Here is a 141,488-nt window from a genome sequence, read left to right on the forward strand (position 1 = left end):
TGCTGTGGTTCTTGAGACCGGTCTTTGTCTTGAGACTGTTTTTTTTATGGTTTTGGTGTCGACACATCAAAGTCTTGGTCTTAATCTCGAGCTAAAAATATCAGTCTTGGTCTCGGTCTTAATTTTCGACTCGAACTTTATAATCTCGGTCTTAATCCTTATATATGTCTTGGGAACTGATTTCGGCGGATATTTATAAATTAGAATTTTTGGTACTCCAATTACTGAAGGATTTATAATAATAGATTCACTTAAAATTACAATTTTTAAAAGAATACTAGAACTATGTGTAAGTAAGGGGATGACTCTGAAGGTCTGGAAATGATCTTAAACTACCAGAGGGTCAAAAAGGTATTTCAAATATACTATGTCGTGCTTTTTAGTAGTGCCAGCAGCGTGCGTTTGTTCTCCAAGGCCAAAGAGATCCTGAAGAAGACTAGACAACAAAGGCTGAGAGACGACAACTTTGAGAAGCAGCTCAGGAGTTAACAGGACTGTTAATGTCAAATAAAGAGCTAGAAGAGAAATTATTTATGCGTATATTTTATTATTCACTGGCAGACTAGATTTAAGTTTGTTTCCACATAATTTTATTTGTTTATTATAGTAAAATATTGTAAATAAATATATTTGAAAAATGTATATAAATTGTTTTTTTAAGTTAAAAAGGTTAAGTTATAGGTTTAAAGAAATTGTATATTTGAAATTGATCCCAATTAAATTGATTGGATCGGTGATCGCAAATAGCTTTGATCGTTATATTGCTAAATCGCAGTGAATTTATGATAACAATTTTTTGTTGATCGCTCACAAGCCTGTAAAATATACAATCGCATACATATTATATATATAAAATAACTTTTTTTTAAACCTTCTAATATTTGACTGTTTCCCGTTCTCTAAGATCTATAAAAACTCAATATACCTGTCATTTGGATTTTGGACTGCGATTATGCTTGCCGCATACATCTTGAAAATTTATTGTTGCTGGCTCTAAAAAAAGGCAAAAAACGTGATTTTTTTTATATGTGCTACGAAAATGTTAATGTTTTCAAATATACTAAAATACGAAAAGGACACCATCATTAATCTAGAGAGAATAAATAAATTGCTGGCTTTATTTTATACAAAGCATTGGATAACAGCCAAATCTGTCTCTCCACGATTTTAAATTGATTAAGAACATGCTTCACAATCTACATATTGATAATGAACTCACAATCAGGAATGAGTACCATTCACCGGATTAAGTTTACGTGAGAGCAGTACAACCCCTATAAAACAAAAGCTGGGAATCAAGCTATCAAAAACTAGAATATTATAGAAGAGGCAAGCCAGTTTTTCCAGTCATTACTCAAACTACATCTTTCACAGACTTGGTAGGACCTGAGTCACATTTTCTTTTTAACACTCTCAGATTGAAAAGGGACAGGAGGCTTATTACATCGGTTGATACCTGGGAAAATAATGAAAGAGCAGTATGGGAGTTTGTGAAATCGGTAAAAGTGACCAATGATGTTGCTGAAAGAGACGTAAAACTCATGAGTGACTTTGCAACTAGGATTACCACAGACCAAGAGCAGATAAACTGTTTACTGCAAGTTGTGAAATACCCCAGAAATAAATATATTACCTTCAAGGAATCTAATTTAAACCATTAAGAATCAATGTATTTGTAGTATAATATATTGTATAGTTTTTTAGTATAGAGTTATTAGCTATTTATTTTTTTGTATTTTATTCTATTGTATCCTACTTTTGTATGAATAAACATCAAGATAATAATAACTTAAGAGAATAACTAAAAAGACAGGAGGAAAAATATGAAAAACAAGCATTTTTTTTAATATCTGCTATAAAATTTACCCATGAGCACAAATACAGGGTTAATAGTGCATTTATAAAAATTGGAGCACAGTTTATTGGCTTTGATTTGATACACATATTAATGCTATACAATAAGCCATTGGGAAGTTATAGTCAAAAGAATACAAACAATCACGTGTAGTTGTTGTTTTTTTCCTGTCTTTTTTAGAACCACCAACAATAAATTTTCAAGAACGATGCGGTAGGCATAGCTGCAGTCCAAAATTCCAGATAACTGCATATTTAGTTTTTATAGACCTTGGAAAACGGGAAAAGTCAAATAATAAAAGGTTTGAAAAAAAAGTTAAAATTTGAACAAGTCTAATGGACAAGTTATTTTTTATGTTAGTTTGGCATTGTGAGGTACAAGTCTTTTTAAATATAAAGCTCATTTAAAATAACTCAGCTGCAATAAAAATAAATTGGATAGGGATGTCCTTATTTTGAAGGAATATCTTATATTAATGCAAATGTACGAGTGTGTGTTTGTCCTTCAATCACGGCCAAACCAATGAATGGATTTTCCTTAAATTTTTCATTAGGATTTTAAGGCTCCAGAAAAGTTTCTGGTAACAATTTTTCGGCCTTCAAGGCATGGTAAAATACCATTCTTTATAGCATTTCACATGTACAACCTGAGGGCCGGGAAGAATTTAACCTGCCTCGGCGACCAGTAGCTCATATACAAAATCCTTAAGGGGGGGTATTCTTGCATATAAGAAAGGGTTATTTGTGCTTAAAAATGCAGCGGAGGTAGAGTTTAAACTGTATTTTACCACAGTATTTCATATGTACAATCAGAAAATAGTGGTTTATTTTGGATATTATGTGGTCTTCTTGATACTATGGGAAGCGGCAACGCAGAAATTTAACCTGACTTGGACCCAACAGTTCACCCACACAACCCGTGGGCTGGAGTGTATTATAACATATTATAAGGGTTCCTTGGTGCCTAGAAACACAACAGCGGTAGACTTTAAACTGTATTTTGGGCCGTGTTAGGAGTGTTTCCTTTGAACATTTTGTCTTGTACGTATTCGCCTTGTGACACTCTCGCGGTGGGATGTTTTCACCTGGTACTATTTTGACTTGCGACGTTTTCACCTTGAGACTTTTTTGCCTTGGATAATAATTGAGGAATTACTATTTCTTCTTAGTTATATATATTTTAGCTAATTTTTTACTGTTACATTCCCGCTTTGAGATATTTGAAACAAAAAGGTGAACAAGGTAGACAATCACAATTCTTCAAACCTTAATTATAATAAGTATTTTTCAATGCATTGGGAAGGAATCACAGAATGCTACTCCTACGTTCGGTTGCAAAGAACCATTGACAGTCATATGCACTACATTACTTCATCAAAATACAAATGCAATCTCTACTTACATCAAGGATTGTACTAGAGTTATAGGTCAAGATGGAGACCTCGTCCATGAAAGTCTAAATGTATTTATGAATATGATATAATATATCAAAATACTTCTTTAACTTATCAGTTATCACAATCATAGATTTTGCTGTACTCGCTTCGACCCTTCACTTGTATTCCTCCCCCCCGTGCCTCGAGAGTAAATTATCTTTCAATATTTTTGTTTATATCTTATGCATATTTTGTGATTTTATGTGACAATGAACCATCTTCCTATTACTGTGAGGATTTTGGATCCCAAGGAATGAAAGAAGAGCATAGTTTCAAGACCCTTCCGAAATAAAGCACCTTTTTTAGTGGTTGATAAATAGTAAATACAATTGCCCGATTGATCTGTAGAGTTGTCGAGTTTTGAGGATTGAATAGGATAAGGAAATCTTCATAGTTTGAGCTTTAAAGTTGGAATATCATTTACTAATATAATACTAACTATAATTATTATTTCACAGTCTATTTCAAACTCAGTAAAACTCAGAAAGTCCATTCCTTGGACTACTTTGAAACTCTAAGGAACTTAAGCAAATCTTGCAATTGGTCGGGTAATCACTCTAAGACATTAAGTGAATCTTCTCTACAATATCATATGGCACCTTGATCTTTCCAGCCATCTCACTAGGTTCCTTCAAATAGAAAAAAGGGCGTCCGACGAAACTAAAGACCAACACTGGGAATCTGTAGTTATATAATAATAATAGTTTTTGATATTTTTAGATGGGTTGCAGATACATCACCGAAAACTTTTTTAATTATTGATGTATTAAGTTTTGTCGAGTTAAAGTACTCGAATCCAGTACTTATATTTATAATTTCTTTCAAATCATTTTTTTTTTCATGAAATCATTGTTATGTATATATATAATTAGTCAATTGATTATATTTTCCTTCTGTATTTGTTATTTTAGTACATCAATTACTATTAGACGACTAAATAAAGTTATTAAACCATTAAACGATTTTTAAAAACTATAGGCTTTTTTAAGTATTTATGTGAGTTCTACTAAATTATATTAATGAGTATCTAAAAAATATCATATGTTTTCTTTGGTTAGGGCACAGTGTTTCATTTCACCTTATTCATGTCAATCTTTTTTGTCTTAACTTAAGTATTAAATAGAAAAGAAGGTAATTTCTCTATGAAAATTCATTATTCCTATGGTTAACCCCTTCACAGGCACATCTTTCCGATCTCCAGTTCTGGAACCTTCAATTGCTTTGAGTAGTTCCCTGTCCTGAGGTACATTACCGAGGATAGACGACTCTGCTGTTTGGACCATCAATGAATCCGTGGGATCTTCTTCTGGCATGACGTCGTCAACAGGAATTCTTGAAAGGTTGTGTGTTCTATTGAATAGTCAAACGTAGAAAGCAGGATAGCGAATCGAGACAATCTTGCAGACACAACTCCTAGTAACTCTTTTCTGTTGTTGAAAATGTATACCATGGATTTATTATCCGTCCTTATGTTAAAATGCCGACTCATTAGATACCGTTTGAACTTCTTCAGGCCGTACACAATCCCTGTCGCTTCTTTATCAATCTGAGAGTAGTTGATTTCAGCCGCTGTCTGTTTCCTTGAAACAAAAGCCAACAGACGATCCACTTTCTCAATAAATTGTGAATCCAACAAGGGAGGCATCAGTGAAAAGTGTGAGCGGACGTAAAGGATCATAATGTGTGAGAAAGGGAGAGTTAGCTAAAGCTTTTTTAATTTTCTGAAAACTAACTTCGCACTTCTCCGACCAAGAGAAGTTACAATCACTCATTGTAACTTCATATAGAGGGGCTACCTCCATGGAGAGATTAGAGATGATAGTTCTATAATATTGCACCAATCCCAGAAAGGACTTTACTTTAGTACACACAGTAGGAGATGGGAAATCGAGACCAGGTTGGATCAGTTTCGGATCTACGGAGCGACCTTCTTTTGAAATCCTGAATCCAAGGTAAGTGAGTTCATTCGCTCCAATGATACATTTCTTTGCCTTGATCCTTGCCCAGCATCTTAAATACGACGAAATACTTGCTCCAAAGTTCTAATGTGCTCCTCCTTACTCCTCAAGAAGACCAATACATGATCTATATTATATATAGACCATGACACCTTTGATCCCTTGAAATAACTTCTCCTATGCTGCTTGCACGATTTCTGGAGCAGATGCCAATCCATAGGGTAGTACATTAAACCTGAAGAGGTCCAACGGCGTATTGATAACGAGAAACCCCTTAGACTCTTCATCGAGAGCATATAGCTCGTAGCACCTCGTAAAATACAACCTTGTGCTCCTGCAAGATCTGCAAACACCTCCTCTGTGTGTGGTAGTGAATAGAGTTGAGTATTTATCACAGAAGAAATAGTATGAGTGAAGTCAGCATAAATCCTGACCTTGCCATCTGACTTCAGTATTGACACAATGGGAGACGCCCATTCAGCTGATTCCACACCCCTTAATCTTCCCATAGCGACCATGTCCAAAAGCTCTTCATAGACCTTCCTACGGGGGCGTGTCTTGATATAACACAGATTTGCACCCTCTTTCAAGTGTACCTAGACTCTATGGTGGCTACTTCGGCCTTCTTCTTCCTCTCCAGTTCTTCCATTCCTTCCACGACCTCCAACTCCACACAGAGATAACGTAGCTCACTTGTTAGGTATTAAGGTGGAACTTAAAATAGATTGTAGCCAATTTATGAATAAATAAGGAATCTTGAAGTAGTATGTAGAAAAAGGTATATTCTCGAGATAAGAGCAATTGAGTATTATAGGTAGAAAGATTACGTACGTATATAAAAGTACATTTATAAAACAAGAAAATCTAAAACCAGGATAATCATCCCATCCATCTAATCAGGGTAGCAAATAAAATACATGAAAGGATCTCTATCCTCTGAGTGGAGGGTGAGCTATTGAAGACTTGTTCTTTTTAATAAACTCAAATTCAATTCGAATAATTTATTACCGGCCTTCCTTTACTACACCTTGAGAGTGAAGGAATAATTAATTTTTATTTTATTTAGTTGCTTTTTTTTCTTGGCCCTTACATTCCGGGATTTGGATCTGGAGAGTGGGACATCTTTTTAATAGTGACAAAAGAATAAGATAAAGCTATAAAAGGTTTTTACACTGTTCACAACCTCACATCGTTGCCCCTTTTATTCAAAAAAGCTATTATTTTGTTTGTGCTCATTCGAAGGCTTAAATTCTCACAATGTGATTCGGCTCAAGAAGTTATCTCCTTTTTTTCGTTTTTGAGTTTCAATTTGTAAGAGAGAAATAAATATTTATGGTTTCGAATAAAACTTTTCAATTATAATCGCAAATTTGAAATGTAATAACACTCTTTAATACCCAACAATACATTTGACAGCCTGAAAACTAATATACATATAAGATACATTTGTAAATGGGTTCAGTGCTGATCTAGGGTTTTAAGTCCTTTTTGTTTCTAAGTTAAGAGGAGTTGAGAAATAATATTATCTACATGAATTGCCCATTGTAATGCAAGATTCAATTTTAGAGCAATTCTTTGATATATTTAAAATTGAAGCTCTAATATTAGGATCTTTTTACAATTCATGATTAAAAGGAGACGTTAAAGTGGAAATTCCTTTTGCTATTATGAAATACAAGATGGAGCGACGTAGCTAAATCAACAATGCGCTAGGGAAATTTTTTCTCTCTTGAACTCCATGTACATAGGTTCAATACTCACTACTTCAATTACGTACATTGATTTCATAGATAATTCGTAGGTCAGGAGGAATAAATTGTAATACTATACTTATACTTAATCAGTACTACTCCATCTGATCAATCAAAGGAATAAAAAGAAAAAAATATATATTATATATAATTTTTTTTTTCTTATCATCAAGGTTTTATTTAAAGAATAATTGCGTTCATATAAAAACATAATTTAACATTATAAAAAAAAAATATCATCTAATACAACCTCATTATTCATAACAAAAACAACAAAATGGTTATCGAAAAAGAAAAACAATTAAAACTACATCAATACAATAAAATAAACAAACAGAATAGCATAATACATACTTTAATACAGGCTTGTAAGCGTTCCTCTATTTTGGCGTTCTGTTAAAAAAAAAATCAGCGTTCAGCCATTTTAGTTCTGTTCCGTTCTGTATTCCAATCATAAGGTAGTACTATATAAAGTGTACAACAGCAAATCGCCACTTCCACTTTGGGAGTGAAGGAGTCCTCATTTAATAACTATGTTTCAAGATTTTTTAACATAATAATTCAGTGAATAATAGTGTTAAAAAGAGCTACAAGTGACTAAAATCTGTTAATTCATGGTCGAAATGGAGACCAAAAGGCGAAGAATACCCGATTTTATTCGTACAAGGCACACCAGCAAGACAAGAAAAACTAGACCGTGGATTAGTCGAGAAGCTCCAAGAACGACCGCTACTCCGCCTTGTGATGACATTCTACTGGCCAATCAGCTTAAGTTCTCGGCTTCTGCGATGATGCTGGGAATCGTGTCATCAGACGGGAAGAGGATGCCCCGTATTAGTTCCCAAAAGCCCTGAAAATCTGGGCCAGGGGGTACCAAGACGTCCTCGAGGAGGTAGTCCTTCCCTGGTGGAAGTCCAACTACCGAGAAGGAAACTATGTGTTCCAACAGGACTCCACCTCCACCCCCCTCCCAAGACACAATGACAGGAAAATGCACAATGGCTCTAGGATAATTTTTCAGATTTCTGGAAATAATCCTCTCAACAATGACTATGTCAAAATAGGGCTTGTGTCGTTCCCATCCCATTGTTGACGCACTAAAGGCCTCCTCTGTGAGGCCGTGGGCTTCCATTTCTGGGGGCCGCGTTGTCAAGGTGTCTGTAGCCTTCAGTCCCAGGCTCGGGCCATGATGGCAGTAGAGGGCGGTCATTTCGAAAAATAACTTTGTAATTATTGTTCTTTTGAATAATAATACTCGTTCAAAACTAAGTTGTTCTTGATGAAGTCATTTTTCGAAACCTACGCTAAGTGGTCCTGTCTCGCTGTCGCACACTGTACATAAAAGAGAACCAAAAATAAGAAATAATATGTAAATATCGGAAGATCTTAGTACATGACTTTGTTGTTTCATCAAAGAGTCCTCAGGGATTTTTAGTGGACTATTTGGTTATATTTACGGGCAAATGATGAGCCATGATTCAGAATTATTGAACTGGTCAAGCTCATATGTTCGAGGTAAGGTAGAGAACTATAAACTTTCATGTTCGATAGGAACGTTCAAAAGTACAACCCCCCGCCCCTCCCCCCTTGTACCACTGGCACAAAATAGGTCTCCCAAGAGTTTGGCCTTGCTTTATAAGCCCTTTAAATCATATTTTAATAAGTAAGAAAAAATATAAGCTTAGATTGTTTCATTTTTTTTGTAAGTACTATTGAAACACAACATAAAAACCTTATTTTTAGTTTTAATGTTCAGCATTCAAAAAAAAAAATCCGCTCCGTTTATTGAAGGCACGTTCCATGAAACGTCTTTCAATTTTGTGTTCCGTTCACAAGCCTGTTTTAATATATAATCTCATTCATTAATGGGATTTTATATTGACGAATTATAAAATGTAAAGCCATTTCATATCACACCAAAATCTGTGGAAGGTATTTTATTAAATCGGATGTAAATTCGGCGATGCCCTATCGGAGGTAGGGGTCTTCAATGAAAGTAAAGTGTATCATGTAGCAGTAGCAATTTGTATAGATCTGATATTAAACCAATGTTTAGTAAACTTATAAGCTGTAAATGAACTATAGTTACTAAGAGAGGCGTTTATTGCCTTTTCTTCTAGTGAGATCTTGGTCCTTAGAGAGAAAATACCGAACAGAATGTATCTTTTAATTGCCTCTTCTTGAAATTTATCTATGTACATATAATTGAGTATAAGAAATTTTTTTATTGTTGAATTAACCGGGCAGTCAAAATAAAGCGTGGATACCATCATTATATATTCGTCCACGGTCTTTGCAAGGACTTGAAAACTTTGAAAGCTTTGCCGTCATCATAAACTGAGCTGTAAATTTCCTGCCATCATTCATCTTTAAGGAGTGTACAATTTGTTTACACCAGATTTATCAAGCTTTAGATAAGATATAAAATCAGTGAGTTTTTTCTTAACCTCCTTAAAAACAGAAATTATGTTGGCCCATTTTAGGTACCAAGGAGTTAGTTTTCAAGGGGAAAAAATGTTTTTTGTTCAGATTTTGGCGAAGGATGTCGATCGTATTATTTGAATTAAACCCAGATATATTTTTCTGATAATTCTCTGAGCAGCTGCCCATTCTTTCAATAGATAGAGAATGCAATTATTTGAAAGGTTAATGACAAAAATTAAATAATTAAAATCGTATGTAAAATTTATCAATTCAAGTTAAATTTTATCTTTAGCTACTAAAACAAGTCATCCTCCTAATTAAGGCAGTGACTTCTTTAGGACAAGGATGTTACGTTTATAAAAACAATGTTCCTTACAAATTATCTTCCTCCACTAACGACTCCTCCCGACCGAGGGGATAGCAGTAGCAATATATATAATTTGAGGAATAAATTTGGCATTATTATTTTCAAGATTAAGTCTCCTCTACTAGAGGCACCACTTACGAGCCTTCGAGTTAATTTCGATTCAATTAGAATGAGCGGGTCCATCCCCTTTCCATTCAATACCTAAGAGATTGACTGTGTTAGCTATGACACAGCCGCTTATTTTCCAATCATATGAAAGATGCCAATGACCTAAAGGGAGAAAATAATTTTTTCAAAATTCAACCTCCTTCCTGAAACCCTGGTGAATTTTTTGGAAGCAAATATAATAATTTGAACTCACCCTTTCCAATTGTTGACTTGAATTTATCTCATTCATAAGTAAACCGCATATAAATCAACTAAGTACTATACTTCTCCAATACGAATCCCAAAACCCCTTGTATTAACAACTCAATTAAAGTTTTCAATGTGTCATTGCAGTTACAAAAAGAAAGGCGATTAATCGGAACCCCTCGTATGCAGCTTTGCTCTAAGTTTATGGGTTTACTCTGGGTTCCATTCAATAAAAAAAAACGAAGTCCCATTGGACAAAACTGTACGAATATGGTTGAAGAAACATATTGGCAGCAGTTTTTTCACAGTTTTAAGGATAAACTTATGACTGATCAAATCAAAAGCTTTGATTAATTACTTATGTGAAAAAAAAAAAACTCGTAAGAAAACATGGTAGTGGATGTTGCCATGTCATAAAAAAGGACTGTTTAATCATTCGATCAAATAATGCTGTGGAGCAAAAAAATTAATTTTTTAAATTTTTCACCCAAAATTCACCCCCCCCCCAAAAAAAAAAGAATATATATAATCCTGCAGACACTCATGAACTAATTGTGGGTATGTTAACTTTACTACAAGTTCACTTAGGCTAATGTTAAAAAAAGTTACCCGACCCCTGGCTTAGAGTATATGACAAAAACTGAATATACTCTAATAAGCACATGTGGCGTACACCACAGAAAAGGAGAATATATTAGAGAGATAATATAATATATAAATCACAACAACCTCGGTGATAGTATTAGTGACGTATTAGTCGATATACTATTCAACTTATTGATTGAATTCACACATAATTATGAATTAATAATTAAGAATAAAATGTTTTTCAGTTTTTAAAACTATATATACATAAATTACTTTATAACTTGCAATAAAAATAAATTAGAATAGGATAAAAATTTCATATTTAATTACTTTAAAAATTAACACACAAAATATGTCATCTTTCTTATTTTCATAGCTAATTTATTTTTTACGCACTCTTATTTAATTTATTAATATATTTTAATCGAATAAATGTTCGAGTATGTATAATTTTTTATAACTTCAGAAAGTTCATTAGGGTATTTACTTTGAATATTTTTTTTTCAGTCTATCCATAAAAAATAGTTTAGTATCGACATAGTCGCCGTGGGATTGATTAAATTTGTCTTCTATTTTCTTTGAAGAGTTTATAAATTCTTGAGATGATTGAATTAATCCCCCTCATGATAAAGTTTGTAGCCATGGACTAGGCGGAACATTAAGATATGAGGTATGGATTCCTAATGTTGGGAATTTCGGGGAGAAGCAAGGTTAATAGAAATATAAGGTTATACCATAACGCGTGTACGAATGATGTTTGACTTCCACCACGCTTTTAATATTGACATCATAGTGGATGAGTGGTTGCATGTTTTGTCAAAATCTGTATTTCTTGCCCAGCAGTCAGTATGGTACATTAAATTGAAAATTCTAGCAAATAGTGACGTCATAGACTATGAGTGGTTGTGTGTTCTGTTACAATCTGCCTGTCTTGTCCAGAAGTCGGTACAATACATCAGATTGAAAATTCTAGAATGCCCAATTATATGTTGGTCTAACCTTGCATTTCTATTGACCTTTGGGAGGAGATTTTTGGCCACATACCCCACAAAGTATATAAGTCCCTCTTCCTGACAGTTGATTTTGTTGGGAATACTTGCAAAATCTCCTACATTATAGTTTATATTTTAATCTTCAGTACCAGATTCTGGGTCCTTGTATTCTTCTTGTTCTTCAAAAAAAAAATATTGTAAAAATCCAAATCTTCAATGTCTTCGAACGTTTTCTCTGTTATAGATTCATAACTTTCTTTTAAATATTTTTCATCCAATATACCCCCTGTGACCTGTTGAATCATAGAATGAGAGTGATCGTTATTTCGAAAGTTAACTTTTTCAAAAATAAACTTTTCGGAACAACTGATTAAAATAATAAGAAATCGATCTATTGATTCTAAAACATTAGGATGAGAGTTAGTTCTACCAATATATCTAATTCTGGAGAAAAAGTTTTCAAAGCAATCCTAATTTAGACGAGATGTCAATACATAGGGATGCTGAATTTCATTTTTCAAATCGTCATACAACGCTATCATAGGCATTGTTGAAATAATAATGCCTTTTTGGTAATGCTTTAAGATAGATGATTTGGATAGAATAATTTTGTTATTGTCATTTCTTTTAATTTAATTCATTTTTCCTATCGCATTTATCATTGAAAGAAGAATTCCCCTATGCTCCTCCCAGTTAACACCATAACCACATCCAAAACTTTTATTTGTTATAGGTTGCAAACTGTTCATGACATCAAACCAAGTTCAAGTTCGATAAAATCAGTAAATTTCTGTTTAGATTGATCCTTCTCATTTAAAAGTCAAATGGCACTAGCTGTTGCATGACTAAATAATTAAGCGCTTGGCAGAACCCGTTGTCGGGCATTTCCAACTACATTTAAATGATCAGAACTTAATTTATGACATATTCTAAGCTCCACATTATTCTTATCTAATAGTTTTCTAATTGTCTCGATTAAAATGAGAGTTCCATCCTCTAATTGAAAGTCCTTATCAATGAAATTGTTTCTGAGTAACTTCAGTAATTGAGGGACATCTGCAAACGTATATACACGTTTATTTTTGTTGAATAGATTAGAAAAATTATGAGTAGATAATCCTAATTCTGTCCAAAGGGAGATATTTTTGGGTCCCATATCAGAAACGATCTTAATAATATGAATCCCATTATTTTGCAATTCTAAAATAACATTGAAAAGTAGTTCCTTTGTTACAGGACAATCATAGTCGAAGAAAATGGGTTGCTTCCAAGGACATATCAATCCTCGAATGAATATAACCTGAATTCGAGACATAAAATAAGAGTAATATTATTTATCTACGAAAATAAAATATTGTATCGAAATATTATCAATATAAATGTTCATATCTGGAAAGATCATCAAATTTTTTTCAATAAATAGACGATTGATTTTATAACTATTTATGGTAAAAATAATTTATTTTTTAAATGGTCGTAATACCAGCAAATATACTATAGTTTTTATTGATTAATTGTTACTGAATGTCATCGAAGCAAATATTTAAAAAAATAAAACAAGTAGTACATATTTATATATACTAACTTATAGTTAGGACATATATTAAAAGAATGCTAGGACATACGACTTTATTAACCCTGTTTATCCAAGGCCTTCAATATTATATATAGATCTAACTGATTGGAATATCATATATACCTAATAAAGCATTATAAATGTAAAACCAAGAAACTGTTTTCTTAAGTTTTTAATATATTTTTTGAAATGATAACTGCTTTGTTGGTTATGTAAATGTTCAAGAGTTGATAATTGAACCACACTGATACAAAATGAATCCCTGGAGTTATAAAATGGAACTTTTTATTCGTTGACATCATCATGGATAGGTAATCTGGACGTAGCTCGAAGCATGAGCATATATTAATGTATAAATTCACTTGTGGAATACTAAAAAAGAGTCTGTTAGGTTTTCCAATTTATACAATGGCCTCTGATAGCTTAGGACTGATGTTAATCCTTCTCGAAATATGATGACTAAAAAAGCTGAAAATATATACCTTGATTTAGCTGCAAAATATTTTGGAATTGATTATTTCTAACCAGTCATATGTTAAATAGAATGCCTGAGAGATAAAATACTAATTTAGGAAATCTTGATACGGTCCACAATTTTATTTCGCCTAAATAGAATATATATAATTTAATAATGGTTTTAATGAAGGCTGTAATTTTGCTGTTCAAGCTGTTAGTAGTATATTCCAAAATAAAGAATGTCTACGAAAGACGATTTTTGCATAATACCTGAATATTTTGTTTTGGAACATATATCCTTTGATCGTGAATAGAATAAGCAGGCTTCCCCCTTGATCTTCCTTTCATCAAAACATAAGACGGCTAGGTTTCCATTTGGAACTTCTGTTGATTTTAATTGTTGAGAGACAATTTCAATAATGTTAGACTGAACACCAGGCACTGTTTTAAAATTTCGGAAACACCTTTTTAATGTTGATACACAAGGAACCGGAAAAAGGCCACTGGACTGAACGTATCCGTAAGCTTTTGAGGAGAGAGACTTAAGTACCAGTCCTTGAATAATATCCTCTTTATTCCATCTACCAGACTTCTTCCCGCTGACGAAAAGTTTACTTTGAACCTTAGTAAAAAAAAATTCAAGTTTTCCTTTCATTGACTCTTGAAAATATGATCTATATTTTAGCTTCTTGCTTTCCGATTGGAGGGTCTTAACAGTTTCCTGAAGTTGTTGATTTTTTTTTCCTAAGGGACTTGAGTTCTTGAGTGAAGAGATCTTCTTTTTTCATGGTTGATCTATTTATTTTTAAAGTCAGGGATCCTCACGCTTGGCTCTATGAATCGGTCGTTTTCGCTGTATAAGTTTGAGTGGACGGGTGATATATTTTTACCTTGCTTCAAAACAATGTGCCAGCTATTTCTAAGGGCGTTTGAACGGAGGCTTCTACAAATTCAAGCTCAACAACATCAGGAACAACAGCCGGTGCAAAATGATGGAAATTTGCTGCTGTTTCTTAATTTGCCTTCAAAATGGAATCGACAAAATCCTTTCTTTTCTTCTTTGCTTCCCTTTCGCTTGGGGTCGGCAGAGGTTTTTCTCATGGTACAAGATTTTTGGAAGAAATAGCATTCGATTTTAATTTCCTTTTTAAAGGCAAGCCCAATATTTCATTTCTTAAATCTCTCTCATAATTGTTTTCCTCAAAATGATTTTCATAAATTCCAAGGCGCCCCTTTCGATGTCAGGCTTTTTCCCAAACCGTTGTCCTTAAGCAATCCTTAGGGAAATTTTGGTTAACCACATTATTTGGTGAAACACAAATGGCAACTCCACAACCCCAAGTTTGATTGTGGAACTCCATCGCCAGTCACAATATAAATTTATGAATTTAGTATAATAGTACTTTATTAATAATTAGTATTAAAACGATGGCTCAACAATATATTATTATCGACTCTGACGTCACAAAAAAACAATTCTTCTATTTAGTTTGACTTGTGGTCTGTACGGTACAACAATTTGAAAAGAGGGCTGGCCATATGTATGTTATTGGCATACCTTGTATTTCTAGTTACCTGGGTTAGAACCAATAAAATGGCTTCAGTAATTAATTGAAAGGCAAAAAAGAGACAAAACAGAGCAAGAAGATAACTAAGACTTCATATCCTGCAAACATATTGTAGTAAAAAAAAGTTCTAATTTTTTTAAATGTGCACACAAATATCAAAATTGAGCAATTTTATGTAAAGAAAAATACAGTTTTATAAGGATAATTTATTCATAAATTTTGCCATATTATATGAACAAATCAAGATTTTAAAAAGATATCCCTCCGTTTTTGCCTTCGAACTGTATTGATAGTTTTAAACATAATACATAATACATTCAACGTCCACATTAGAAGTTGGAGCAAATATGAAGTTGTTGTGATCTTCAAGAGTCCTATTAGACCACATTTGATTCCAACTTTTTGCATAAATAGAAGGATTTTGCAATTTGACAGAAAAGTGATAATCATTTGTTCCAAATTCAAGGGAGATTATTTAACAGTCAATATGAGAGCCTAATGAAGGAGGTTTTTTTTAGGTGGATCTTTTTCGGAAAAAATAACATCAATTAATACTCAAGAGCTCTTGTGTAATCTAACTAGAACACAAATATTCTATATTTATTTTATCCCAGTTTACCAAAATTAGCAATTTTCCCACAAAATGAGCATTTTTTTTCCAAGAAGGTTAAAATGAGTAATTTTTTGAGCGATTGAGCGATCGGTAATAAATCCTAAGTCTAGTCACGACAAATGGGCTTAAGATTAATTGAAGTCTGTATGGAGCTGTTATGGACGTAAGAGTTAAGGGACATGATAATTTTCTCAAAACCAAAAATGAAGAAATTAATTTTTAAAATAAAACAGACTACCACCATTGAAATATTAAATTTTTTTGTGTTTTTTACCGAGTTTTTTTACTGTCAAATGACAACCTTGAATCAGCAAATATTCTCTTAGAAGTAGAACCAGACCTTATTCATGTAGATGTGATAAACCCAGTTATATGGAATCTTCTGGTGTTTTTTTTTTTGTCTTGATATTATTTCTAGTTGAGCCTTCTCCAATTTCCATTTTCCGAAATTATTTCATCTTTAGAGAGCAAAGAACTATCCTCTATTTCTGAAACTTATCCTTTTAGCTAGTAATAACTAAGGGTTATAATTTTGGTAAGACTAGAAAAGCGTGCGAGGAGAAATAAATAAATACGCATGGCATCATTGATTAAATAATATACATCTTCTTCTATCAATCAAGAACGTTATCATTCGTGCCTTTATTATTCAATATTAATATAATATTAAATGCTGATAGTCGATAGAGAACTGAATAAAATGCCTAAAATAACGTCACCTTCTGTCTGGATTTATGAAAATGGAGGCCCAGGAATTTGGAAAATTCAGATGAAAAAACAGATGGCTTGTCGGATTTGTCGATATAAATGTGCCTTTAGTCCCCTGTCTAGAATTACACGCCACTCATTATCCTCATCTCATATCAAGAGCATGAATATTCATCTAAAAAATCAAGTTAATGATGAATACATCAAGTCAAACTTTAACTCTGATCTCACAAAGATGCTTATTGCATGTATATACCCTGAATTCAATTGCTAATCATCTACGTTCAAAAAATTTATGGAGAAATACACGGGTAAACCTATCCCTTCACGAGGAACCATCATTAAATTAATGGAAGATGTTGGTACTGATGTCATTTATAGAAATTCATTTAAAAAAATTTGAGTCATCCACACCAAATGACGATCAAGTTATCAGTAAAAAGTATAAAATATTTACTAATTTCAAAATGGAACTCTGAATTTTATACTATCTAACAATAAGTATTCTATTTTTTTTAAATCTAACCATAAAATATGATTCTATTTTAGCTAAATATATCAAGAATTATAATACGCAACTCATTAAATAGCAAAAACAACTGCTTAAATGGTGACAACAACGGGGTTAGTAGCTTTGGATGGTTCGCACCTAGTTTGTCTGAGACTAGTTTCTTCTCTTAAAGACTTGGGTATGATCATTAGGTTTTCCAATATTACATAGTCAATAAATGCTACTTTTTTTATCACTTAAGACTTAGCTATGGTTGATAGGCTCCAAGAAATGGTATTAAGAAAACTCATAAAAGGCAAAAACAAGTGCTTAAATGGTCACAACAAAGGGGGTAGTTGCATTGGGTGTAGCATTATAATTAGCAATTGTGTATATCCTTCATGATAATAGTATGTTGTTTAAGCATCAATAGGGGGAATGTCTTTTGATGCTCTTAATAAGGAGTAATATCGCCGGACATTACTACATAATTAGCTTTTGCTCTAAATCTTTAAGATGGATTTATTTCTAACATTTTTTTGATTATTATATTTATTGTCTAATTTTATGATTTGGACATTTACTTTATTATTAATAATTAGTTAGATCTCATCGGTAGAGATATACATATCTATCCTGTGCACAATTGTATATAGCAACTTCCACATGAAGAAGAGGGGCGATTACCTTTTTTATTAAACTCCACGTCTCGCTTGTGTTTTGCAACCTAAAGGTATGACATATTTAACTGGATTCCGATGTCAAATTATGTATGTTTGTTTTTATCAATATTTTCTTTCCTTTTTGACTGTCGAGAGTAAATAAAATAGCTAGTCGTGATACACGACCATTCCATAGTTCATTAATTTGTAAATGGTGTGCTGTGAGACAATTCATAGAAAATAATTGATGAACAAAGTAATCATACATATTATTTCATAAAATTATACTCAAAATCAAAAAAAAATTGTAACCATCTTTGGAAAAAATAATCATAAAACGACTCCTTAGACAGGCACTAATAAAACACATCCCAGAACATAACAAACAGTAGGATTCCTTTCACTTTGTTTCTACTCTAGCACTAAATCACTATTTCAAAATACTACAATTTTTAGTTACAATAGTACGATGACGTCAATCTATTATGCATTTTCCTAATTATAAAATACATTGTTGCTGAACTAGTGACATAGAGACTAAATATGGGGAAAATAGCGGCAGTTGTTCTTCTCTCAGCTTAAGGCTCCAGGTGTAGATTATCAAACACGGCCTTTTTGATAAATAAACGAAATAATAATTGATAATCAGAGATGAGATTTTTGTAAGAGCGTAAGGAGAAGGTGAAAGCAAAATACATATGATACTATTGAATTAAGACCATTGTTAATATCAAAAAATGAATTATTGTTATAAAGAAGAGAGAGAACCTTCTACATTTAAAATAGCATTAGTGCACGGAAAATATTAAAATTATATTTAAATTCATATATATTTATTTTATTTTGTATTTTTAAATCAATTTAAACCTAAGATTGGCGAGCATTCTTCTTATGGAGGGATTATTGCATTTAACAAAACACGACTTATTAAATTATAACAAAAAGAAGAAAGAACATCTTTAACAACCGTATTTCCTTTTCTAATCGCTATACTTAATTTTTTTCTTTACGCAGATCCCTTCTTTACTTATGCTATATTTAATTTCCTTTGACCAAAAGGACAAGAATACAATTTTTCATTGATCCCTCGTCTTATATATATTGACTATATTATTTTTTTTATGAATACATTTTTCTTATCATATACAAATACCAATATATACCTAGGTTTTTAATAAATATTTGATATGACTATCAAAGTTTGGAAGTTCTTAAGAGTTTTTATGATTTAAATGAATAACTACCAGCTGATTTGGGGCCCTTTTTCTCTTACAAATAAACAATAAAAATAACCACGTGCAAAATTACTGATCTATCACACCTTTTATTAGTCCCAGACTTAAAGTCAATAAAGAAATAAACAAAGTTTATCGTTCACCCCGCCCCCCTTCAATCTCCAAACCAGACATCTTCCGAACAAATATTAAACCGTTGCACCGTATTTCCTCAAGCTAACAGGACCGTTTTACTACTTTGTTTTAAATCTTTGATTCTACTTATCCAAACCTTCATTTTATCATATTTACTGATATTGTTTTTAGATTTGTCAAATTTGCTTGCAGTTTTTAAAACAAAGTCTGTTTAAAAGTCTGATACGACTTAAAAAGGATTTAAAGAAATAAAAGCTAGATTTTATTATGAGGTAATAATCTCCTTTGATAAAATAATATTATTAGAAAGAACAAGATTGCTCCAATTTTTCATCATGTAGGAAGGGTCACCATGAAAGTGAAACTTTTCAATTTAATTAACTGGATTATTAATTCTATTGAGATTACGCTCAACAATTAATACTAAATCATCTCCACATAGCTACATTTTGAGAAACCCTATCTCGAAAATTTCAGGGGCATCTTGCGAATAAATATTAAAACATTGCGCCATGGTATTTTCTCAAGCTAATAGGAGCGCTTAACTACTTTGTTTTAAATGTTTGATATCTTCCCTACTACATTCCTGTTTATTAACAGCTGAAATTTAAATCAGGATACTACCAAACTTGTCGCCTCTCTAGGTACCTTGTATTTATTTCTCTATGATCGCAACATATAGTTGTACAATCTTAGGAATTGATTATGAGTTAGAAGTCGAGTCTAATTATTGTTTGTAAAGTATCTATTTATTCTATGAGTAATTTAACGAAAAAATGAATAAAGATATGGAATCAATGTAAAATATATTTTTTTCTTGGAATTGAATTATAATTTGATCATGAATTTAAGCAATCAAAGTAAACAATTATTTTTACTTCATGTCACAAAACAAAAATATTAATATTTAGGGAGTTGGCATATAGAACTATATTAAAATTAGGCCTTGGGAAGAAAGCGTGGACTTTCCTGTTTGGACCAATAAAAAAGGGTAACAGATCAGCTTTGGGGAGAAAATTTTTGTGTTTGATAAAAAGGTTTTTTTGATTTGCAAGGAGGAAAATTTTAAGAGAAGTATGGATATCTTAAAATATCATTTAACTATACATTTAATGGTAGTAGGGAATCAGGACATCGGACTGTTTAAACTTTTGAGAAATCAACTTTTAGAGAACACCTATAAACACAATTAAGATTGTTGATAGGGAACCTATTGTATTATTTTTAATCACCCTAATTGAGGAAGTGTTAACACCTCCATTTATGTCAGTGCTACTTGCCTTGTTGTTGTTGTTTTTTATAATTGTTTTGTTTTATTTGTTAGTTAAATTTTACATTGAGCTGGACATTGAATGAAATATAGAAAAAACAAAAAAAAAAAATTATTTATATCAATACACTCTCTGACATTCCTACGACTTGTTTTATATTTTACGGTTACTATCAATTATAAAAGCAATAACTGAGAAATGGTTCCTTTATAAATTGATTAATTTATAAGTCAATTATTATTTAATAAGTATACTAAATAAAATCAATGTAATATATATTCTATAAGATAAATCGGAACAGGAAATGGAGGAATCACGAAACCTTTGATATGAGAAATATCACTCTTCTTGTCTTATAATATGTATACAGTAGATCCCTGGTCAACATTCGACCTATTTGGATGTATAAGCAAAATGGGGAGTAAACTTTTCATTTGCTTCGGAATCCTTCGAGTAAACTCATGTGACATTTGTAAAACAAAATTACTGCTCGTACTTCGGTCATATGTCACTTGTTTACGTTAGTTCAAAAATTTATTCTGCATAATGTCATTTCAATCTTTTTTGATTTAATATAATATTCCAAATGATTTTGCAAAGAGTATAGTTGAATGATGCACAAATTTCAAGTAGATCAAATAAAAGTTATTCCCAATAAATAGTACATAAATCGAGGGACAATTAAGGGACCTTACTACTAAACATATTTTGCCCAATTATTAAATAACTAATAATTTTTAAGGAGTTTGTATATTTAATTCGACTCCAATCAGATCCTGGCATATTTTTACCCTAATTGAATACTACTATAAAACCCTGGAAACCATTTTGATCTAAATCGTTCCGGAAGGAGTACCAAGAAGTGGTGTAGAGTTCCGAATCACTTTTTTCCATAAGACATAACTGAAAACGGATTAATACATATTCTCAATCATCAAGTTTTTACCTAAAATTGTCTTTTTTACACAAACATTTCCTGTTATATCTTTCTTGGGACGCATATAAATAAAGTACATAAAACCCCAAAAACAATGAAAATATATCAAAGCCTTACAATCTCTGGTTTAAAACCAGAGTTAAAACCCACTAAACAACAAACTCTATACTGTTTACAAAAGTCACATGGTGAGTAGATCAAAAGATCAAAGAAAATAAATAAAGAGTCGGATTTAAAAGTTTTGTTTGGGCTCAGTGGCAAAGTTTTTTTTCGTCATTTTGTGTTAAATATGTCAAGTACTGAGGTGGTCGAATTCTGAGGTTCTAATATCTGTATATGTAATAATATCATCGATAGGAAGTACAAAAATTTTAAATCAATTCAAGACTTGCATAAAACATACCCTAATTTCCTCCATGCACTACTTATATATTATAGAAACTAGAAAGTCTATTCCTTCTATTTCAGAAATCTTTATAAATAAAAACAAATATTTTCGTATAAATGTATTTATCGATAAATATTTGTCACACTTTATATTTGCACAGATATATCTAATGAATGTCATATGAATCAATATTCAATTATAAATAACACAAAGTAAGGAAAACCCAATTTGTAGAGAGAGATACAAACAAAATCCGTGATATCAAATAATATTACTCATGTTGTTATTAGATTTCTAAGGTAGGGGAAGTCCCTTTATGAAGATTAAGGATCATGAGTCAATCTTTTAATTATATAATTAAATGCAACTTTATTGATTGAGTGTCATTTATCAACTTGAGAAGACTGCATAGCCTGGGCTAGAGAGATGGTGGCGGAGGTGTTGTTGTTGTTGGAGCACCAGTTCCTTGGAAATTATCCAAAAAACTTCAAATTCTATATGAGTTACGTAACTATAAAACGATTTGTTTCTCTTTGGATTTTTCGCTTCATTTATCTAACTCATACTCATATAATTGTAATTAAGGAATTCTCACCAAGATATTGAGCCGGTTTTTTCCTTATATTATAGATGTTGGAGTCCTCTTTCAGTTAAAAAGCCTAGAAGGCAATTGATGAAACATTGATTAATAATATAATCAAAAAATAATAAAAATAGCAATAAAATAGGTTTACGACACGGTTGTTATTGCCTTCAAATAACGACGAAGTAAGAATTTGATTAATTTTGTCGTTATGGGGCAATTACATGCGAATACTATCCATATATATATGAAGAGTAGCAAAATGACATGCTCTCAAATAACATACTATTAAGTAATGAATAAAAATCAGCAGGAGTATAATTATACCTAGGTATGTATGTTAGTACGAGACGAGTCTCATCTGGCCTTAATTCTATATAGACATTACAATGCTCTCAACGGATTTCACAACAACAAACCCAGATGGCCAACACCTGGATTCTTTTATTTACTGACTTCCTCCCATTATTTTAACCCAAAAAACATCATCATAAATAATCAGATGTATTGTTCAATTTTGTATTTTTTGTCTTTTATTTTTAGGAAGTCATGGGTATTTCCATCATTGATCAAATCAACTTTTTGCCATTAAGTCTTGAACCTTTAAAAAAACGAAGTATCATTAAATTAGATGATTCAAGTTTTTGTTTTAAATCCAAACATGTATTTATATGTTGTGTACTAGTAGATTGCACAAGTTACAATTTCTACGTCCCATAATGCTTTAGTATGTAGGTTACAAAATCAGCCATTTGAATTATCAACTACTAATTAATGCTATCATTTATTTCGATTATAATGATTTAGTTACTATGTATTTAGCAATGATGTAGCTATAGGTATTTGAACTTTATAATGAGCCACTTTGTAATTTTCAATAAAAAAGTCAAAAATTTCATCTTTAATATAACGACCATCTATGGAACATTCAATTATTACATTATCCTTATCATCTGTACTCTAAATTCTTGATTTAAAATCGGTAAAGTTGGATCCATCCCAGGACTTGATTTCCTAATGTATTTTCTCCACTCCTACCAAGAATTGAAGAGCATAAAAACGAGGAAAAATTATTAATGATACCAAGTACATATAAATTATAATAACCATCCTGTTACGTAGTTAGTAAATTAGGTAATTTCAGCTGTTGAAGTTACCATAAAAGATCGATAAGGACAGGTTCTAGGACTGATAAAGTTCATTAACACCAGATTGATAGGATTGTAGTCTTTCTAGTTTTTTTAGACCGATCCAACACTAAAAAAGGGCAAGAGAGTTGTTTAGTTTAATAATTTAATAATTTATTTACATACTCCCTACTCGATATAGTGACGCTATCTTGCAGCTATTAGCTGTTTGTATACTTATTTGATAATTTATTATATCTGCACCATCTCGCAGATATTGATCTTTCCCGACATTTGTCCATTCCCTGTTATGTACCTCATTTTTAGGACAGATTGCTCATTTAAGCTAGAATTTGTACAAAAATGGCAAATTAAAAATAAACTAAACTTATTTCTAAATCTGGGTATTGTCCTCTACACAAAAGTCGAAAGTTGTGACTAGATATTTATATTAACTCTATAAATAATCATTGAAACCCTGTAATTGTGACAAAAAAGATTAATTACATCGATATTGTGTAAAAATAATAAAATGTTTGCTTATACAATAAAAAATCAAGCATTGAAAATGAAAGGATCTCCAGCATCAATACCAAATTTTATTTTTTTGCCTTTGTTGATGATATTTATAAATGTTTATATATATATATATAGGTATATCTTTTACAAATTGCAATTTTTACTTCGTGGACCGTCAATCAACTTAAACCCCATAAATCAAAAATGTCTTTGTATAAACTTCTATACATGTGTGTATTTCAATTTTTTTTCCATTTCAAGGATCATGTGTTGGAAACCAAAAGAGGTAGAGTATTTAATTGTGTTATAGAATTTTTAGCTGGGATAACCAATTCAGGTTTTACATATATATTTGTTTAAATGAATAGATAACAGAGCCTCGTAACTAACAATAAAACCAAGATGGTTTAAGAATAAACAATTTATCCAAATCCTCACATTAATTACATAAGTAATCATTGATTTGGACTTCCCCATAGAGAGCTAGCGAGATAAATGGCAGAATACACGTGAATACTTTTTAACATCAAGGATAATTGTCTCGTTCCTTATATTTTCCAAGAATTACGAGAAAAACACCAGAAACTAGTTTAAAGTGTGTATACAATATACATATAAGATATTTTTATTCAATTGACAAATATTATAGATAATAAAGTAAGCAAGAATGTTTATGTTATATACTTTACTCTATGCAGACAATTTAACAAATTCGTTTCAAATGATTTTATTTAAATTAATATTTCATATAATAAAAAAAAAGATAGAGATTCTTTGAGTAAGAAAATAATATAAATTATACAAGTTTTCTAGGAACAATTACAAATAATAATGAATATGAAATATATAAAATATATTTGTATAATGACTAAAATGAGAAAAAAAGTTTAGGAATAGATTGTACACGCATCTGCACATCTCTTCTGACAGTTTTGGACTCTTGCACGATACATATGTATGTATGTATATGCAATTCTCATGAACATTCGACAAAATTAAATTGTATAATGATGATAGTAGCTATTTATATAAATTAGCACATTTATAAATAGTTTTATGGATGAGTAGCACACGTGAGATTCAAGATTTGAGTGACTGCACGTGGAGTCAGGGCCTAAGAGTTACAAAAATAGCACTTGTATCGTCTCTTGGCGACGACTACGATTGGGGACAATCCTTGGGATAGGAACACTTGTTAAACCAGAGGACTTGGTTTTTTTTTAACATTTTCATTTATACAGTAGCTATGGAGATCCTATCCTCCTCTTCCAGAGAAAGTATGGAAGAGGTGTGATGGAATGGAAGTTTAAGATGAGAGGCGGAAGAAGAATGTGGTAGATTATACTCCCTTCTGTCTTTCCTTCTTGATGACCGGTAGATAAGAAATGTCGTTAGGGCCAGAAGGAATATGTTTAATAACACTGAGATGGTGAAGGAGTCTATATAACTTGGAGGTCCATTTGAAGGACGTTCTTGTACAATATAGTCTGGATTGAGCATGCAGGGTATTCGAGATGGACAAATGGGTATTTCGTCCGGATCTGGACAATGTATCATGTTATTTGAGCTCATTATTCCAGATTAGAAACCTCTTCTGCTCTTTAGAGGAAAAAGAACTAAAACCTTTAAAGAAAAAATGAGTGTGAAAAAGGCACACAGATACTACACTCACACACTAACACAAAAACTCGTTTCCTTCGATCCCGGCCAGTTAAATATACCACTTTATAAGACGTATCAAAAATATACACTTTGATATAAAGTTTATATTATTATTTATTAATAATTATTATTTTACTAGATTCGATTCAATGGAGGTAAAAATAAATTAAGCACCACCACAAACAAATATCAACAACAGTCATCGACTCCTATTAATAGAAAACTAAACGCTCAATGACAGCTAATTTGTCTAATAGGAAAAACTTAAAATAAAAAAAAAAACAAAAAAAAGAGGGAAAATGAGGAATCCACGTTATATTAACGAACCGAAATAAGATTTGCTGCAGTGCTACATAGACTACATAATTCCTAAGCAATGTGATGAAATAGTTTTCTTGATTATTGCCTGCCGTCGCTTTTGGAATTCCTTTTCATTTGATCCCTAGCTGTGCCGTGGGATGGCAAACCGCACGCGTGCATGCATGTACACTCACTCATTTTTGAATTTCATTCCGGTCAACCGGCATTTTTTCAAGTCATTAATAATATCCGTCTCAATGGCGTCAAATTAATGGACAATGTATAATTTATTAATATTTTATATTTCTATACCCACAAGAACTAGTAGTCACTACCATTGACCATTACTATTCCGTATATGTAACTGTCAATCTTTTCAGCACTAATTTGGAAATGATTTACCTTAATGGTTTTTTTGTTTGGTTATTTCTACCTATAAATAAATGATACAAAATCTCTTTTTTTATATATTTTGGTCAGATCACTATCACTAAAATGTATATTATTTTACCTACATCAATGGACACTGCTGCATTGGTCTAGTTTTTGAGGGGTTCATATCATATCATATGATGATGGAGTCTACAAATATAAGCAGCAGTCGATTTAGGGATGTATAGACTAGAGGTTCGTATGTCAATTATCTCTACTGCAGCAGAAAAATGCCTTATCAATATGTGGAAGTATGAATTCACTATGAGTATGACTGAGGAGAGAGGGAAGTTTCACGAATTCTAAGGAAATAGATGATAATTAATTAATGGTACTCCCTCCTCGAAATGCAATCTCATTATATACATATCAACAGGGTGGGGATTTTAAAACCAGAAAATTTGAGGATAATGCTTACATTTTACCACCTTAAAACTAATTCAGCAATTCATAGATATTTTACTCTTTCATGAAGGGGTACATAATGATATCAATCACTCCAACCAACCCTGAACCTGGCAAAGGTCTTGATGAGGAACTCCTTATCCATATTGACCACTGCCACCCAGCAAGAAGTCAACAGTGTTATGTGCACGTTCATTGGACTCTCTCTCCAAGACGCCCCACACATCGTGGTGAAAGGGGTTTGCCCAAATCATAAAGATCTTTAAAATGTTTGTTATTCCGGAATAAATCCAGTTTCAACTATCCAATTTGAACAAACCCCACCAATTTAAAATTCTAGCATAACACTGGATCTTTTAGTATTAACTTAAGGTATCTAGTGTTATGTGTGTAGTTATTTGCGACCTTGGGGATGGACCTGGTCAAGAGGCACACCATAATTGGCTCACGGCATTCGAATTCGGAGGATATCTCACAAATTTTGTTTTTTATTTGATACAGTTTTTTCAACTGAATCTGATCAGCACACTTTCATAAACATAGAAGTCAAGGTTGCCAAGATATTGAGGTCGTAACTTGCTCCAGACTTAAAATCCCCTCGCTATACATATCTATAATGAAGCATTGTGAATTTGGAAATCTATTATATGAATAGAATTCTTATTAGATTCCTATTTGTGATGCATAATCCACCGGCCCGAGCAAACTTTTTCAGTTCATTTGTGTTCTAACACATACAAATAACTATACAAAAGTGTATAATATAATATGAAGCATCAGTGAACAGATTAAATACTCTTTTACCACCTTATTATATACCTACTAAATCAACCTCCAAAGTAGTAGATGGAGAAAATAATGTAAAACATCGTAGACTCTAGTCTGTAGAGGATTGATTATTTCTAAAGTATTAACAAACAAGAAACGTTTTATATATACAGAAAAAGAAATCTCCCACTCCTTTTCCATCTCTCTAACTTTATTATGGGGTTTATCATTGGGATAAATAAATAATAGGAGCACATTCAGTACATTTTTTGAAGCCTCAATAATTAATTTCATGATGTATTAATATCTAACTCAGAAACTAAAGAAGGCAATGATAAATTAAGGATTTACATAGAAGACGGAGCAAAAGTATTATACACACAAGATATTACAATACTATTTCTGGCTATGGGGTGGATACATACCCCAGATAAGTAGCGAAGGATCAAACAGAAAGACCGCACGATTGAGTTCTTGATAAAACACTATCTATGTACAAAAAAAAAAGATAATCCCTTTATCTATAAAAAAAACAACTGTAATTATATTATTATTGGGGAAAAAAACATTAGTGAGCTGCACTCAAAACTCTTGAGCGAAGGTAGGAACGCACTCATTGTTTAGAATAACGAGTGAGAGTGGGAGCTTTCTCACCATTTTGGAAGAGCGGTAAAATCTCTCGAATTTTCGCTCATTTATATTCATTTGTATTACTTTTTCTGTTTCTGCATCTTATGAGACTAACATAAAAAAATGGAGAATTAAAGAATTATGTTAAAGATTGCGAGAAAAGACGGTTGAAGTTATGTCACGAGATAAGCTGGAATCTTTTTTTCTATGCTGTATCTATGGGCCTCCGCTGTCTTCGGTTGAAGAGTTTGCCTCTCATGTAGCTGAAGAAGACTCTAAGAAGACTCAGACTTCAGTTTCCTCAAAGACACCTCTTCTTTCTGTGTGGAGATTACGTTGGAAGATAAATCTTTCCTTTTTGTAACCAAATTTTCCCAGCCTAAACCCTTTTGTTATATTTTTATGTAGTAAATTGACATAAGATCTCAAAACCTCACGCAAACATAAGTTCAAAACTTGATAAGCCTGTGTTCAAGCTCAAACTAATGATCAGTATTTAATTGGATGATAGTACTCGAAACTTCGTAATAAATGTCCCCCAAGACAAACTTTTTTGTGTCCAAAGGAACACCAAAAGATAAATAAAAATTTCTTGACCCACCTATTTTAATTAAATCAATAATTTAGATTATTATAAGCTATTAAAATAATTTATGGTTGTCACAAGTCGTACGGAACACGTGAACTTGCCTCAAGACACACTGTTTGGGAAACACTACCCATTAGCACTGAATCGTATCTTATTTGCACGTAGTAATTATATCAGTCTATGAATTCGGTCAATTTAATCATTCTTATTAAACGATATTTGAATATTTGGTAGAATTGCCGTTAGATCTAATCAAGCCCAAATGTTACCTTCTGATTTATACACTGCTGTCCTCAGCTACCATTGAAAGAGTATTTTTGAAATGTAGTCAATTATTTAAGGATAGATGCCAGAGTTTAAAAGATGAAAACCTTGAAAAAAAAACTTCTGTCAATGAATCAAATATTTAATAGTTAAAACATTGGAATGATCATTTATGGATTTATTTTTTTTAATAGAATTTTGCCTCTTTAAGTTTTATTTATTCTTGTACCTTATTCTCTTCATTTTTCGGAATAAGTAATATATGACAATTTATGGAAATTAATTGCAATCATAAAGAATTGTCAAATTCAAATACTCCTATGCGAGCAAAAAAAAAAGAAAAGGTGCAGCTAATTTTTAATTGAGCGAGAGAGCACTCACAAAATTAGAAAACTGAGTGGGAGCGCGCTCAAGATTTCTTGAGCGGACTAATGCTCTATTGGAAAACTAATGTTTCTTTTATAAGTAATCTGGGGGGAATGGCTTTCTGAAATTGGTTAATGGAGGTAAAAAGGTTATTGAATTGTCTACTAAAAACCAATTTTTCTCTCGAGATCTCCATTTGGAAGTACGTCTCTTAGTTATTTTTTGTAGTGACAAATGCAAGTTTTTACGCAGAATTCACCTCGTGAATTCACAGGTCTTGTATAATTAAATACTTACAAATAGGGAAGGGCATTTCGTAGAGCACGAAGAGAAGGTGGAAGATGGTACTTATCACGTGAGCGTCGTTCCGTTACTTAATTTTAGCTCAGTTCCTGTGATAAAAGTAGTGTTTTGTTTATCCTTATTTAGGACTGAAGACTGCAATCTCGTCCTGTTCAGTCCTGAATATCAGTCCTAAAAACTGATAAAGTTCCGTCCTTGATGTCGTCACTCAACTTATTCCTCCTTTGAAGGGGCAACCACAGAGGATGTGGAAGGGTTCTAGGCCTCCCCCAAAAAAAAAAAAAAAAGAATTTTTGGTTTTTACCAGAAAAGTTTGTTAGTCAGGATGAAAAAATTTGACCCGAAATTAGAGGTATTTTTTTTTTAAAGAAAAGATAAGTCCGTTAATATTTAAAATATTTTTCTAAAAAATTAACTTTCTGTGAATAGCTATGGATTTTGAAATTTGTATTAAAAAAATTTAATAATCTAAATTTAATTTTTGAGTTTTTTTTCCAAAAATTTACTTTTTTGTGAATATCTTTGATTTCTGAACTATTTTGATTTTTAAAATTCCAAAAAAAAGCTCCCCCCCGCCCCCCAAAAAAAATATATATATATTTATAATCCTGCTTTGTTTAATCGGCTATAGTACTGACAATATTAAGGACCGGTTCTAAGACTTGACTGAACTGAACCGAATAAATAAGGACCGACGCAAAACTAGGTAAAAGATATCATTGGAGAATACTAAAAAAGAAGGAAGAAATGAACACTGTTCAAAGATTTTTCTCGTGAAATAATTTTCCGTTCAGGTGCTCAAAAATAAACAGAAAGCATGAACAGCACTCGTTTTCAACTCAGTAACCATGCCTGATATGAGTGATAATACATAATTGTAATTTGAACTTACAATTCAAATGATTCAGCTGAAAACAACATGATTTCCCGAATATTAGTACATATTTCAAAATCTTATTTAATAATGACGATCGCATTAAACAACTTATTTGTTTTTGCTGAAATTTGTACATCAAATGTGCATCTACAACATTCCTGAGATGCATTTCATCGAATCGTTGACATATTTGTAGTTTTATAATAACATGCCTAACATAATGCAATACATACTTATGTATGTTGTATTTATCATATTTTTACAATTACGATGGAAGAAGCCTTTTTATGTTGAAGAAATGCGAAATTTGAAGAAATTGTTAGCTAAACAATATTTAAAGAAATTATATGGGAATTAAATCCATTCAAGTCGTATGAAATCTTCTCATTCCCCTTATTATAAGTCCATCATCATGATACTGTGGGAAACCCACTTCATTTTGAAACTCCCATAAATTAATAATTCATATACTCACTCTACAGGTTTATTTCCCCGAATTATGCTCCCAGAAAAATAATCTAAAGGAATTATAATTCACACATTCATAACTAACGCATCTTAAAACTATCTGCAGGAAGTTATGAAAGGGACTCCAAATTATAACTTTGTAAAAATGAATTAACAGCTCTATTCTGTGAGTCTGGGAGTTGAGATTAGATCTGTTTCGACACTCCCTCATAAAAATGTCCTATTAGTCGGAAAATTGGATGTAATGTAAGCAAAATATGTTATATTTGTGGCAAAAGACAGTCCAAAAAAATAGATAATATAAAGTTTAGTTCTAGTTACAACTTGTATAAGGAAATTGTACAAATTAGACATCTTATCTATATTTATAAGTCTGTTTTGGTTTTATCAAATATGGTACCCAAAACAGCCAAATGGATCATTGTAAAATTAAAATTAAAAATCAGAGTAAACGTATAAAATAACCAAGCACGTTTCATTGATGTTTTTGGGGTCTCTTAGGTCATTAACGGGGTGTTTTGAACGGAATAAAAACTCATATTTCTTCTCTCTTTCTATACCTCTCTCTATCTCTGTCACTCCCCTCTTCCTTTCTTCTCATGTACACCCTTGTTTCTATCTCTTTTCTTCTACCTTCATTCTTTGTTTCTATTCTTTTTTATTCAGTTCTGCAGCGTGGGTACCATCTGCTAGTATATATACTATGTAAGATCCTCTAAAAAAAAAATTGTATAAAAAAAAGTTATGCAAAAATTATAAAGGCTAAACACAACCCTCTCGATAAAGAAAATTGCTCTGGTTACCATAATTTGATATCGATAAAACATTTAAATAAATTGAAATTATGGGGAGACATTTTATATAAGTATATAGCTACACTTCTTCATTTTGCCATATCTAAGGTTCTTCCTGAATTGACACCGTTCGTTCATTTAACCCTTAAAATACCACAGGTTCACTTTAACCCTTAAAATACTACTAGTTGAGTCCTTTAAAGCACTAATGAGTCTGTTTGACCCATATGTGTAGGAGAGGGAAGAGCAAGGCAATTTCCCCCCCCCCATTTTACGCAGACTAAACAATATTCAATTTACAATATTTGGCGAATCAATTTATCTTTATTTTATTATAAAATAACCCCAAATAAATGGATAAATTCAAATTAAAAACCCATAAAGTAAACCTAATCAAAGAACACCTATTGAAAATTAGGCTATCCCAAAAAATGTACTTTAACAGAAATTAAAAAATGTCAGAATTGTACTTTACATAAAAAAAGGTGGTACAAAAAATTTTTTTTATTTAAAAAAGTCACCATATTAAAAAGTCTTAAATTTTTAAAAATCCGATTCCCAAATTTGTAATAAATTAGTTATTTGAGCTAAATGAAAATTGTCTCCTTAAGAAATTATCATCTCCTACGCCTATGATTCAATCCATTCTAATTCTTAAACAACTTATTGTATCTTAAAGTGCACATGGAGGCTGTGTTCCCTAAGAATAATGATTGTGCCCCTCTCCAAACTCAAACAGATGTATAAACAAGGCTCCGGGGCTGAGAAGCTTTTTAAGCTCCACTAAACTATTGATAGAAAGAAAATAATACACATTTTCAGTTCATTAAGCTCTAAGCTTAATAGGCCCTAGTCCTGAAGCACGTATCTATACACATAATTGAAATTAATCTTCGTGGATCTATATTCTGGTTACAAAACTAGTACTTCACCTAAGGCTCCTAGATGCTCAATATTGGTTTAACTTGTCTATAATGTATATGTATATCTATATAGTGATCTCAAATGCAACAGTTTTTTACCTTCTAGATTCAAAGTTTTAATGAGTAATAATGAATCAAATTGATCAAGTGTACCTTATATGATAGAAGTTATAAAACTGTGTTACACAAAAGGCTTGGTATGTGGAGTGCGTGATTTTATTAAATTAGGTCAAGAAAAAAGGTCATCCAAAAATTTTAATACAAAAAATTTTACAATTTTTGATGTTTGAAATAATGGTAGTACTTTGAGATATTAGATATTTTCTCAGTTGGTACACAATCTAAAAAGTTTGGAAAGCACTGGTCTATAAATATTTTTATTTAAAATAAACATTAATCTCTCAACTATATTTATAATTATTAATTATATGCGAAATGATGGCTTTGTTAAATCCAGTTGGTACTAAATATTTTGTGAATCATCTATTATTGTAAAGTTTAAATGTGTAAAAAAATTATCCATATTTTGATAATTAATTATAAGTTTGAAATGACTTATCATCCATTTAAATTACACTTTATTTTGTTGTCAGTTATCTATTTTTCCCTTATCAGTGTTCTTAACGCTGATTGTTTGAATTCGAATAAGTTCTTATTGTGCAGTGAACAATTCCCACCGTTATTAAATAATACTTCTATAATTGAAAAGAATTGGCTATTAACAATTACCAACTGATTTTTGGGACTTTTAACGTATTTTTTAGGGTAAAAGGTTGCGAGATTCAATAAATTAACAACGTATTCCAGATCCTGACTTTGTGAACTTGTTAAAATATAAGCCTCCATTATTTGTTTACTTCCATGAGTATCTTTAAAAAATGGTTCGGATATTTGTAATTATACATACCCACATCAAAATGACTTCCAAAATTATATTGAAAGGATCATTTTCTACTCATTTAATCTGATTATATTTATCTGAAATAATATTTAGACTTAAAATATAAACATATATATATATATATACTTTTTTTTTGTCTTATTTTATTTTAATGATTTAAATATTAGACATTATTTATTGATAATCTTTTGAACGAAAAATATCTTTATGTTGATATAAATCAATTTTAATATTTAATTTATAGATATTTTTTATTATAACTGATAAAAATGCCCCTTAATGGGGTTTTAGGTCTTTTTTTTTTGTAGATATAACCCATAAAAATATTTAACCGAGAGTCTGATTTATAAAAGATGAAACAATTTAGTGCTGTATTGATATTTTTTGCTGAAGAAAAACTATATAATGTTTATTATTTTCTAGCAAAATAATTGGCTCATATTTATATCCATCCTTGGATCTTATAATCTTTACAAAATGGCGACTATAATCATAATCGTTTAAATAATGACTGGTTGTTGTTGTTTTTTGTTTTTTTTTGCAATGTTTTATAGGTACATATAAGAATGTAAATACTTCGTTCATAAAATAAAAAGCACAAAACCCATTATTTCCTGCAAAACCAAGAGATCTAACAATAAAAAGAAGAAAAAGAGTTGAAAGAACAGGTCTATAGAACTTGACTTTTTGCAATATTACTCTCAGCTTACTGCCTCAAACTAAAAAGTAATAAATATAACTTATTTATGTCTAACAAATAATAATAATAATTAATGATTATTATTAATGAAACAGAGGTAACTTTCAAAACACGTGGCTTAACATTGAGTCAAGTCAATATTTTTAGTTGAACAATTCGTGTATATCTATCCTTAGGTAGCTGTGAATGTAACAGATTTGAACTGAGTTTTCTTTATACTTAGGATTATAGATTGTAACAATAATGTGTATTTTAATAAAAGAGAAAATAATAACTATACGAATTATATTAATATTAATCATTTAAATAAGCAACAATAATATTATGATTTAGATTCAAAGAGAAAAGCCCTCCAGCTCATGATCCTCTCCACTGCAATCATCGATGGGTTCCTCTTTCCCAGAAAATCCAGTTTTAGATGAATGTTTCCTTCGTTTATGTTCAGACAAAGCGTCCCAGTATTCGAGGATATCTCCACATACGTCACAAATATCCCTGGAAGCCTTGTAATTTGGAGACATGTGTTTCATTAGGAGATGTTTGTAGACTTGACGCAAATCAGTACAACTTTCTTTGCAAAAAGCACAAGAAAGGCTTAAACCCAGATGACTCACATTCCAATGTTGACGGAGATTAGTGGATTGTTCATATTTCTTTCCACAGAGCTTGCAGGTATAGTTATAGTTATGATGAACCTTCATTACATGAACTTTAAAATCCTTGCGCCCCTTTGTGGGCTTTGCACATATGACACATTTGCTAAAATCCGTAATGGAGGACATATGAGACCCTTCCCAATGATTGTCGATTAGACATAATTCTGGAAAGGATTTATAACATAATGGAGCTTGGCATACAAAGTCTGAACTTAGGGATTGACATGGGAAGCCTTTTTCACATGTTAACTTATGGTTCACTATGGCTTGACGGGAAGAAAATGCTTCATTGCAAATGGAGCAGGAATATTGAATACGAATGTGGTGTCTTCGGCGATGAACCAAGAAGAGTCGATGACTAGGGAATGATGCATCACAATGTGGGCATGAAAACTGTGTCGATGATAAATTAAGTCTTTTCGTGTCGCTCTCATCCATTGGATCCTGAGAAGGCTTTGAGGATGTGTATATTTTGTGAACAACGCTCAAATGTTTTTTAAGGTTCACGCTCACAGAAAAACACTCCAAACAAACTTCACACTTAAAATAACGTCCTAAATGCTGTTTCTTCCAATGTGTGACGAGAGTAAACTTGGACTTGAGATAAATTTTGCAAATTATACAAAAGTACTCTTTGTTTTGTTTTTTATCAGGATCAGATACAGAAGAGGATGCTATGGGCTTCCTAAGTTCATTATGTTTATCCTTGTAGTGGTTTGTAAGCTCGTCTATAAGTAGAATACTAAATGGACCTCCCTCAGTACAGTTTTCAAATTCACATGAAGCCGGATAAGATTTGTAGATATGGTCTTTGGACGGAAACTTGGGATCGCATTTATATTTGTGTTCATACATTTCTGACTCACTCTGTAAGCAAATGCTACAGACTTCACAAAAGAAAATATTACTTTTGTGATTGTTGAGTTCATGAAAGCGAAGTGTTACAGAACATTTGAAAGCCTCTTCACAGTATCGACATTTGAACTCATGATATAATGATATGTGATTTTCTAATTGTTCGCCTAAAGGAAAACTCTCTGGGCAATGAGGACATTTCTTTGAATGAAATGAACTTAGTGAAGAAGCTAAAGAAATATTCCTTTTTATTTTCCAAAGACAATTTGATAAATTTGCTTCCAAATGGAATCCCAAGGATTTTCGTCCCTTAAATGGAGTATCACATCCTGGACAAACATAGTGTTTACCCAGTACGTTTCCATATTGAGATTCCATAGCTAAGAAATCTTCTGGTGAACACGTTAAAAGAGACTTAGGGAGTGTGGAAAAATCCAAATCGTAGCAAGAACGACGGTGGTTCCTCATTTTTAGCGCTGAATCAAATTTATCACCACAGATATGACATATAAAAAGATGGAGATCCTTGTGCTTTGTATCAAGATGTCTCACCAGTTGTTTTTTATGAATAGACCCAGAGCTACAAAACCAACATTGCACTTCTTTTAATAGCTCCACACTTTTATACCTGACAGGAACTGCCAGTATATCTTGAAAGACGGAGGATTGGGCTAAAGAGAGGGCAGACTCGTTGACAGGTTCCAAAATAAAACCTGATGATGAGTGAATGTCGTGAAACAAGAACGGCTCAGAATTTGCGTTTTTATCATCTCGCCAAACCTCACGGAATCTCTCCATGTCTTGATACAAATAAATATCCATCAATGCATTTCTCAGAGACTCTGAATCAATTCTCTCCACATAGATGCATAAAGACTCCTCCATATTTTTAAAAAATGGCCTCAAAAGATGGACAAACTCGTTGGATATGAGAGCAAGAACAAGGCAATGGGTTTTAACGACTCCGTTGTGACATATCAACTCTATATCAGAGCTTTGATCCATGTAGTTCCATGCATAGTCCAAGAAAACTTTACATTGCCGGAAGGCACAATTGTTATTGAGAGGATTTGAATCATTAATGGAGTACTCATGTCTTGATATCTTTTCATCAATTTGAGCCTATTAATAATAATTATTATTATTCAGTAATAAAAAAGAAATGAAGACAAAGTGTTTTTACCGGGTGGGTGATCGATGCAGCCCTTTTCCTCGTTGATTGGACCCGAGGGACATCCATGACGATTGGGAAATTGTCAGTTATACTATATTAACTGTATTGGCATTGAATAAAATAAGAATGGATACAAATCCTAAATTTCATGACAATTCCCTTGACTTCTTGCTTCAAGCTGCAGTACTGGGACGTAGAGTGTTGATATAAATTGATAGAGTTTCTCATGTTATTTTAATATGGACTCTTGAAAAAAAACGCACAACCTTTATTTATTAAAAACGATATTTCTAGCTTATCGGCAATCAACGCAAAATCAAGCTAGAATGATTTTTCTCAAAATTGGGTGTGGAGGACATATGTATTCTTCGACAAATTATCGTCAATTTATATCAATAGCGTACTATATTGTCCATAGCGAGTTCAATATAGTATCTTAAATTAAATGAAGGTTCTAAACATATATAAATAATTAATAGAGGTAGAGAGGTAACAAGGTGCGCAAAAGGTTGAAAAATGCAATTTTACTAGAACTAATGTTCTAATAACATTGGTACAATATACTCCACCCTGCGAAAGGGGTACGTTCAAAAATATTACGTCAGATTTAATTTTTAATAATATAAATTTTATATATTTAATGGATTTGTCTCGGAGCATGAGGACTTAGACTAAGAATAAGTACTATGGACATCTAAGGATCTCTGTGCGACTGCAATGACAAGATTGAAATTGATGTATTACATGCATTGGAACACCCAACAGGTCAATTCGTATGTAAATTGATATTTGTAATTGTATTTATATACTATTACTTATTAATATATAGTATATACTATATAAATTAAGGAGATAATTATGGTCTCGAAGCGTTAAAACAGACATCTCAGTAAGTTTTTGTCATTTGAAATTGATGATATAAGTACACTTTGTATGTGAAGTCTCCATGTATTGCTATGAATCAGTAACATGACTGACTCTGAGTATGATTAATCAGACTCAATTTGTACAAGATAGCAGGAAGACGCGAAGGCATGGTAACTAAGAGTATTGCAGTTTTGTATTTTTCTACTCAGCGACCATCTCCGAGATATTTATTTGAAACTAAAGTAAAAATTATTCGATAGTAAACTCCTTCTCGTCTCCGAAAATATTGAATCGACTACAGCACAGAATATTATTATCAAATGAAGGAGTATTCTGTTAAAAGTTCTTTGATCATCAAAGGATTTATGTGTATTAAGTCAAGAAGAACGTCATTATCCTCTTCACTCACGTTGTTTTTTAAAGAAGACTTTAGTATTTATGTGATACCATTAGACATATGTTTCATGAATTAACAAAAATGTAACTGATATTATCAAGCAAATAATTATGATAAAATGGTGATATACTCACTCATCATATATTTTAATGATAAAAATTATATGTTTAAAATATATCAGACACCATCTATTTATCCAAGAGTTTATTCTAACAATTTTGCTCTTTGTCTTTCGGCAGGTGGATCCGTATTTATTCAAAAAGCTTAAAACGCTATCTTGCTATATATATATACATTTTTATAGACAAAAGTGTACTTAAAATATTCTCAGACCAGTAAAAACAATGCCCTTAATTTCTTCTAAATCCTAAAAGTTTAATAAATCATCATCTTACCACGAAGATAGGCATGACATCAGGATTGATATTTCCTTCTTAAAATTATCTATTTTAATTAAATTGGTTCATATAGCAAATATTGACATAATAAGGGACGCTCCTATCCTTTCTTTACAAATACTAAATAAAATACCAAAGAAGGTATTTTAAACAATGGGCTGGTACCCAATACTCATTCAAATGGAGTGTAATTTTACGTTTTCAAGGTTGTGTAACAGATATAATCTAAGTTAAAATCATAAATATGGATTATTATTCATATCAAATAAAGAATACTAGATTAGAGAGGAGTTCACTAGAGACAGAACTGATTCGGCTGTTGACTGCAGGCTGATATTCAATTTACTTAATATTTATCTTTTCTATCAATTGTGTACATACTACATAGTCAAACATAAAGTATTTTAAGAGAATGTAAGATACTTAGATACTCTAGTATACTAATTCCATTGATTTGAACTAGAGTGGATCAAAGTCAGCTCTGGGCATTGTACCAAAAATTTTGGTTCCGTATCCTTAACTTCGTACCATTTTTTCAGATTATGGTTCCTTAATTCACCAAATTATTTGTTACGAATCCAAGATATTCTAGTAATAAATATTCAAAAATACCTCAAATGATAAGTATAATAATAAAACATACAATTTTATATCTTACATTATCTTATAATAAATATAATTATTTAATAACAATAAACAAAAAATAAAATTAAATATATATAATTATAATGATAAATAAAAAAATAAAATACACAATTTACGAGATGTAAATTGTAACTTTTCCTCCTCTTTTTTCCAAGTTTCCCTTCATAAAGACTTAAGTCTTTCAAAATTGTGGGAGGTAAGGAAAATCGGTCACAAATTGCATAAACCTACACTAATGAGCCCCTCCACGACTGCAGATGAGGACAGGGTGGTGCATAAGTACTTTTCAATGTATCCCCCCCCGGGTCCAAGTCATAAATGAATAAGAGAAATATATTGGATCAACATAAAAAAATGAGCTATTAAGTCCTTACAGTATGTACGTACCATTTTCTGGTTCCATACTGGCACGGAAGTACACTTTTGATACAGATTTGCAAAATCCTACATTTCATGGCAATTCAGTAGCTGTAGTACGATTTATGAGTAAATCCATACCTTTTTAGGGAAATTTATTAAATAATATAGATCAATTTAGTTAAAAAAACAATATAATATATTCTAAATATTTATTTAATAAATGCAGTCTGAAGATGTATAATTTCAAGACAAGACACATAACTGGATAACATATTTATGTAAGAGGGGAGTAGAATACGTTTCAAAACATAAACATCAATTAAAAGATACAAATAACCAGGATTATTATAATCATAAATAAATAAGTAAAAAAAAAGCTACTCTTGCAGCAATACTCAACTCAATGATTATGACACGAACATCATCATAACAAGAGAAATTTCGTTCTATATGTTCATAGTAATGTTTTAAACATTATTAACAAGGGAATAATTATACTCCCTTATACATATACATTAGTAATTAGATTCCCTAATTTAAATATGGTATGAAGAAGAAACGGCGAAGTTTAGTCATAAACATAAAAAAACCAACTTGAGATAATTAATATAATAATAATATAGATATGTACATAGTATACATATAATAAGTATTTTAATTTTGAGGAAGTTGATCAATGGGAACTGTGAAAGTAAATCCTTCAGGAAAGAGTTCAATTGCACGGGTCAGCATGAGCTTGTAAGATTGACGTATGGTCACATCCGCAACCCCAGCAATATCCGCAATTTCCTTTTGCGTTTTCCTATCTGAGGAGGCTTGTGATGCCATATAAATCGCTGCTGCAGCTACAGATATAGGAGATCGCCCAGGCACAATATCCAGATCTACTGATTTCTTAGCAATATGTGTTGCAGCTTTTTGGACATCTCGTGAGAGGCCCAGGGCACCACAGAAACGATGCATGAAGTCACCCGTCGTAATAATCTCCACATTGGTATCATGCGCCTTGAGAATGAGCTTGAAGCAACGACCAATTTCTTTTTTGTTGACCGTGCTTACAGCTACGATTTCTTTAAACGTTCGAGGCACTCCTTCCTGTCGACACGCAATATACAGGGCAGCTGAGGCAATTGCATCATTGGAGCGTCCTTTGAGACTCTTTCCGTCATGAACCATTTTAAATAACCTAATTTAACCAGGAAATGTTGAGAGTGACTTTGGACTCAAATAATGATATCATCAAAGACTTACGCATTAGCTCTATCCGTGATTGTTCGAGGCAAATTGATGCGATCGCACATGTTTGCAATAGTTCGAAAGGCGTTGATGAGTGCTCTGTCCGAGGAGCTAAAGGTTTTCCGACTCGTGTACCTAAGATAAGGGAATGGAGTGAATGAAGTAGTAAGGGGATTTACATGGCACACTGCCCATTCAATATGCAAAATAAAGCTTAAAACTTACAAAGCCCCTCCATCTGAGCCAAAAGAGGCTGCACCACAGCTAGGACCTATCATTGTGCTCAGATCCCCACCTCCAAGTAGGGAATTCTCGGGACCACCGACACGAGAACGATCCTCTCCTCCTTTATCGTTGGAAAAGGTTCGCCACTCGGAGCCAACATCAATGACGCGATCTCCGACAACAAGTCCACATTCGGAGCAAATCATGTCTCCAGCACGATGGTCCTCCATAAGGGGAGCATCTGGATGAGATGGGCATCGTACTTTTGCAGACATACCCAATATATAGGATTTTTATCTCTTAGAGATTCTGAGGAACTAATAAGAAGTAGAACGAACAATATGTTAATATTAACAAAGTCAAAGAAAGAGTCAATATGCAATAAATAGCTACAATTAAAGTCTCTAGCTAATGGCTACTGCTACTGATGAATAGAATGAAGATCGATATACGCAACAAATAATTATGTAGTACATATAAAAATACAAAAAAAATGAACACATAATTTGATTGTCCTCAAAACCTCTTAAGTTCACAACAATGAACTACCCAAAAATAAGTCCTTTTATATAAAACTTTTTTTTTCGTGTTTTAGTAAAAATATTTAGATTAATATTAAACCAAATAATAATATCCGTGATGATTGCATATCGATAAAATAATTAAACTTTGCTATTTATTGTGGGAGTTCATAAATCATAGTCCATATTAATAAAGTAGATGGTGACATCTACCATCCATAAATTATCAAACATTAATTAAATATGTAATATTAGAACAAATACCCATTATTATTAATTTAAATATTTCATAGTAATTAATTATATAACATAACAACAATCAACCAGTGTGACTCTGTTCAAGAGTTATTTAGAGATATTTACTAAGAAGCAAAAGTTATAAGATTATGTAACTGTTATTTTATAGAATTTTTGATACATATTTCAAATTTCAACATGACTTCAAATTGAAAATTATAAACTGCCCCATCTTGTAAATATGTACCTGCATCATATTCTGTAAGGCGTGGGGCATTTCTAACTTTACTCACAATCAAAGTTGTGCCTGGTTCAGGTTAGGCGGTTCTATCAGTCTAGGTTCTTTTTTATCAGGCTCATTTTGGTAACAGTCACTTAAAAAAAGAGCCGCAGCTACCTTGTATGCAGAGTTCGTAGTGCCCCAAATTCCAACAGGAGGGCCGGAAATTAAGGTTGCTTAAGACAATGGTTTTCAAAGTGGGGGCCGTGAGGGGAGGGCCCAGGAAGATGGATAATTGAGGATTGCTTTCAGTCTACACATACATAATACAAATATTTCGTATAAAGGGGGTCTCAGCTAAAAATATATTAGTCTAGGGGCCTTGGTATCGTAAAATTTGGGAAGCCTTGGCTTAAGAAATATTATATTTATCATATTATAGGGCCCCAACATGCTTAGTAGCAGACCTAGACTTTTTCTGTTTCTTTTAGGGAAAAGGTTGCGTCATACGATCAAAGTTACGAGGTGTTTCATTTACTTAACATAGTTAAGTAATCTATGCATAAACTTATGTATATCATAAAGGATATACATAAGTTAAACCTTAGCTAGTATTCCATATACAGTATATGCTCGCGCTATATAGGGAGAGGGAAATCATATTGAAAATGGTCAAATTAATTAAGAAAATTAAAAAAATATATTCAGAAAATACTTCTATTTAATACATATACGAATAATTATAAAATTTACTAGTCCCATATTCCATTGGAAGTTCATTTTTTTGCACCTGAAATAAAATTTCCTGAAATTTCCTCCGATTTCTCAATCGCCAATCACTAGTCTCCATGAGCTACAAAAATAGTTATAGGGGCTTGGGTATAGCATAAACCCTCCTTATATGACCTCCACAAAAATCAACACCCCCGTTTTAGCCTGTCCCAGCTCAAAAAAGAGGGACCCATGCAAAATTTTAGCGTTCTTGGCTCAATTGTGTGGGAACGTATAAAGGACATCTACAAACACACACACACACAATCTCTCTTTTACATATAGAGAGATTAAAAGGTTATAAATATAATAAAAAATACAACAAACGAAAATAAACACAATAACCGAGACCCATTAGCAATATATTGTGCTTTCAGTTTAACTTTGTCGGTTCCGGTTCAAGAAATGGTACCACTTGAACCACTAGACCGATAAGGGCACAACCTTGCTCACAATCATTGATAGATAATTTGATATACTTGGATTTTACAAAATTAATTATTCATGATTTAGAATATCAAAATAGATGATCTATATTATGTATGAAATATTCACACCTTTCCACATATAAATTTCTATCCAATTAATCTTACTCGTAATTACTGTAAGTATTAAATGGCACTCTTGGGGTTGGTAGTTTTGTTTTAGTATGTAAAAATGAAAAACTCTCGCAAGTGTTTGAATCGTGACCTGTAATTTTGCTGCAAACATTTTGCCAATGGTAATTTTGTGTCGAAGAGATTTTGCCGCTCGACATATTTGCCGCCTTTCTATGTTTTTATTTTATTATCGGTTTGAATTTTACTGTTTAATCGTGATCAAATAGCTAGGACAAGAAGAAAAAAGGAAAATAGTGATGAAATAATTAATACAACAGTAACATTCGAGCCTTCAATAATAAAAAATATTACGCAATTGCTCCGGTTTATTTATATATGTGTATGTTTTATAACTTATTTGGCTTATAAATTATAAGCCAAATAAAGAACGTTGAAAAAAAAAGGCAGCGAATCTCGAGGCAAAATTACTTAAAATCGTTTTGTAAGTAGTATCGAACGTGTGTACAGGCCACAGGGAGAACACTGATGTGTCATCACTCATCCTATTATTATCTAGAATTTAAAAAAAAAATAACACTTGTATTGAATACTACATGATACCAGTGATAAACAAAGTTTATCTGTATGTATGGAAAAATGTCACATCATATAATGCTCCTGATGTATATCATAGACATATTTTGAACTAAGAATGTAGTTGTATTATTGAAATATTGTAGGCGTGTGCTCGTAGCATAGTTTTTTGCTATATTGTTTCTGTTTGTTTTTGTTATAATTCTCTAATTGATAAATGAATAATGATAGACCATAGTTCATATGTATTTACAGTACATTTTAAAATTTGAATAAAATATAAATTCTAAAAATGAATTTACTCTCGCAAACATTTTGTATGTAGCATACCGGGGGCAATAGTATGTTTCAAGGAATAAATACTAGAATATCTGGAAGTGCGTTTTAAACCGGCCAGCGTTTTTTTATGCCAAAACAGAGGTGAACTAATAAATAATCTTTCGTGTACTTATTCTTATTGTCTATTGAATAAGAATGAGAGCTATTCATAACTTTAGAATAAAAAGGAATTGCCAATAATTGTTTCTGGAATATCATTCTGATATCTGAATTAATTGGACAATGGAGCTTTTATTGTTTTTTGAAGTGAATATTCATCATGGTTTTCGAGTGTTTTGCTCCTGGCTGCAATTATGGCTGTCCTAGTTCTTTCTAAGGACTCTGATGTGATTCTTCATGATAAGATGATAGTGGCTTAGGGCATGCCAAGAGATACAAAATATTAGACACCAACAAAAAGTTCAAGGTTATGCAGTCAATACTTCACAGCAAATGACTTCATTACCTTATCTGTTGATAGAAGACGCCAGGAAAGGAGATTACTCCAGCTAAGGTAGTTCATTTTTCACTAAAATCATTACTATACTCTTGTTTAGTAGGATCTTTTTATTAAATATTGTATTTTATAATAGTATTAGTATTTTAGTCTATTTTTTTAATCTTTCAGACGCCTAAAAAGGGATGCTATACCATCTAAATGGTCAAATCTCCCAAGCTATCTTTTATCAACGCCATCAACCTCCAGATCAACGAGAGCATCCACTAACAACCAGAAACTTCAGTTTAAAACTATTAGATATGAATTATTGGAGAAAGAAATGTTTAATAAAGAGATTGTTCGGTCCGCTAAACATCTCTATGACAAGCTTTCTTCTGAATCATTGCCCTCTGGATTATAGTTATTGAAAACTCCAAAGGTTTCTCTAGTCAAAATAATCCATTCAGATGTAGAGGCTTAGATATTGTAGCTAGCCTCGAAGTGGAAGATGACCTCTCATTTAAAGTGTTACACAATCATGTACAATTAAAAACGAACTCTGTGTCATATTGCCTAAGATTTCCTGGTAAAATATAATCTACAGCAGAAGCCATCAATGTTGTAGGTTTTTTTTTTTTTTTTTTGGGGGGTCCAACGTAGCTTATAAAGAAGTGGATGTCTACAAGAAGATTTGTGATGAATTCTTTCAATTCCTCAACTAAGGGGAGATGAATTAATATCAGGCTTCTAAGTTGTCATTTATTGTACAACAAAGGAATCTCGTATTCAAATCGGCCAAAAAACAGAGCAGATATTCTCCTATGATCCTCACTATAGCCTTAATCTGGCAAAATATTAGTCCTAGTCTTTACAATGAAATTCTACAGGAGATGTTTCAGTCTGATCCAATTGAAAGAAGATTTGGCTGGTGTCGTCGACTAAATGGTGGCAATTATTATATTAGCGTTCGGCTAATTTTAGAAGCATAAAAAAATTAGAGTGTTAGCATTGGTAGAATTTTCCAATATAGGCATTTTCAGTATAACAATAGTTTCATTATCATCCAGAACTACTGTTACACTGAAAATACTGAGGAATATCTCATATAGATATATTCCTCCCCAGTGGAAGCCTTTTGAACTGGAGACGGTTACATCCAATGGAGAGCAACACTTTATTCTTCGTCGCTGGATATATTGCCTTTTCTTTGGTTAAAAAGGTTGATTGTGCATCATGCAGGGCATTCTTAGTTTTTAGAGACTCTTCTCCTGACAACATCAGTTTCACCGTGGACTTGGATAAGGAAAAAGTTGAACTAAATAAATTCATCCAAAATCATTAACAGAGGTAGACTCTCAACACCATCTCACCTACTTATTTTATCTTGTTTATATCCTCACTCTTTTCCAAATTCATCTACAACCATGAGAAGGAAAGGGATAATATTAAAATTTCCAAGATTTTAATTTGTTGAAAAGTTCATTGAGAGGATGCTTCATAACTCAGATTGAAGGTTGGGACCTTGATATTAAGCCTATCCTCGAAATTCAAGAAGACCTTACCTTTCGAATTTTTCATGGACATCATACGCTAAGCAATAGTTCAGTCTCCCACTGTCGTACAATGAAGACTAATGTCATCAAATCAGTAACTGAAGTAATCAACATTGGTGCGCATTAAGGATCAAAATAGTTCTTGAATAATGAAGAGACTTATGAAATCATCGTGGGCTTATTGATCAAACTATTTGTATCCCCAGACTTAGAGCCAATTCATTCTTCAAAATTGTCTTTCATTGACAGATGAACAGATGACATTACTCTTCAAGAAACGCAACAGAAGGAGATTTTTACCTTGTCTTCTCTCTGTTTGTCCTCTGTGGCAAAATGTTAGTACGGCCCTCTATAATCAAATCTTCAAGTCGAATTGCCTTACAGTTCCATGTCCCAAGTATCTTAGAACTCTGTCTACTACAGTTACGGTTAAGACTGGACTACCTTCGTCTATAGTTAAATATCTTGGAACAAGGATCAAACACAGTAGAGTGTCATGACAATCTTATAATCGATGAGGTCTACTCTACAGAAAGATTCGAGTTTGTTTGAGGTAAGTTCTTGGGCTACAAGAACAACCAAAGAACTAAAACGGTCCTTACATTTATGATCAAATCTGTTGGAGGAAACTAAATTAATGTGGTGTACTTATACCGGTTGCCAAATCAAACGTAAGATTTCTCTACAGCAAATATACTCTAATTAAATCGGATTTATCGTTTTGGCCGTATTAATTGATAATCACCCAGTTAGCAGAAATTTATCCACTCATTTTCTTTGTGGTGGTGAGCTCCAGACTTCAATAACTCACCCACCCACATAACATCAATAGAAAAGTTCATATCATCTTCGACCCTGTTCACAATTTAAAAAAATATTTATAACTGCTTCCAAATTCAAGGATACTTCCGCATTCCCTTAAACCGTCTAGGAATTAAATCATCATTACACCCTAACTTTGCTCATATCAAAGAAATACAACATAAAGAGTCAAGAAAGAGCTCAGAAACTACAATCGAAGCAATAATTGATACTGTGTGTGATCAAGGTCACAAATGGGCAAGCATTCTTGTCAAGATTACACATATCTTCTTCAACTTGATGGGGAAAAATTTGGTTGCTCAACTCAATTACAACATCCGACAGGAAGGCAGAAAAAGATCATCTGAAAACAAGTTCAAATCTAGAAAGGTTGCGAAACTTCAATCTGATAATGTTTAAGTTAGAAAATTAATTTTTCTCGTGTTTGCATCTATTTTTGAAATAATCAATGTAAATTATATTGATGATATATTGCAGCTTATTTAGTCTTGAATTCTTATTAATTGTCATATTATGAATAAATATTTATAGATTTTAACTCATACAATCTGTATTGAAAAACCGTATTAATATATATTTATTCAAAAAATAACATATCCGTGAACTTCTCCTAAGCTAGCCTTTGGTCTGTTGTCCAGGTGCTCAATCCGTCCATGTTCCATTATATATTAAAACATTTTTCTCAAACTATTATTGTTATACTTTCATTCTTGAGGAGAGAACATGTCATATGCATTGATATAAGTATTGAGTAGTTAGGGAGAGTAACCCCGAGGAATTATTCGATCTTCTATATTTTTATTATATTTTGTACAAGTTATGTTGCTTATATTACGTATTGTTCTTTTGGTACTTAAGTAATATCCCCATATTACTCAAAATTACTACGCAATTGTCCACACTGGTTAATAACTAATATATTTTGAAATTTATTATAGAATAGGAGGCGAAAAACCCCTACAAAGTGTATAAATTTTATACGAGAAGCTTAATTAAAGAAAGTCAAAGTTACTAGCTAAACTTAATAAAATGTTTAAAAATATATTATTTAGTATTACATAATTAACAATGTCCGTTAAACACACAGAAAATGTATGTAGAACATTTCGTTTTAGTAAACCCCACACATTTATTTGATATGTATGTATTTACATATAGCTATTAACTCAAATTATAATTAATGCAGTAGGGGAAAACGTACTAAGACACCCATAAATAATTATTTTGTAGGGAAGTTTATGAGTTCCCTTAACAAAAATCCTGCTGACGCCCTAGTAATCAATAATCATATATTAATTTGATATTATCGTTGTGTTATAATTTTTGACAAAATAATTAATTACCCAGCTATGAAAAAAACTCAACATTTATTTTACACTCTAAAAAATTGAATAAATTATAATAATTATTTTTTAAATACAAATGTTAATTAACTATTATGGAATATTAATATAAGTTTATGAAAATTTGTTATCTAGGCTTTTCATTGCTAAATAAATATATACAAGTATTAAATATAACATTAGTATAAATATTTATTTAGGTAAGGTCTGAAAATATCCCTTAAAAATATTTTAAATGACTGATGGATATTAATGATAAAAATAGGTAGGATTTTCGTTTTATTATAATAACTAATAAGAGTAGTTTAGTTACAAGATAGTTTTATTAGTTATTACATAATATGCACTAATCTTAAATCTACATACTTTCAAGGTGATTTTTTTCTTAAGAAAATAAGGGAAAATTTGAAGAGGCGGAAGGAGATTCTATAATGAAGAGGGCAGGACTGTATATTATTTACCTGTAATTTTTTTAAAGCTATAATAGTTTTAAACATTTCATCATCATCATGACGATGTCTCGGATTGAAAGACTCATTTCCGAAGGAAAATCCCGTAAACATATAACTCAAGAACGAATAGATGAATTAGAGGAGGATGAAGACTATTTGAAAGAAGATATCAATTGTGTGAGAGCATTTCTTTTAGCAAATTTTTTTTCATGCTTTCTAGCAATGCTTACTGGCCTTATATCCCTTCTCTATATTCCATCTATTCTGGAGGTTCTTATCATCACAGGAAATTCATCTACACCAGATACAGCCTTTGCAAGATATTTACGAACATTGAACCATACCTATGCATGGTTCCATAGTGAATCTTCTCTAAGTAAATCATTGATTCAAGTACGGAACGCTCATATCCGTGCTGATAAATCATCAAGTTCCAAAAGGAAAGGACAATTCATGAGTCAATATGATATGGTTGTGACTCAATGGGCATTTGTAGGCCTATTATATACTAAACCATCAAATTTTGGATTAAAAAGTCCCTCTAAATCGGGTTTAGAGGCTCTAAGACGTCTTATGTACAAAGTTGGTTATTTCCTGGGTGTAGAAGATAAATTTAACCTCTGCTATGGCTCAGTGGAAATGACTCAGTCCTATTCCAAAGACATTAGTGAATACATTATCAAACCGGCTATAGAGGATCCTCAGTCATCCGTCAAATCTGATGAAATGACCAAAATATTATTGAAAGGGATTCACATCATCAATCCATTTGTACTTCCTCTCGCATTTGGCAAGTGCTGCTTCCGTGCTCTAGAGTGTAATAAAAAGGCATCAAAAATTAGGATCCCCTTTTTCTCATTGAGTAATATCTTATTCTGGATTCAAATTTTTGTGACGGACTTTTTAATGCTTTCAAATTTGACTCGACATTTCCTTGTGCCCTGTCTTAACTACCTTTTACGATTCAACATCTACTTGTCAAACCTTCTAAATCCATCAATTAACAAAATGAAGGCTCGACTCTATGCAAAATAGCAAATTATTTAGTTATATAATAATTAATACATCCAGTTTATCTTTCTAGCGTCTTATTAAGCATGACAAAGTTACTTTATGCAGCATCATCAAGTAATAATTATTTATTCATGTCCTATATATTTTATATTCAACCATATATTATATATATGTAACAATAAAAACCACTTAGGACATTATTATAGTGAGATATTTATTGGGCTTATTTGGGTAATATTGACAAAAATGTAATTAAATATATTTGATAATACTCTATAGAATATAAATATTTGAAAAATATAATAATAGATGGATATTATTTAATGATTTATTATATATGTACTAACAACCTTTACGTATTTTTAAAATTGTATTTTCACCTAATATTCTTCATAATAATGATTTATTTACAAAAGTCCAAATCTGACAAATTTAATTAAGAATTCAGGCAACATTTGTAGAAGCATTGAGCTCCTACTATTGTCAAAAATAACATTGAAATCATATGAAGAGAGAATGAATGATAATAATTCATTAATCATTATTTTCTATTGTAATAAGATTATTATAAGGGTTTCTAAGATTTAAAAAAAGATGTTGATGAAAGGAGGGAAAAAGTTGAATAAATATGTATTTTATTATAAAAGGTAAGTAAGTTGAGGTCATTATTAAAAAAAATTAATTTGCGCGATAAGTTGCTTATTTTTTTGCTACTGGTTGTAGCTTCAAAAAAAAAAAAATGTAGAAGTCATACAACACATACATGTGTGAACTTTTCACATATTTGATTGTCTTAGTCAGTCGAAATTATGGTTGCTCCCACAGGTTAAAAGGTTTTTCCATCTCCTCTATTGTTATATACGCTCAATTCGTGATGAATTTTCTTGCATCCCACAGAGGAAAATATTGGGAAATCCGATGCAAAAAAAGACATTTCTTCCATGAAGTTATTTACCTCACTCTGAGGAAAATAAGATATTCCTTGCAGATTCATCTCACGAGCAATGCATTTTCTAACATGATCCCTTGTAAGAGGAAGGAATGGTACAATAGAGACACGGATTCCACGCTTAAGTAGAACGTCCACGATGTTTAGGACAGGGGGTTTTAATTTCAAATGTAGTTTATCCTGAGTAATGTCTTGTCTTTCATAACCACTCCGTGCATGATTAAGAGTATATTCATCAATGACAGGACCAGCGTTCCTGGAGGATATCACAACAATGGTTCCATTGGATCGGCGGCGAGATATTGGATTTATTTCAAGAGAAGCTATAAAAGAGGCGATATACTCTGAGCTATCGGATTCAATATTGTCGATATCGTCAAAAATCACCATGGAGTAACCACAAGAGCTGGGTATGTGATGACTAAGGTCATCCAGAGTGTCGAAATGAGAGGAAGATGAAGAAGCAAAATGGAAAGGAGCAGAGAATCGATGAATATTTCCCGGTACTGGGAATTGATGGCAAAGAATATCTGTTGCATGGGTTTTTCCGGTACCAGAAGACCCCATAAATATTAATACAGATACACTTCCTCCATTGAGTTGTGTCACGGCAGATAAGATTTCACTTTGTGCAATATGTTGTCCGAAGAGATTATCCTCTAAATCTTTTTTTAAAATGGGTGGATTAAACGGTTGTAGACGATTATTATGGCACATCATCACTTTGAGAGACACAAATCCTAATACAGAAAGGAGAGCCACAGATATGGAGAGAAGTAAAGTAGAAAAAATAGGATATTGTTTGCCTGTTTGGGCAGGGGCTGGAGAAGGAAGGACCTTTTTTTTGTTTTCCTTCATAGTACTGGAAGGAGTTGTTGAATTAGTATTACTAGTAGTAGTTGTTGTAGTCACCAATTTCCGATCCTTGAGAGAGGAGTGTAGTTCCAATTCCCATGACTCAAGGTGAGAGCGCCAAATTTTACATTCAAGAGGCTCCGTTCTCATGAAGGAAGATATCTCTTCTGGTTGATTTTTGGATCGACGATTCACAAGGACTCTTGCTCCCGTACTTCTAAGGTCAGGACTTCCTCCAGAGGAATGTCCAGAATCTCTACTAAGAGTTTCGTCATAAGTTCTCTTGTGGCCATTACCGGTTGGAGAGTCTTCGCGCAGCTCTGGAAGAAAGCATCGATCAAAGCTCTGTGGTTTTCTTTTGAGTACAAAACGAGATGAACAAGACATGCCAGTCTCTTCGGAACGAGAACGGATTGGACAAGGAGGCCGACGCCTTCTCCCATGAAGACCTCTACTCGGCAAATTCAATAGATTCTGTAAGGTGTTTCGAAAATTGGATACAGATGAGGAGTTGGAAGAAGAGGCGTTGTCGTTGATCATCAGTTCTTCGGAAGAGGCTCTACTTGAAGAATAAGGGGGAGTGGATCGATATTGCTTGTAGTACTTGAAGAACTCGTCTTCATCTCCAGAAAGGCGCTCACGTGTTGACATATACCGCTCTTGAAACATTCTTTAAACCCTTTAGACAACTTTCTCTTCCATATCTCATGGAAAAAAAACTAATAACTAATTGCTAAGGAATTAATTGAACTTTGAACCAGGCAAAAGTATTATTCACCCTACGAGTTAAATAATTCCTCTTTGATCTTTACGAATTACTAGGTTTTCCTCTTTGTTATTATTCTCGCTCGCTCCCTCGTTAATACTTCGTTCGCTCGATAGTCCTTAGCTACCTCTCCCTTGCCTAATATTTTAGTTAATACACGCTGCGGGTTGAGTGCTTCTTAGAAAGCATCCTCCAATCCATAATTTTAGTGATATAAGTGGGCTTTCTAAAGGCCTCTTTTTTAAATAATAATAATAAAAACATCCAACAAGGCATAAAAATGCCATTTAAAAAAATACTCAATGAGTGTTAATATTATATTATGTACTACATTTATTTATTGTATTTCTAATACGTAGAAGATTTTTTTTTGTACTGGAGAAGGTGTGAGCTTCATGAACACTATTGAATAAATTGATATGATCATATATTGAACAGCATATGTATATAATGATTACATTAATTGTAATCATGGATCAGGAGTGAAATGATACAAATTAAGATTATTCAAACAGATTATTGGTCGAAGGACTAAAGAGTTTTCTCTTCTTAGAAATATCCTTTAAACTACTCTTTAACTTGGAACTATTATTGGGTGTATCTAAATTTTTGAATATAAACTTTTTATTTGGCTCGGACTCCTCTGGAATATTAAATGAAATCTTTTTCTTTTCCTTGACTGATTTAGGTTGTGTGGGGCTCTGTAATTTGTTCTCATAATAGGTCCTCATATCCGCCAGCCGCTTTTTATAGAACCTTTCAACATCAGAACTCATTCGAGGTTGAACCGAAGGACTTTCTCTATGTGCCTCCCTCATACACAGGATTTGATCTTCTAGGTTGACAAATTTGGACTCGTATCTCTCTGTTGTATTATGCATCTCCTTTTCTTTTAGATCCAGAGTCTGGAGAAAGTTATTACGTGCCTGAGCCTCTTTTTCTTCAAAACTCCTAATAATGGAAGAGAGCCTCTCCTCAAACTTTTGCTTCATTTCACGAATTTCCCTTTCTTGATTGAGTTTGATCTTTCCCAATTCTTGAATGTGCTTCGTCTCCAAACTCTCAATGTCAAACTTTCTTTCCACGGCCACGACGCTCAGTTCTTCTGATTTTATAACAAGCTCATTTTCCAACTTGGAACATCGAATGCGAGCTAATTCCCTCTCCTTTTGCAAGGAGCAAAACTGTGTTAGTGTGTTTTGTTGCTGTGCAATTACACTATTGAGAGAAGATCTCTCCTGACGTAGTTTGAAGATTTGGTTCTCAAGATTCGAAATACGGTACTCCAGAGATTTTGACTCAGCTAGTTCTTCATCCTGAGTGACTATCTTGTCATTGAATCGGTGCTTTAGTTGTGTCCAAAGTTGTATGATAGGCAGAATATCTGGAGATTTGGAGGACAACTCCTCCGTCTCGGGCATAATTAATGAAGGAGTAAATTATTTTCAAATAAAAAACCGGTTTTTTTTATTTCAAAATTTTTATTATTCTATCAAACACACGTTGTATTGAGTGACATATTATGTTAGTACATACCTTTTTTACGCGCTAATATCCTTCAAGTTCTAGTTATTATACATACTTAATACCATAGCTTCAATGATATACTTTATTTTAAGGCTCAACAGTTCCCCCAGGCCTTCGACCAAATAATGAAGAGTACAACTCATTTTTGGCTTCGTCATTCATCGTTTCAAAGTAGACAGGAGCCATAAAATTGACTAGTTTAGCGTGAATATCATAGCGAATTTTTCTACCTTTCGAGGCTTTTGTGTCAATAGCTAACTTTTTCTTCATTTTAGAGCGGATTTTCTGGACTTCCAACCATTGACGTCCTAATTCATTTGGATCTTCGACTCCTGCAGTTTTAGCAGATATCAATTCTCGGAGAAGTTGGTGATAAAAATCCCCATCATCAAAAATATCCGGATCTTCTTTCTCATCCCAATCCTCCTCGCCCAGAATATCATACTCTATCCGTCTTATCCTTGTTCTACTAAGAAGTCTCTCTTTATCACTCAAAATATTTTCAATTTGCTTAAAAACTGATACATCAAAGCATGAGAAATTGGAGGTTTTAGTGTGATTGGTGCTGGAGACGAGGCGCGTCTTTTCATTCCATTTCCCCAAAACTTCGTTTCTCCAAGTTCCAAATTCAGAAGAAAAATCTGACAAACAATTTTCAAAGTCCGAGACTTTAACTCTTTTGGTTCCATCATTGCCCTCAAGGTTTAAACCCTTCCTTTTACGAAGATCCTCATTGTTTTGAACAAGTTCATTTTTTGCCTTTAGGGAGGACTCTAAAAAGTCCCTTAAGTCACCTCTACACTCTTCCAGAGCAGATTCATCCTCTTCCTTAATGACATTATCCCAGGAGCTCCCTGGCTTCGGGAAGCGCATGGAGGTTGAAAGTACTTTTTGTAATTGTATTCGCATTTCAAGAAGTTTGTCGTACATGATCAATTGATTGCGGATATGATTTCCTTTTTCTACTTCTGAATCGTCTTTTTCAAATAATAATTGGGATGAGTCGACTTCCATATCATTACTCTCATCCAGTGTGGCAAAATGATCTTCTCCATCATCCTCCGAATTCTCGTCATCACTTTCTTTTTCAAGTTCAATTTTTACTTCGCCATCAGCTTCTTCTTCCTCGTTATCATATTCAGATTCTTCCTCTTCTTCTAATTCAGCGTTCTCCTCTGAGTCTTGATCATCATTCTCTTCTGATCCAATTTCAAACATATGTCCCAACTCGGCCTCTTCCTGTTCATTTTTGTCCAAATCCTTTCGAGACACCTTTTCCCCGGAATATCTGGGATCTAATTCCGATAACGTAGGAAGATTAGCAGTCCTCAAATGACTTAATGATTTATCGTTGTTCGCTTCCGTCACTTCCTCATCGGAATCTAAATCATCTCCAACCGTTCGGGGTCGCTCTAGCTCATCATCTAAAATATCTTCAGCTTTTTCTCCTTCAAGAGCTGCTAATAGCTTCTCACTCAGAGTTTTTGGTTTTTTCGGCATTCCGTTGAGTATACTAATTTATAATTAATATAATTTGGGAGTAGAAAACTATCAAATATTATTTAATATTAATTAATTAATATTGAATGTAGTGTATACACGTGTATTTTCCCGTACGACTACAAATGTTGCAATACCTTATTTATATTTGTTGTGATACATTTTTAAAAATGTATTCTTGGAAAAAGGCATAAAAATATCACGCAACTTATGTAAAATATTACTCAAAAATAGGTGAAATATAGTTATTAATTAATTAATTATAGAGTCGTTAGCAATTTTTTTGTTTAAGGAATCAGTTAAAAAATATATTATAAAAAAGTAGACGAAAACCTATAAATAATAAACTTACAGCTATCAGTCAAAATCAAGGGAATTTATAATTTATAGAAACTAAAGATATGTTAGTATGGTCGAGTGAAATGGAGTCTCAGTTCTTACAAATATAAAAATATTTATGAAATACGTTATTCCTATGATTAGATGAGTTTTTATTGAGGCTTGAGAGAGGATGAAAAAACCTTAATTTTAAAAGTGCATCGAGTTTGCATTGACCGTATTGCTACTATATGACGTCAAAGTTACGTCATGGTAATTTAACTAAACAATGTTAATGTGTAAACAAAGTTGCTCAACTTACGAAAAGTCCGAAAACAATATTATTTGTACTACCTATTTCATTGATACTAATTATTATAAAGTGCGGAAAATAATTCAAAAAAATTACTAAGGATTTGGGTCATCCTAGATGAGTGATAACGATAGCGTAAAAAATGAAACGACTGAAGGAGAGGAGATGCAACTATCTGACACTCAAAATACAGAGCCTCCTCTCACAGAAGAGGAATATAGCATTCTCCGTTCAAACATGAGTGGCATGAGGTAATTTTGCAAATCCTTTCTTTTGAAAGAGCATCAAATTTTGATGAATTTCAAGTTTTCTAGTAGCACGTTTCAACGCCTAATTGAACCTTCTGAAGCCCAAGTGAAATGGTCTGAATCTAATCAGGAATTGTTTAATGAATTAACACGTGCAGATACTCTTGAGAACAATCCTGGGTTTGTGAATCCTAATCAGATATTTCAGCCGGAGATCGTTGATGGGGAAAGCAGTCGTGATGATAAGGATACGTTCACATTAATACAAAACTTTCAACCGATTCTGAGACACACACTCTCATTTCCGTCCACGGAGCAATTTCCAGGGGAATACGGATTTCATTGCGTTTTTGAGAAACTCAATAGTAATTATAAAAACAAGTTCTGGGAGGTAAATCATCATCCAAAAATTAATTAACTTCCATTGATCAACAATACTATATAAACAAATATTGGATCTAGGAAAATTTGCCACCATGATTTTTATAAAAATATTTTTAAAAAGCTTATTATTGAGCACTTCCAAAATTATTTAACTGTTATTTGATTTGAATGTTTATTTCTTGATATGCTAATATTAGGAATCTTAGGAAATTATTTTACAGAGCTGATGCAATTATTTTCCAGAACAGGGATAGGAATGTTAAATATTTTCCTACAAACGTGAAGGATGATCATGCATTCACCTCAAAGACTGTCCTAAAACCTCTAATAGAATTAAAGTATTAACATTTCTACGTTTTAAACTATGTGCTATAATTTAATCATCGGCCAATTATCTACTAGGAAGTGAGGACTGTATCAAATATTTGCTCTTTGGTTGCAAAGAAGACACCCTTTTCCTTGACATCCTCGACACACAGAAAATATAATTTGCCAAATGTTTTTTAGAAAATATATTTGCTTTATTCGATATTGGTCTATAATTGGGTTTCTAATACGAATAATAAATTTTGTTTACAAATATTATTCTAATATATTAAATATCCCAAATAATAGCATATTTTTAGGCTATAGATATTCAAATCAAATAACAGTTAAATTTTCCACACGGCGAGTTTACCTTGACACCATAAATATTAATAACATTTTGTATAATTTATATTCAATTTAGTTCTCCCAAAAATTGAACAAACTCTATATTGAATTCAATAAGAACATTCAGATTTGCTTTAAACTAAAGCCAGGAAAGGACTGTTCAGACCTTTTTGTTCGAGCTATGGTTGTATACGCGGAGGAAGCATCTGTGAAGGAGCCCGTTCTTCGATGTCCCACTCATTCCTCCCATGACCACGAGACGAATCTTAATTTTCCTCCAGAATATATACAACACATCATTCGTGCAGATCACAAAGGGGCCCTATATTTTGTAGATGATACCTCCAAGAGACATTCTGTCTTAGTCCCTATCTCCAAACCCGCAGTTGGAACAGATTATTGTCCACGAATATTTAAATTTATGTGTTTATGTTCTGACTCTGGAGGAATTAACCGAAGGCCTGTGAAACTTATATTTACACTTGAAAAGGGTTTGAACGTTGTGTCTACAATAGGTCGTGATAGCTTGGATTTGCGAATATGTGCCTGTCCTGGAAGAGACATGTTCAAAGAAGAAAAAAAACTTAGACAAAAGGAAGAAATGATTTTAAGACACTCCTCTGAGGTAAAGAATTCCACGAAAGGACTCCATTATCTCATTTCTCCATCATCTCAGAAAAAAAGGAAATTGGAGATGGAAGAGATGGTGTTGATACCTGTTGCAAAGAGAGATTATGAGAAATTGAATGAATTTGCTGAGGCAGCAATGATTGTTCGTCATCCAGAACAGAAGGAAATTATTCGGAATGAGAGACGCAGATTAATGGCCAAATGCTCTGAGTTAAATATTGTATAATTAAATGGAAAATGAAATAAATAAATAGCGTCTTTCGTTTTGAATTTGACGGTTAATTTATAAAATATCACTTTACTTGTGTTGCATAGAAGAAAGCGGGAGAAAAAAAGGTTTTCATGACTAGTTATAGAAAGGACTCCGGCTGTGAGTCCTTTTTCTCATACGATTTTTTTATGTTAATTGTTAATATTTTTACTACCTGTTGCAGTCTGAATATATAGCATCAAATATAAGCTCAAACGTACATGATTCATGAAATTTATATTAATGTCAATTTCATCTATTTAAAAAAAAAAAGTGAACCATCGTAATATTAATGGCTTTAAACAATCCCTGTCCAGGACTGCAAATAGAGTAAATAATAAATAAACGTATATAGAAATACATTGAGTTGGGGTTAGGAATTTTGAGAAGGTAGCTTACCTGTGCGAGTGTGAGTGAGTGGCAGGCCGCAGCGCTGAGTAACTAGCTGTGTCACCCATCGTAACTTTAACTTATATATAAAATATGAATACATTTAACGGCTAAACGCTCATGGAACCGGATACACTTTGTAACTTCTTGTTGCTTTAGAGTTGAGTCAAGTGGGATAGAGTAGAAATGGCTATTTCTAAGGGTCCTGAAGGCAGGGTCACGATTACATCCTTTGCGATGCAGCCTCCATCCCAAGTCTTGAACCCTTGGGATGACGCCAAAATCAAGAGTCGTTTGAAAGAGTGTGACTCCATTCTATTCGCGGCTTATCGTACCTCAACGAAATTATTGCTTGTACAAGAAGCTCTGAAATTGAATTTGATCAAACTGAATATCGTAACGCACGTTCTTGGACATCATGGTCTTGGTCCTTCTGAGAATGATTCTCTTTTGAGTTGGAATGAAGTTTTGGGAATACTCCGTGATGTATACTCTGCTGGGAGTAAAATTAGAAATTATTACAGCCCTTCCTTAAATATTGAAGCTTATTCTCAAGCCGCCAGAAACATACTTCGGGAAATTTATAGAGGGGACAACTCTTTAAGTGTTAATTCTCTCAAAATATTTCTTGTTCTCCTCTCACAAGGAGTTTTACGAGAAAAGTTTGTTTACTTATTTCGGCAATTTGCTCATAGAAACTCCGATCATTGTTTAACGAAACAAGATCTTAAAAACTTCCTTCACTCCATTATTAAATTTCCAGAATATTTTAAGGAATCTTGTAGCTTTGGGGCAGAAGGGGTTGAAGCTGCGGTGAGGTCTTGCTTTTCTCTGACTAATCGTACTGGTGAACGTGATGTTATTAATGAGGAAATATATCTTAAATGGCAATTAATGGAACCGCAACTTCTTGTTTGGCTTCCAACTTTCTATCGACAAACATCTGCTCAAGGAATACGACATGGAATGCGTTGTTCTAACTGTCGAACACAGGATATTATTGGAATGCGTTACCAATGTCTAAGGTGTCTGAATTACGATACTTGTCAGCATTGTTTCTTCTATGGTCATGTGAGTAGAGGTCACAAGGTTCATCATCCCATGCAAGAATACTGTTATAGAAGTACTCGAAGGGACGAAACGATGGCTTTTATTAAGAAATTGGGCAATAATTTTCGGAAAAGAAATTCTCGAGACATACGTGGACGATATCTTCCCGCATCTAGCCAGACAATTAACAATTTTCATTCAAGAGATGTTCACGATGGTAGTTCCGGCTTTCATTCAGTGATTTCTGAGCGACGTGATATTTCTCCAATGGATAATAATAACGATCGTCATAAACGCTATCTGTTAAGTAAACAAAAACATAATGAGGTGAAGTCTATCATAATGAGTTTGGAGGAACATAATGAAAAGCGATTGGTCATGTCGGATCACCAGTCAGAGATGCTGGTCATAATATCTGTTCGTGAACAGCTTAATAAATTGAAAAACGTAATGGAGACGTTATTTAATGAAGATGAGTTAATACCGAATTCCTCTGAGCCTAATCCCGTCCCTTGTGGCAATATAAGAGTAGATGAACCTCATTCCCTTGTAGTAGGGAGCACTCCTCTCGCATCTTATCCTTGTAGAAAAAATCATTTGAAGAGTGATAACAAATTATCTGAAATCGATCTAAGTCCAATTGTGAAACAGGATCGGGTATCCACGCTAAGCCGACAGAAATCATCACCTTATAAGGACAAAATCTTTACTTCTATAGTTAATATAGAGCCACCTTTTAGAAACTCTGAGATTCAATCGAGTGTATCTTGTCAAGACATATCCTCCTTGTTATCAAGAGGGACATTTGAAGATGACTTTAATAACATAAGCAATCGAGAAAATTGTGAACTAAAGAAAGGACGTGAAGATGAAGTTCTTTCGGAAGAAGAGATACAATCACTTATGGGCCGATTAGAAAACGTTTTTAAATCATTAGAACACCCCTCTCCTCAACCTTTAGACGTAAATCCTAAATTTCGATCTAAAAACTTGGTTCGTTTGGAAGTCAATCAATTGGTAACAGAGATAAGCGATCAAATGAACTCCTTCTCTCGAACCCCTATTGAGTAACATCACTTTATCTTTTATCTGCAGGACCAAATAAATTAGGTTAAATATTGAAAATTATATTTAAAAATGTGAATAAGAAAATAGAATATATATAATATATTATGCCGTTTTTATATGAAAGGAAGTAACTAAATAGAGGTGTACATTTTGTATAATATCATAAAAAATCATTGGTGGAAATTGATGTTTTCTTAAGATCTTTAAAGAATGAATAAACACTCTTCTTTTTTCGTTGATTTCCGTTATTTCTTTTCATTTCCTCAGTTTCAGAGAGTGATTTGTTATCTTCTTCCTCTTGTTCCAACTTAAGTGCGTTGAAGAAATCAATGGGCTTGCCATCCTCATTTCGAGCTATAGAATCTCTTGGCGGTTTAGGGGATAGCAAGTGGAAGGTAAGGCTGTGTGCATGTGCATCCGTTCCAGAAAGTTGAATACAGAGTGTAACGTGATCAAATAGTTTATAGACTTTCTTACCATGAAGAGTCTCGATATGAATGGAGTTGTCTTCCTCCGTCCATAGTAACCCCGTTTCCCATGATGGATTCGATTTTTTATCATGCCAAAGAACCTGATCTTCAGCATTTGAAAGATATACAGGACCCTTAAGAGCGTAGCGTGGAATGTAGACAATGAACCCATTTGATTTGATGGAACTTATAACAGCTTCGACAATACAGCCAGGATCGTAAGGACTTCTGTTCTTAAAATAAAGAGTTTGAAAGAGTTGAGCAGAAGCTCTTTGAATTTTTTGGGCAGCTTTGTTTCTATCATTGATATGTATACAAAGTTCACTTAGTTCCTCATTGTTTGGAACGCTTTGCTCACTGTCAAAATCCCACCAATTTTGATTTTTAAGCGCAGCGAGTAAAAGTCTATGAACCACAACATCCGCATAGCGACGAATGGGTGATGTAAAATGAGTGTAATGACTTACAGCAAGTCCATAATGGTACCATTCATCCCTATTGAGAGAGCCAGTAGAAAAATATACAGCTTTTACCATAGCCAGAGTTGCCATAGTTCGGAGCAAAATATTTATTATAAGATCATTTGGATCTCTACATGAATTAAGAGAATCAGCCAGAGCCTTGTTACTATATGTTTCAATGTTCCAACCCTTTGACTTTGCAGCATTAATGAGTTCTTCAAAATATTCTCTTTTGGGGTATGGATGTCTACGTAGCAGACTGAAATCAGGAAATGCCTTCGAAATTTTTTTTGCAACCCAGTGATTTGCAAAAATCATACATTCAGCTACGACTTCATGCACAATTAAATGTTCTTTTGGCTTTAAATCTTCAATATTCGAGGATTCAAATTCAAAAACAGCTTCTGTTGACTCTAATGAAAGACCTCCTTCCTTTTCTCTCTTTTTTTGTATTTCAAGTGCTACTTTACAGAGTGTAGTCAACATTTCCCGAAGTTGGTTACATCTTTTACCTAGAGACTGACCCTTGACGTTCTTTAGCTCAGCCACCATCTCCCTTATATCTTCAGGACTTTTATTTCCGTCAATTATAGTTTGAGCAGCTTCATAAGTCAACTTATAACGAGACCTTATAAGAGTTCTCCCATACCAAACACTTATAACGGTAGATGGATCCTTGGGATCTAATTCCCAAAGTACTGTAACAGCATATCTTTCTACTCCTCCTAATAGAGAGCAAAGATTACCGGACAAAACTGAAGGTAACATGTCATAACGTCGATCTGCTAAATATACAGTCGTTGCTCTTTGTGATGCCTCTAAAATGTAATACTCAATTATTATAGGATTTGTTACTTATTTAATTTTAAAACTACTTAAAAAAAAATTACCTTTGTCTGTCAACGACCCAGACTTGACAAAATAAGTGACATCAGCAATATGCACTCCGAGCTCAAGATTACCATTTTTCAATGTTCTGATAGATAAGGCATCATCAACATCTTCACAGCCTTGAGGATCAATGCTCATAATAAAATGAGAATGGCGTAAATCATTTCTGTTATTAGACACTTCATTAGGGTCTGGTTTCCAATTATCACCATTTGGCATTTCATTTAATATTCCAGAGCTAAAAGGACCAACTGATATATTATTCTCCATAAGTAGACAATCAATTTCCGTCTCCAGATCCCCGATATCACCCAACCTTCGAACAAAATGTCCAATAGGATAATTGGAATACGAGGGCCAGTTATCAATAGCAACAACAAATCGCTGTCCGTTCAAATTTTGTGATGTCAATATACGAATTTTAGGGATTTTCCTTTCAAATGGAACAACAAGAATAGATCTAGTTTTTCTGTCTTCAATGACTTCAACTTCTCTCCCTTGATATGACGCAACGTATTCCCTCCAATTTCTTTGAATAATCCCAACAACTTTTCCACATCGATCCACATCTCCCTTCCGCTCCCACGTAGACTCACTCAGGTATGACTTCTTATTCTCTAATCTCTTGGACCGACTTACCCATTCAGATTTGGGAAGAAGATTTATTGCAACTACATCTCCATCCACAGCTCTATTTCGATTTATATGTCCCGGTATAAAGATTTCATACTGAGATTTAAAATCCGTAACAAATGCCTCTGAAGTGCTATGATATTTATTCACTCGTAGAATCCCTTCTAATAAACGCCCGGATTTTATGCCTGCCTCAATCATTTCTGTTTTTATGTAGTCTTCAAATTCAGAGCCTTTTGTACTGGATTCATCAAGAGCCTTTAACGATTTATAAGTATCAAAGGCAGAGTCCAAATTGGGCCAAAAGTCTTTAAGATACTCTTCAAGACTCAAAAAGAATATTTCATAGCGTTTATTTTCAAATAAGGCTTTGACCTTTATATTTTCTGTGAGGATGACGATAGGTTTTTGACCTCCCAAGTGCTCATAGTACCAAGAGGCAGCTTTGAAGGAAAGTTGAGCTTGATAGAGACAGTAGGACTCTTGCCCTTCCATTCTGGGCTCAAACGTATTTGTTGAGAACTCATTAGGGAAGTAGATGGATGCCTTCTTGGGATCTCGTATGATTTTGGATACACGTCGACATTTATTGGAATTGGTATTCAAATTCACGACTTTAAGAAAATGAAAGGAAATCTTTAAGGCTGAATAAAATTGTAAAGAGTGGCAATAGTCTAAAAAGTTCTCTTATAAGTCATTCTTACCTGATTGTAGAAAAATAATCCCTGTTAGCTCTTGGTACTCCAGAATGGGCATGAAATTGGCAAGAATGTCCGAGAAGGGGACAAGGTAATGAGTGGCATCCTTGGGAAGTCGACTTCTTCTGCTAAGAGCCTCCTGACAACCTTCGAAACACAGCTCGGAACCACATGGGATATCCTTTCGAAGATAGTGTTGTCGTACGACTCGAAGCACTTGTCCTCCACGAAGTCGAAGCTGGATTCTCTTATCCACAACGGTAACTCTATCTTCGTTCTCTACGACATCATGATCTCCCATTCCGTAGCCTTCAATTTATTTATTTATAATAAACACTATTTGTTTATTATTTAACACAAAGAATAGGTTACAAGCTATGGTAGTCCATGGACATTAATTGGCCTGGTTTGTTCACTATAGGATTACTTCATGGAGAAATCTACCTATATAATAATGGAACCATTGTACAATTGGGCATTCCGTTATTATTCATTTAAAAATTTTACTTGATAAAGCTACGCAGATTTCTTACTTAAAAAAAAAAAGTTCCTTATTAATAAGAGAATAATAACAAAGAGGTTGCGTGTTTAATTAGAAGTTGTCTGATTAGTAAATTGTATTTACCTACAGCTCATCAGCAGCTGCTCTTCGACACTACTACTAGCTAGAAAAATCAAAAACTATATTAAATAGGTAGGTATATATAGAGGATATATAAATTATTTTTCCTCTTTTTATATTAATACCAATTATAAATAATACATTGGATCAGCAGCTCTTCTTCTCTAATCGTATTTTTTCTTTTTTCCAGGAAATACACACAGGGATACCTTAAAAGGCGTCTTGTATTTGTGGGTTGTGGGAAGGTGAGCCTTCGAAGGGGGTTTCCCTTAATAATAAATAATAATGAATCTATTTCCAAACTGTCTTTTCTCTTTCTCTCTTTCTCTCTTCATCTTTAGGAATTGATCATAACAACATTCATACAATCACAAATTATTAATTAAATTGTGAGATCCAGTGTGATCCATGAGTGGAAGCCTTGGTAGTGGAGGAGGTGGCGGGGGCCCTCCTGTCGCGTCGTCCAACGCACCCAAGAGGAAAGAGATCTACAAGTATGAAGCTCCGTGGATAGTGTACTCGATGAATTGGTCCGTCCGACCCGACAAAAGGTTTCGGCTCGCTCTGGGATCCTTTGTTGAGGAGTACAACAACAAGGTTCAAATCGTATCCCTGGATGAGGAGACTTCGGAGTTTGTGGCCAAGTCCACCTTTGATCATCCCTATCCCACAACCAAAATTATGTGGATTCCGGATTCCAAGGGGATTTATCCGGATCTTCTCGCCACATCCGGAGACTATCTTCGGATATGGAAAGCTGGGGCCTCAGGCACTTGGTAAGGGCACTTTTAAGTTTGATCTAATAAGAATGATTGAATTTCTTATTGAATCTATTCCTAGGCTCGAATGTCTTCTCAACAATAACAAAAACTCTGATTTCTGCGCTCCACTCACCTCCTTCGACTGGAACGAAGTGGATCCCAATCTCTTAGGAACCTCTTCCATTGATACAACCTGCACTATCTGGGGTTTGGAGACGGGGCAGGTATTGGGTCACGTGAATCTCGTTTCGGGTCAAGTCAAAACCCAGCTCATTGCTCATGATAAAGAAGTCTATGATATAGCCTTCAGTAAGGCTGGAGGCGGAAGAGACATGTTTGCATCTGTTGGAGCTGATGGCTCTGTTCGTATGTTTGATCTCCGCCATCTTGAGCACTCCACGATTATATACGAGGATCCTCTCCATACACCTCTCTTAAGACTTGCTTGGAACAAACAAGATCCAAACTACTTATCCACTGTCGCCATGGATGCTTCGGAAGTAATCATCCTAGATGTGCGTGTCCCTTGTACCCCTGTAGCTAGACTCAATAATCACAGGGCATGTGTCAATGGGATTGCCTGGGCTCCTCATTCCTCATGTCACATATGCACAGCAGGTTCGTTTCATTCAACAACACTTCATATTTTAGGCCAATCATTATGTTCATGTTCCTTATTATTTCCTGTTTTCAGGTGATGATCATCAAGCTCTTATATGGGACATACAGCAAATGCCTCGAGCGATAGAGGATCCCATTCTCGCATATACAGCAGCCGAAGGTGAAATCAATCAAATACAATGGGGTGCAACTCAACCAGATTGGATCGCAATTTGTTATAATAAAAACCTTGAGATTCTCAGAGTTTAGTAGTACATACTTCAAGTAGTGGCCCGCCGCTTCCTTCTTCATAATATATTCTATCTCACTCTGAATTTGATTTCAATTAAGGATTGCATTCATTCTTGTAGGTCAAAGGTAACTCAAATTCGAAATATGTACATTACCCACGTGACCTTTTTTGAAACTGTTATATATCTATATATAATAGATGAATATAATTATAAACATGTGATGACTTCCCTTACACTTCATATTCATCGCTCCTATACCCCCTATTTCTACAAAATATCGTTCTCAAAGACAATATTCTTTCTGTTCTATTTTTTTAAAGCGTGAATCGCAGTAATGATTGGAATTTTGTAAATACTTATACATATTATATGTACTTATATATATATATATATATATGAATATCAATTATTATATTTTATATACAGTTCGTTCGTTTTCTTCCATCAATTTATTATTATTTTTTCATCATCACAGTATGTAAAATCGACGAATCTCTGTCGTGTTACTATTTTTTTGGGTTTTTTTTGTTATATATTATAAATATCAATACATAGTAATAATATTATTAAAAAAAAATATTTGAAACAAAGATATAAATATGTAGTGTAAGAAATACAATTATTCAAGGGTCCACAAAGGTAATCATAATATACCTTGTGCCCTTAGTAGTCTCAAGCCCTTCATGGTAATGAGTTAATCTCCCTGGATGCATGGTCATCCATCCAATTGGATTTTGTACAACTGAGCAGTCATAGCGAATGAATCTACAGCCTCCACCCTCATACTCGTCGTTGAGAGCAATGTTGATTGTGTAAGTAGAGCTGTCATGATGGGGTTTGAGTGAGGGTTGTTCATCGGGCTTATAACGAACAATGAAGCTCATTAAAGCTCTTGGTGGCTGGAGTGAAGAAGATATAAAAAACATGAATTGAGTGGGATTCAAAAGATAAGAATACATACATCGTTGAAATATCCAATGAATACTTTTTGTTGTAGAGGCATGACGTAAGTTTTAAGGAAATAAAGCCACTCTTTTTCATAATTGACTTGATTCATGTGAATGTCTCTTGTTGGAACTGCTTCATAACCGGAATCCAATCTTTTATCCTATACATATAAGAAATAAAATAAAATACATTCGATTAGACTTTAACGCACATGTGTGAATAATTTTTCAGAAACTCTTTCACTAAAAAAACATCCATCATACATTACTACTCCCATCCGACCATTGTCCGTTCTCCTCCATCACGGCAATGAATTCTTTTGCATAGCGTTTTGAAAAAATGGGGAAATTGTATACATCAGAACAAGGTGTTGTAAATGGAGGGTTCTCTTCATCAAAGTTTTTCGAATAATTTTCGTGTAAATATCGGAGTTCCCAGTCATAAGGGTTATTCATAATTTCCCATATTTCATTATATTTCTCCGTGTTTGTATGTACAAAGTCATCGACGTTGATCAAATGACCAAATACTTCAAGATTGTCAACATACATAAATATGCCAGCCTCTCTGGCGTTGGAACAAAACGCCATATCTGGATCTAAGAGTTTATGGATATAAGAAATTTCCTCCCCGTACTCTTTGAGGACGTTAGCATTAACTAAATAAGCAGATGAAATGTAGGGTACATTCCATACTCCCTTCCTTTCATTCTGAACAATGTTCATATAATCAGATGATCGTGCATAAAAACCTTCCGAGCTTAAAGCACCCCAAAAATTAGACCAAGCCTTGTAAGGCCTTAGGAGCATGGGTGCAATAATAGGGCGGTTTTGTTTAATAAGAGTCTTTAGAGTAAGGGGATTGTCTAAATGAGCGTCAGAATCAAGATTAAAATAATAGTCGATGCCGTTATCCAATGTGGCTCTCAGTCCTTTATTTTTAGCTGCCCATATTTTAATTCCATCGCTGGATTTAATGACTTCTATATTCTCATACTCTTTTTTGTGATTTTGAACAAATTCATTCACTTCAACATCATGATACTTGTTTCCATTGTATACATGAAGACTTAACTTATCTTTTGGATACTTGAGTTTGGTTAATTTTTCAAAAAATTCTGTCAAAAAAGGCGTTGCGCCTTCGATATATACTCCAATGAGTACACGAGGTGCTACATCAATATGCAATTCCATTAAATCTTCCAAGCATGAAGTACATTGATCTACTTGATTCCAAGCCATAGGAAGATAATTTCCCATGCCATTTAGAACTATTTTTGAAGGCCCATTTCCATGAACAAGCAAGGGTTGAGTATTGTGCTCCACGTTGTGTAGGAATGGATATCCATCCTCCTCAAATCGAAGCTCAACATCCGCTATCATTTGTATCAAATAAAATTTTGATCAATAATTATATTTATATTGTCTAATAAAAAAACCACCCTTACCGACATTCCCATTGAGGTTCTGAAAAAGTTTAGCAGCATGATCAAGAACCATGCCGAATTTTGAACGAAGGTCTTCATTTAAATAAATTTTTGTATAATACCTCTGGTCATCATCAGTATCTTTTACTACCTCATTTGATACAATTTGATAAAGGATATCTGCATATCCAATAAAAGAACCAGAATTAAGAAATTTGTAGCCTTCAGAGGATGGATATTTGTCTGCAAGCTCTGGATCAGGCCAACAGAAACTCTCAGCACCAAACACAGCTTTTGCTTTCATTTTTTTAAATGTTTCAACTATTAAGTCCTTTTTTTGCAGAAAAATGACATCATAGCTGTCAGAGAAGAGAACTATTAGATCCTTTCGATCTTTATATTGTGCAAGTTCGTCTTTGAGTAAATTAATTTTATATGCCCCACCGGGATGATTCATATCTCCTCCCTTCCATTCCTCTCCCAATCCTAGGACTTTGCCCTCAAGTCCATTAACAGATGCTGAGCGCAGATAACGACTTAATCCATCAGTATTGTCGGATGCGACAGTGAGTATTAATAGTTCTCCTCCATCTGATGAAAAAAGAATGACAAGATGAATTAACAAAGAAATGAAATAATGGGATTAGTGAGCATCTCATTTACCAGATTCCGAATTTTTCTCTCCTGAGGATGAGGAAACAAGTATAGAATTCAATAGGAGACATGGTATGAGTATCATGAAAAGTGAATGTCCCATCATCTCGGAACCGGTGGCAGAGTCCAAATGAGCTTCATTTCATAAATCTTGTTTCTAAAAAATATATATACGGAGTGATAGTACTAATAATTACATAAAATACTACTAGAAGGGAGGCGAAATGAGAGCGTGAGATTTTCTTATCATCTTCCATGCAATATGTCAGAAATATAATGGATATTATTTATAAATCAAAGAAACATCTGGAAGCCACCAAACAACACTTTTCATATATTATTAATATGTATATTTGTTAGAAACACTCGTATACACGAATTGGGCAGTACAATGCAATACTCCTTTGGATGGATCTGCTGTGTTTATTTCATCCATTTCAATTTATTTACATTCCCTCTTTTTTTTCTAACATATATATATATATATAGCTAGCTTGTTACTTTTCTCAGCTCCGCCTCCTTCTCATTGATATCAATTCTGTGTACGGTCAATATGGGTTCTATTACTATTTTAAGTTACATATTAATTATAGGCATCACAGTGCTATGAATCTCTCCAAATCTAGGAACACTAGTATTCATGGCCTATTTTTAAAATAACCAAAATAAAAGAAATATTTTCGCAAACATTAAATTAAAATACATTATATGCAATAATTTCTTGAACACAATGTATATATGTATTCTAAGGACCTAACTACATGGTGAAATCTTACTTTTGCAATGACAATATCTGCCCTTTATAAATAAATCATTTAATGATATAATTAGTATAACAATGATGCCTTCAAATGAAAGTTCATGATATTTCAAAAATAAATACACATAAAAATAACTGTTTTATCATATAATTTCTAAATAATGACGTGACAATTTATTATAGCATTAACAAAAATAGACTTTGATAATATGATGCAATGCTTGCTAATCATGTGTACATACGTACATCTGTCTTGTGTTAAAGGGGGGAGCAAATCATTGACCTTCTTCATGTATGTTTTGTTTTTTGAACAAGCATTGCATGAATAACATCACTAATTTTAATTTTAAAGTTTAAAGACGAATTTAGGAAGAGAAAGAGATAGATTAATGAATAAATAAAGAAGGACATCATGATATCACCTCTCGATGTGGGTCAAAATTGATACTTTGATTCACTCTACAAATATGAAGTCTAAAAAACATAAAAACAATTGTTATATAATACAAATAAGTAAACATTTGATAAATTAGGAGTCCAAAAGATCTTTTTGCTGCTTACGACGACGAGTATTATTATTATTGTCAGTCAATGATGATTTTTGAAAAATTTTCTTACCCAAAAATGTTCTTGGATTCTTACGAGCACTATCATTTCCGCATTGATTTTCTTTTGCATCTATCTTCAATTTTTCTAATTTTTTAATTTCATTTTCTAGTGTATTAACATTTTCTTTATAAGAGTTTAATTCCAAATCTTTGGCTTTGATCATACTTTGATAACTGAGCTTGGTTTTTCTTTTCAATGCAAGGAATTCTGTTTTTTTATCATTTAAATCCTTTAATAATTCTACTCCCTTAGATTTTAGATCCAAAACTTTCTCATCCCTATTTTTCAACTCTTCATTCATCATTGATATCCATTTCTCTTTCAATGCATCTGAAATTGACCTGTGCTTTTCAGTATCTATTTGAAATTCAGATTCTTGAGTAGTCTTTTGTTCTTGAATTTGAGCACAAAGGGATTGAGACTTTTGATATTCGATATTTATACTTAGAATTTCATCCTCTATACGTGAAAGAGAGCGATGCAACTCTTTCTTCCCCTCAGTTATTTGACGAGTAGATTGTTCCTGAACCGAGGAAAAGGCTTCAATACGTTTCTCTATTATATTCATTATGTCTTGTAATCGATCTTCTTTACCTTTATAGTCTTCTATAAGTGACTCATTTTTTGATATACAAGAGGATACTTCTTCTAGTGTATCATTAAGTGCGTTATATAAACGGTGATCCTCCTCAATATTATTATTAGTCTTACTTTGTACAGACAAGGCATTTATTTTCAACTCGTTGATTTCATTGTCGAGATTTTCATTTTCAAGGCTTAAATTATGAATTGCATCCTCCTTTTTTTTCAGTTCAATGTCAGTTTCATGAATCTTTATAGTCAATGTACTTTTATCATTTTGTAATTGGTGAATTTCACAGGCCTTGTCATGTTCATTTCCTTGTAATCTACATAAAGCCTCCTTCAATTGATTAATTTCTTCCTCAATAACACGGCTTCTTTTTTCTAATTTCAGATATATTTTGTGTTCATTTTTATAAATCTTCTCATCATATTTAAACTTTCTCAATCTCTCCAAAGCCTTTGAAATATCACTTTGAATATTAAATAGCTCCATAGAATTCGCTTCATTCCTTGTCATCAATTCCGTTTGCTCATTTTGAAGATGTGAACATTGATTTTGGAGTGGAGTGATGTCATATTCTTGAAGTTGTGAGTTGAGTTCTTCAACATGATTTTGATTATCCTTGCACCGTTTCAGACTGGCAGCCAATTTTTCTTTGAGTATTTCTAAAACAGATTCCGTTTTCATATTTTTTCGTTTGGATTCCTCTAGATTTACATTAAGGTCTTGAAGTGTTTGTATGAGTGTATTTGTAGTTTCCTCATGGGATCGATCCTTCAACTCACTCGACTTTAGAGTTTCATCACATTCTTGTGATTTTATATCAAGTTTTTTTTGCAAAGCGAGGCGCTCTTCCGAGGCTTTTTTTATTTCTTCTTTTGTAGATGATAAATAATTTTTTTCATCTCTAATACTCTTATCCTGAGTGGCAATTCGGGTCTGAGTTTTTCTTTCCCTCGTTTTATTCTCAAGTGAAACTTTTTGGATTTGCAACTCAAAATCCTGGATTTGCGTTTCCAGATATTTTACCTTTGAGGAATAGCTGTTTTGATTGCTAGTATGATCCAGCTCAAAGGATGAGCATTGTCTCTCAAGTTCCTTAAGAACCATTTTAAAATGATCAATTCTAGAATTAATCAGTAGGATACACTTTTTCTGTAGTAGATGTGAGTTATTCAAAAGGTTCATCTCCGATTCTAATTCATTCACACCCTCCATGATTCCCTTTGTTTTCCCCTCCAAAGACACTTTCTCTTCCAATTCATCCTTGAATTGCCGTTGGAGTGCTCCCAAATCAGCGTTGATCTCTTGTAGTTGGGTCATGGAACTTTGAAGCTGTAATTCCTTTTGACGAAGATCACACTCCAAATCATGGTTTTTTTGTTCCATATCTCTTTTCCATTGCAGGACTTTGGTTGTTTCATTGTGGATAGATTCTCTGGACATGGCGATCCTCAAGTTTTAATTCTTTGCTTAATCAAAGAGTAGGTAACTACTAAACCTTTAGAAGTTTTTGATTTAATAAATAATATTATATATAAATATAATATTGTCTATTCAGGCGGCAATAATTAATATAGACTTTACTTAATCTGGTTTTTCAAATTTAACCCGGGCTTTTTAAATTTTGAAAAAATTGGTTAGCAGCAAAGGTGAGCACCAGCCATTTTTCTTGACCGTTCCGTAATAGCTAATTCCACTAATTTTATATGTTCATGAATATGGGACTACTAACGCTAACTTTAATCCACTAATTAAATTATTTTAATGCTAAGAATCTGTCTAGATCAGACGAGATTCCCAACAAGGGATGAATTATGAATAGGAGGGGCAGAGAAGTTTCTTGTTCTTAACCTAAAACTCTCTTAAGACGGTTGAAGTTGGAGGTCGCCGAGTAAGTGATCTCCTTATTGCAGATCTTGGCCGGACCAAAGTAAGTTTTGATGTGGTAAAAAATCGGAGGAGCATTGTCTTAGTGGGATGGGCTGTCTCCCTGGCTAAGAAGGGTAGTACATGAGATTTCTTCTACAATTGACCTCGTGGAAGTGGCACTAACAGGGCGACATGATTGAGGCAAAGGGTTTATAAATCTATCCATTTGAAAATTGGATTTTGGTTTGATTCAGAACAAACTCAAAGCTCTACTGAAACTATAAGCTCAAATATCAAATCTTGGAAACCCAGTAGATCTCTAAGTAAGTAAGAAGTAATAATGGGATTAGTGCCCTTATAACTTTGGTATTCTAATCCATTAATTTTTTCTTAGTCGACTAATTAGCGGAATACCCACCTCTGACAAATATTGTCCATCTACTTTCCCACTTTTAACATAAAATATTTTTTTTACTGTTTTATCAAAATCATAAAATATCAATTTTGATATTAAAACCAAAAAGTATAATTCAAAATATTTCTCCTCAAAAAAAAAAAAAGATAAAGATAAAAATCCTTACCATGGCATTGAAAAGTCCGGCCATAGAGAAAGCTCTATAGGTATAAGAGCAAATTGGATTCATTTACATATTAAGTTTATGAAATATTCATAATCATAGAATAAATATTGGGAATCAGGGGGTTCTGGCTTTCTGCCTATAGACTCTGGTAGAATGTTAATTAAACAAAGAATATTCAAATACGGACCTTTCTAAATTTATTCAATTCGATCCGTGAATAGGAAATTTAATACTTTGAATAATCGAATTTAAAAATCATTTGAAAAATATTAATGACCAAATTTGATTTAGTATTGAGGTTTGATGTGAACTGCTATAACAGTGGTACAACATATAACATACAGGTAAGGTAGGTCATATTTTATGCAACTCTAAGTGGGTATTTAAATTATGTTACATTAAAACACCTGCTAAATATGAAACTACTATGTAATATTAATGTCACAAATGAGTGCCTGTTTCAAGAACATAAACTTTTATAATCTGTTTATTATAGTGATATTATTTTATGATTTTCTATTACATTATTTATAATTAATTATTTTGATGCATTGTACGTATATCAATGTTTTTTGTTGTTTTTTAATATTTGTTATAAAGTGGAATCTACTGTAAAAATTTTATTTAATAGAAATATGAAGTACTTCAGTTCCATCATCATGCAGCTTGGTTGTCGATATAGTCTATGCATACCTTTATACTAATAAAGACTTTTTATCTTGTAAGTTAAGAGTAGAGAAAATCCTGTTTGAAACGAAATTATTACATTACAATTTGTATATAATTATTTCAGATCTTCATTCGTTGTGGTAATACAAAATGACTAAAAATGCCCATCAAAACTGAACATAGGGCCTGGAATCCTCCCGCATATATTGTTGTTTGACCTAGGTATCATCATAGTAATGAATAATATTTAAAAAAAACCAATTTCATGAAATTTTTTTGTAGGAATGTATAATATATAGTATTTTAATATGTATAATATAACTGATGATAAGAATTGGATAGGATTATTAATTCGGGATCTATAGAAGGAGAGGTTTTGTGCTTTTAATTTGAGAGTTTCTGGGAATAAAGTTTCTTCATATCCTTGTGTTATTATTTAATTTAGAATCACAATTCGATCGAATAGAACACCAATATTATATTATTACTTACTAGTGATATTAATATTTCTTTACCGACAGGTAATAGGCAATAGTGAATACGTTATGTTAAATAATACGAATTGTGATTATTACGAGAATCAAAAATTTACATTTTAAAGCCAAAGGTTTAGCATTCCTCAAGACATGTCGGGTATGATGTCTTCCTCCAGTGGACCAGGAGGTCCTGTTGTTCAAGGTATCGCTACCCTTACCACAGCAATGACGACGAATATAATTCCTGATCAGGAATATTTACTCCAAGGCTCCATCCTGGATCCTCACGTGGATGTGCTGAAACATAGACTCGGGGGCCTTTGTGATAATGTGGATCCTTCTAGGTAATAATAACGGACCCAATGCTATGTTAATGTTTCTGTTCAGTTTTTCACTTCATATGTTTCTAATTAGTAATTGATTATTATATTTTAAAACCTAGTTCCGGCCACGAAACCTTTCAAGAAAGAGAAATGGTTTTTACGATTCGCGGCTCAAGTGGACAACCCCTTACTCTCCGTATCCGTCGTCCCTTGGATCCCCATTCAGACATTCCTTGGCAGCTACGCTATGTGGGTCAAGCAGAACTCAAAAATCGGGCTACTGTAGTTCGTAGTTGCTACGAAATTGCTTGTTCTTCCAATGCCATAGAGTTCCTCCTAGAATTGGGTTGTCGTCTTGACTATGAATTCGTCGCTAAAGGCTTCATTTTCCGAAAGGGAAGAATGAAGGTCATTATTTCGAAAATATTCAAACTCAATTCGAGTAGTAATCTACCTCCGGGCGCCCCTCTCAATATGGAGTCTCTTGAGCCTCAAACAAACTCACATCTCGTGGAACTTTCTATTTTGGCGCCCTCCGGAAATGATGCAGTGGCCGAAGACATGAAAAACTTTGCCGAGCAATTAAAACCCCTTGTTCTCTTGGACAAAATTGATCCTCCAAGAGCTTGATACATTTAGTGTATATGTTTGTGACTTTGTTTGTTTTTTAAACGGATAATTCTCTGGATATGAATAATAAAAGTCAACAAAAAAAATCTTTTAAATTCCATATTCTATTTGTAGATGTATTTGTCGAGCTGATCACGAATCTTAAATTATATTTGTTTTGGTATAAAATCTGATTATTATCCATTGTATAGGTTTCAGTCAATTTTTGAATATGAAAAAAATATCAATAATCCACACAAAAATGATCATATATTTTATATGCTGTCATTCAATCCTGATAAAATTTCATTAAAAGGTTGAAAAACACCAATTTTTAAGGTGTTTATTTAAAAAGGAATAATGTCGCGTTTTTAATTGTTTTTAAACTAAAGGAACTTATTTTAGGAGTAGATAGGGTTTCATTTTAATAAAATAATTTTGTTTCAGAAGTAATATTGATTTTATTTCATTGGGCAATAATAAATAAGAGGTTGATAAAATAATATATAAAAACTCCATTATGTACCTATTTGTATTTGTATTTATTTCTTTTCTTTTTTTATATATTATATCGGATTTTTAATATTGTAGCTGAAATAGATCCTCTAGAACCTAATACTTTTTTGTAAATAAATTCATAATTATTTTATCTTCAAAAAAGTTCCTTTGGCGTAAAAATTATTGAAAAACCATGATCTTATTCAATCTTAAACAAAACCCTTAAAATATGGTGGTTCTTAATCTTTAAATTACATTAGTATAAGCACATATTTGAAATTTAAATAAAAATATGCAAAAAATGAACTAACTTTTATGTGGATCTTCGGGAATTTTCAACTCCACAGTATAATTTGATCGAATGACCTTTTTTTAGAAAATAAATTTTTATCACTTTTTTTTCTCAAGGATTCCCCCTTGGCAATAACTTTTCAAAAATTCTTTAATTTGTGTAATTATGCTTCAGTCATCTACAGTATTACTGTTTTTATAAAAGGTCTTCTATGCAAAAAAATACTCATTCTTAAATACAATTTTTGGGTGTATCGACGTTATTGATACATTTCATCTTTGAAATATTTATTTAGGTCAAGGGTTGACAAACATACGTGTATTCAATCCACATGGATATAATACATCATTTAATGGGGGTATTAAAAGGACCCGTAATTTAAGTACATTACTATAACTAAAAATTAAAGTGTTTTCGAAATACTCTACTTTGTCGTTTCATTAGCTATTATTCTGAGAATAAGGTTCATAATGAATTACAATTTCATGGAGTGTGACGTTTTCAAATCTACTGTAACGGATAAAAAGCGTCTAAGTCTCGTAGGTCTAGGACTCTATTCTTTATTAAACATTTTGCAATTAAATAATTTCGTTATGCCCTCAAAAATCATAATAAAGCAGGCAGGTGATAATCATATCAGTATTTTAAACAATGATACCATAAGTCTTTCTCCCCTTTCTCCTTGCACGCGTTTTTCTCTACAGAATCATCAACTTTAGTCATACTCATAACTTAGACAAGAATATACTTTTATTTATAGTTGATAACAGTGACATTGACCATCCTGATTTTTCAGGATTTATTAACATGTAGATAAATGGTTGAACAACACGATTATGACCAAAATAAACTGAAGATCCATAAAAATAATAGTCGTATCTTTCAATGGGTTTTTTTTAAACTGTTACATAAATATAATTGATAATATTATGAAGCTGCGGTTCGTGATATAGAATGACGCGACGTTTTGCATTTTATGATAAGTTCTAGCTCTCTTCTGCTCTCTGTCATACAGCTCATGTCTCGTCATGATATTCTAATTTTCCGCACAACTACTAGTAACAGCAAGCTAATAAATTCATTTAATTATTATTAGTACCTACTGTATTGACGTACTACTATAATCCGCGGTGGTGGTAGTTCAGCGCAACAGAACAACTAGTGTGTATTTGGGGAGAGCAACAGCGACTTGCTCCCGCTGCTGTTACTGTCAGCAGCAGTTGTACTCGAGAGGGAAAAATCAATTTTCCTCTTCTATTGAAAAAAGTGTAAGGGGCTTCCTGGCCGAACAAAGAGATTGAGAGAGCGCTTGGAATGATGATTGTAGATAAATAACTAAGTGGAGCATGCAGTGAGATAGGGATAAATATGAGGATATTGAAGCTATTACTAAGGATATTGGAGTGAAGTGGAGTATTATGTCAATACATGGATTTGGGGATTAGGAAGAAAAAGAAGACGTCTGAGATGAACGTGGAGATCATGGAATGGACTTGGTAAAATAGAGTGAGCTAAGAAAAAGCTACTACTGTGCTAGTGAGTGAGGGAAAACGCAGAAGGTAAAAGAAACGGTTGTTTGATTGTTAAGGATGTTGATAACCAAGTTCCCTCCTGGTCCTTGAATGAGTGTTATCCAAGTGAACTAGAGAATATGTCCTGGACGACGATGTTTTGAAGTAGACGGATAGAAGCTACAGATTATTCATTGTTGCCGGAATGAGTGAGTCATTAAAAATGTTGGGGGAAGAGTATTGCATTAAGTGGAAAGGCTTCGAGTGTAATATTTTGGAGTGCTTGGATGATCTCAAGGAGGATTTTTCAGATGTATCCATATCTTGTGAAGAAGGAGAATCTATACAGGCACATAAGCTTGTTTTGGCTTCCTGCAGTCCGTATTTTCTCAAGATCTTCAAGGAAAATCCATGTCCACATCCTGTACTCATTTTAAATGAAGTACCATTAGACATTTTTCAGGCTCTTATGATTTACATGTACCATGGCGCCGTTTCACTGTCAGAGAAAAGGGTTCCTCTTTTTCTCAAGGCAGCTAAACATCTCAAAATCAAGGGTATTGGCTCTTCTGCAGATCCTCCACTTCAAGATCATGCACCTAATAATCTATCCATCTTGGCGAGCGCCGCTGCTCTTGATGGACAACTCATGAGTCGACGAAAATCTGCTCCACAAAGACGTCTTCAAGAGTATCGTGTCCCCAAGTATAATCCCCCAGTCTACGATCATCATCTACCTCAAAAGCTGAAGGAGGAAAATGAAGAAAACATGGAAGAGAATGTGAGATCACCCACGTTTATTCCCAAGCTCAATGTTCCTCAAACTACGCTTCTCACTATCCCAGACCCTAATGTCTTCATACAGCAAGAAAATAGATCCAGAGAAAATCAAGAAACCTCGAAATCCGCTTTAGAAATGTCAAATAAACTCCCTTCTCCTCCTCCCGAGGAGCTATCTACTCCCGGTCATGAAAATGAATCTGAAGGGATCAATAATGATGAGGAAGTGCTTATGCCATTGACTAGCTCAGCAACTTCTGAACAAATGGCTGCTCTTCTAGGTCCTTCATGGAAGTCCAGACAACCCAGAATGTGTCCGTACTGCAAAAGAATGTTTTCGAATAAGTTTAATTTGAAACAGGTAAGACTTGACTTGAGATGATTATGTTATTGATTACATTAATTCACTTGCGGTTATTGAAAAGGAACAGATGTATTTTTTTTAACTATTCTGTGATAATCTCTAATTAATATTTCCTCTACTTTTTTTACAGCACATTTTAAATATGCATACCGTGGGACGGGAACTTCAATGTGAGCAATGCCAGAAAAAAGTAAAAAATAAATGGTATTTGCGAAGGCATCACGTTACTCACCATGGAGCACCCTTGAAAAAGTGACCATTGGCAGATAAACCGAATAATTGTACACATAATCATAACGAATATGTCATCACGAGCAACTAAACTATTCAAGAGAATTTTGAAAATAATTATTTGTGCCATACATAGCTAACTGCTTATTATACTACTATGTGTCAAGAACCAATGTCGAGAGCACCTTTCCAGTGTTTTTTATAGCTTATATTTAGTCTACGTGGTTTTATTTTTTTAATTGTATTTTTTGATTTTAGTAGTACATATTTATATATATATATATATATATGTATGCATTCTGTTAACATTAAATCGTGATAGCAACTCTTTTACAAAAACAAACCCAAAAAACTAACAAAAAAACCATAGTGTGTCATATTTTATATAAAATTATATCTGCACTCGAACATTTTGTAAATGTGAATAACTCCTCGAAGATCTTGGCGACTTTTATTATATAAAAAATTAGAAGATGTTGAATTTGAAGTGAGTGAAAACCCAGGGATCAAGAACAGACCAAGCCAAACAAACAAACTCGTCTTATGACTTAATATTACTTTTATTACTACTAAATAACCACTATTAAATTGTATTGTCTTGCAGAATCAATATGCATTTTAGTATATATATATATGTATTTATATCAATGTTTATTCGCATTCCTGAGGAATTATTTAATACATATTATTAGGAGAATAATCAAACCCCTTGAGCTTATATTTTTTTTATTGAAATATAATTATTTACTCTATGTAAAACAAATTGAATATACCTAGTACAGTAAAACTCCTCCGGAATATTTGAAGTCTTATGAATTTTTGTTTTGTGCCAAAAAGATAGAAAAATATTTAAAAAAATAAAAGTAAATGTTATATCAAAATCAAAGAGTACAAAAAAATTGTGTGCAATGTATTTTATCGTTTTTTATATGTGATGATGGTGAATTTATATCCCCTTTCGACCCTAAACCCTTACCCCAATTGCTTAGCATATCATTTTTTAACGTAAAAGTATCGTCCATCTGTGAGTCCCCCGTGTCTCCCTTATTTAATTATTTTGTATACCATTGGCCGCATAACAATTTATATACTTAATTATCATATCACTTGTGTAATATATATTTTTAAAGAAAATGTAGCAGTGTTGCAAAAAATTAATTTGCATTTGTTAATTCACTCCTTAATTCTCATCTTGGTGTATTTAAAAAAATATTTTTCCCAATGTTTCATTACAATGAAATTAATTTATTTTTGTATTCATTGCTCAATATGTTATCACTTATCTCTCTCTCTCTGTGTGTGTGTATGTCAGTAAAAAATATATTCGTTATAATATCAGATTATAAATGTGGATGATATCTCCACTTTGTAAGCTCTCCTAAATCTCCCTTTCTCCTATTCCTCACTTCATAAAGAGTCCACTTTATCATCGGCTAGGAATGAAATTATTATTATTACAATGTGATATTATTATCAATCCCCTCTCTCAATAATGAGGATAATAATGGTTGTCATTCACTAGTGGAAGACGAATTTGGACCTTTCTGAAAGTTCATAGACATCATTGTTTTGGTGTTTCAAAGTCTGTGTGTTACTTGTTTCAGTATAACCGATTTAATAAATAATAAACGATGTTTATGAAAAAAATTCAATCTCTAAGACACTTTATTTGATTAATGGATTCCCATTGTTCCATCATATTCAGTTATTCTGCAAGGTTCCAGTATCTGTTCAAATAAGTCGACATCATTCATGGTTGTAGAAAAGGATAATTTTTTTAAGGAGCAACAAATTGTGCACTATATTTGAGACTACGGTTTAAAAAAAATATTTTTCAATATAATTTCTTACAATTTATTAAACCATGACCGATATTATCCAGTTTGGGTTCTAGTGGTGTAAGAACAGGAACCGACAGAGATGCAACCTTGTTAATTAATAATTAAGAATAAATATTGATCTTGCGTCAGCTAATAGATATACTAGTTACCTAGGTTTAAAGAAATAATAAGTAATAACTATGAAGCTAGATGTATTTGATTATCTAATCCGGGAGAGGGCACTTATAGTTTACGTTTAAGTTTATGTTTTTTGCCCCACTAAAACAAGACTGCCTTCTTATCTGGATTAAATACTGCATATTATTATTTATAAATAATTCAGTTTGGTTTCAGTTCCACTCAACTTGAGAAGTAGTAAGCTTTAATTGTAATATTTAAGATAACAAATTATGGACCACATGTCAGAACCTAAGTATCCCAACTTGGAGTATGGATCAGCTAGTTCTTATTCAAACAATAACTCTCAACTCGTTTCCAATGTCCCCACTCAATCTCCAATCTCCCTTCCTCCACCCCATCCGACTATCTTTTGTAGCGCTTCCATGTGCGCCTATTGCCCCAACTGTCGTCAAACCATCAAAACGAAGACAAAGTCTAAAGCAACATCCAAGGCCTGGCTCTGCTGTTGCTTGTTGTCTTTATTTTTGTAAGTAATCCGTTACAATGAATGATCAAGTTGATGCTTAAGCATATGATGTTCTATTTTATATTTCAGATTCCTCCCATGTGCTTTCATACCTTGCTGCACAATGAGGAGGACTCAGCACATTTGTCCTAACTGTCGCTTACTTCTTGGTGAATATGTTTCTTAAGGGATTTAATGGAAATCATTTAAGAAATTGATAAGTTGTAGAAGCTCTATATATATATTTTTTTATCCAATTGTTATTATTGTAAATCCAAATCAAATCCTGATCTTAGACTTATTTAGAACTGAATTAAAATTACTTATCTTGTAATCCTTTGTGTACTTAGTCACTTTATGCACAATCATTCTTAAAACAAATATGATAAGAACTCAGGCATTGCATGCCTACTAACGGGTTATAATTAATTATTATTAAATCACACAGAAATCGAATCACTTGTTTGAGAGTGATAGTGCTTGGAATGTGTTGACCTTTCTTTTTTTTAGAGAAGTATTGTAGAATCTGTCTAAGCCGGCTCTCAAGAGACCGACAATATTCGTCATTTATACAAATAAACCCACCTGATCGAATGAATTATATACTTTCTATTAATTAACTAATTCGGGAAATACATAAATGTCTACTTTAAACAGAAATCAGCGTTTAGCGTTTATTATAACAGATTTATAATATATAGTTGATACATTTTTACTTAAACATGAATTCATTTAGATTAGATTTCCGAATGATACAGTCCACTAGTCTTTACATGGTCTTTCGAGCTGGATTCTTGAGAGAAATCTTAAGATCTACGTTTAAGGATTATTTTGGATTATCTGTTGCTTCCTTGTGAATACCTTGTGTTTTCAAGGGATTCGAATATGATATTTTATCGGCAGGAATTAAGTCTGCAAGTCCAGCATCCTGTGTTTGAATAATTTATTGGCTATCTCGCTTCCTGGAGTTTTGATTACTGATCCTGACCCCCGATTTCACTTCCTCTTTTCAAAAGAGCTAGAAAATCTAGTTGTGATTTCAAGGGATTAGAATCTGATTTTTTACCGGAAGGAATTAATTCCAGCATCCTGTGTCTGAATAATTTATTGTATTGTTTCATAGAAGTTTATCACCAATCTTGATTCCTGAATCCCCCTATAACTAGAACCAAAGTCTTAATTTAATTTGGACTTTTTTCTGAACAATTTCGGTTGATCTAATTTGAATTTTGAATAAACCAAAATTCATTATTCGTTTATTTTTATAAAAAGAAAAGGAAATATCAATGTCTCGACCGGTCGAAGCCCTTTCTTATGGTCTCTCTTCTTGCGAGGATAGCGCGCTTCGATTAACATTGAGGAGACTTTTATCTCAGGTCCACACTGAGAGTTCTAAGGAAGACATTGAGAGTCTCGTCAAAGATAATTTGCCCTTTGCCGTATCTCGTTACTCCGAGTATGAGAAGGTGTTTGCGGATTGCCTCGTTGCCTTATCGAGGTTAAATGCCCTTCTTCAAAGAATAGATGATCATCTCACCAACTCTAAAGAAGCCGATTCGATGTTCAGTATGGAGTTATTCTTTGCTAAGCTTGCAAGAACTATAATTGAGGCGGATGATCCCAGGACCCTCACAAACACCCCTTCCAGATGCTGGTATAATATCGGCGATAAGCCCTCTATAATGACATTTGTAGAAGCGTCTGATAAGTTAGAGGAGCTGTCTGTAAAAGGAAGCTAGAGAGAGCAGTGGATCTAATGGCAGAGCTAAACGTCCTGCTATGACTAATGTGCTTCAGGAGCTTCTAAAATGTCAGCAAGATACTAATAATAACCTAAAACCCATCTGTATAAGTCCGAAATACAACTTGACTATCGATCTGATGAAACCCAAAAACTACATAATATTACATGCTCGAAAGAAAGAAAGAAAAAAAATATATATACTCCACCCCATCATCGGAGAAAAATCGAAATGGATCTCAAACCGGATGGTTGATCCTCAAAACTTTGCCATCCTTGTTGAAACAGACTGAAGTCAGATTCTGCTAAGGAGTCTCCTGGCTAAGGTGAAAAACTTCACACTCCAAATAAAACCGATAGCTCTGAAAAACGGAGCATATGTAAATTGGGAACGCCTGCTCGTCCTGTAGCTTCCAGCATCCTGAGTCTCAGCCGGGATTGAAATTCATTCAGCTGTACTCAAGATCAATGAGTTTGGATTCCATGGGGTTGTAAATCCCATATGGAACCTCTGGTCAGAAGGTTGTAAGGCTTCTGGCCCTCGGCAGGTCCGACTACTCCTGGGGTTTCCAACATGATTGAAATTTATTCATGCGTTTCTGTCGGCTGTTCACGGATGAGAACTATATGTCAGAATGTAAAGTTATCCCATAAAAACCTCTTTGAGGGGAAAAAACGTGTAAAACCTTTGAGGAAAAATGTGGGCCAACTTCCTTCCGAAGCTAGTTTAAGTTCATGAGTATTTATTAGATTTTTGATTCTATGTTGAGGAAAAAATACTTGCAGCATTGAAAAAAAAAAAACCTCCGCAGAATTTTCCTTAACTAAGGATTTTATAATAACCTGCGTGGTGCCTTCTCCTTCAAGGTTTTCACTGTTAGAGAAGTCTTTCTTTGAAATCTCCTCAGTGAAGCCAGTAGAGTACTCCTTATCATCCTCTAAGCGCTGAGGTGGAATGTGAACAGACTCAGAGGTTGCAGTTATTGCCTCCTTGCCTGGATCAGTGGCATTGGTTTCTCCTTCATCAGAGTCCTGGACGTGTTCACCTACGACGGAAGATCTGGCATTCCCTCTCTCAGAAGTGATCAATCCCTTTGTTTGGGTGACCTTCAATATCCGCCGTCCGCTTCCGACACATCCATTATCTGAATTCAGATTTTCCAAGTCTTCACTCTTATCATCCATCTCGAGTTAAAAGTCCAGGTCTTCCAATGACCTTTTAATATAGTGTATCTTTATTTATTTTAAAGACAAATTTTAAAAATTAGTATATTTTTAAATGATCTTTTTTTTAACCTTCGTGGATATACAATTTAAACATTGTATCCAGTGTACGGCTTAGTTAAGAGCAAGGCCTAAGACATTTGCCCCTAGTGACCCCCTAAAATCGGTACTGCCATGGACCTCAGTTTTTACAACCAATTTGTTATTTGTGAAAGCCATTCTTTTATTTCAAAAATACGAAAAATTTGGGTATTATCCATTTTTTTTTTTTTTTTGAGACAGTCAGGCCTTTTGAGCAATTGTGTCTGTTTATAATAATGAAATAATAAAAAATAGAGATAAACACAAGTAGTATGTAAATGAAATACTATTAATAACTTTATTTGAAAGAAAAACATCCTTACAAGCCAAGGGAGTACAGTGTTCCGTGAGTCATGGCTCATTTTTGGTAGGACATAGAATGATGGAATGTATTTACTATTTGTTCCTCTCTCTGGATTTAAAGCTTAGCCAAGGGATCGTTTGAAGTGTCTCCAATGTAGTGATGTGTCGTTCGCGAACGTAATGGCTCTATGAGCCGGCTCTTTGAAGTGAACGACAGGGAGCCAGTTCCTCACTTATCAGGAGCCGGCTCACCCCAAATGATGGATTTCTTGCCTTTTTATGATTAATTTTTTTAGAGACCTACTTTGCAATGAACCCACCAATGTAATAAAGTGTAGCATTGTGAGCGATATCTTCATTGTTAAACTTAATTTCTGTGTTACAGAGTTCGTTGTAGATATGAAAAGCAAAATCTAAGTCTCCTCCACATTCTAATTCAAAATTGGCTTCTTCAAATATTCCGGACAACTCTTTTATTGAAAATTTGCTATATTTTAAAAGAAGAAGTTGTTTTATTTAGATTTAATAATTTGCTCCTGCCATAATTTGACATCGTCCAAATTTCAATTCACTATAATGCAATTCGAATTTTCCGTTGAATACTAAATGAAATCCCCCAAACATTGATCTAATAAAGTACCAAGGATGGAATTTCTTCACTTGTATGGCGCACTGAGTAGAAAGTTTGTTGTGTCAGTGAAAATTTATATTTATCTTTTTTGTTCTCCATTTCTTTGACCATTTCTCACCAAATACATAAGAAGGTCGGAAAATCTTGAAGAAAAATGGCAGTTTAATCATTTTTTCATATAGTAATTCTATTATAGGATCTCAAAGTCTTGTGGCGGCTCTTAATTTTATTGTTATAGAAGAATTTGAAGAGATGAGTTGGGTCAAAAATTCTGGAAAATTTCCGTTCGAATTTGAGTGGATTGGAGAAAACTCCTGAGAAGAATATTCCTATTTTACATAACTGCGATTTGTGACATGACTATCAACTCCAGATGCCACGACATGAAATCAATTGCTTCAAGTTCATGGGACAGTGTGGCAACTATTCTTTGATTTTTTACTGTTGTTACTTAAATATAGCAAATATTTTCAAAAGAACCACCACAATCGAAAACCAAATTGTATTGCTCAATCGCAAATTCCTACTTCAATTTTTTATCCTCAGAAAAAATGGTCACTTAGACTTTTTCTTCCAATTTATTCAATTCCTCTTTAATCAGAAATTATGAGAATAATGATTCCTCTTTAATCAGAAATTATGAGAATAATGATTCCTCTTTCCATCATCGGGAGTCTATTCTGTTCTATTCTTTCTCTCTTCTTCTCAAGGCGATAAGATGAAGTAGCCGTAAATGCGTATGTTCTCCTCGATGTTGAGTGAGCCGGGATGGATAGATAACTAGGTAAGTTAGAGTAAATATAAGGAACGGCATCTTCTTTTAACCGAGCTTTTTCATTTTTCCGTCTTGGATTTTATTTTCTGGGATTCGAATCCTTTTACTCATAAGTCAAATCATTGGGCTTAATATGAAGTATTTTTTTAACCTTTTTGATAATCCTAGTTGTCACGAACATTTTTGATGGCATCAATCCACCTTCGTCTTCGAATTAGATTGGTGGGGAGCCGGTGGGTTGAAAAATGGGTTAAGATTTTCTTTCTCGGTTGACCACAACATAGTCAAGGGCAACACAGTCGTTTATCATTGTAATCAATCACTTTGATTAATAATTATTAGTTAAGATATAGTTTTTTATTCAAACAATCCAAATCGATGCCGCCTGAATTTTAATATAACTCACGTTGTAGTTAACTGTTTAAGAGAAGAAGGAATATTGCACTTCTTTGCTCTTGTGTTAATTGCTACTACACGTGTAGACGAGAGGGTAAAAAAGACAATATAGGCATTGCAGTTATATCGCCTTGCTTGGTATTAACATATTCCATGTTATTATGATTGAAATATCTATGAAAATATAAAATAGTTTATTTTTTATTCATTATCATTGTTAATCTATTTTAGATTCTTTATATAACATAAAAAATTATATAATCTTATATATATGGTGTCATCAAGCATGGAATAAAAAAAGGTCGAACAGATCAATCTGAAATTTAGCAAGTAAGCTTATAAAATAACCAAGTCTGTCCCTATAATATTTTTTTTGGGCCCTCGAGGTCATTTAGAAATGTTTTTGACCGAAATAAAATATCCTTTCGCTTCTCTCTTTGTAGCTTGATGAATTTCTTCGCAACATTTGGAGTTCCTGAAGAAATCTCAAACAACAATAGGGCGTAATTTGCATCCTATGAAACTGTGGAATTTTTAATAAAATGGGGGATCACCCACTGCACATCCTCGGATTATTTTCTGCAGTCTAATGGAAGAGCAGAAGTAGCAATTAAGAAAGTCAAGAGAATACTGCAAGACATAATTGGTCACTGCAACGTTGAACAACGATAAACTGTGGGAAATATACCAGAACGGTGAGATCGAGGGAGAAAGTGGTGAGAGCGAGGGAGAAAGTGGTGAGAGCGAGGGAAATAAGGGTTTATGAAGACTTAGTGGCGGGATCTAAGGGAAAGGAACCCTTGAGAATACATGACTGTTTATTCAGAATCAACACACACCTCAGCCAACTAGATGGGATAGGTATGGTAAAGTAGTGGAAGTTGGAAGGAATGATCAAAATATAATATTGGTAGATGGTTCTTAATGCTTGACTAAAAGGAACAAGCGTTTTCTTAAGAAACTTGACCACCCATTAAGAGAATCTGGGGATGAGAATAAGGGGACTCATTTTGATTATCAAAGTGATTGAACAAACAGTGTGGGAACGACGATACCACAGGGAGTACCTAGAATGTCGTCGAGAAATAGAAGAAAAATCCAGTTTATTAACCTGAACCTGGAATATACCTAAGCAAGGGTGAAAGTATATATTTTTTAAATGTCTTAAAATACCAAGGAGGGGGATGAAAAATGATGTTACTTTATCTGGTAGCCTTACAGGTTATTTGATTTAGAATAAATCCTGAAGGGATTTGTATTCTATTTTTAAAAGAGAATCCTTGTGGAAGTTTTGTTCAAATAATAATATATTTTATTCATAGTAAGGGGATTGATTATTTAATTAATGGCGATTAATATTTAATTGTAAATCTCTTTTTAGCATGTAATCATCTTGAAATATATTAGTTGTTCAAGAGGATTTTTATTCAAATACTACTTGACAGTGACTCACTGGCCAGGATATTTATATGTGATAATATTACATGGTACAACTCTATATAATACACATATAAAACGGTTTGAATTGTTAAATGGATTGAGATTGAGGAGCACGAATTAATCGTAATACACAACATAATCAAGTTGATTTACAAGTCTTGAAAATATGAACTCAAGTCCAAGTTACTGAAAAAAAATCTTCAATATTAAAAAAAAACTGAACAAATATGGCTGCTAAATTCCATTATATGTTGGAATATGTCAACTTGAGTGTAATTCTGATTTTCTCATTTTGTCCATGAGGATGGAGAGATGCCTTGGAATAACTTGAGACTTTATATCGAAAGTAATATAAATAATATTGTAATTTGTCTGCTCATAAAATGAAAATATTAAGTTATGGGATAAATATAGCATAAGGCAAGTTAAGAAATAGATTAATGTAAGATCGTGAGACATTTTGACGACTAGAATAAATTTATCAATTAATACTTTTTTGTAGTTACATGAAAAGAAAAATCTGGCCTTTGTGTATGAGCGCACTATTTTTCTTTCCTTCCCAGTCGTTTAGTATTAATTGGATGTAGAATGAGATGGAGGGAGAAGAGAAAAGAGGAGGCGATATATATTTACAAAGAGAGAAGCGAAAGGATATTTTATTTCGGTCAAAAACATTTCTAAATGACCTCGAGGGCCCAAAAAAAATATTATAGGGACAGACTTGGTTATTTTATAAGCTTACTTGCTAAATTTCAGATTGATCTGTTCGACCGTTTTTGATTCCATGCTTGATGACACCATATATATAATATTATATATTTTTTTATGTTATATCCAATTAACAACAATCCATTTAAACCTTTAGAATCAGATAAACCGGCCACCTCTGTCCATCCTAACAATTCATCTGTAACCAAAAGGTACCTGTAACATTTGAGGCCACAAAAGATGGCAGATAAGACTTTGAATGATGTACCTGAACATTTGAAAGAATAGGCGTACATCTAGGCTGTAAAGGAGCAATAGAGTTGCATGACTTACATAAGTCCCTTGTACGCCTAATGTCGTTTGTAATTCCTGGCAATACACAAATGATCCCACATGATAAATCATTGCCGAGTTCCCCTGATGAGCTGCGTGTAATATCATTTACACTTCCTTGCGAAGTGGTTCTTGTACGATCACTTTATCCTGTTACATAATCACGCCACACAATTGGTACAAATACTTCCAAATAGGTTTGTATTCCTCTATCTCCTTAGGCAGATCGTCTTTCAGAGCTCCATCCTCCTTCATTATCAGCAGTATCTGAAAAACGGTGTTTCCTTCTCATTACATCTGCAATTTTTTTTTCAGGAGATTCTTTCCAGCTCAGGCTTATACCTTATCAACGCCGTCAAGAACTTTTCCTCTTCATCCGCAGTCACATCACTTCTATTTTCCAATGGATTTCTTGACATTACGTCAGCGACTGAATTTTTTATAACAGGAATATGAAAGATATCAAACTTCCACATTAACGTATATTTACAACGTACAAGCGCATATTTCGAATTTCATTTAGAGTTAGATCACCTAATAGCTTAAAGGGCGGATTATGGTGGGGTACAACCACCAATTTATAACATCCTTGAATAAAATACCTAGTTTGTTCCAAAGACCTTGCTGTACCTCTAGCCGTACATATGGTTTTTCAGTATCAGATAGAAATCTTTATCCCACAAGTGTAATTTTACAACCATCAGAGCAACACTTTGGTATTCGAGAATGACACTGACAATATTTTTGACTCAGATAGTATCCCAGTCCTCGATTGGACGAGCCTGTTCTTAGACAAGTAGACTTTTCAGCTCAAAAATCCGAATTCTATGGTCAGCTCCTTTGCACTCAAAAAAAACATTATTAAGAGTATTACTCCATGAAGAAGCAATAGTTTGAGTGGTTCCATTATATCTTTCATACGTCCATAATGAGCCACCTGGCTGATTAATCCAAAGCATGAGCAAATATCCATTATTGACTTAGGATTTGGGAATGCAAGAATCAATTCAATAAATTTGGATAAGGGTTCCACTTGGTTATCAGATATTCTGAACCCAGAAAGGCAACAATCTTATTACAAAAATTGGAATTTCTTTTAAGGAACACCTGATTTCCCCATACACTCTAGAAAATCGATTATCCTCCACCAATGATCCTCTAATTGTATATCATAAATTGAAGTACCATCAACAAACGAATTCCTTTATTAAAGTCAGCCATGATCCCATCAACACGTCGATTATATTCGTCCCCACTCGACAGAAAACCCTGACGTGCTCTCTTCTATCTTAATCTTCCTATAGGTGTGTTAAACGTTGTCATGTCTTGATCTCGAAGGGGAAAAGGTTGAATCCATTCCATGCATCAGGGACTTTTGTGTAGGTCTCTTCATGTATAGATCTCACCCTGTGAAAAGGAGACTTCATGGCTCTTACAATATTTATTAAGTGGAGAAAAATCCACTATATTTCTAGGATTTCCATCATTTGTCCTAGTTACTATCATTCTGTACCACCATTCACTTGATTCTCCATTGGTACTTGTTCTATGATACCCATTCTTTCGTAATTTCTTAAATCTTCTTCCACTTTACCTTTCCTTGAATGGCAGTGGTGAAGGAGTATATATAGCTCTAGGGATATTATATGTTTCCAATATTGTTTTAATTGGTGGACCCTCAACATTGGGTAAAGGTTGATGGGGACATGTATTAAAAGTAGATATTTTGTCAACACCACATTTTCTCAATAGAGGAGCATTCGATTCAACAGCTTCAAAAGTGAATGAACTTGATTTCTCTAGAGGTACCGTTTGCTTCAAACAGACGCATTTGGCCATTGGACTTGAAAATGACCTGTCAATTCCCTTCAGTTGCTTTAATATATCCATTGCTAAGTATAAAGTCTAAGGCTGTGGACTTACGTAGACCATTGGTCACCGGTTACTACTCTTATCCCTATTCTCTATTGATATGCGAAGGAAAACAGCACCATCGGTGCCATAGTTTGATCTTGAACTTTTAAAAAATCAACACTAATTAATTCTTCTGTACTTTCCATCTGAACATGTTAAGCTCTAGTATTGTAGCTTCATGCAATCTTTCTTACCTGACTTATTAATCCACTCTCATATTGCACCATATAAAGATAAATATAATGATGCCATCATAAGTTGCTCTTTGAAACACAATATTTCGAAGAGTCTAAAAGGGTTTTTGATAACGGAAATAAAAATGTATTGAGATTTTTTTTTTATAAATTAATTCAAAATACAAATGAGGACCTTTTACCAAAAGAGAATAATAATTGGCATTTTTGCAAAAAATAATTTTGTTTTACATTGTAGCTTTATCAAAAAGCAAGGCAAATATGAAGAAATAAAACAAATGGTGACATTAAACTACTACTTGTATGTATTTATGCACATGCATCATATTAAGGCCTAAGCTTTGTATATTTTTTAAAAGTATTTATTTTAGTCTAGACCTAGGATCAAAAGTTAAATATCTAATTAGTCTGTTCCGGCTCTCGCACCTCTAGAAATAACTATACCACCCCAGCGGCGTTTTTTTAATAAATATTTTGTTGTAAGCTGTCGATTTTTCTACTTATTTCCCTCCTTATCAGTGTTTGGAACATTCATGAAGGGCTGAATTCGAAATAGGTTTTACTATTAAGCTGTGAACAATTCCAAACAATTATTCAAAAGTAACGTCATAGTTGGATTTTTTTTTGTAGATTTATGATTAATGACTGATTGAACAAAATGTGGATTTTATTAAACTAAATTTTAATTTCTGAAGAATGACTTCTGATAAAGGTAAAAACATATTCTATAAAGCAGTGTCGAGTTTCTCGTACTCATTTAACATATAAAAAGCAATTTAGAAAAATGATCTATCATAATTATATACTCAAAATATAAAAACATAAATTTTTACAAGTTAATATACGAATCATTCTAATCGTTGATGAGGATTCCCTGTTCCAATATTACCTAAAGATTAAGATGTACACTCTCCAAGAAAAGTTTTGCAATTGGGACAATGGTGCTTTGTCTTTTGACAGACACAAAAAGGAATACAAGCGCAAGGCCAACATCTAAATATAATAAAACACAATTAAGAATATTGATAATTAATTATTGTAGTTGCAATTCTAAAGACTATCAGTATGTAAAAAATTAAACCCTAAATTGACTTGGTAGTCCTGACAATTTGAACAATGTTTGGAAGAAAAGTAGCTTAGCAACATTTTATTAGAATAGCTACGAGAGGAAGGAGATAAACATAAGTCCCACTCTGTAGAGAGAAATCATTCCTATGCCTCTAGTGTACTCTGAGCGCAAAAAGCACTTACACTTAGAAAATGCTTAGAATTTACAACTCCATTTATGAGTAGGTATCTTACCCAAAGCAGCAAAGTAACACACAAGCAATCCAGGCCATTGAAGAAGCCTCTGTGGATATACTACTATTGACATTAGTTTGACATGTCGCGCAAAACGAATTTTGAGGCTCACTTCCAAAATTTGGATTCACAATGACTTGCTGTACAAGAGGTGGAGCTATGTTGGCAGGGGGGCCCATACCTATCAACACAATAATAAGTATATAAAATTAATTTTGCCAAATCCCTTCAATACATACCTTTGTTTCCTTGGACATCTTGTAAATTAGGATATAGATTTCCACCTTCTGGGGCAGCCATGTTTGTATAAATTAATATATCAATTGGTCGTTGATCAGTCAAGAAGATTCAATTTGTGCCCACTTTATTTATGTATCTGTTATTATTATAATTGAGTCAGATTCTCTCCAATTGCAAAGATAAACAAAAGCGTTTCCTGTTAGTATTATGTAAATGTACAAATGCTTGTAACTCTCCGTCAAATGATGGAAAGAGTACTTTTTGGTATATCTAATTATTGTTTAAAATATTCCTGTATAACGTATAATGCTCAATAATAACAAAATATTATGAGAATAATTTTGAGAAAGGACGAGGAGGAACTGAAGAGAGGAGACAACATTTAAGAGAACGCAACTTTACTTTCTATATATTTGTAGTTGTTACGAATATACATTTTCCCCGAAAGTCATCATGGAAAGGCCCCTCTTTTTTCCTCGCTCTCTTTTCTCTTTTATAAAAATACAAACTAGGTCATGATGGCGTTTCTATCTACGTGTTTCTAAGTAAGAATAGCATTAGAGGGTAAAACCTTTATCATACATTCTAACTTTATGCATTTGAATTTATAATGAGTGGCATCGTCACATCATCCGAAACAATTTTTATCCCTTTGTATCAGAGGCTAAACAATATATTTGGAAGTCTTTTAGGTATCCCGCAAAATAAATTTCTAAAAAGCGTTGTAATTATACAACATTCAAATAGATTTTAATATTAGATTGGGGAATAAGTTATTTTGTATTTTTGCTTTATTTCATTGCTTAATAAGAAGTGTTACAATCATCGAATTTAAACCAAGTATGCTCCGTTCTGTTTGATAACTTGTTGCAAACGAGAATCTAACTTCCTAATGACCTTCTCGTAGAAGCCCTTGTCTCTATTGGCAAAAAAACAACAACTAGCAGGCCTAATTTGTACCCCCAAGTGTGTTAGTCAAAGACAGTTACTTATTCCAAGTCCGGACTGTAGGATGGATGCATAAGAACTTTCTATCCGAGCTCCCAGAGCTTCTGGTGCCTCATCAGAGATGTGTGCGGCCTGACGTTGTCTTGATGATGTCTTGTTGTCTCCTATTACACAAATTTGGCAGCTTCTGTTCTATTACCAGCTTCAAACGGCCGAGTTCTTTAGAGTAGAGGGCAGAATTGAGTGGGGGAAAAAGAAGCTCAAACGATTGTTGTTCAACACGAGCCGAAAGAGTATCGGTCCCGTATATATCACAAGTTTTCTTGGTGGCTTTCGACGCGTTTTTCCTTTTCCAGTTGTAAAAATGTAGATTATGGCGATTATTTTTCTTTGAGACCTCCATACTTGACACACGATAATTTAAGACTGAAGCGTTTGTAGTAAATACTCACATCTTCACAACGCCTTATCGTATGGTCCGATGTGATCAATAATCAACAGGATATACTTAGTTAAAAAAAGGTGGGAAATATTAAATTTTTCGTCCAGTTGGGTTCTTTTTAGGACAGAACATACCTGTTCCAATTTTGAAATTCGAATGATGGAATTTCTCCATTTAATACATTATTGCCTTTTCTTTTAGTAAGAATGGATCATCAGTATCTATTTTATTTTGAGAAATTTACTAAAATGAAGGAATGAATTTATTTCGATATGTGGGTAAAAAATATCAAATTTGTACATCATTTTCAAACAAAAAAATATCTATCTTTCCAGCCAATTTTAATATTTCTCCCTCCATACCAAGTGATGAATATCCGGTGTTTTTTGGGCATGTTAAAAAAAATGAAAATCAACATGGTAACCCTGACAACTTAAAGAATGTTTTGGAGGAGAGTATTTTAGCTATCATGACGTTTCATTAGATCATCTAAAATCAGAAGTTACATGGGGGAAGGAAATAAACAAGGACAAAGGTAAGCATTACTTCAATGTCGATCCTTAATTCTTTTCAGAGTTCATCAAGGACTTACAACTATAACTTCCCAACAAATCCTCAATGATAATTTCCTTCATTTATGAGCACACACGTATGCTCATTCAGGTTTTGAATATAATTTAATGTAGTAGTAGGAAAGGAAGTTCACTACTCAGAAGTTCAATAATAATTACAAAGGCTTAAAAAAGAAAATTCATTGTTCAGATTAACAATTAAAAAAAAACAAAAAAAAAACACGGCCATGCTTTTCAGGAATACTATAAATTATGAGAAATAATTAATTTTTTTCTTTATAGATATTCTATTTTAGTTTTAAACATGGATATTACTTACAAAATGTATTTTTCTAATTACGGACATGTAGAAATTACAAAAGGGTTTTTCACATGACGTCACAATTTTGATGTTGTTTATTTTGTGAGCCTAAGCAACTCAGTTATATAACAATCAAAAGCTTTTTTATATTAATATGAGGAAAATAGTCAACATTTAGATGTCAAAGAAGGATTTAAACCTTACTGTCTATATAAGTAACTATCGAAATATGGTATTGTTTTATTATATATATATATGACATTAAAATGTATTAAAAATATGTTATTACATCGTTATTATTTCCATGTTGTAGATACAAATTAAGTATTTTAATGGAAAGTAACCGATATTTTTCTCAAATTATCCTACTTTTCTCGTCCCCCATTAATAAAAAAAATGTACTTATGTAACCATTTTTATGGATTTTCCGTACATATCAATTTGAATTATATTTATATTCAAATATCATTTGTATCAATTAGTATTCAATCCAATAGTTTAGTCTTTTTTGATTTATTAAGCCATTTAGTGGAGTTTCTTGTAAATTTATTAGAAATTGGTTCATTTTGTATGGCAAAAATATTTACTTTAAGACCCCAAAATGGTGTCTCCTTCCATTTTGATTCATTTTATGACGTCAGTCAAAACGCTCTATTTCCATAATGTGACCCTCTTACTGAAAAGTTTTCCCACTCTTGATACAAGGGAATAGCCAACACACATGCCATTGTACTGCTGATATAAACTTATGAGGCTTAAAAGAGGGGAATCCCCCTCATGAAATTTTGTGACAATTATGTACAACTTTTTTTGCGTCATCATTATCATATTTTGTAACACGTTGCAACAAGCTGTAAATATAAAATGTAACTTTCATAACCCCCACCAACTTTTTCCTTTTTTTTTTTCAATGACACGTTTGTTGTCTACCTCGTTCGTGCTAGCTAGAATACCAATATCAAATTGCGAAAAACTGCATACGAAGACAACGCCACCAGTCTCAGTTAAATTTACTACATTTTGGCTGACGTTGAGGCTGGCAAGGATATCTCTCATAAGTGGTCCTAAAATTCAACGATAAAAAAAAGGACAAAGGGCACGATGGAGAATATCAATCATTTTGATGGGGGTGAGTGTGTAGCAGAGCATCTTAAAATTTGACCTGTCCTATGAGACCGTTAAAAACTTCTGAAGAACGAACTTGGGATTATGAATGTGTATTAAAATGGGTGTCCAATTAATTCACTGAAGCTCACAAATAGAGATAATTTGATGTGCAAAGTTTTTCTCAAAAATGTCCTTTATTATATACAAGATTTAACTTTTTTTTTTTTGTGATAAAATATAAATTAGTATAAACGTTTCACTTAGTAGTCAAAACACCACCTAGGAGTCAACAACTGAGGATTTCAAGCCTCTTACATTTTCAGAGGCAGAATTCTGGTGTGCTCTTGTTATAACTTTTGTGAACAAGGGTCTGGATATTAGCAATGCTAATCCTGGAGGCCGTGCATATGTCTCCCTGCCACATCTTCAAAACGACTCAGGATTGGCTCCAGGAGTACTGTTACAATTGGGTGTCCAACTATAATTTTGCCTCCTAGCTCCCCCCACCTGTATCCAATCAATCATTTTGTCTAGATCTATGTTGAGTCAAAGACTAACACTACCAAAAAGCCCATAAGCGGCTTCATCATCCTGGCATGCAAGAATTTAGTTAGGCTTGAGTTTCTAGGATTTGCACTCGCTTAAGGCCCCGAAACGAGGCTGTTATCAAGGCCTAAGGAGGCTATACTGAATGAAATATATTTTGAATGATTGTTTCTACTGCTTACTTTTTCTTTTTTTAATCAATCTTAAAAATGGCCATTTTATATTAATTTTAATTCGATGGACCAAATGGTTCATATTAACCTATTAATATAAATAATTATTTTACGTTGCTAGTAATTTTTGGGGCTAAGCCCTCCCCCCAAATAATTTAGGCTAGCATCACCCCTGTATAGGAGAAAATAAGAAGAAAAATCGAGAGCTGACAAAAAAATACAGTATATTTTTTTAAGTAAGATAAGATCATAGATAAAACTAGATATGGTCTGATCAGACTCTCCCAAAATTACAACAACATGAACCAAGCGCTTCAGTAGTCGTTATTTATTATGTTTAAGGAGAAATTGAGTCTTCTATGCGATAAAGGCAGGAAACAAGGTGTTGTGTTGTCCTTATTTAAGACTGAAGACTTAAGTCCCTTCCAGCTCAGTCCTGCATATCAGTCCTACAAATTTTAAAAAGTTCGGTCCTTGATTAGATCACTCAACTTTATTTTTAATTTTTTTTAATCAATCCTAAGGGCCAGTCCCAAGGACTAATAGGACGGCCCTAAGACTGAACGGAATAATTAAGGACCGACACAAAACTAAATACAACTGATAAAAGAGAGTGAATACACAGAAAACGGTTGTAAAATGCCATAAAATTGAATAATTAATGTTTAATTAAGTTGTATATCCTTAAATTTTCAATACAAAACTCCAATTCCTATTTATTATATTCTTGTTAATATAACAATACAGCTGTCGTTTTGCATTTATTTCATGACTGAGTATTGTATTCTTATAAGAGGAAATAGCCAACACAGATTTTTATAGACAAATCTTTATTTATTTCGATAATCTTGTACTAGCACTCCAGCCACTTTTTTAAAGCTGCATCGTAGTCATTTGTAGTGATACTTTTGTATCCCCCTCACATCCATCTCAATCTTGATAGTATTGTCTCAGTAATGGTGATCCGCGGGAGAAGAAGACGCCCACTGACACGACTTTAGTTGAATAAGGGCTTCATTAATAAATATGATGGTCCTGATAGGGTTAAAATTCTTAATTTTCCTTGTAGGGTGGTTGCTGCGATTGTCCATGTTCAAAGAACACAGTACTAATTGAACATGGTAGGTCTTTCGGAGATGAAAATTTTCATAATCTGGTCTTCACCTAGCAAAAATAAGGATCTTGGTACCAACTGGGGCATAGTGTGGGTAGCATCTTGTTCTCAAACCAAGTGATGATCATCTTTTCTTTCTTTTTTTCAACTCTCCTTGTACTTAATGGGGTCCTTGTCCTGGTATTTTTATTAAGTATTCTCTTTTGTCTCTATGGTATAGAAGACGATGTTAGTTTCATCCATAGTGACAATTAGGGTCAGTTTTAGGGGGGAGGGCCCCAGAAGTAACACATCTTTTGCTCTTACATGTAGGGGTCCATAGTAAAGTCAATCACTCAAACCAACCATCTCCAGTATCAACCAGAGCCTCCAACCCGGCTCTGGAACAAGCCTGTTTGAGGAACTCATTATCCATGTTGGCCACACCCTCGAGAATGGAGGTATACAACGTGTCAACAGTGTTATGTGCACGTTTATTGGACTATCTCAACAAGACGCCCTCGCATATGTAGTAGTCCAAGGGGATCAGATACAGCAAGATTGCCTTTTGTTTCAGGAAGTCTGGAGCACGTTTTTGCTCTCAGCACGACCATAGGTATTTCTTGCAGGTGTTCCCGACCCATCAAACTCCTCAGAAGCCTTGGTAACATCGTAAACAGTTGATTTGGGGTGCTTCGTAAACTCAACAATCTCCCAGCATAGATGCATATAATAATGACCGTAGTTAAGGCTCAGCCAAATAGGGCTCTAGAGACAAAAATACTACTTGGCTCATCAAAGAAAGGGTCCTTTTACCTTTAAAATTCCCTCAGGTCCACTCACATTAAAACTGACCCGGGTGAAATGCTTTCTTCTTCTCAAAAAGGACAGGATTTGGGGAGGCACTCAAAGGTTGGGTCATCATCATTAACAGTTGGCTGTCTCTTCTTCTGACGAAGTGGAAATCACTTCTTTTGCCTCATATTATGCTTATTTGTAATAATAATTTGTTATGTCGAATGATCATTGATAATGGAGACTCTAGAAGTGATTAGCACTTCTTCCATTCGAATTGTTTTCGTGTTTCTTTATTTTCATTGTTAAATATAATATCTATTTTGTCACTTGTTCAAAATCATTACACAGTGAATTTTTGATAGTTTAGTTTGAAATTTTTGGACATAATACCATCATTATTCTTACAGGAAACAACTTTTTTTTTTTCCTTTTCTTTTTTTTGTAATAAATATTCCGTATTTTGATTTAAAAAAATAAAAACATCAAGTTCAATCAAAAATAAACAATAAAGATGTATAAATATCATTTATTTATATATTAAGACGAAATATCATTGAGGAAAAATAGATTAAGAGGAAAGTACAGGACATTTTTCATATTATATAAACAAATTATGTAAACAATCAATCATTGGAGGAATTTAAGGTCAACAACAGTGGTTCTGAATCGGGGTGGGGATTATCATCTCGTATAAAATAAAAATAAACAATATTTTGTTTAAAAAAACGGTTATAATAATTTCTTTTATAAAATAAATGAAATGATTTTTTTAAATTTGATCTGACTTTATTTATATTCTGAAATTGGGTAATAGAAGTAAACAGATTAATACGTACATTTTGTTTAAAAGTAAACTGTCATTGTTTGCTCACAAAATTATGAGGTTTTTTAATGGTTTGAATTACCTTTTTTTTGTCTTATTTACGTACATTGTACAATACATATACTAATATGTAATATTGGATTTCAACCCACGATTAGTGGTAATAAGTAGATTAGTACTAAGAATCATATATTAAATTATTATTTAAGATAGCACTCGTGTTTTGTAAATACAAAAATAAAGTTTCTTAATTATCGTAATTCATGGTTGTTGTAATCACATTACAGGAGTATTCAAATAATGTAGAACGTGCTTTGATAACTTCTCTCTTAGCAGTTAGTGTGTATTTCTTACTAATCTATAAACAAGAGTATGTCTTGCTTCTCATATGATATAAAGGGTACTAGGAAAACTGCCTTGGAGAAAATTGCCCGTATCTTGTTCAAACTTTATAAATTCAACCTTTGTAAAAGTTTTAAGTTTTGACAATTGATTGACATCTTTTTCAATTACGTTTGCTCATTGTAAAGTGTTAAAAGATAGCGAATCCCCAATAGAATAGTCATACGACATAATTGTCTGTGTTAATATAGATTAATGAATATTTCTAAACGCAAAAGGGAGGGGCTGCTATTAAGCATAAATTCGAATGTTCAAATCTGATTTTCCCTCATCTAGTAACAAATTCGTATGGCGTATCCCTTAAAATTTAAGCTTAAACATAATCCCCATTTCTCTTGCAGGATTTCAGGATTATGATATTGACTTTCTAAATATCATTGTCTTTTTTGTTTAAGTAATAGTTAAATCTTGGAATGAATTTATGGGTTAAAATTTTAATATGTATTCGTATTCGATAAATAATAATAATAAATTGGTCATTAAGAATTCTAATGATGAAGAAAGTGATGGTGAATCGTAATGGGAACAAGTTTTTTAGTGAGCAAAAAGTGTTAGAGTGAGTAACGGGTATTCGGGCGAATAACGAGTAAAGTGAGTAAGGAGTAATTCCTCGAGTGTTTTTTTAGAAACTCGAAAATATTTATGCAGCAAAATTCAGCTCGCAGTGTATCACTAACCTACACTCTGCGTTCAGATATATCAATGATGGGCAAGTTAACTTATCTTTTTAACTAGTTAAGTTGAAGTTAATTATTATTTTTAATAACTAGTTGAGTTAAAGTTAATATTGATTTCTATGAAAATTAACTAGTTAAGTTAAAGTTAATTAACTTTGGAGTACTTTAAGTTAAATAAACTCATCCAACCTTGGTTAAGTTAAAATTAATTTCGAAGTTAAAAAATAACTATTTAAGTTAGTCCATTGAGAGATTTATCAAGGCTTTATAATAAAGATTATTCTGTCTGTCTATGTCCCAGATTTTCTCTACTTATAATTGAACGATTCAATATAAAATAAAAAATACAGATTCAAACTACCACCAACAAAAAAGCAATAAAAAGCAATTTTTGATTTTTGAGTTTTTATATAATTTTAAACTATATCTAAATTTATATCGGAGATAATATAAGAACGATTTGGTGTTGAATGACAAAGCTCCAAAGTTTGATGAAACAAATAGTGTCGAAACAGTGTTAAAATAAATTATTGTTTTTTATTTTCAAATGAGATTAAAAAATAAATTTGAATTTAACTAATTAACGTAATCAAGTTAAGTTAAAGTTAAGATAATGCAGTTTAAAAAATTAACTTATTAAGTTAAAAGTTAATCTTGATAAAAAAAATTAACTAGTTAATGTTAAAATGAAAATAACGCTGTTTGAATAATTAACTAGTTAAGTTAAAAGTGCTAATTGGTCTTGTTTATTACCAGAAAATGTAGTCCAGCTCATCATTTTGCAAAAAAAATTATAAATTCATGAATAATTGTATGATATAACCTTCACATGGATTATATCAAAATTTGTTTTCAATTGAAGTTAAGCTTATATTTGAACAGAAAAAAAATTATAAAAGAATAAAATATCGAACAAACTTGAAAAATTACATTAAACCTATTTTTAGAAGAAACGATTTTACTACTATACCTTACCAGGAAGGGTCTGCCGTGGTTCGTACAAAACGCGGGTTTAGCGTACCGTCTTAGCCCTAATATACATATATACATTAACTAGTGATCCATATAGAGAGTATACGGAATGACGATGTTTTACTTGAGTGCGATATTATTTAATAAGTTCCTTTCAGCTATTACAAGGTGAATTTATGTTTCTTTTTTTTTTGGCCTATTGTAATACCTTAGGATTTTCGAGTTACCTAGCGCTGATTAATGAACGCATTGAAGTAGCTTAAATGAATATGGGTGGAGTGCAAATTGGATTTTAGCGTATTTACTGGAGAAGTTATGTTAAGTCAGAGCGTAGCTATACATTTGTAATTCCGTTCTACTCTAGCTTTTTTAGAAACAAACACCAAAACTTTACAATAAGAATCTGGTCATTCTAAATCTCACACCCTCTACGACATGTGTTACTTTTCTTACATCATCACCTTTCTGTTTCTACCCTTTAAGAGTCAAGACGTATTTATATAAATAGTTAAATTAAAATCTAATAAACACGAGTAAAAAATCCGTAGAAATAATGACGCAGGACAAGCTATAATCATTCTATACATGCTGCATTAGCAACTCTCTATCATTTTTTTTAGTGGAGACATTTGCCATGCACTGGGTAGCCCACTCAAAATCTGACAAAAAATCAAAATCCTTTATGGATGAATTATATAAATTAACGGAGTTTGTCGTTTCACAACTGGCTATTCCGATGGCAAATCCACAAATTAAGCGCCTCGAGGTAGTGGCACAATTAACTGGCATACACAATAACTTCAGATAGTCTTCTAGACACATTATTATTACCAGTAATAGATATTCCCGTAAATTACATTTAAGCCTCTTTTAACAATATTTAAACTTATGAGTGGATGATCATTTTCATTTCCTTTTAAAAATCTTTATGTTTAATATTATTACATATTTTTGAAATACCTAATATGTTATATTAATGTTCCCTCAGTTAGTGAAAATATTATTGGAATGCAAGAGTAAAAAGATCTCGTACAATTACATAACTATATACATAAAAGTCTGAAATGGTATGCTATTATATACTATAGCCAGATAAAATGCTATTTAACTGGTAGAACTTTTATAAGTGTTGTAGTTTAACCCTGACACTAGGAGGAGAAAATATAGATCTATTAATAAGAAAACCAAACTCTGTCAATAAACATTTTTTACCCTCCAGTCTCAAATCAGTTAGAAGAAACATACTCAAGGGGTTTTAACACTTCTGTTTCTCCTAATGGAAATGAATGTTGGAGTTCTTGATATATTATGATATTAATTGTTGTTTATTAAGTGATATTCCAGGCCAAAAATACAAGCTCTTGGCTTAAGCTCTTTTTATCAGATTCCTTGATGTGCTCTTGGGGAATAATTCGACGATGAATAGACAGAATTCAGTGCTCATGATAAACTAATAACCCAGATTTTTTTTTACTTGGACAACAATTGTTATTGTCCATCTGCTATATATGTCATAAAAGGAAATGATAACAATAAAACAATAACAATCGGGCAATTTATCATTCAATCTTTTTTAATTGGATTAAAATATGCAATCCCATACATCAATATAGTATTTATTAGATATTATGTTTCGGCCAAATATCCCAAATAATTCTTCGGCAAATTTTCATTGGGCAAAATGCACATTCGCCAAATTGTTCTTCGGCGAATTGTTCATTCGGCAAAATGTTCTTAAGCTAATTGCCCTTGTGCAAAAAAAAAAATCCCCAATTTTCCTAGAACTGGATAAAACATCGGAGATTTCATAGTCCGAAGAAGCACGTTTCGCATACAAGATACGTTGAGCCTTTCTAATAGTTCCATTAATAACCTTTTCCTTTTTTCCAGAGTAAAAGGCTAAAAATCATCCTTTTTTATCTTATAAAAAGCAAAATGTTCCTCTAAAAGTTTGCCGATGGCGTTATAAATTTGAAGGAGCGTCTCGCGTTAAAATAGTAGATGATCGTTCGTCTCGTCCTTGGCCGGACAAAAGCCGCGTATTTTCCGTAAATTAACTTTACTCTTACTTCTAGGGTCCCTGATAGTATTTTATTCTAAAGCCATTTTTCTGATGATGATAGTAAGTAATTATGCTTTTCTTTACAGGGTAATTTATTGTCCTTCTCTCCAGGTATTTAACAAAAGGCTCCCATGTTGGAGTTTGACTGGATTTTCTAAGATCCGACGTACTATGAAAAAACATTCAAAAACGTATCAGCAATGCAGATCTTGGAAATGGGACATAACTCCGAAAAGCTAACTTGTACTGTTCGAAGGCCATTTTTTTTTATCAGCTCACCTGAATTTACTGTTTCACCTGTATAATCAACTCAACATAAACGTATCTTCATATCACTGAGATAACCTCAGCACGATACATGATGACATAACCTTGTATTTCTATTAACTTTGAGTGATCCCTGATCCTCATATACCAATACAGTATCAATACATATATATATATATATAAAAGGAGTATAATATACAGGGAGCACTGTTTAAAATGAATTAAATCTCGCAAGCGTTTAGTTCAACTCATATTAAAGAAGAAAAAAAAGCGGGAAGTAGTTTATATAAAATTTAAAGAATGAAAGTAAGTTTAAATGAGGCTTAGCAAAGAGCTTAAGTACTCCCTGGCTCATCAAATCATATCTTCTTCTTTTTTCAATCTGTTGTAATTATTATTTTATTTTTGAGGAGATTATGTCTAAGTTTTGAGTGAGTAACTACGTGTGAGTGTGTTCATCAAAAACGGAGTGTAACACCAAAGATTTGTTAGGGTGTTATCTTAATATATTATTAAAGAAAAATTTGTATGTTCGTCGACTCCTATTAACTCCGGGCTATGCCGGAAAACCAATTTTTATATATAAATTCATACATATTTATTATACTATCACTTTTTAAAATAATTTATACCAAAGATAGGCGATAATTCTTCTTTCAGGGGGAAATACTAACTCCACAACTACCTATTAAATAATGAATAAAAAGAAGAAAGGGCACACGCAACAACCATTTTTTTCTTTTCTAATTTTTAAAGGTAGTTCTTTCATTACAAACTACTCAACTCTACCAATATCTAACAAAGGGGCAATGCCGTGACTTGGATTATCTTTAGAGCCTGACTAGATTGAGATGATATTTCTATTTATATAGAATAATTAGTAAATTTGAAAATAAAAAAATACTTTTTTAGCAACATTTATATTATTATTACACCCCTCAGTAGTTAGCACAGGTCCGGGGCACATTTAAAAATTCACGATTGTTAAGCATAAGAAATTCGTCAAGTAATCGCCATTCGGTAGGATTTTTTAACTCACCCGTTTTTGGAGTTGGCAATCTGAAGAGTTTCTTTTCTTTTCCTCTTAAAACCAGATATAAGTTATCATTGATGTATGTATAAAAAAACGGAATGAACATTTGCGCGTACTCATAAAAGTTAACTTGAGGATTTTTTTCGGAATTGTAATTGTGAGTCCTTGCTGGACTCAGAATAGAATTGCAGATCTACAGTAACTCTTGCCATATCCTTGTTCATTTATTTCGTCACAGTTCCTTGTAGCTGAACTAATGAAACGCCATGACAGCGAAGCTCCTTTCCTCCAAGACATTCTTCAAATTGTCTGTGTTACAAAGTTGATTTTCGGTGTCTTTTTTTAACATGCCTAATATACAAACGATTTTTTTCTCTAGATATAATGTTTTAAACATAAAATTTTGAATTGTAATGTAACGTTATTGCAATAATAGTGAAATAATGAAGGATAATAATTAATACTAACAAGACAGAAGGAATGCCTTCATCCAATAGCAATAGGATTCGAACTTTGATCCATCATTCTTCGATCGATAGATAATATACATATTTTATAAAATATAATTTTTTTATCAGCAACATCATACATATTAGAAAAAGAAAAAAAACCCGCCCATTTTGCTTGAGAGCGCTCTTACATAATAATCGCCATGAAACTTGAGGGTAAGTAAACTACTAATTATTTTACTCCGAGTGCTCCCAAAAATAAATAAATTTTTGCAGTAAGTTGTGAGTAGTGTTACAAGAAGGAGCAGAAGAGAGTGTTCATTTAAACTATAAACTATTTTTTATTAAATACCTCTAAGTAAGTCCCTCAACATATATAATTTTATAACTTAATCAACCCTTTCGAAACTCTTCCCCCAACTATTATAAATATTATTTAACATTGACATAAATTATATTGATAATAACTAAGAGTCCTTGGTCAATCTGTCAATTGTCAGAATGAACTTTTGTGACGAAGGTCTGCCTCTAAATAGTTAGTATTTGAAAAAAATATTTATTTACTTTATACGGTAGTGTTTTCTGCATTTTCTATTCCAATCGTTAACTAAACAAGCATATTGAGAAATTTAACTTTTTCTGACGTAAATTATATATGTCATGTGCAAGTTACAACTTGTATAGGCAGACTGTACATGTGACAATTTGTAGGTCTGATAGCACCTTATTTATTTACAACATCAGTCATTTTAATTATGAACTACTAATTGATGCTATTAATTCATTTTGGTCTATTACTATTGGTACTCTGTCAATCCTTACTTAGGACTGAAGACTGCAGTTGTGTCCAGTTCACTCTCGATCCGGTCCAGTTCAGTTCTAAAAATTTATAAAGTTCAGTCCTAGATTATGTCACTCAACATTATTCCTTCTTTTTTTAATCAGTTCTGGTTAGTGATGGGACGATTAATTGTAATGAGGAATCGGATAATCTGGTTTATTTTTATAGAATTGTCAGTGGTATCGTGAAAATTATCTTAAATTCTTATGTATTATTATTTATTATTGGTATTTAACTATTTATTACTTTTATAAGTTACAAAAAAAAAAAAAAAATATCAATATATCCGTCAAGATATAAAAAAACGACCATGTGAATTTGTTACTTGAGTCTTATAATTTTATAAATATTGTAATAAAATAATTTATGATAAAAAATGCTGGAAAACTGAGAAGAAACAAATTGAACACAAACTAAACTTGAACAAAAGTGTTCTAAATACATGTGGTCGGTGCAGATATTGTTATTTTAGGGGAATCAGTTTTATAAAGGGATATCAAAGATCTTACTTTTGCCAAATTTGCCCTTAGAAGGTTTGCCTTGTGATTACTCGCATGGGGAAAATTCGCCTTGACAAAAGCTCACCAGTAGAAGAATAGTCATCCTTTATTTAATGTAAATATTATTTGGAGTTGGGATACATAACATTTATATACCTAATATTTAAATAATACTAGACTCTTTAACTTTAATGATTACACTTTTAAAATATATATATATATTTTTTTTTTTTTTTAAATTATATAAATTATCTTTATTTTACCAAAAAACAATTCATATAATTTACCCTTCAAATATTTACCTACAATATGAATACATTAATAATGGCCCCTGTCTCTAAATGGTGGGGAGATTATTTACATTTCATTATATTATATCGTTTACTTATACCTCTTTCTCATAATAAAACTGCCTTATATGCTTTAAAAGTGTTTTTAAAAGGAATGGGGAAAGTATTTCTTATGTAGCCCAAATATTCATATGTCGTGTACAAATCGTAACTTGTATAATCTAATTGTACAAGTTGCTACCCAAAAATGAGATGAAGAATTTAAAAAACTTTTGATAACAGTACTGCAATAATTAAATATACTTCATGGATGTGATGTAATTGCTGACTTGTTCGAATGAAAATTACACATTGATATGAATTCTGTGTTAAATTGTAAAGTTCAAAATATGTCAACAGTTATGTTAACTACTTAATACAATAATAATTTTAATAGATTAATATGTAATGATAATGTTGATGTATAGTTGGTAATTAAAATGACTGAAGATGTAATTAATTGGCGTAATGAGATGTAAAAATTTTAGCTTGCACAATTTTGTAGCACAAGTTGCAACTTGTACACAACACATAAATTATGTATAAATAATGTGTACTGTAGAATGTACTTACTTAACTACTGACGCAAAGGGAAAGCTTCATTCTACTTCTTGAGTAGAACAAATAACTTCATTATTATAATGTATAATAGGGCTGGATTTATATTCAATGTACCATACGAGGGGCTAACTGAAGGGAACCATTCTAGATATATATGTAGTGCATGCCCCCTCACCAACTGCACCCATGGTACAAATAATGAAATCATTGATTAATTAAGTTGAATGTAGAGTGGTATTAGCATTCCCTTTTTTTAGATAATCACTACGCACTTTGTGTACAGCCTCATTGGTTGATAGTGTTGGATCGGTCTTAAAAGACTACAGTCCGGTCCTAATAAAATTTATCGGTCCTAAACCGGTTCTTATCAGTCTTTATCTGAAATGATGTACTTACTATGTCCTTTCAGCTGTTCCAACATAAAACTTACATTATAAATTAATAATAATTATTATACGATCTTATTTTCTTCGTTTAATTTTATATTGTGCAATCCTAGCTATGAGTGAAGAATAGCTATAAAGATAGCTAGGACTATATGACTGAAAGGCCGACGTATCGCTTTTTCGGACCGTTGAATGGTAAAAAAGATCTGACCGATAAAAAAAACCGATTTGGCAATCAGTTTTAGACCAATCTAACACTATTGGTTGAGCCAATGAATTGTAACACTGTCTGGAGGAGCACAAGCTCCAATCACGCAACCTGTAGTGATGAAATTTTTTGATAAGAAATACCAATTGGTGAACTCATATGAACTTTGTACAATTATAAGACTATAATGTTTGTTATAGTTGTAATTTTATCTCAACATTGGTATTTTAAGTAACTCTTCCATTTTGGGATATTATTTGAAGTCCTAAAAAAATTGTTTTTTCCGCAAAAAATGGTGGATTGACCGAATGTATTCAACTCAAAAATCAAAGTAGATACATGTTAAAGGATTTTCTAACGTAAAATAACAAAATATCATCAAACTAATGAATTTGTCCTTCAAAAATATCAAAAAGTATCAACTTCAGTTCGTGTTTGTACAAGATCATTATGTAGTAAGTTTCATTCAAATAATTAATTAATATGAAATATTATTCTTCAGTTGATCTTTGGATTTTTAAAGATCCAAAGATCTGTAAAGTCGAGTGTATTTGCAAAATGAGTCAAATTGATTTATCTTCAAAAATAATATTTTTCACTGCAACAGGTTGCGTGATTGGAGCTTGTGCTCCTCCAGATAGTATTATAAATCATTGGTTGATCATTTTACGTCATTGGTTGCATGGGTACTAATATGATGCATACTAAATATATTTTTGCTGTGTAGATTCCCCCCCTCTTTCCCACATTGTGAAAGAAAAATTAATGAAATCCGCCCACGTGATCCCCTAGATAATGAAGTTTGCATGCAATCAAGGTATGCAATATCTTATATTGTTAAGTCAATCCTTATTTATTTGGTATAGTCCAATATTAGGACCGGTCTTTTGGATTGTCAGTAATACTAGAACTAATTAAAAATAGAAGAAATAAATTTGAGTAATGTCATCAGGGACCGAACTTTTTAAGTTTTTAGGGCTGAGATACAGGACTGAACAGGAGTGGAACGAGAGTGAACTGGAGGAGAATCCAGTATTCAGTCCTAAATAAGAACTGACACAGCACTAGCATGCAACTTGAAGCCCGATTATAAGAAAAGTTCGCTATATTATTTTTTATTATTATTGACGATGGTTGAGTACTTTATTTTGCTTCTGTACTTATATCGTGTGTACGTAGGAGGATTGTGTCCTCATTGAATCCATGCTAGTAGAGGTAAGCTCGGATGATGAAATAGGAATAAGTTTACAAAATATTATAATTAGTTTTACAATCTTATTATATATTTAATATTATTGCACTACTTGCTGGATTAAAATCCCTCAATCTTTCAACCGGTGGTTGTCATAAATTATCCTTCCTTTCTTGGGCTAGGCTTTATTTTTCTTCATATATAGACATATTTCTACATAAATAGTCATGCATATAGTCATAGATAAGCTTAAATTTAAGAAACGCGTGGAGTTGTTACTTCACGCTGGGAGATCTTTGAGCTTTTAGCAAGTGTTTGACTTAGTTAATAAATCAACGGATTTAAATTAGTAGCCTCAATTATATTATATATTATTATAATATGTTGGGTTTTTATGTAGCTACTATTCCTAAATATGATTATGATAAACTATTATATTCATGGGAGCAGGCCCAAAACTTTAATTTTATAACCCACTTAACTTTTCTATATAAATATGTATTGAGTTAATACAAAAACAATTTCGAACAAAATTTCAGAATAATGCCCAGTTTATTATTTTACATCATATATCTACAGCCTAATTACATAGGTATATTTCGGCTAATTTTAGGCGTTGCATTCAAATTTCTAAGATAATTAAAGATACCCAAAAGTAATAAGTATACTTGAGAACTTTCATTTGATTTATGGGACTTAATTTGGGCCCAATATGATCTTTCAAATTTGATAGAATTTATCAATTATTTCATCATTGTGACAATGAACTTTTGCTGATTTACGGTGCTTTTAAAGCTAGACTCTTGGCATCCCTATAGCCCCGACTGTTCACGCCTGCAATTTGATATTTTTGCCGCCTCAAGGGGGAAGCTTTCGGGAGTTCAATGTACAACAAAAGAACAATCAGGATAATTTGTTGATAGAAATGGGAGATTATTATTTTTCAAAGATTAAAAATGTATGAAATCCAGATTTAATTGTGAGAAAAATCATTATAGCTTGCATTTGTGTTGGTAGCTCGCATATTATATTCCTTCATTCCCCACCCACCCTACATCATCATTTGAATGAAGATTACGTACAAGTTTCAAATTGTTGGTTAAGAAGATAGTATATATTAGTATGTAGTAGCGTGTAATTTGAGATGATTTTCTCAGTCCCCTGGCTCTGATTAGGCTATGATTTACTAACTCAATCTGCGTCTTATTTTTTATTACCATGTAATGTTAAGTCCATTAAAAGTTTTTTAAGATTTTTTTTTTTTTTTACAAAAAATAAGCATCATTCACACCAAAAGTTGACATTAACTAATTTAAAATCCAAGAAAAAGACTATTGGCTTTGTTGCCCGTGATTTATCTTTCTTTTCTGTCACTATAAAATAATGTATGTATAGAAGTAATGGGCTTAGGGGTTACATATTATATGCTTATCTTAATGACTATCAACAGATTGCGAACACAATAAGAGATATATTTAATTAATTCAAATATTCCTTTTTATAAGCAAACAAAACTAACAAACCTACAAATTCAATGATTTTTTTGTTACAAATATCCATTAATTAGTATACACTCATTTCCACTGTATGTACGTATTTGATTTTTCGTGACTGAGCCCTATTTAACTATGCATGTAGAATTGGGTTCATACAAATACCTACCTAGTGTAAGATATTGTTATTGATTCAAATATTGGCTCCATGTCTCTGGTCAAAAGAATATTTGTTGGGTATTGTTTAGAAGAATAAAAAATACAATAGGAGCATCATGCATGATTCATGACTATAATTTCATTATTATTAGGAGGTACTATCCAGGGAACAGTGAAATGATAAATGAATATTCTTTACCAGTGGCGTCGCTAGCACCCCCCCTCACCACCAAAAAAACAACAACATATAATACAAGCCCCTCCGTCTAAAATCCAACATTTTTTGAAATAGCGCCTTTGTTCTATATATAAGAATATTTCGATGTACAAAACCGTTAACTTATTGTAAAGAATTATGTGAAGAAACTCTAAAAAAAAAATAAACAAGGCCAATTAATCGAGAAATGGGAGCGGCATGGCATAACCAAAAACATGGAGCAGTGCAGAGCTACAATTCTGGAGCTATCCGTGCGTGGACAATCACGATCAGAAATCTCTTAAAGTGCTGGGCTGTAACTTTTAAACTGTGTACCAGGTGACTACGAGAGGCACACCAAAAGCTTCCAAATCAAGGCCAAAGAGGCCAGAAGAATTGGCTAAGGCAGTTAAAGGCACCATTGGAGGAAGAAGAGGCAAGACGACCTTCAATGACCTCGCTCATGAATTTGACATTAGCTAGACAAACATGCGCCACTTGGTGAAGCAAGACTTAAACATTAAACCTACAAGAGAACGCCTTGTTAGGGTTTGAAGCCTTTGGACTGAGCAATGCGTGTGACCCGGCGCAAAATCCTCAACAAGCATGAAAAGCAAGACTCTTGGCATCCCCATAGCCCGACTTTTCCCCTCTGCACTTTGATCTTTTTGGGTACCTCGAGGGGAAGCTTTCGGGAGTTCAAAGGAACAACTGAAGGCTGCCATCATCACTACTTGAGCCAACCTAGAGACTAGCATTTTATAGAACTGCTTTGCAAATTTCCACACCAGGCTGGAACTGGTCATCAAGGTAAAAGGCGGCTATATTGATTAAGAATGTAAATAAGGTGTCCATTGATTGTATTTATGAATTAAATTTGATGATAATTAATTGAAATATAACATTTTTTTATTTTCAAAGTGTTACATTTTAGACGGAGGATATATATTAAACAAATAAGCTTATATTTATATAAGTAATTATATTACGGTGTTGATAATTTTTTGGGCTAAACCATATTCCCTCCCAAATGATGAAAGCTAGCAATACGCCTACCCTGTATTATCTGTCATTTATGTTATAGGTTGCTGAGTCAGTGTTTCAAGTTTTTTTTTGTGAAATAATCACCTATTTCTATTGGTCAGTATAGAAAGCTTTTATAATTTATCTAGTAATTGAATAATAGTAGCGTTGTAGTTCAGTCCAGTCTTGGTAACTGTAGGACTGTTTTAGGACTGTAGTACTAGAACTGATTAAAGAAACGAAAAATAAAATTGAGTGACATTATCAAGGACCGAACTTCTTAAGCTTCTAGGACTGATATGCCGGACTGAACTGGACCGGATCAAGACTGAACTGGCAGATACTGCTGACTTCAGTCCTAAAGAAGGAGGAACACAACACAAAATATTAGGATGTCACGAAGATTAAACTCTAAAAAAAGGGTAATCAGGGTCATTACTGTACCTAATTTCTGAGGAATGAGCCCAAATATAAAAAGTGCACACTCCAACCCTAGGGGCGTCCACAAGGGAAGGATGGAGGAGCTGTACCTCCCTCAAATTAAGAAATTTAAACTTTTTTCTAGAAAATTTAATATTATAATTTTGAATTTAATATAATTTTTTAATTTATTTTTCTTCGAAAAACTATAGATATTTGAAATTTTCCTCCAAAAAAATTAATATATATATATTTTCTTTTTTTCAAAAAATTAATATTTGAAATTTTTTTTCAAAAAATTTAATATTTGAATTGTTTTAAAAAAAAAAAATTTTTTTTTCAGCAGCTATAGATTTTTGAAATTTTTTGAGAATAGCTATGAAGTTTTGAAGTTGAAATTTTTTTTTTTCAACTTTTTTTAGCTCTATTAGTTCACCCCCAACCCAAGCAGGCTATTAGATCCCAACTTAAAATATAAGTACAATCCCATAAATACCTTTAAACCTACACCCCACTACATAAACCGAATTTAGTTATTTATTTAAATTTAAACATCTCAGTGGTATTTGGGTAAGTCTTACTTTAAACCCAACACCTATAGAGTAAGATAAACACTAATCTAACTACATATAATTATATCATTTACACATGTACTAACAACCTTTAAATACAGAAAAATGTTCACCATCGCTTTTGCACCCCTATGTGCTGCATGTTGGGGTGTGTACTAGGGTTTTTAATTTTTTGGGATCCATGGTAATTCTGGAATGAGATAGTAAATAATAAATGTTTGGAAATTGAGTAATTTACTTTGTTTTTTAAGAAGAAAAAATTTATTTTAAGCTATACTTTCGTGAAAAATCCAAAATTAATTCCATGTTTCCCTGAACGTTAGAGAGTAAAGTTATAGTGAAATACTCATTTATTGGTTTGTTTGGGGATTTGTGCTTGGATATCATTTTTTTTTTCATGTGTACATTGCACTATTAGCACAAATCTTTTAAAACTTTATCTCAAGTGAATCATGGTCAGTATATATTAAACGTTTTACTGTATGATTTACATAAATGATGGTTATATTATGCAAATAGTAAATACGAGATATCCTGAGTAACATTTCTTTATTGGAATTTTTCTAGTAGTAGTAGAATCTCGGTAAACAGGATCCTGAGATCCCGGTAGATAAACCCTAGTGTCTACGCGCTTATACACCTCGAAATACATTGGAATGATTAAAAAAAAATTATGTTCGTAATTGATTTATGGTTCCTTATTTATGGAGGATTGGTCGGTCGTGTTGGCAGTGGACTCTAGGTACATAGTAAATTATTTTACATTTGAGCCAATAAGAGTATTCATTGGGAATTTTATTGGTTTTCTCTAAAAGATTTACTGGGATATATATATATATATCTATTTATATGCTATAATAAGTCGTGCCAAGGCATGTTTGGATATAACTAAATACCTTTGTATGTACCTTGTACATCCTGTGGCTGCTCCAGTAGCAAGTCCATAAATTGAAAGGGTGAAAATCTGGATAGTACGCATCCATATTATAAATGAATACTTGTGGCTATTTACGAGATCTTTTGGTTCTTCATTCAATTAAAACAAAAAATCAGTTATGGAAAAAGATGACTGTAATTCTCCTATTAAGGAATAATTGACACACCCTTCAACACTGAGTATTATTTTTACTATTTCCGTATGGTTTTATTATAAAGATATTATGTATTTGTAATACCTTTATTATGTTCATAAATTGTATTACTTTCGGATGGACACATTCTTTTTTTTATAGTGAGTATGATCAAAGGTTGATAACAAAGTGTTGATTAACACTTTTTTACTCCATTGTTCAAATTACATATTATCTACAGTAATACTTGATCATTCCATAGAAATAATAAATTAATCGTACATAAAAAAAAAATTATTTTTCTGAATGAGGAGTGAAAGTTTGAGCCCATCCGTGTATTTATTCTCTTCTAATTAAGATTCAATCTGCGTCTAGACAAGGGGATTTTTTTAAATAATACCTTATGTAATTCTTCCAATATTATTTGAAAAATCTATCAAGGCTCTTTGAACAAAAAAATTTACGTAGTATCAATGTTATTAATTATATATGTATACATAAATAAGTCCCTTTTGCAGTTTTTAAACAGGTTTATGATATGAATATTCAATGTCCAGTGTTTTCTTACATGCGAGTGTTTCTCTAGCTGCTACCTTGTCTTTTTAGATATTTGATGGAAATAAATATAAAATGTTTCAATAATTTTATCATCCAATTCCTTTTCAATTTCCTCATGATATGCTCAGGAACTGTTTAAGCTATCATGAGATATGTAAAGTACAATATAACATAGTAGTTCTTCACTTAATTGTAATATCCTATCATTGCGCTGTTAATATTATTACACAACTGTTAATTATAATTAATTAATTTATTCATTTTTAAATTTCAGAGTTAGTCAATGAGAACTATGTTAACTCTTTTCTAATCATGTTGAAATCCCTGTATCTTTCATTGACGATTTGTCAAGTCCTTCACATTGGGAATGTCAAGGGATTTGAAAGTTCCATTTTCAAATCTCACAATCTTCTTTTGGTTCCTCAAAGTCAAAAGCCTTGTTTTGAAAGAGAGCATTGGATAAAAAAGAGGTCAGTGGATCCCTATGATCTGAATGAAAATGAGTTTGCTTCTGAACAAAACTCTAGTGGAAAGAAATTACATCGTTTGGCTCATAACGTAAAAGTGGAAACAGATATTCGTTTTAGGTAAGTTGATGATGCTCAAGTATTGGATCTCCTTTTTCTCTCAAAATATTGATGATGAGTCATTATTTAGATACGCTATTACCCTTATATCCGATAAAGTCCACAACTCCAAGAACTATTCTCGTGAAGTATATCTGACTCTTATCCTTCCTGAAACAGCGTTTATTTCACGATTTGCCATTGAGGTTGATGGACAACTATATGTGGCCTATGTCAAGGAAAAGGAGGCAGCTTTGAAAATCTATCAAGATGCAGTGGATTCTGGGAAAACGGCTGGTCATGTGGGAGTGTCCGCCAGGCATTCTAATAATTTTCATGTATCCGTTAATACTGAAGCAAACTCTAAGATTACATTTTACCTGTTATACGAGGAACTACTCCATCGTAAACAGGGCTTTTATCATCATGTAGTTAATATTACACCTCGTCAAAAACTAGGAAGTTTCTCCATTACGGTATATCATCAGATTAGCTCAAAGGGATAACTGTGTTGTTTAATAATCTTCTTTTTAGATGAGGATCATGGAACAACGGAAAATCACCATGATTGAAGTTCCCAAACTAAGAAAGTATGACATAAATATTCAAGAAAATATTATTGAAAATGAAACAGAAATTGAGAGAATATCTCCAAGAGAGGTCCGTGTCTACTATAAGCCTCAACTATCTTCGCTTCAATCTCTATTAAAGTCACGACATGCACTACAGTTCAGTGTAAATTATGATGTTGAGAGGCCTAATGATGGGGAAATTCTTGTAGTTGATGGATATTTCGTTCATTTTGTTGCTCCAGAGAACATAAGACCCCTTCCGAAACATGTTGTCTTTGTTTTGGACACCTCTGGTTCTATGGGAGGTAAAAAAATCTTACAAACAAAAGATGCAATGAGAACAATTATAAATGAGTTAAATGATCAGGATTTTATCAGTATTCTCGATTTCAATACCAAAGTGAATATTTGGAACCATTATCATGATCATTATGTGAAAATTAGTGATAATATTAAAAAATATGCAATGGACTATGTTGATTCATTAGAAGCAAACGGTGGAACAAATATCAATGATGCTATCCTCGATGGTAATTAAACTATTAAACTATTCAAAAGTGTATTTTCTGTAGTTAAATTAATGAAATTCATTTGATTTAGCTTTAAGAATAGTCCGTTACAAAAAAGAGAACGCAGAAAATGTATATGTGCAGCCCATGGTCATATTTCTTACTGATGGAAATCCTACTGAAGGTGTAGTGAATGCAAAAGAAATTATAGAGAATGTCGTTGAATCAAATGTTTACGAAGTTCCTATTTTTGCCTTGGCTTTCGGGCGAGGAGCAGACTTTGATTCACTTAAAGTTCTTGCCCTAAGAAACTATGGATTTGCTCGAAAAATCTATGTGGCTGCAGATGCATCACTTCAGCTTCAGGGATTTTATCGAGAGGTATGTATTTGGTACTCAGAAAGCTTTGTTCTCATCATGTCTTATTTATTAACATTTGTTCATCGTTTTAGATCAGTAGTCCAATGCTGCGCAATGTAAGATTCGTTTATCAAAACGATAGTATTACTCAAAACTCACTAACTTCGACGAGTTTCCATTCGTACTATAAAGGTGGGGAAATGGTAGTTGCTGGTCATCTTATGTCCCCAGCTCACAGTGAACTTCTTGAAACTCAAATAAAGTATAAGGTCCTTGCTAACGATGCTGATGGAGAGTATGAAATAGACGGAAGATACATATATGCTGTAAGTTTACCTATTTTATTGTGTATTCAATTCATCTTTTGGATATCTTTATAATGATTTTATGTATTTCAGACTGCTCCAGTTGTCGAAACGGATACAATCCTGCTTGACTTTGTCGTGAGTAATAATACAATCCATTCAAATATACTTGAAAGATTGTGGGCCTATTTAACGATTCAAGACTTATTCAAGGCTTTAGCTCGAGGCGAATTCTCTTCTTGTCCAGAGTCGTATAACTCATCATCTGTTGCCAAACGGTCAACTTCTTCAATTGAAGATGAGTCAACAGATATTGAGCGAATCTTAGAGACAGTTGGCGATCAAGACATTTACATTTGTGATCACTTAGAATACGCTCTCTATCTCTCTTTAAAATATGAGTTCGTAACTCCTCTCACTTCATTAGTCATTGTTAAGCCAGATGATAAAAAATCTGCTCCTGGTACAAGTGAAGATGAAGGCGGTCATGATCCAAGGATTACCTTATTAGGTAATCATGCTACTACATTAAGTCAAAAGACTCGCATCGGTTCCTTTCTAGTATTAATTTCTATATGTCTAAATCTAACTCATTTTTACATCTAATCTCAATATTTATATTGTATACATAATGGTAGTCCGTCGGTATTATTATGTCTATAAATATATATACTATACATATTGTAAATAATAATGTATGCTTCCAATTCTCGTTTAAAATATAAATAAAGTCGTATTTCATTATTGAATCGGAATACGTTTCGAAATAATTTGTATATCGCAAATTACTATTTTTAACATCTATAAATGACTGATTAATGATTATATGTTTGTAAAGAAGGATATTCTAGCTTCTAATTCTAACTTCTGCTCATTCAGCTTCTGAATGTATGTATTTATTAATATCAAATAGTGAATTTAGTAAATTATCAATTTCAAATAATTGCCAACGTTATATATCTTTTTTTACAAATATTAAATAGAAATTGCTATTGGTAGACCTATGCTGAATTTGTAACATACCACCCAAGGTTAATAGAAATACATTAATCTTGCCAGAGCCATATAACTAGAGTTACGTCACCAGGCTATCCGGTTTAACGATAGCTGACTTCTCCATGTGTCAATGTTTGTGTCACAGCCCAAAACATTCAAAATTTAAAACTTTTTTAGTTTTTCACCTAAAATATTTTAGGTGAAAACTACAAAGGCTATATATTTTGTTAAAATACCCCCAGTATGCCCTCTTTCCTTGCCGTGGATTGCAAGAATCGTTTTGGAGCTGAGAGGATTACACTTTTTTCATTTTCAAGGGACAAATTCCTTGGAAGGCATTGAGTTCTAAGAATTAAATGAAATCTTTGGAAACCATCATATAATTCTGGATTTTGCTCTAAACATTTTGAAGAAAATCAATTCATAAAGAATGATTAAACAATGTTGGAATGGCTTGAGAGTTGGAATTCTTTATGAATTGATCACATAGAATACGGTCTCTATCTCTCTTTAAAAAATATATTTTTTAGATCAAATTTCAGGTAAAAAAAGATATTCAAAATTTCAGGATCATACATACTTTACTCTTTATTATCAACGAAAATAGAATAGCTTCTTCTACTTTTGTAAGCTGAAGAATGTGTATGTTTAAAGTAAAATTAAAAAAATATTATTAAAGTAATTATTCCCTTTTTTTATAATAATTAAGCTCAATAAAATTATTTTTTAGTATTCCTTTATTGTATTCAAGTTATTTTTGGGCCATTTGATATCTGTCTTAAGGGGGCGCTGAAATCTCGTGACGTAACTCTTCTTATAGGGCGGCTCTGATTTGTACTACAATAAACCCACGTTACGTCATTAAAAATAGTATTATCAGTATGAGGAAATAGAGGCCCACATACATCACGAAGAATTATCTACTTCTTCTACAGCTAGGAGCTGTTGAACCTTAATTTATTTATGTTCGTTAGTAGCTTATTTTTGCTATTGATTCAACCCCCACGACTCAGGAGCGGCTTCACTCATATAATAGAACCTAGATATATTTCTGTACGACAGAACTCTAACATAATGGAAGACAGAAGAAACAATTACTTTTGTGGACCGGATTTTGTGGGGTTGGAAGACGTAAGGAAAGACTGGACTTCGGACGGTATATGATACACATGCATCATTGATTAATAATTAATCATCTATACATAATTTATTACAATTTTTGTTTGATTAACAGTCAGTGATGATAAGATTGGCATGTGGCAAGGAGATATTACAAAGTTGGAAATTGATGCCATTGTAAATGCCGCCAATTCTGGTCTTAGAGCGGGTGGAGGAGTTTGTGGGGCCATTCACAGAGCTGCAGGTTTGGATCTACAAAAAGAATGCAATAGTCTTAATGGATGTCCTCCTGGAGAGTCCAAAATAACATCAGGATACAAATTACCCGCTAAGTGTGAGTATAAATTATATATATCATTCTTGTATCTCTTATTCCAATTTTCTTATTATATTCCAATAAACCTATTTACAGATGTTATCCACACCGTGGGACCTCAAGATCAGGATCCTGATATCTTAAGGAGTGCTTATCGTAATTCAATGGAGCTTTTAATGTCAAAGGGCTTAAGATCCATTGTGAGCTATTTAAAGATATATTTATTTGACATGGTTATAATTATCCGATTTAGGTCAGATATGCACAATTTGTTTGATAACTTGGTAAAACTGGGTATATTTGAACTAATTTGAATATATATTAAATAAAGTCTCTCATTTGATTAAAAAATAATAAATTTGTTTTTGCTGCATACATTTAAACTAAAATGAAATCCATGATTATTTTTTTCTCACTCATTTTAGGCATTTCCATGCATTGGCACAGGGATTTATGGATTCCCATCTGACAAAGCAGCAGGTATTGCTTTGGAAACTGTGAGGTCTGTTTTGAAGATTAATAGTGATAAGGTAATTACTAATTCATATAAATGAATCCTCAGGAATTTTTATAGTTATGTTTGCTTTTCGTGTGTTTCATTCTCAGTTTGATGCTGTGATATTCTGCGTTTTCTTGAACAAGGATAAGGATATGTACAAAGAGCTTTTATCAAAGAAATTCTAGTATTATTTTCAACATAATAATAATTAATATGCAAATATTTTGTTGTGTTTCAAAGATATGACTTGATGAAAAACCATTTTTATGCTGTAATACATATAATTATATTGTTATAATAAATTATTGATTAACTTCAGAATGTTTTTTAATTTGAGGGTTTTTACGTGACGTCAGCCATTTTGGGGGCCTAAACAACCAACTTTTATAAAAATGAACACCCTTTTTTCATTCATATTAAGGAAAATAGTGAACTATTGGATGTCAAAATGGGACCAATAAATAAAATGGCCTAAACCCTACTATTTATCGGAAATATATCTGTTGCATAGTTTTACTATGTTACAAATTTGATTTTACATCGTTATACAATCTTAATTCCATATTGTAGACAAAAATTAACTATTACAATAGAAATAATATATATTTTTATCTAATTATCCTACTTTTCACGTCCCTAGTCGATACATTTTTTTGTACAAATATAGCCATTTCATAAGTAATAAGTATTTGTAGGACATTTTACTTTTATTATATTTAAATATCAGTTTTTATCATTGTCATGAAGAAGTAGTCAATGAAGATATTAAGTTTTTTATTTTTTAAATATCTGATGAAGTCAGTGAAAATGGTTTATCCGCTGAGAAGCTTTTAAAATAAAGATTAAGCTCGGTTTGTACACGGGCGAGCAACACTACAAAAAGGAAGAGGGAATAGCAGCAGCCATATAGCAGGGGGAAAAAGTTTTTGGTGTGAGGGTGAGTGGCCGATCTAGCCAATAAAATATAAGATGTAGCAAAATAGTTCTTTCCCTTGCTCAATAGAGGGATTTCTGTCTGGCACTTTATTATTAAGTCACTATCTTATATTCGATTTATAATAATATTATATATAAATCCAATATTGGATAAATATTTTATGTGTGTTGATGAATTAAGCGGAAAGGTTTGGGTTAGTGGAGGATTATGAGTTTTTCAACAGACGAAGTGAATTTTCTAGTGTATCGCTATCTGCAAGAGGCTGGATTTTCTCATTCCGCCTTTGTGTTTGGTCAGGAGTCTCATGTATCTCAGAGTAACATCAATGGGGCTCTGGTTCCTCCAAGAGCCCTCATCTACATAATCCAGAAGGTAATGCCCCAAGGGGTTGAGTGTACAGCGACATGACTACTTGTTGTTTCAGGGATTGTTGTATGTAGAAGCCGAGATTTCCACGGGCGAGGACGGGAGTGAGCGTTTAATCGATGGATTGAGTCTCATTGACGCCGTGATGCCGGATGTTGTTGCTTCTCGCAAGCAGCAGCAGCAGTCTGATCATAAGTCATCTCCCGTGGAATCTGTGAAACTCGAGGATCGGCAACAAACTGCTTCAGCTCCTTCGGACGATCATCCACAACAGCAACATCCCATGGACATTGATACGAATATTGAAATTCCAGCTGAAAAAGCAAGTGTTCTCAAGGGGCATGACTCGGAAGTATTTATATGCGCTTGGAACCCTATGCAAGATTTATTGGCCTCTGGTTCTGGGGACTCCACTGCTAGAATATGGCACATGGAAGATTCTCAACAAAGGGAAATAATTCTTAAGCATTGCATTCACCGAGGAGGACAAGAAGTAAGAAAAAGACATGCATATATGTATCTACAAAGTACATTACATCTTCATCTTTGGATCTAGGTACCTAGCAATAAGGATGTAACATCTCTGGATTGGAATAGTAGTGGGAGTTTATTAGCCACAGGATCTTATGATGGGTTTGCTAGAATTTGGTCTACAACTGGAAAACTGGAAAAAACCTTAGGCCAACACAAGGGTCCTATATTTGCATTGAAATGGAATAAAAGTGGAAATTATATTCTAAGTGCAGGTTAGAAGGATTTCATCTGTAACCAGATAGACATGAACTCTTCTTTAATATTGACTTTGCATTTTAGGAGTGGATCGTACCACCATTATCTGGGATTCGCAAACTGGAAATCATAAGCAGCAATTTGCTTTTCATTCTGCTCCTGCGTTAGATGTTGACTGGCAAACAGATGAGAGTTTTGCATCTTGTTCAACAGATAAATGCATTCATGTTTGTAAGTTGGGTGTAGAAAAACCTATTAAGTCCTTTTATGGACATACCAATGAGGTAACTAGATTCTTTTATTATTGTTGACTTCTTTGAAAAAAGTATTTATTATGACAGGTAAACGCAATCAAATGGGATCCTCAAGGTAAATTTCTTGCCTCTTGTTCTGATGATATGACATTAAAGGTTTGGTGTATGGATAAAGAAAGTCATGTACACGATTTACAAGCTCATTCCAAAGAAATTTATACCATTAAATGGTCATGTACAGGACCAGGAACAAATAATCCAAATGCAGATCTTGTATTAGCATCAGCATCATTTGACAGTACCGTTCGTCTATGGGATGTGGAAAGAGGATCATGTCTTCATACCTTAACAAGACATAAAGAACCCGTGTACTCAGTTGCATTTTCCCCAGATGGAAAGTTTTTAGCCTCTGGCTCCTTTGACAAATGTGTACATATATGGTCTACTGTCACAGGCAAGTTAGTACATAGCTACAAAGGAACTGGAGGAATTTTCGAGGTGTGCTGGAATTCCCGTGGTGATAAAGTCGGAGCTTCTGCTTCTGATGGCACTGTATTTGTTTTGGATCTTAGGCGATGAAATAATTTTTAATCCTTCTATGTATATCGGTTATTCATTCCTATACAACAATCCTCCTTCTTTAAACCTCTTGGAAAACAGTGTTTCCTTATATGGCATTTTAAGTGAGCATTAAGATGACTTCTTATGTATCTGTTATGCATATCCTTTATATCAATTTCATCTTTTTAAAAAAAAAGACTTATTTACAAAGATCTGTAATGTAGCAGTTAAGTTTCTGAACTATTAATTATCGGTAGGTGCAAGTTATTATTGGATTTTGTGTGGATACATCTAATTTAAAATTCATTTCTCTCCTCTTCCCCCCTCTCTCAATACCCTCAAAGATTCGACGAGTCTTTTTCCCTAAGGACGTGAACATATATACCTATAAATATAATCAATTCTCTCTTTTGGGGACTCCATTGTGTATTGTTATCTTATCTACTTTAAAAAAATGAATAAATACTTAAAGTTAGTCTTTCATATAAGCAATATTTTAAAGTAACTCTGCCATGCACCATAGAAATCTAGATAATTGGCATTAAGACGGCATTTTTACTTTCCCCAAATTAGTCATTTTTTCGTTTATAATATATATGAGAGTAAAGTAGGCCCCGAATATACTGTATTTAACATTTTTTAAATGTCGAACTACAAATTTAAGCTGAGTTTAATCTTTTTCACATTTTTTTAGTACTAATTTTATTCTTAAGAATGATTTTTAAATAAGAAATTCATTACTCACTACGGATATAGTTTAATATGTTTATTTCCAAAGAATATAAGAAGGATCTATGACAAAAGTGGGGGTGTAAAATGACGTCGATATATTTTAATTTATCTAGAAATCCATTCATGAGCAATCATTATGTTTAAAAAAATAATATATAAAATGGTCTTATATAGCTAAATCCAATGATTTATAATTATTTTAGTAAGTAAGTCCACCATAATGAACTTTATTTTCTTCCCTACATAATTTTTATCATAATGCATTATAATGAATTACTATCTAAGAAACATAACAACTATACATTTGAAATAATTAATTACAATATGGACTCTTCAGCATCAAATTTATTTCCCCGAATGAACCCATCATAAAGTGCCTTGAGTACGTATAGCATATACAGATGAAAACCTGTTATTGGAATATACATATAAGTTATAGTAGATCTGCTTTATTAGGAAATTACAATATGTGTAACTTACATGATACGACTAAACTAAATATTGATGGGACAGCTTCTCTTTCATGAATAAACTTTGATGTTATCACGATGGCGTCAATGATATTCCAAAGAATTATGATGGAGAGTAAAGCGATGCATACCAAAATAACTTTAGTATTGTACTTCACCGTTCCATATATTAGCAATAACATGACTAGTATAGTTACAATGTGAGGTGCCGTATGTGCCATTCCTTCGTTGTACATCGAAGTGAGTAAAATGGAAAGAGCGGAAAGGACTATGAGGGTGAATGCGTAGAGTAAAACCCCAGATCTTAGATTAATACAATAACAACATTTAGTTAGGAAAGCCATGGCTATCTATTGGAAATAGATTTCAAATAGCTGCTGAATCACAAATATTCAATTTCACGGTTAAGAAAATTTCGGTATAATAACGGATGAAAAAAAACGTAAGAAAATAAAATTATATACTACTTTTCATTCCCGGTTAACAAAATTTCAAAGTTTATTACAAAATATTATAATACATATTTATATAATATAAATAAACCTATTAATTATTCTGTATTACGGATTTATCAAAACATGTAGTGTGACTGACTTTATTTATGTGATAGATGTAGAAAGAAAATTTAAAGGAACTTGCATGTCGGTTTCCTAAACTTTATATAGATCTAGCTCTGGTTGTATTCTCTTAACAAAGTTATCAACTGTTTCCCCTTCTCGAACAAGGGGCTTCTTTGAGAGCATGTTCAATTGCAAATCCAATTCTCTTCTCTTATTTAGCTCATCTTGAACAAGTAGTTCCTTGATGAGCCAGACAGGGAGTCTCCTTCCTTTATAGGTTAAAGGGATGAGTGGAGTATTATAGTCTTCAAGGTACTCTTTGACATAGTTTTCAGGGTCAAAGGCCTCAGCAGATTTGATTTTATCAAGGAGAGCAGTTCTAAATGCAATTTCTCTGCTTTTAATCCGATTGAAAATCCTACTTTGGTAAAATACTTTGTTTTTTCGCCATCTCTTCTTCCTTTGGTGAACTTTCATTTTCCGTTTCCGGATACGAAGCATACGGTGAGCCCATTTCTAAATAATAATAATAATAAACCCAATGAAATTTGACTTTATTCCTTTCAAATATATAATTAACTTTAATACTTTAATCTTTTTTTCTGGATCTTTGATTTTGGTGTTATTGGTGTGCCTTAAAGGATCCTCCAAGATCTCTCGATGGTATTCTGGATCACCTTTTTTAATAATGTGAAGAATAGGATCAATGATAGGAGCCGCTCTTGGGAGAGTTGGAAGCTTTAAAAGAGGTTGATTCGATCCGTAAAAAGAAGCAGTCATACGAAGATCCTCCAATCGAGAATTTAAGGAAGGGAGGAAGGACTCATCATGTATTATGATCTTTTGGGATTTCTGTACAGTACTAGGAGTTGTTGTAGTTACGCTTGATAAAAAGCGTGTTGATAGAGACGAATGTCGAAATAAAAATCGAGAATGCATCATTTCGATAATTATCAAAAAATGAATTAATTAAATATTAAAATTAGATTCCTCATTCAATCGGTAAACAAACTAACTTTATGACGTCACTATATCATGTGTTTTTTTTAAATAAATAAACAATAATCTCTGTTATTTTTAATATCTGGAGTGAAACAAGTTCAAGTCACTAACCCTTCTGTAGGTACCATAAACGGATTTCTGACCCTATTTAATCTGTATGTATATATGTCACGGACAATGTTGAAAATCAGGCATTTTACAAAATGCTCGGGTAATGTTCAATATGCCTGTTAGAGCGGTCAATGTGCAGAATGCCCAGGAAATCTATAAGATTTACAATAAAGTGCTCAATGGTAATTTTAACTTCATTTACATTGTCAGGTGAAATGATTGTGGGTAGTGTTGGGTTTCGTTCTGGAAATCTTAGACTAGCCTGAGCAATGTATGGCCATCCGATAAAGTTCGTTCTTGAGGACTTATATTATAGGTTATTAAAAGGGATATTTGATGCTTAGGGAAACGGTGGCGGTGGGTAATAATCCACCTTTTGGACCATTGGTTCAATTGCACAACCCATGGCTGGGGTGTATAAGAAATATTAGAAGGGGTTCTTGAGACTCAGGATAGCGCTGGCGATAGGTTTTGATCCCCCTTAGGAACGAGCTGTCCCCCTGCACAAGTTGGCTGTGATATATTTTGTAAAGTTGAATTGAGCCTCTCGTGACAATTTCTTATCATACAAAAGTTTGTTTTAGAGAATACAATATAAATCTCAATGAAAATAAACTGGAGTATCAAATTGCTGGTAATGATATTGTATCATAATCAAATCTTTAATGATCAAATTGCTTAGGAATGAATTGTTTAATAATCAAATTACCCACAATCATTTCACCTGGCAATGTATATGAAGTTAAAATGACCATTGAGCACTCTATTGGAAGTTTTATAGATTGTCCGGGCATTTTGCACATTGCCTTTAACATTTATATATAATAAAGTTTGTGTGTGTGTCCTTTATTGGTGCCACACCGTTGAGACTAGGAGCATGAAATTTTGCAAGGGTGCCTCTTTAGAACCTGGTCAGGTTAAGACGGGCGTGTCGATTTTCGGGGGTTCATATAAAGGGGGCTTATTCTATACCCAAAACACCCAAGTTATTTTTTAGAGCACAAAGAGACTAAATAGGGGGTTGAGTTATAAATCAAAAAATGACTGGCGTCTCAAAAAAACAACTATACGAATAACGACTTTTTCTGAATCGATTCAAAATCAAAAAAAGTTATTGTCAAAATAAGAAATTGTCGAAAATTGCACTTAATTTTTTTTGAGGTGCAAAAAAAGTCTATTTGCAATAGAATATTGTATTCGAAAAAAATAATGTTTGTAGAAATTTGTCTGTAAATTCGTTTCCATATAGATTTGATTAATAAAAATTGATGTTTAACTGAAAGATCTATAATTTTATAAATAATTTTTCATTTTGTTTTCTTTTTTTTTCCTCATACATTAATAATAATTTTGAAGAAGAAATGCGACAAAACGATGGGTTTGGACAATAAAAATTTAGACTGTATCAGATTATCATTCTATTTTTAATTTGCAGAACATTTTATTCAATAATTTTTGCGAAAATTAACCAGTTATCATGTTAATTGCCCACCAATTCAAAGTCATCCGACTCTTCCTAACTGTCGATCCAGTCCAGGACATATAGGTCGAAATCTTCCTCAAATTGATTAGTAGCTTTAATAGTGCTGTTTAGTCCTTCATTTGAAGATCCCCAGAAAATGGAATCTGTAGGCTGATTCAATTGTTGCTTAGCATTTGATTGATGTCGTGGAGGAGCAAAAAATCTCTTTGATAATTTCTGAGGACGCATAAACTGAATCAAAGAGGCTTGAATTTCCATTTTGTCTCTTCATTTTCCTCCTCGAAACCCTGATAGTTTAGTCTGCATTGTAAATGCATATTGTATTCTGATAATAAGTATATTTAGTTCTTTATAAAAATGTCTCATTTCATTTTGTATATGTATAATGCCACTAATAACTTGTTGAATATATTTGTTTTATTTTATATTAATAACTTCTATATCAGATCATTTGTCCTTTTAAATTGGTCTGATTTTATATTTAATTATTATAATTGTTTTTGTTTTTTTTTTTTTAAATTTACCCATACTTATTTAAGTTACTATTATAAACATACGTTATAATACTTTAATAAATTATCTCAATAATATTCACTATTTCAATGTAACGATAAAGACGTCATACTTCATATTAAATAATAATAATTAATATCCCTATATAATAATGTGCTTCGTACAAATTCAAATAAAATAAATACTAATTACATTTGAAATATTGAAATTCTCTACTCATCTTGAATGGATATCTTCAATGTTGCAATCTTTTAATCTCCTTCGCAAGGAAGGAGTCGAATCTACTCTCTTAAGATGGAGGATCAATTTAAAAGTATTTTTCTTCGATTTCCTCGATTTTCGCAGTTGTAAGTTAAGTTGTATCTGGATTTACGAATAACGAAGAACAGTCTGAATGGTGTACAAGGTGTTTTTCTAAAATCCGTTTCTTCGGGTAAGCACTTGGACAAGCACTCCATGGATTCAAACATGTAGATGCACAGTTTATTTAGGATAATTATAAGTGTTTTTGTGTATTTGAAGTATGCTAGAAATGAAGACGGATTCTATTTCTATTAATAATTAGTATATTTATTGCTATGTAAAAACGTTTAATATATTTTGTCCATATGACATGGTTGAAGATTTGATCCCAACTTCACTGCCAAAAATGTAAAAAAAAAAAAAAGATTAATAAGTCTTTTCTAGGGTAAAAATGTCTGTAGATTATGATTTTTTAAGTTTAAATCCTTTATTTTGTGTTTTTTAGGTAAGACATTAGAATTTGTGACCAATTTCCCACAAAAAATGACGATTTTTGCGTGACAAAATTTTTGAAATCCCTATTTTGTAGACCTATAGAATCTTCAATATACATTAAAAAACCATTATTTATGTTGAAATGATAGATAGTGGCCAGGAATTTAAAATAAAACTGTTTGTTCAGTTGTTTCTTCCATAACTTTTGTGCAATGATGGTTTAAAAAATATGTCTCGAGTGACAAATGGAATGGAAAATTCACATTTTTAGATAAAATCCTGGTTTTAGGCAGCCATATCTACTGATAGGAGAGGATTACAGGCTTGACTTACATATCATTTTATTGGAAATTTAATAAACTTTAAATTGATACCTAATTGGTATTACTATTTATTCTACAGGAACATTTCAAAAAAAAAAAAAAAAATATTACGCCTACTCCCTAATTTTATTGACGTGTGAAAAAAATACTCTAATTCATTAAAATGGATGCTATATTAAAACATTTTGAGCTAGATACTTGAAAATTTGATTGTTTCTACCCGAAATAGTATATTTTAGGCCAACGTGTATATTTTTCTCCTATCAGTTGTAATATTTCCGATTTACGGATTTAAAATTTTATGCAAAATTTCGCATTACAAGAAGCCTCAACCAAAATACAGAATGAGTAATATTCTTAAAAAATTAATCGGCTATGCCCAAGATATACTTGTTTATGAAAATGATACCCAATTTGAGTCAAACTACTTAATACTTCTGATTTTTTTTTCTTTTTACGAAGCAACACAATCTCGATTTTTTTTAGCAAAATATCCACATTTCGGAACGCGTGATATTGACAAAATCAAGGTCCAATTTGTCAGAAAACAACTACAGCCTCTCAAAATCACAGGTATTTGACTAATTGATTCATTTGTAGAACTTGAAATTGCTGAAGAGATGTTTTTATTTCCGTCAGATTAGACATACAAACATCACATTGCATATTTTGTATTTCTTACTTCAGATTTGAAGTCTACATAAAATTTTAGTTTACAAAATATTTATTACTTATCACAATTCGATATTTGATATTTTCCCAATGTTGGGAGTGAAACCGGGGTTGAATCTCAAACCATGTCATATATAATTTACATTTGTCGCTAAGAATTTGTTAAATCCATTTTTAATATCTAATATTAATAACTTCTACATATGTCGTATCATTTATCATCATTAATTTGTTTGATATTCTATGTATAACTTCTATTAAAGTTTCTAATTAATATTTTTTTTGTAATAGTTAATAATTTTTTCCGTTTTTATTTTATTTTACCCATACTTTTTTAACTTATTATCACAAATTTATGTTAACTTATCAATGTACAAGTGCTCAATTTACTGCTATGGCTAAAGTGTCAGCCATTAGTTTTTGATCAGTCATTGTATAACATATCAGATATTCTACTTTAAGGAAGAAATTTAAGTGATCTCAATTTATAATAAAGAAATATGAAAGTTTTTTTTTAGTTTCACGAAGTAAATCAAGTATTCCTGAATTTGAAAATTTCGACTACTTTTTCTATAGCAGAATCAGGTGATATTATACCCTCAAAAACCATATTTTAATCAATAGTACCATATGTTTCGCTCCTGCGATTTCCTCACACTCGCTCGATGCCTAGCCCTACACATCAACAGTTTGGCGGATTGGCAACTGGACGGTTTGAGTTCTTCATAGTCTTCAAAACTAAGGCTTTGTAACATCCTCTCTATCACAATGAAAACGTTTCTTTTGTGAGCTGAAAATTCTTTTGACCTGAGCTGGAGTTTGAGTCAGTTTAAGAATATAATTGAGGGAATCTTTTTAGTATTTTTTAGACTGGAAACGTTTAACCTCTTTTCTTCAGATTTGAAGTCTCCACTTTTGACAATTTTCGCACTTCCTGCAGTGTGCAAATTTTTTCTTTCAGGGCTAGTGTTTTTTTTTTCTCGGCGAACATGTCACATTCAACCCCAACACTGACAGCAAATACTTACAATTTAGGAATTTCTACAACTTGAGGGATCCTTTCAATCGAATCTAGATGTTCCATTGTCAATAAAGGTTGAATAATTTGGTGGATTTTTCTATTCCAAGACCTTTCTGTTTGCTCAGAAAGTCTAGTTAAGTTTGAAATGCTATATTTATATAAATTTGTAGATGGAACATATCCTTTCTGAAGCAACTTTCGTGATGCTCATTACGGAGATCTTTTTCACAAAATTATTGGCTGAAATGGTTGCTGCAGTTACAAGATGTTTCTGGATTTTCTTTTGCTGGCCTTCACCCAATTTCGGAGCAATACAGGATCCTTTGGAAAAATATGATAAGATGTATCATCTGTTGATGGACAAGAGACCACGTAGCACTACTATCATTTCGTTTCTTTGACTTTTGTGGTTTCCACCTCCTTGGAAAAAGTAATATCGTATCGTATCGAAGTGTTTCAATTGTCAAGTTTAAGCCAAGTATGCCTTGTTCTGTTCGATTAGTTGTTGCCAACGAGAAATAACTTTATATTACCCTTCTCGGAGAAGCTCTTTTCGCTGTTGGAAAAAAACTTGGACAACCAATTTTCACAGACCTCTAATGAGGTCAAATTTGTAACCCTAAGTGTGTTGGCTGTAGAAAGAAAAAGGTGCCAAGTCCGGAGTATGGGATGGATGTAAAATAACTTCCCATCCGGACTCTTGGAGCTTCTGATGCCTCATCAAATATGTGTGTGCCCTGGTGTTGTCTTAAGGAAACACAATTCCTCTCCTATTCACCAATTCTGGCCATTCTGTTCAATCACCAAATTCAAACGGTCGAGTTGTTCAAAGTAGATGCCAGAATTGAGTGTTTGGCTATAGAGGATCTGCTCATATAAGATTATTCCTTGGAAATCCCAGCAAACACACACCATCACCTTGCTGGCAGTCAATCCTGGCTTGGCCACGGGCTGGACCGCTTTGTTGGCTTTCGACCACAATCTATATCGCTTGACATTGACGTAAATTATCCATTTTTATCACCAGTCACAATCCACTTCAGAAATGGATCGATTCAGCAGCAATTTGAAGATGGAAATTCGGTCCATGAGATTTTTACAGTATGAGGAATTTCTTCCTTTGACACCTCCATAATCGGTGCACGAGAATTAACGACTGAACCGGCCGAACGCAATACTGCATAATAAGCATTTGTAGTATACACTCACACCTCTGCACCACCTTATCATATGATCCAATGTGACCAATAATGAGCAAATATACTTAGTTTAAAAAAAGGTGGGAAATATGCAATTGCTTTTTCCTCAATTTAATACATAAGCATATGTATGAGTGTTTGCAAAAGATGAGAATTGAATGAATACATTTTTAATGTTTTCAAAAAAAAAAAAAAAATAGTATTTATAAGTTTAGGCCAACAAGATAAAAAACATAATTTTTTTTTATCTCTATAGTTTAAAAGGGTTTACCTTTATTACTTCGTTTGCTCACTAGCACAAAAATTTGGCCGACTACTCTCTATGACTTCACTTCCAGAGGTATTTCCCCTCAGGACTTTAATTGCTTGATTTAGTTAGCAGACCCGAATTTCTTGTACCTTAAAGAATATGTATTCAAGAAGGAAGGAAATTGTCTGAATAGGTTTTCTTTTCATTCTCAAAAAATTAATTATCGTTTATAAATAAACCTTGTTAGTTAAAGATCTAATAAATTTATCTAATTATAAAATATATGTACATACCTAGAAACTTTTGAAAAAGTTTTTTTCAAGTCAGAACCATACATATCTTTTAGAGGAGTAAAGTAAATTCAATCAAGTCACTTTGCTTTTATGACTTAACCGAATTTATTTATCATATAGATTCATGTTAAATATTTATATAAATTAATAAGTACATATACTACAGTACACTATAATTGGAGTATAGGTAGATGAGTTAAACAAAAATGACAAGTTCCTGTCTACATCATTTTTATTAGAACATATCAGCGAAGTTATGTAAGCACTGTAAGAAGTTCAAGCACATACATACATTTTCATTTTCAGGATAAAAAAATTGATATTTGACATAAACACACCTCTTTTTATTAATCATGAATTGTAAAAGTTCCTCATGTAAGAATTTTAAGACCTCTAATTCAGAATATATAGAAGAATTATTTAAAATCTGATCATTCTTCTATCGAAATTAACAATTTATAAAGATCTCTGAAATGACTTCAGATCTTATCAACACTTAAACCCATTTATAAATGTACTATACATGTAAATTGTTAATTTTAAGGCTGTCTAGTATATTTTTGGGTATGAATGTTGTTGAATTTGTTTATTTTTTAATTTCTCATGTTTTAGATGTGAACTTGTTAAGCCAAACGCAAAAACCTTTCAGTAATTTATCTTATTCATTTGTCGTTATTATCAGTCTCCAGAACCAAATCTCTGGACGAAAGGGCAAGGTTAATAAAAAATAAAGAAAAAATTACATATAGAGCTCACTTCCTTCACTCGGAAAGTGGAGTAGGGGGAAACCAAGTAAAAATTTATTGTGTGTATTAAGAGACATCTCTAAATTGAGCAGACTGAAGAAAAATACTTCAGAAGCACACATCCATTAAGAGGAAAATGAATCCAAGAGTTGACTGCCTCTTAACAACAGACAATATTTAAAAATTCAATAATTATTTATTTTTTTCATTTCATTCTCAGCAAATTATAATTTTTTTTTTACAAGTTACATTGTAACTACATAAGTACATTTTATGAACAAATATTTAAGAAAACCTAAATATGAGAGAAGGGTCATCATGTTAATGTAATTTTCCAATGTTCTTACTAAGGTAGGCGTGGGACTACAACTGCTCTCTTTTTGTTGATAAATTTATAATAGGATACCTACTATTATGCAATCCAACTTCATATTTTCATCCACTGCCAGGTCCATTATTATCATCAAGTCGCTCTCAGAGATCATTACTCCAAAAGGGTAGAACACTAAACCTTCTGCTGCTCTAAGAAGGAGGGCTTCCTTAGGGTAACTATTGAATAGATGGAGAGGGTACTCAACTTCAATTTTACAAAATGTACAATATTTGTCGAGCGGGTTTGAGGTCTTATTATTTTATAAAAGAGTTAAGTAAAGTAATTGGTCGTCTGTTTTGAGCCGATATTGGGATCGTTGGAACTGAACCGTCAGGTAATCTTGACGTTTGTATTTTTCTACATTGGGATTATTTTTCCCATCATTTTAAGGTTGCCTTTACTAGAAATGTTGATTTTAACCAAATCAGCTTTTGCTTTAATCATATCACCATTGTTTTTTTTTTTGTCAATTTAATTTAATTTTCCTCTTCTGATCCCCTGAGCGCCTCGATTTCTGCAATGCCCGAATTTTTTTCCTTGCCTCCTACTTCCCTGCTAATTTCATAATACGTCTTGAAGAGTTATTAATTTTTTTCAGAGTTTGGAGAGATGAGTATGTACCAATATTCTGTCTTTCTTTATAATAGCTTATGCTAATGTCCACTTTTTTTCACACTTGAGGAGAGAAACATTAAATAATTGGAGAAGCTAACATATCAGGTCGGTCTTTTATTGGATTTATTGAAGATGTTCGTGAAAATAAAGTAATGCCGGGGTATTGAGGACGTAGTTTCACGGCGACATCGTCCAGAAAATGGCTTAATATAACCCTGTCATTTTTTTTATATTTTTAAAGCCGCTGTAATTGAACACATCCCTTAAAGGGTTCCTTGTGATGTTAAGATCCCTCCAACAATATTATCTCGAGCTTTCCTGGCATCCAATTGTTTATTATTTCTCAATTGGTAGTTACATGTATCACTAATGTGTCGCTCTAACAAAATAGCATCAATCAAAACCCATACACTTATCGTTTTTACAGAGCAGGTTTGATTTAATTTACATATGAGTCGGTATTGAAGATTATATTGTGAAATAGAAATATTAATTGAAAATATGGAAAATGAAAAAATTGCTCATATATTACGCTTCCTTATTGAACGGACTGCAATAACATTTGATCATAAGAACAAGTACCACTACTCCTATTCTCCTTTGTACAATGCGGTTGCTTGCCATAATATTTATCCAGCTTTATATAAATCATTTTTTATAAAAATAATTTGTTATATTTATCCACAGTCCGGCATTTGTCAAGGTTAACGTCGGATATGAGCCTCAAAAGTAGTGTTTCTAATAATACATTTGTATATATTTAAAAGAAAGGACCTTAACAACAATGAAAAAATGGTTTCCCTTTTGATCGCTATGGTTTACACTGCTCAGAGAGAGGAATACGAGTATATAAGGGGGTAAAATATACAGGTTAGAAAACTCCGCTCAGACACAAACACTATTCTGTTTTTTTTTTTGGTTTTTTTTTTTCGCTAATTCTGTCCGAGGCTCGTACTAAGATAATTTGACAATCATACCTAACCCAACAATCGATGCTGATACAATGAAATGGTGGCAGTAAAAAATCTTGAAACTCATCATTGATGTCGGTTTAATAACTGTAGCAACAATTACTGATCAAGATATGGCTTATTGGAAGTTTATTGTCAAAGGTTTGGAAGCTCTGCAACAATTTATCATTAGTCCATTCTTTCCCAATTCAAGAATATTTTTAATTTTTGATTATGTGCATACATACCTATATTCAAGAATATTTACAACAATTTACACACACGAAATCAGTTTATTTCGAAGGCAAACCAATATTTAGCGGATTTTAATCATGTAAGATAGATATATGAAAAAGAACTATAACTTGAAATACGATATGCTCATAAGTGGAGTGCCCAAGTATTGAATCTACTTGTAATGGGCTTATTAAATATAATGAAGAAGGATGGATAGGTATCCACATCAAACTTTGTATGAATTATCAGAAGATTTTGGAATGTCATGAATGTATTAAGCAGATTTAGGTTTTCTCTGCTCCGAGACGAAAAGTCTATCACCTCTGCTATTTGTCCTCAAATGTTCTTCTTGGGTAACTTTTTGACATAGTTATAAGAGTGGGAAGAGAAAATTGTCTTTAGACTCACCTAAAGAAACTTTTATGGCTTTAAAGTTCTCTCTTTATTTATCTTTACAGCGTAATTTATTGCCGTTCTCTCCAGGTACTTAAGAAAATAGTCCAATGTCGCTGTTTGACTAGATTTTCTAAAATCTGGCGTACTCAGTAAATATAATCGAAGATGGATTCGTAATGCAGGTCTTAGAACCAATACATATCTCCCAAAAGTTAATTTGTATCGTTCGAGGCCATTTTGTTTATGAGCTCATTTGAATTTGCTGTTTCACCTGCAAAATCGACTCCACTCGTCCGGACCTTCAAAGAGAGAAACTCTGGTAGGAATTTCCAACCTAAGGGACTTCTCGAAAGAGCAGATGATGTCAACGATCCCCTGGGTAGTCTTATAAATCCTTTCTGAGTAAGCTGTCAACTTTCCCAGATCCCGTCTAAGACATCTGAAGGTTTAAATGTGTACATTTCAGTTGTGACAGACTTCAACTAAGTCGGATTGGGGGCTTCCCAATGCATATTCCAACGGACGGTAGATACAAATTCGGTACGGAATTTGGGGACTTCTGCAGAGATTTATGCATTAAACATGAGCTCGCATCTCCATACTCACTCCAATCCAATGGAAATGCAGAGGCTGCCGTCAAATCCATGAAGATGATCCTAAAAAAATCTTGTGACTGGGTTTTTGAGAGATTCTTTTTTTTAAAATAAAAGTTCATACTTTTAGCTATCCAATGCAATACTTTTAAACTTTTTGAATCTATTCGTCTTGAAGCTATGAGCCTCTGAATAAAAAACACCTATTCTCCACTTTAAACAGAGATAACTTGAGTTATAAGTATGATGCAGACATTTTAAAAATGGTTTTAGAATTTTTTAACATTCGGCCTTAAAATATATTAATATAATTTATCCATATCTTCAACACCGAGGGCTTAAAACAGCTTTGAACCTTAAAAATAGCCAAAAAATGGCCTTTTTCTGAAAGCCATGAGAGAAAAAATAAGGCCATATTTGGAATCAGGGGATCAAACTGTACTAAGTTGAACATATACTGTTTTGTATCATTTTTGCTGTTGGACAGTGTAATTCAATGTTTCACTTCATCATCATAATATCCTTATCATTATTTTCTATCAAACAGAACCTTTTCGGTGCATTTATGTCCAACATCACACTGAAAACTCTCTTATAATCATAGTTAAGGATAGGAGTGTTTTTTTATTTAAAAAATTCGCTATCGTAATTGATAGTTTCAGGAACCAATTCTCTCAATTTGATGTATTGATATTAATACTACTAATATTATTACTCTCACTATTCTGTTACGATCATGAGGTAGACAGGTGACATTGGAAAAGTGCAAAAAACCGCTCCCACTTTAAAGGACATATAGTATTCATGTCTCCATAAAGCATTGCAATTACACCAGGTACAGCTTTTCAAGAAACTGATGAAGCAATGATGACGATATATCATGGATGTTGCACCATCTATTGCACTGCAAGAATATTAGCAAGTGGGTGTTTTTCTTCTGGAAAAATTATCAATGAAATAAAATATCCCCTTTAGTATTTATTATAACTTTTCTAACAAATATCATTTCTTGGACCAACTTTTCATCTTTGACAAATACAAACATGAGCGAGAAGGGCATACTCATTTCCTAGTAACAAGGACTCATCTAACTTCAAGCTAAATTATGTTGCAACAAGAATGTTGCAAAATTTATCTTTCTATGTTTTCAGGCATTTTATCTATTCTTCCTTGAACTGAGTTATTACTGTTATTATTGAGTTATTATTGGGGTAGTCTTATGTTTAGTAACTCAAATTATTGGAGTCAGTGCCGGTTTTAGGGTACAAGCTGGAGGTACTTGGGGATTTAGTACAGTTTCTAAACTTCTTATAAAGCAAAGAAATCGCCTGCAAATTATAAAAAAGGGAGATTTGAGACTACTTCTAAGCAGCATCGATCCTAAAGTGAGAAAGTCAGAAAACACCAATGGTATCCATCGCATTAGAAATTTTAAATAAAAGCTAATTTTTTTAAACACTTTTTTATTAGACCATTAAAATTCATTTATATGTATATATCTTGCAATTTATAATATACAGTTGTATAATCATTGAGGGCGATGAAAAATCATTCAATTATTCTGTCTATTTTTGCCTACAAAAAGGAATCTCTGACCTCTATCCAGTATTATCGAATAAAGTGAAGATATTTTTTATTGCTATTCCAACATCATATTTGGTAGAACGGGCTTTTAGTCCAATAGTTTTGATTCTTTCAAAGCAAAGGAACAAATTTAGAATGACCAAACGTAGCGATATACGTCTTCTTCTTAGAGAGTTTCAACCTGCTGTGGAGAAACTAATATCCCTACAACAAGTACACCAACCACATAAGCAGGAATTGTGAAAACCTATGGTTAATTTATTTTTCAAAAATACATTTTGTGTTTTGTTCATTAATGTGCTGTTTTTATTTCGAAATAAATGTGTTTAGGGGGGTAGAAGTTTATATGAAAGCCAGGGGGGTGACGGCCTGAAAAAGTTTGAGAAACCTTGGTCTAGACCTAGGATCTCCACACAAATAAATTGATTACCTATTTAACTAAATTTTTTCTCATAATATTTTAAAAATTTTTATTATTATACCTTATTATTATTTTTGTATTTCTTGACAAAAATATTAACAATTAATAACATTAAAGATATTCCCTTTGAACATAAATTGTTTATTTCCTATTTATTCCCCATTTAATTTTTTTATTCTTTTTGATTCCTTTGATTTAATTTTGCTGTTGCATCTCTTCTTATATTTATGTATGTTATCATTAACCACTGAAACATAATTTTTGCCCATTTGGTCATCTTATCATAAGCCTATGTTAAATACTGTTAATTTCCCAAATTTTAAAACACCTTCGTTAAAGCAACATATTAACAGAGTGACACTATTGTGATTTCTCAAGAAGATGATTGACTCTTTTGTTTTACATTGTACAACAACGTACATTTTCTGGGAGGGAATTTTAAATCTGAACTATGTTTATGAAAGTGTGCTCATTCGATTCAGCTAATGAAACTTATAAAAAAATACAAAACCCCTAAGATTTCTTCCAAATAGGAATGTTGTGCTGCCATTATTGTGTGCCTTGGTGACGGTGCACCCCGAAGGACCCAAATAACTCCATCGATAATCATGCTAGATAGCTTAAATTTATGTTAACAGATCTAGTTCATGTCCAAATCGAGTGATTGGAAACACAATTATTGAGGGAAAAAAAAATATTTTTAAGACGTTTATCTTTTGGGGAATGAAAATGTGACTTCCTAGATCGCCGGATCTGAATACTTTGGACTTTGTGTAGGGCGTCTTGGAGAGAAATTACAATAAAAGTACACATAAAACTGTTGACTTCTTGCAGGCTTCAATTTTCGACGACAAGGAGTTTCTTATCAATGTCTGTGTCAAGTTGAAGGCTGTGGTTGAAGCTGGAAAGGGTTGGTTTGGGTGTTAGTTGGATGAGTATGTAAATGGTCAGATTCAATTTATTATCTTATAATTTTTGGATATAATTTAAATTGATAAAAATATAAATGTACCCCCATAAAAAGATGACATGGACTTATTGCTCAATGTATTAATCAAAGATATGAGACTTGAATTGAGACATCAACCAATGTACATACAGGGTGGGATTTTACAATTAAGAATTTTTGAGAGCAGGACATAAATCTTTTTATTTCTGAAATTAGTAGAGATATTTACATATCCATTTATATACAAACGTAGGGACCCTCCATGAACCTAATGATTCAATCCAACCACCATCAGCCTCAATCACGGCCTCCAACCTGACACAAAACCTGCTGCACGTCTTGGTAAGGTGATTTTTATTCAGATTGTTCACAGCCTCAATAATGTAGGCTCTCAGAGAAGCCAAATTGTTGTGAGCACCCTTGTTTGACTCCCTCTCCAAGGCGCCCCACACGAAATAGTCCAAAGGATTGGAGACCAGGGAGCTAGGGGGCCACAATTCTTTAGACCAAAACATCTACAAATTGTCTGAAAGCCAATTTTGAACCAGATGGTACCTTTTTTATAACTATGAAATATTTTTTAAAACCCTATTTATTGAAAACTATGTTACTGTTTATAAATAGGTACGATATAAGTAACTTGTTAAAATCTTAAATTCTATGTTTCTTCTTTTCGTAGAAATAAGTAAGAATACTAAATCCAATCCCAAATGCATACAGAAAAAAAACTCCTTGTAAATGTTCCATAGTCAATATTTTTTTCCCTTCGTCATTTTCATCCAAAAGATCATCCGAATGTTTCTACAATTATGAGATATAGATATGTATTCGTAAATCATTTGAAATCAAATAAAAATTTAATAAAGCTACATACGTGAACACTTCTGTTTTTCATTCTTTTTTTAAATTGGTGTTTTTTACGCCATAAACTGACTAGACCAGCCTGTCGTATTTTTAGAATACTACATACGCAGAAAATTAGAAAATAACAATAATTCATTACAAAGACAGAATGTCTTTTTACAACTTACAATTTGTTGTATTCATGCCTTATAGGATTGTTTTTACGAAAAACAGTCGCAATATCCGTACTGTGGAAACCACGTCGTGATATCCTAATTTTGTGATTCGAATCTGGAAAAATAGTTGGCATCTTTGAGGAAAAAAATTCTTTTTCAAAAATAAAGCTGTATCTAATAAATAAATGCATAATAGAAAAGAAAAGAGTAATTAAGACATTAAGATTTAAATCTTACCCAGTGTTGTCATTAACGTAGAACAAACAATCTTTAAATGTATTGCAAACACTGGGTCCTTTGTATAACTGTTCATAAAGTCTTTGGTATAGTTTGACATTTGAATTCTAAAAATTTATAAGAGATGGTTAGAAATATGTTTGAATGTACATAAATTCAAATCTAGTGATTTGTATTAATACTATGTATTTGATTACCTGAAAATATTGTTCATGATATTTTCCCTTCAAAACTATAATTTTCAAATTAGAGTTCAAAAGCTGATTTAGAGAATCAATTGCTACTTCATATCGAGGTAAAGTGAGTGACGAAAAAAGGCTTCCAGCATAGCCTAAGAACCAAAGGTAGATTATTTAAATAAAATGCATTTTAAATGTACTTATTACTTGACACAACGCAGAGTGAAAATAAGAACCAAGATGCTAAAAGAACTCGATAGGATGAGAGTTTAGGATGTGGTATCCCTTGATTCATAAAGGATGCCCACATGCTTAAGAAAC

General features: G+C 32.7%; 20 protein-coding genes and 2 long non-coding RNA genes across 33 annotated transcripts in view; 11 read left to right on the forward strand and 11 right to left on the reverse strand.

The window, feature by feature from the left end:
• Positions 1 to 21,868: 21,868 nt before the first annotated feature.
• Positions 21,869 to 28,022, reverse strand: LOC121121890 (uncharacterized). Of its 2 annotated transcripts, XR_011781446.1 has the most exons (4): positions 23,454 to 28,021; positions 23,286 to 23,380; positions 22,674 to 22,947; positions 21,869 to 22,422 (listed from the first exon to the last, which is right to left on the reverse strand). It is a non-coding gene; the product is annotated as an uncharacterized lncRNA (long non-coding RNA). The 2 variants fall into 2 exon arrangements; XR_011781445.1 differs by having other exon boundaries at positions 23,286 to 28,022.
• Positions 28,023 to 34,599: 6,577 nt separating this feature from the next.
• LOC121121440 (uncharacterized) lies at positions 34,600 to 38,641 on the reverse strand. The gene is made up of 3 exons (XM_040716369.2): positions 38,458 to 38,641; positions 37,069 to 37,305; positions 34,600 to 37,007 (listed from the first exon to the last, which is right to left on the reverse strand). The coding sequence occupies exons 2-3, from the start codon at positions 37,123 to 37,125 to the stop codon at positions 34,710 to 34,712; spliced, it is 2,355 nt and encodes a 784-aa protein (XP_040572303.1). The 5' UTR covers positions 37,126 to 37,305; positions 38,458 to 38,641; the 3' UTR covers positions 34,600 to 34,709.
• Positions 38,642 to 39,899: 1,258 nt separating this feature from the next.
• On the reverse strand, positions 39,900 to 41,620 carry TfIIB (transcription factor IIB). Its single transcript, XM_040716400.2, has 3 exons — positions 41,188 to 41,620; positions 40,978 to 41,097; positions 39,900 to 40,912 (listed from the first exon to the last, which is right to left on the reverse strand). Exons 1-3 carry the CDS (start codon positions 41,460 to 41,462, stop codon positions 40,381 to 40,383), a joined length of 927 nt encoding a protein of 308 aa, XP_040572334.1. The 5' UTR covers positions 41,463 to 41,620; the 3' UTR covers positions 39,900 to 40,380.
• A 2,300-nt stretch (positions 41,621 to 43,920) lies between these two features.
• LOC121121465 (uncharacterized) lies at positions 43,921 to 47,748 on the forward strand. The gene is made up of 2 exons (XR_005865469.2): positions 43,921 to 44,901; positions 45,016 to 47,748. It is a non-coding gene; the product is annotated as an uncharacterized lncRNA (long non-coding RNA).
• A 1,147-nt stretch (positions 47,749 to 48,895) lies between these two features.
• On the forward strand, positions 48,896 to 50,766 carry LOC121121462 (uncharacterized). The gene has a single exon (XM_040716398.2). It carries the CDS (start codon positions 49,054 to 49,056, stop codon positions 50,029 to 50,031), a length of 978 nt encoding a protein of 325 aa, XP_040572332.1. The 5' UTR covers positions 48,896 to 49,053; the 3' UTR covers positions 50,032 to 50,766.
• LOC139906232 (torsin-1A-like) lies at positions 50,211 to 52,878 on the reverse strand. The gene has a single exon (XM_071890702.1). It carries the CDS (start codon positions 52,481 to 52,483, stop codon positions 50,837 to 50,839), a length of 1,647 nt encoding a protein of 548 aa, XP_071746803.1. The 5' UTR covers positions 52,484 to 52,878; the 3' UTR covers positions 50,211 to 50,836.
• Positions 52,879 to 52,889: 11 nt separating this feature from the next.
• Positions 52,890 to 55,761, reverse strand: LOC121121459 (protein AATF). The gene has a single exon (XM_040716394.2). The coding sequence runs from the start codon at positions 55,605 to 55,607 to the stop codon at positions 54,195 to 54,197; it is 1,413 nt and encodes a 470-aa protein (XP_040572328.1). The 5' UTR covers positions 55,608 to 55,761; the 3' UTR covers positions 52,890 to 54,194.
• Positions 55,745 to 58,445, forward strand: LOC121121460 (cellular tumor antigen p53). Of its 2 annotated transcripts, none has more exons than XM_040716395.2 (3): positions 55,745 to 56,489; positions 56,553 to 56,877; positions 57,601 to 58,445. In XM_040716395.2, the coding sequence occupies exons 1-3, from the start codon at positions 56,356 to 56,358 to the stop codon at positions 58,378 to 58,380; spliced, it is 1,239 nt and encodes a 412-aa protein (XP_040572329.1). In that variant the 5' UTR covers positions 55,745 to 56,355; the 3' UTR covers positions 58,381 to 58,445. The 2 variants fall into 2 exon arrangements, with proteins under 2 accessions (XP_040572329.1, XP_040572330.1); XM_040716396.2 differs by having other exon boundaries at positions 56,221 to 56,489; positions 56,556 to 56,877.
• Positions 58,446 to 58,980: 535 nt separating this feature from the next.
• LOC121121458 (uncharacterized) lies at positions 58,981 to 61,151 on the forward strand. The gene has a single exon (XM_040716393.2). The coding sequence runs from the start codon at positions 58,981 to 58,983 to the stop codon at positions 60,913 to 60,915; it is 1,935 nt and encodes a 644-aa protein (XP_040572327.1). The 3' UTR covers positions 60,916 to 61,151.
• Positions 60,997 to 64,728, reverse strand: LOC121121455 (DIS3-like exonuclease 1). Of its 2 annotated transcripts, none has more exons than XM_040716390.2 (4): positions 64,573 to 64,728; positions 64,072 to 64,509; positions 62,734 to 63,981; positions 60,997 to 62,661 (listed from the first exon to the last, which is right to left on the reverse strand). In XM_040716390.2, exons 2-4 carry the CDS (start codon positions 64,364 to 64,366, stop codon positions 61,073 to 61,075), a joined length of 3,132 nt encoding a protein of 1,043 aa, XP_040572324.1. In that variant the 5' UTR covers positions 64,367 to 64,509; positions 64,573 to 64,728; the 3' UTR covers positions 60,997 to 61,072. The 2 variants fall into 2 exon arrangements, with proteins under 2 accessions (XP_040572324.1, XP_071746802.1); XM_071890701.1 differs by having other exon boundaries at positions 64,599 to 64,725.
• Positions 64,729 to 64,794: 66 nt separating this feature from the next.
• Positions 64,795 to 66,746, forward strand: wap (DDB1 and CUL4 associated factor wap). The gene is made up of 4 exons (XM_040716397.2): positions 64,795 to 64,932; positions 65,029 to 65,463; positions 65,528 to 66,066; positions 66,143 to 66,746. Exons 2-4 carry the CDS (start codon positions 65,096 to 65,098, stop codon positions 66,316 to 66,318), a joined length of 1,083 nt encoding a protein of 360 aa, XP_040572331.1. The 5' UTR covers positions 64,795 to 64,932; positions 65,029 to 65,095; the 3' UTR covers positions 66,319 to 66,746.
• Plod (procollagen lysyl hydroxylase) lies at positions 66,733 to 69,791 on the reverse strand. The gene is made up of 6 exons (XM_040716391.2): positions 69,540 to 69,791; positions 69,340 to 69,487; positions 68,698 to 69,267; positions 67,514 to 68,625; positions 67,264 to 67,410; positions 66,733 to 67,201 (listed from the first exon to the last, which is right to left on the reverse strand). Exons 2-6 carry the CDS (start codon positions 69,434 to 69,436, stop codon positions 66,926 to 66,928), a joined length of 2,202 nt encoding a protein of 733 aa, XP_040572325.1. The 5' UTR covers positions 69,437 to 69,487; positions 69,540 to 69,791; the 3' UTR covers positions 66,733 to 66,925.
• Positions 69,792 to 70,222: 431 nt separating this feature from the next.
• Positions 70,223 to 74,053, reverse strand: LOC121121457 (uncharacterized). Its single transcript, XM_040716392.1, has 2 exons — positions 73,926 to 74,053; positions 70,223 to 72,786 (listed from the first exon to the last, which is right to left on the reverse strand). Exon 2 carries the CDS (start codon positions 72,729 to 72,731, stop codon positions 70,620 to 70,622), a length of 2,112 nt encoding a protein of 703 aa, XP_040572326.1. The 5' UTR covers positions 72,732 to 72,786; positions 73,926 to 74,053; the 3' UTR covers positions 70,223 to 70,619.
• Positions 74,054 to 74,809: 756 nt separating this feature from the next.
• MED18 (mediator complex subunit 18) lies at positions 74,810 to 76,004 on the forward strand. Of its 2 annotated transcripts, none has more exons than XM_040716401.2 (2): positions 74,810 to 75,227; positions 75,326 to 76,004. In XM_040716401.2, the coding sequence occupies exons 1-2, from the start codon at positions 75,034 to 75,036 to the stop codon at positions 75,834 to 75,836; spliced, it is 705 nt and encodes a 234-aa protein (XP_040572335.1). In that variant the 5' UTR covers positions 74,810 to 75,033; the 3' UTR covers positions 75,837 to 76,004. The 2 variants fall into 2 exon arrangements, with proteins under 2 accessions (XP_040572335.1, XP_071746804.1); XM_071890703.1 differs by having other exon boundaries at positions 75,034 to 75,223; positions 75,322 to 76,004.
• Positions 76,005 to 77,327: 1,323 nt separating this feature from the next.
• Positions 77,328 to 82,291, forward strand: LOC121121341 (uncharacterized). The gene is made up of 3 exons (XM_040716229.2): positions 77,328 to 79,257; positions 79,391 to 81,978; positions 82,048 to 82,291. The coding sequence occupies exons 1-2, from the start codon at positions 78,322 to 78,324 to the stop codon at positions 79,514 to 79,516; spliced, it is 1,062 nt and encodes a 353-aa protein (XP_040572163.1). The 5' UTR covers positions 77,328 to 78,321; the 3' UTR covers positions 79,517 to 81,978; positions 82,048 to 82,291.
• LOC121121342 (lipopolysaccharide-induced tumor necrosis factor-alpha factor) lies at positions 81,731 to 82,144 on the forward strand. The gene is made up of 2 exons (XM_040716231.2): positions 81,731 to 81,978; positions 82,048 to 82,144. The coding sequence occupies exons 1-2, from the start codon at positions 81,731 to 81,733 to the stop codon at positions 82,142 to 82,144; spliced, it is 345 nt and encodes a 114-aa protein (XP_040572165.2).
• A 10,055-nt stretch (positions 82,292 to 92,346) lies between the features above and the next one.
• LOC121121984 (cell death-inducing p53-target protein 1 homolog) lies at positions 92,347 to 95,621 on the reverse strand. The gene is made up of 3 exons (XM_040716989.2): positions 93,239 to 95,621; positions 93,000 to 93,180; positions 92,347 to 92,690 (listed from the first exon to the last, which is right to left on the reverse strand). Exons 1-3 carry the CDS (start codon positions 93,297 to 93,299, stop codon positions 92,594 to 92,596), a joined length of 339 nt encoding a protein of 112 aa, XP_040572923.1. The 5' UTR covers positions 93,300 to 95,621; the 3' UTR covers positions 92,347 to 92,593.
• A 10,547-nt stretch (positions 95,622 to 106,168) lies between these two features.
• LOC121121416 (inter-alpha-trypsin inhibitor heavy chain H3) lies at positions 106,169 to 118,494 on the forward strand. Of its 6 annotated transcripts, none has more exons than XM_040716340.2 (7): positions 106,169 to 106,262; positions 115,687 to 115,999; positions 116,070 to 116,454; positions 116,513 to 117,080; positions 117,151 to 117,440; positions 117,512 to 117,745; positions 117,818 to 118,494. In XM_040716340.2, the coding sequence occupies exons 2-7, from the start codon at positions 115,725 to 115,727 to the stop codon at positions 118,328 to 118,330; spliced, it is 2,265 nt and encodes a 754-aa protein (XP_040572274.1). In that variant the 5' UTR covers positions 106,169 to 106,262; positions 115,687 to 115,724; the 3' UTR covers positions 118,331 to 118,494. The 6 variants fall into 6 exon arrangements, with proteins under 6 accessions (XP_040572274.1, XP_071746686.1, XP_071746685.1 ...); XM_071890585.1 differs by lacking the exon at positions 106,169 to 106,262 and adding an exon at positions 108,635 to 109,184; XM_071890584.1 differs by lacking the exon at positions 106,169 to 106,262 and adding an exon at positions 115,369 to 115,566.
• A 1,094-nt stretch (positions 118,495 to 119,588) lies between these two features.
• On the forward strand, positions 119,589 to 120,975 carry LOC121121871 (macro domain-containing protein PG1779). 2 transcript variants are annotated; one of them, XM_040716867.2, is made up of 5 exons: positions 119,589 to 119,876; positions 119,955 to 120,173; positions 120,252 to 120,355; positions 120,581 to 120,685; positions 120,762 to 120,975. In XM_040716867.2, exons 1-5 carry the CDS (start codon positions 119,684 to 119,686, stop codon positions 120,837 to 120,839), a joined length of 699 nt encoding a protein of 232 aa, XP_040572801.1. In that variant the 5' UTR covers positions 119,589 to 119,683; the 3' UTR covers positions 120,840 to 120,975. The 2 variants fall into 2 exon arrangements, with proteins under 2 accessions (XP_040572801.1, XP_040572800.1); XM_040716866.2 differs by having other exon boundaries at positions 119,592 to 119,876; positions 119,955 to 120,355.
• A 618-nt stretch (positions 120,976 to 121,593) lies between these two features.
• Positions 121,594 to 124,562, forward strand: ebi (transducin beta like ebi). The gene is made up of 5 exons (XM_040716086.2): positions 121,594 to 121,963; positions 122,016 to 122,450; positions 122,514 to 122,703; positions 122,771 to 122,970; positions 123,028 to 124,562. Exons 1-5 carry the CDS (start codon positions 121,799 to 121,801, stop codon positions 123,517 to 123,519), a joined length of 1,482 nt encoding a protein of 493 aa, XP_040572020.1. The 5' UTR covers positions 121,594 to 121,798; the 3' UTR covers positions 123,520 to 124,562.
• Positions 124,563 to 125,176: 614 nt separating this feature from the next.
• Positions 125,177 to 126,302, reverse strand: LOC121121211 (uncharacterized). The gene is made up of 2 exons (XM_040716087.2): positions 125,852 to 126,302; positions 125,177 to 125,779 (listed from the first exon to the last, which is right to left on the reverse strand). Exons 1-2 carry the CDS (start codon positions 126,203 to 126,205, stop codon positions 125,354 to 125,356), a joined length of 780 nt encoding a protein of 259 aa, XP_040572021.1. The 5' UTR covers positions 126,206 to 126,302; the 3' UTR covers positions 125,177 to 125,353.
• A 14,004-nt stretch (positions 126,303 to 140,306) lies between these two features.
• The window catches only part of LOC121122256 (ionotropic receptor 21a), a 16,343-nt gene continuing 15,161 nt past the window's right edge, over positions 140,307 to 141,488 (reverse strand). For both annotated transcript variants that reach the window (XM_071890551.1, XM_040717243.2), the window contains 6 exons: positions 141,375 to 141,488; positions 141,186 to 141,319; positions 140,989 to 141,095; positions 140,764 to 140,925; positions 140,607 to 140,694; positions 140,307 to 140,533 (listed from right to left, as the gene is read on the reverse strand). The exon at positions 141,375 to 141,488 is cut by the window's right edge and continues 109 nt beyond it. In XM_071890551.1, coding sequence (XP_071746652.1) covers positions 140,384 to 140,533; positions 140,607 to 140,694; positions 140,764 to 140,925; positions 140,989 to 141,095; positions 141,186 to 141,319; positions 141,375 to 141,488 — 755 coding nt within the window. In that variant the 3' untranslated portion in view covers positions 140,307 to 140,383. The remainder of the gene's footprint in view (positions 140,534 to 140,606; positions 140,695 to 140,763; positions 140,926 to 140,988; positions 141,096 to 141,185; positions 141,320 to 141,374) is intronic.

This window comes from Lepeophtheirus salmonis, chromosome 8, assembly GCF_016086655.4.
Source record: "Lepeophtheirus salmonis chromosome 8, UVic_Lsal_1.4, whole genome shotgun sequence".
In the NCBI taxonomy this organism is placed as follows: Eukaryota; Metazoa; Arthropoda; class Copepoda; order Siphonostomatoida; family Caligidae; genus Lepeophtheirus; species Lepeophtheirus salmonis.

Bases quoted from the DNA above. Each gene is read 5' to 3' on its own strand.
- LOC121121440 (XM_040716369.2), bottom strand. From the start codon at position 37,125: ATGGATGTCCCTCGGGTCCAATCAACGAGGAAAAGGGCTGCATCGATC. The intron at 37,008-37,068 runs GTAAAAACACTT...TATTATTAATAG, and splicing joins CTGCATCGATCACCCACCCG to GCTCAAATTGATGAAAAGAT.
- TfIIB (XM_040716400.2), bottom strand. From the start codon at position 41,462: ATGTCTGCAAAAGTACGATGCCCATCTCATCCAGATGCTCCCCTTATG. The intron at 41,098-41,187 runs GTAAGTTTTAAG...CCCTTATCTTAG, and splicing joins GGCTCAGATGGAGGGGCTTT to GTACACGAGTCGGAAAACCT. The intron at 40,913-40,977 runs GTAAGTCTTTGA...TGGTTAAATTAG, and splicing joins ATCACGGATAGAGCTAATGC to GTTATTTAAAATGGTTCATG.
- LOC121121462 (XM_040716398.2), top strand. From the start codon at position 49,054: ATGACGATGTCTCGGATTGAAAGACTCATTTCCGAAGGAAAATCCCGT.
- LOC139906232 (XM_071890702.1), bottom strand. From the start codon at position 52,483: ATGTTTCAAGAGCGGTATATGTCAACACGTGAGCGCCTTTCTGGAGAT.
- LOC121121459 (XM_040716394.2), bottom strand. From the start codon at position 55,607: ATGCCGAAAAAACCAAAAACTCTGAGTGAGAAGCTATTAGCAGCTCTT.
- LOC121121460 (XM_040716395.2), top strand. From the start codon at position 56,356: ATGAGTGATAACGATAGCGTAAAAAATGAAACGACTGAAGGAGAGGAG. The intron at 56,490-56,552 runs GTAATTTTGCAA...CAAGTTTTCTAG, and splicing joins TCAAACATGAGTGGCATGAG to TAGCACGTTTCAACGCCTAA. The intron at 56,878-57,600 runs GTAAATCATCAT...TATTCAATTTAG, and splicing joins ATAAAAACAAGTTCTGGGAG to TTCTCCCAAAAATTGAACAA.
- LOC121121458 (XM_040716393.2), top strand. From the start codon at position 58,981: ATGGCTATTTCTAAGGGTCCTGAAGGCAGGGTCACGATTACATCCTTT.
- LOC121121455 (XM_040716390.2), bottom strand. From the start codon at position 64,366: ATGGGAGATCATGATGTCGTAGAGAACGAAGATAGAGTTACCGTTGTG. The intron at 63,982-64,071 runs GTAAGAATGACT...ATTTTCTTAAAG, and splicing joins GATTATTTTTCTACAATCAG to TCGTGAATTTGAATACCAAT. The intron at 62,662-62,733 runs GTAATTTTTTTT...ATTACATTTTAG, and splicing joins TGGGTCGTTGACAGACAAAG to AGGCATCACAAAGAGCAACG.
- wap (XM_040716397.2), top strand. From the start codon at position 65,096: ATGAGTGGAAGCCTTGGTAGTGGAGGAGGTGGCGGGGGCCCTCCTGTC. The intron at 65,464-65,527 runs GTAAGGGCACTT...ATCTATTCCTAG, and splicing joins GCTGGGGCCTCAGGCACTTG to GCTCGAATGTCTTCTCAACA. The intron at 66,067-66,142 runs GTTCGTTTCATT...TCCTGTTTTCAG, and splicing joins ATGTCACATATGCACAGCAG to GTGATGATCATCAAGCTCTT.
- Plod (XM_040716391.2), bottom strand. From the start codon at position 69,436: ATGATGGGACATTCACTTTTCATGATACTCATACCATGTCTCCTATTG. The intron at 69,268-69,339 runs GTAAATGAGATG...TTTTTTCATCAG, and splicing joins AGAGAAAAATTCGGAATCTG to ATGGAGGAGAACTATTAATA. The intron at 68,626-68,697 runs GTAAGGGTGGTT...TACAAATGATAG, and splicing joins GAACCTCAATGGGAATGTCG to CGGATGTTGAGCTTCGATTT.
- LOC121121457 (XM_040716392.1), bottom strand. From the start codon at position 72,731: ATGTCCAGAGAATCTATCCACAATGAAACAACCAAAGTCCTGCAATGG.
- MED18 (XM_040716401.2), top strand. From the start codon at position 75,034: ATGTCGGGTATGATGTCTTCCTCCAGTGGACCAGGAGGTCCTGTTGTT. The intron at 75,228-75,325 runs GTAATAATAACG...TTTAAAACCTAG, and splicing joins GATAATGTGGATCCTTCTAG to TTCCGGCCACGAAACCTTTC.
- LOC121121341 (XM_040716229.2), top strand. From the start codon at position 78,322: ATGAGTGAGTCATTAAAAATGTTGGGGGAAGAGTATTGCATTAAGTGG. The intron at 79,258-79,390 runs GTAAGACTTGAC...CTTTTTTTACAG, and splicing joins ATAAGTTTAATTTGAAACAG to CACATTTTAAATATGCATAC.
- LOC121121342 (XM_040716231.2), top strand. From the start codon at position 81,731: ATGTCAGAACCTAAGTATCCCAACTTGGAGTATGGATCAGCTAGTTCT. The intron at 81,979-82,047 runs GTAAGTAATCCG...TTTATATTTCAG, and splicing joins TGCTTGTTGTCTTTATTTTT to ATTCCTCCCATGTGCTTTCA.
- LOC121121984 (XM_040716989.2), bottom strand. From the start codon at position 93,299: ATGGCTGCCCCAGAAGGTGGAAATCTATATCCTAATTTACAAGATGTC. The intron at 93,181-93,238 runs GTATGTATTGAA...TTGTGTTGATAG, and splicing joins AGATGTCCAAGGAAACAAAG to GTATGGGCCCCCCTGCCAAC. The intron at 92,691-92,999 runs GTAAGATACCTA...TATTATATTTAG, and splicing joins GTGTTACTTTGCTGCTTTGG to ATGTTGGCCTTGCGCTTGTA.
- LOC121121416 (XM_040716340.2), top strand. From the start codon at position 115,725: ATGTTGAAATCCCTGTATCTTTCATTGACGATTTGTCAAGTCCTTCAC. The intron at 117,441-117,511 runs GTATGTATTTGG...TCATCGTTTTAG, and splicing joins TTCAGGGATTTTATCGAGAG to ATCAGTAGTCCAATGCTGCG. The intron at 117,746-117,817 runs GTAAGTTTACCT...TATGTATTTCAG, and splicing joins ACGGAAGATACATATATGCT to ACTGCTCCAGTTGTCGAAAC.
- LOC121121871 (XM_040716866.2), top strand. From the start codon at position 119,684: ATGTTCGTTAGTAGCTTATTTTTGCTATTGATTCAACCCCCACGACTC. The intron at 119,877-119,954 runs GTATATGATACA...TTTGATTAACAG, and splicing joins GAAAGACTGGACTTCGGACG to TCAGTGATGATAAGATTGGC. The intron at 120,356-120,580 runs GTGAGCTATTTA...CACTCATTTTAG, and splicing joins CAAAGGGCTTAAGATCCATT to GCATTTCCATGCATTGGCAC.
- ebi (XM_040716086.2), top strand. From the start codon at position 121,799: ATGAGTTTTTCAACAGACGAAGTGAATTTTCTAGTGTATCGCTATCTG. The intron at 122,451-122,513 runs GTAAGAAAAAGA...CTTTGGATCTAG, and splicing joins TTCACCGAGGAGGACAAGAA to GTACCTAGCAATAAGGATGT. The intron at 122,971-123,027 runs GTAACTAGATTC...TTATTATGACAG, and splicing joins TTTATGGACATACCAATGAG to GTAAACGCAATCAAATGGGA.
- LOC121121211 (XM_040716087.2), bottom strand. From the start codon at position 126,205: ATGATGCATTCTCGATTTTTATTTCGACATTCGTCTCTATCAACACGC. The intron at 125,780-125,851 runs GTATTAAAGTTA...ATTATTATTTAG, and splicing joins ATCCAGAAAAAAAGATTAAA to AAATGGGCTCACCGTATGCT.